The 144179-nt window shown below is 50.0% G+C and overlaps 1 protein-coding gene and 1 long non-coding RNA gene across 3 annotated transcripts; one reads left to right on the top strand and one right to left on the bottom strand.

The window, feature by feature from the left end:
* Positions 1 to 49313: 49313 nt before the first annotated feature.
* GPBP1 (GC-rich promoter binding protein 1) lies at positions 49314 to 114159 on the bottom strand. Of its 2 annotated transcripts, XM_024571919.4 has the most exons (13): positions 113975 to 114159; positions 112182 to 113089; positions 82381 to 82500; positions 72597 to 72720; positions 72246 to 72472; positions 69635 to 69701; positions 68564 to 68623; positions 63284 to 63468; positions 62589 to 62729; positions 60947 to 61114; positions 60386 to 60573; positions 57027 to 57129; positions 49314 to 49788 (listed from the first exon to the last, which is right to left on the bottom strand). In XM_024571919.4, the coding sequence occupies exons 3-13, from the start codon at positions 82441 to 82443 to the stop codon at positions 49630 to 49632; spliced, it is 1485 nt and encodes a 494-aa protein (XP_024427687.1). In that variant the 5' UTR covers positions 82444 to 82500; positions 112182 to 113089; positions 113975 to 114159; the 3' UTR covers positions 49314 to 49629. The 2 variants fall into 2 exon arrangements, with proteins under 2 accessions (XP_024427687.1, XP_024427690.1); XM_024571922.4 differs by lacking the exon at positions 68564 to 68623 and having other exon boundaries at positions 113975 to 114157.
* Positions 113288 to 117583, top strand: LOC139440409 (uncharacterized). Its single transcript, XR_011650648.1, has 3 exons — positions 113288 to 113611; positions 116846 to 116934; positions 117052 to 117583. It is a non-coding gene; the product is annotated as an uncharacterized lncRNA (long non-coding RNA).
* Positions 117584 to 144179: the final 26596 nt, after the last annotated feature.

The raw sequence follows: 144179 nt of genomic DNA, 5'->3' as shown, positions 1-144179 counted from the left end.
ACAGATTCCTTCTTGGAAAATGGACAGAAACCAAGAGTCTAAAAAGCTTAGCTAAAGTCACGCCAAAGCCGTCGTCTAGTTAGGGTCCTACCACAGACCATGTCACAGGCGTCGATGGCTCTCCCATGTCACTGAGGCTGCGAAAAATCTCTCAACAGTTCTTGCCAATTTGGGTCACTTCCCCAGGTTCCCAGGGTCAACTCCCAGAAGGGTGCGTCTGCTGGGCTGAGCCTGACCTCCCACTGCTGAGTGAGGGGAGCCGGGTCTGGCCTCCACGCTTACACAGACGGGCTTCTTGTGGACCTGAAGGAGCCCTCAGCTGCTGGTCAGTTAAAAATCAAGACCAAAACCAAGTGAAGCAGCCTGCATCCCTGTCCTCACCCGCTTCTGTGTGTGGTAGGAAGGAGAGAGGAAAAGCCCGCCAGTGCGGGTCCTGCAACCCCTCCCCAGCACCACTGGACTAGCTGTGAAATCTGCTTCCTGAGCATAATTTTGTAAATCCATCCACCCTTGTGAACCACTTCATGTCTTCCAACCAGTGGACCGCGGCCTGCTTTTCCTCGCTGCGTGCCCAGTGGACGGGCCCCCTCTGCCTACTCTTTCTGGTCAGACACCCCTGCCCCTCAGCATCACTGACCCCTGTCACCACCCCTCCACAGCTGCCCCCAGCTCAGAGGCGAGCCCACTCCCTTCACTTCCCATGCTGTCCCCCTCCTCCCCTTCCTGCCCACAGGTCCCGCTCGCATGGAAGCAGGACGGTGCTGTGTGAGAGTCGACACGCCACGCTGGAACCCAGGGGCGCCCGTCCCCACTAGGGGACATTTCACACACTGCGGCCTCTCAGAGCCGCTGCTGCCTCACTCGCCTCACTCCCGGGCGGGTTTCATGATGCTACCTCGCGGGGCCGCTATGTGAGTGCCTGGAATGTGCCTGAACCGTGGGGGACAGCGTCTTTCCAGACCTGTCCTTCTTCACATCTGCTCCTCACCCCCCAGTAACCTGTATTCGAACTCGCCCGTGACCTTCATGAAAACGCACCACCTACCGGAGGGAGTAAGCAGGGTCCCCGCGGGACGCACTATAACCACACCGTCCCCGCCCAGGGCCTGTGACAGTTTGACCCTCTTCCTCTGACTGCGAGAACACTCTGCTCATGCCCCACATCCGTCCACACCTGTGCAAAGCTGCTGCTCCTCTCTCCCACTTACTCATTCTCGAGGATGCGTCCAGCTGGAGGGGCCGTCACACGGGCCCAGCGGGCGGGCACAGGCCTGTTTTGCCTGGTCGGCTCAGCGCCTGGGACAGGGCCACCAGGAGAGGAGACTGTCAAATGCAGGTGGACATCAAGGAGACGTTGCTTTAATGCTTTCTAAAGCTCCCTCTTCACAACAAACCCCCTGGCAGGTCTCCAGAGGCAGGTCGCAAGTATCCCCACCCCGACCCCCCCGCCTGGTATCTAAAGCAGGAAACCAGGCGCAGAGGTGGGCGACCTGTCCTGGTAGCTGGAGGGTCTGCCTATGGGCCCAGAAAGCAAGGTGACGGGGAACCCAGCGAGGCAGAAAAACGCCAAGCCTGGATTCTAACCGGGGCCTGGCGTCTTACACCCTTGACTAGCACGGATAAGTGGCTCCCCCTCTCCGAGCCTCAGGTTTACCATCTTTGAAATTATGTGACCCTACCTACTCTTGGGAGGGACGTGCTTAGGGCTGAAGGGGGTAACAGAAGCATCTAGAAGAGTTGTTGCTAAGTAGTAGGCTCTCAACAAATATGAGTTCTCCTTGTCCTTCCTTCTTGACCTTGGGAGAAATGTTACTCGGGAGAAAGGCACTCCATACTGGAAGACAGTCCCACTTGGGAGCCCTCGCTGCCCGTGGCCACACAGAGGCTGTGACACGAGGACCCTGGAGCTGGTAGCTGGAACCAGAACCGCTGCTCCTGGTCTTGGGCTTTGGCCACTGCTCATGATTTTCCTCCCGGTCCCTTTCTTTCCTCTTATCTGGACCCTTGACCAGAGATAGCTGTGGACAGAGAGCGAGCACCAGCAGCAAACCGCAGGAACTGTGCTGCCCAAACAGGAGAAACCTGCACAAGCGTGGCCCTCTCCAGGACACCCCATCCCGTCAGCTGCTCCCGTGACCTTTGCACTGTGAGACCTGTGAGCCTCGGGCCAGCTCTGCCCAGGCTGGGTGGAGGCTTCTCCAGCCAGCTCCTGTCCCTCAGTCTAACAAGCAATGGTCCGTCTCTGCAGGGAGGGACACTCGAGACCATGAGTGCAGCCTCCAAAGGGTTGACGCCCCAAAGCACAGCGCGCCGGTCACAACAGCGGGCACACCCCAGGGGTCTGCCCAGGGCAATGTTGCGTGGCTGGCCTGCGCCTGAGACACATGGCACCCTGGCTGCTTCCGTGGAAGCTGACCATCTTCTGCCTTTCTCCAGGAGGCGCTAAAAACAAAAGACAAGGGGGCGTCAGAAGCGTAACCCCCTCAGGACAAGCACCTGAGCCCCACCTGAGTCAGGTGCTTCCAGGCCCTGTGCCCTCAGCCCACACTTCTGCTGGTTTTCCCAGGCAGGGCCAGGGAAGCCAGGAAACAGAGGGGCCTCCCGGCTCTGAAAACAGGTCTCGGCCGCGTGGACGCTGCCTCCCTCGGAAAACAGCGGAAAGAGTGCCCAGCTCGTCAGGAAGAGACCGAGGAATTCAAGCCACAAGTGGGAAGGGCTACGGTCAGGCGCCTTGGAGACCCCCGGCCCTGGCCGGAGCTGTGTTTATTTTGACCAGGGATGAGTGTTCGCCCCCCGCTTCACCCATGGCACCCTGCACGGATTCCAAAGAAAATAAGGTAAAAATGCAGTACAATGCAGACTGTTTTTCATGTGCTGTTCTGTGAAAAATAAATAACATGGTATCGCAAGAGGAATGAGTGGTTCTAGAGGTTGTGGTTACTTTGGACCCGTGGGCCGGAGTCTTTCCATTCCACAGGAAGGCCCGTTAGAGCGTGAAATCTCCCAAGGTGCTGTGACCAGACCACAGGCCAGGACACCTACCCAAGGACGTTAGCTGGCTTCTTGACTTCCTCCAAATGCTTAGACCACCCCTCCCCTCTCCCCGGTTCCCCTCGGTCCCTGAGTTGATCGTCCCCGAACGCCTCAAACGCATCCGCCACTCCCAGACTCCCCCGGTGACCCGTTCAGATGCTACTGACCACTTCCTTCGGCCACACTCCCAAACCAGATGAACCCAGACCCCTTCTCCGCGTCCAAGCCCGAGGGGAGAGTGATGCCCCCCAACAGTCCCCGCCCGGGGCAGCCCACTGCCTTCGCCACGTTCAGGGCCACCCCACCTTTCTCCTACCGCACTTCTCCCCACTCCAACCTGACCTCCACCCGGTGGTTGTTGGTCTTCCAAGCTCAGCCCTGACTACATGGCTGACCTGGGCAGCGCCCTTCCTGGCCCGCTCCCCACTGAGCTGACGTCCGGACCCCTCGACAGCCATCGAGGCCCCACACGACCTGACCCTGTCCCCTGTGTCTGTCTGCCTCCCCAGAGCGACCGCCAGCCCACACGGGCCACCCACGTGTTCCCGGCACACACAGCAGGGGCCAGGCCGCCTCCCGTGACAGACGCTGATGTATGTGGTGCCTGAGTCCCGGACCAGAGCACACAGGAGTCGGCCCACATGTTTCCCCAGCGTGCCAGTCACACGCCTTCCCCACCACGGTCACACTCGCTCTTCACAGTGACTCTGAGGAAGCAACGGTCTTCCTTCGTCACAGAAGAAAACGTGACACCCGACGCGCTCGCCGCTTGTCCATGACGCCAACAGATGGAAGGGCCAGGACGGACCAGGCCTTTCCTCCTGAGTCGGGCGAGTGCCGGCAGCCAGGGGCGCAGCTGCCCGCGGGCCGGGGAGTCAGGGCCCTCAGGGCCAGCAGGACTCCTGGGAGAGAAGAGCCAGGCCGGAGGCCGCGCCTCCCTCCAGAACTAGGTGGGGGGCGGGCGGGAGCACTGAACATTTTAAAAACAAAAACACAGGGTTAATTTGCAGGGGCCCAGCACACTGACTTCGTCCGTGCCCGCTAAGGGGCCAAGCCGGGCCCCCTGGAAACAGAGGTGCCCCTCCCCTCAAACATGAACTTGAACCAAACCTAAAACCGAGGAAGGAGAGAGGAGACAGATGGTCCTGGGGCCCGGCAGCCAGGGGCAGCAGGGAGACACCTGCACCAGCCAGCCTGCTAACAACCCCAGGGTTACTTCTCCCAGGCCCTGCTCCCCTCGGCCGCCTGACCCCAACAGACGTCCCGACTGAGCAGGGGGACAAGTTCAGAGCCCCGTCTAGGAGGAAACTCGGAAAGGGCTCGAAGATGAGCAATGCAGAGATGGCCCCCTGTCCAAGTTCTCCCCGAGTTCTGACCCATGGGCTGGGCCACAGGCGGGGGTACGTGGGGGGCTGCCCAAGTCCACACAGGGGCTCCCGACCCACAGGGCAGAGGACCCTCCTCCAACGCCTCTCTGCTCTGCTGGCCGCAGCTGGGCTTCCGGACGCCTGGCTCCGAAGCACGGTCTTCATCATCAGGTCACCTCTGTGCAGAAAGTTATGAGTCAAAGAATGTTCCCACCGGAAACCAGGGCTCCTCATGCTGCCCCCCCGAACCTGTGAGGCTAGCCTGAGCTGAACCCCCAGGACTTCGAGTCAGGACGACCCGTCACTCAAGTGCTGTGCAGTGACTCCTTGGCTCCATTCCCTTCTCCCCTGTCCCTACAGACATGCCCGCAGCTGCCCCCAGTCTGCAGCGCTATCGTTTTCCTCCCCAAGGTGTCAGCATAGCTTTTCAGCCTCTGCTGTATGCCTGGCTCCCCACAACCAACCCCCCCCACACACACACACCCTGGTGCTGTCCACCCAGAGCCTCACCAGGACCTCTTCCCTCGTCCCTCCCGCCCGGGGTTTCCGGCCGCCTCCAGTGGTGCTGGTGCACAAGCCCCTGGCCCACTCTGGTCCTCTGAGAGGGTCACAGGGTTAGCTAGGAACACCCAGAGCCTGGGGCACTGACAGGAATGTGGTAAACCCTTCACACGCCAGCTAGAATCCTGATGGAGGCCTGGTGTCTCCTGCGTGAATCTGTCACCTGCTCAGGAGAGAAAGAGTAACTAGCTAACTACGAGCAGTACTTTCCAGGTGCCAGGACTAGTCTGAGCACTTCACACTCTTTACTCCTTCCAACCCTGACATGTGCCCCATCAGGGCGTCTCGGACCCACAGCAGCGTACGCCCCCTCTCCCCGGGTCCCGCAAGTCCAGGGGGAGCCCCGGCTTCACGGAAGTCCCTCATGTGAGGAGAAGGAGAGCGGCAGACCCGCGGGCAGGATGTGGTGGGCGACACGAGGGTCTGTCCAGGTTCTGTCACCAGCAGCCTGCGTGCCCCGGGGCCAGAAGTGTGCGCTCCTTGGCACTCAGCCATCTTAGGGCTGTCACACAAGAAGTTCCATTAGGTTCCGAAGCTGAGAAACTGGGGGCTGAGGGCCTTACCCCCCCACCCCCGCCAGGGAGAGGAGCAGCAGGCTTTGTCTCGGGCTCAAATGCCGCCGGACCCAGTGCCGGAAGGCTGCCAGGACCCTGCCCCTGCTGCGGAAGGTCTCGCAGCCGGGACCACGGGGCCACATTCCTCTGTGCTGAGTGAGATCTGCGAGATGGGTACTTGTTTGTGTCGTAGAAACAGTTCCAGCGTCAACAAGCAGGGTTACACCTTATCAGCCCCCAGAGGGGAGAATAATGAAGGATTTCGAAGGCCCGTCTGGGGGGCAGCCACTGCCCGGAGACGGGGCTTCTCAGCTCGCCGCGGAGCCCAGCCCCCAGCCCAAGCCACAGCCCCGGAGCCGCAGCGCGGGGGGAGAAGACCGACAGAGGCCTTGGAGCTGCTTGTCGTCCACTGCCAGCCCAGGCGGGCCAGGGCCTCCGGAGTGAAAGCCCGTTCTCCGTGGCAGGAGCCCGTGGAGTCTGGGTTCTGTCTGAGTCGCACAAGTCGCTCAGCGCTCACACCGGGCGAGCAGGGCGTGGGGCCCTGGAGGCAGCGCAGTGTCAGCTTAGAGCCCACAGACAGGCCCAGCGAGGGGCAAGGACAGGGAACCTCGGTCAGGGCGGCAGCGCGCACAGGCTGGCGTCTCGGTGCACAGCCGAAGAGGGTGACTCGGGGAACCCGGCCGGCCTCCAGCGTGGCTGCAGCATTGGGGACGGGAGGGGTGCAGGCGTGAGCAAGGCCAGGAGAGTCGGGGTGGGGGGAGGCTGCGTTTGAGGGGAGAAGACGGAGGAGCCCAGAGTAGCACAAACACTGACCTTGGATACAAGGACAAGTGAAGCCCCGCTCTGGGGGAGGGGACAGGGAGAGTCTAAGTTCAGACCCAAGTTGGAGTGCAGCCTGGCCTGGACACCCAGCAGAACTGCGGGGTCAGTGTGTGGAGACCCGGGGGGCCCGGAGGGAGAGAACACGGGGCCTGAGCTGTGGATGCGGGGTCATCAGAGGTGAGACAACTGAAGCAGCCGTGGGACAGAGGGGAAAAGGGACTCGAGCTTAGAGCACTGTGGGGTGAACCCGCTGCTGGGAAATGAGGAGGCAAATGGGGTTTCCAGGGTCAGGAGGCCAGAGCCAAGGGAGACGGTTCCGAAACAAGAGTGCAGCTGAGCGTGAGTCCCGGAGAAAGGAACCCGAGAGGACATCCAAGGGTCTTCACTCAGAGGCCCCCTTCGGAGGGGACGGTTTCGAGGGCAGCCCGGAGCCGGTCCACAGGCTACAGGTCGGAGCTGAGGCATCAGACATCGCGAGTGTGTGCCACTCCCTGGGCTGTTAGACACAACAGGTGTGAGAGCCAGCAGGCCAGCAGCAAGGGCACACGGGCGTGACTTCAAGGGGGGAACACCAGTCAGGTGCCCAGAACCCGGCGGGACAGGTTGCTGGGCCCACTCTTGCCCCAGGAGATCCCGAACGGGCAGGTTCCCCCACTCTGGGCCAGTGCCAGGCGACACCCACACGACTCCCGCCACGCCTCGCTGCTATCAGAGCTGATTAGAGAGGAGCGTCCGGAATGTGCCTGGCTTCTCTCAGAGACGGGCGACGAGGACACGAGACGTTGTGATAAGCACCACCGCTCGGGAAACAGCAGTCAGCGGGGCCACTCCGAGGGCAAACGCCGGTCTTAGGGGAAATGACTCAAATGTCTCCATCGATCGGTTCCCACAGGGACGCAGGGCTTCCACAGGCTCGAGGACAACAGGCTATCAGCACAAACTTGAGACACAGGTAATCCAAAGAAGACCACAGAGCTGCTGCCCCTCAGGGTGGCCGAGGACAAGCTCCTCAACCTCCGAGTGTCCGTGTGCTTGCCCGAGAAAAAGACGATGACTTCCCTTCCCGCGTCATTTCACAGGGTGACGGGAGGTGGGGATGCTCCATAGACGAGAGGTCTCTAGAAATGTGTGTTTCGTAATTCCTCCGTTGTTGTGTGGAGACAAGCAAAATTGTTTTCTTAATGGTCTCGGAAACTGGAAACACGAGTTCTCAGCCGTGTGCGTCGTGATGAAGCTGCACGGCCGTCCCCCTTCTGGAATACTCGGGGGAAAATGATTCACGGGGAGAAGGAAGTTTTCTCCTCTCTCTGCCCTCAAGACTGACGGTGCAAATAGCTTCACAGGAAACGTTCGAAGAACTTCTCTCTTCCTTTCAGCAACACCAAAAATCAGGATGCTTCCCGCTGATCGGAACTTCACATTGTTTGAAGTTTTGTCTCAAATTGTTTGACAACAGGATTTTTTTTCATATTTTATGTGGGCAGGGAATTGACTAGCAAGGCACAGACTGAGACAGGCCGTTGTATTTCATGGTTCATTTGAATTTCCTGAGTGGATTATAGCTTCTTAATTCAGTTTTTTCCATTTGAATTCCGGTGTTATAAAATACATTTCCATAGGGGGAAAAAATCTGCAGTTTTAGTGGGAGCATTTGGTGGCCAAAAATAGGAAAATCAATCTCTCTTTTTAAGTTCAAAGACTCAGCAGTCTTTGTTCCTACCAAAGAGAGAGAGAGAGAGAGAGCAAGTGAAATTAGACAGGGTTCAGGTATGAAGACTGAAATACTTGATTCAATACATTTAAATTGGAGAATAGTTAAGAGTTTAAAATATACATATATTGTCTTCAACCACAAGGAGGGCCTGTTGAAGTGGGACGTGGTGGCCCGGCCCCAGGAGGCCCACAAATGTGGGGCGGGCCAAAGCAGATTTACCGTTGAGAGGGTACAAAACGGCTTCTTCTCACGTGTTTATCATTCATGATTTGTTTGTGCTTCAGCTGTAAACCTGATTTTTCCCACCCCTCGTACCCCACAGCTCTCTGCCAGTCTCCAGATCGTGGTAGGTCCTCGGTGAACATATGACAAGTGGGAACATTTTTATTTATTTTTGGTTTTGTATTGTTGTTCAATTACAGTCGTCCCTATTTCCCCCCACTACTCTCCCCTGTCTCACCCACCTCCCACAAAAAATGGACCCAAATTGCTCCAGAAGGAGCTGAAGTTGTACTTGAAGAGCCACCCCAGCGAGCGGGACGGCACAGCCACCGCACGTTGGAGCAAACCGGACGTGCTGCCTGCCTGTGCGAGCGCCGCCGCGCCAGGGCGTGGAGGGGAAGCCGGGTCCGTAGCTCTGTCCATGCTTTGCTGGCAGTTTTCTCTGAAGACCAAAACCTTTCTAGACAACCTGCCAAGTTCATTCCTTACTGGGGTCTCATAAAATACCCCAAATTGAAGGGTAAGTAGATTCAGAAAGTGAAGAAATTAGGCCAGAAGGGTATGTTTCTTCCCATAAATACAATGTCCCGGTTTATAAACCTACCCCTTTTGCTGAGTTGGAAGCTTCGGGCAAGTTCTGAATACAGTGCTTTCAAAACTCTACATTTAAGGCCGTGGCCCCGCTTAGTAGGAGACCCGGGTGCTTGCCGGCGGAGGAGGACTGGACTCGCCTGAACTGACCTCCTTTACGATGCCGCTCCGCAAGCTCTCCCTGGCCCGTATTGTCTGCTGTGCGTCAGCTGCTGTTAGGTTACCCTCAGAATAACCCTGCGGAACTCAGAAATACCGTTAAGTTACCCAGAACACCTAGGTGTTAATTGACAGAACCGGTTTACGACCCCATAGGCCTGATTCAAGGCCTAGTTTAACCAGCGCTGTTAGCGACTTCTCTCCAACAAGAGAGTCCGGGCCGGTGACTCCCCCCACTCCTTCCTGGTCCGCATGGAAGGAGAAAACCGCCCGGTGTCCCCCTGGGCTCCTGGGCCGGGGAGTCTCCCGCCACCTGCACCGTGAGCTGGACCAAGTTGGCAAAGGCCCTGCAGGAGTGGTCTCGGAGGCCTCTTCCCCGCAGGAAGTGCGGCCCCAACAGCAGCAGAGACAAAAACGAGGCGTCGCCTCCTAACCGGTCCGACTTCTCCCCAGAGAGCTGCCAACACTGCCCCAGAGAGCGAGAGTCGGTGTATCCCAGAGCCCCACTCAGCCTGAGCTCACCTCCCTGACCTCCCGGCCTGGCGCGCAGGCAGGAGGGCGCAGGGGCTAATCACCACTAGGGGCAGCCTTCGCTGCGGTGCGGTGCCTTCCGGGCACACGTGGTCCAGTTAAACTGGAGATCAAGCACCAGGAAGAGTCACACCCGATTTCGCAAAGTGACGCTGCTGCACGCCTGCGCCCACTCGGCCTCCGTCTCCGAGTTCCTTCCAAGCCAGTGGGACGAGCCGCCATGCCCCGCTCCTGTCAGTTTCTGTCATCAGAGAAAGTAACAAAACGTGACAAATTATCCTCCACAGCGTCTCCTGGGGTGTTCCCAGTTTAAAGAGCACGTTCTCTTTATTCTGTATTCTCCTTGGGAAACTCAGGGAGTTTTTATAATTCTTTTCCAGATAAAGGAGCTGAGACTCAGAGAATTCCTGCTCTGACCCAAGTTCACACACTGCTGGACAGACTCCAGTCCAGCTATCAAAAACACGCCCACTATCCCCTAGTATGTTCTCTTTCTTCACTGAGTAACAGGGCTCTCAGCTTTTGGCTGGGCGTATTGTTTCCCAGACTGCCTTGCAGCTAGGTGGGCCCATACCACCAAGTGTTGCCCAATAGTATTTAAGAACAAAGTATACACTGCTTCTGGGAGCGCCTGTGATAGGCCTGTGTGGATTTCACAATCTTCTTCTTCCTACTCCGTAGAATGTGGATGCAATGGCAGGAATGGGCGCAGCAGTGTTGGACCATGAGGTCACCTGGGCATGGCAGTCCCGCATGGCAGTCCCACACAGCAGAGCCGCAAGCCACAAGGAGCCTGGGTACCTGCAGACTCTGAGGGACAAAGCAGCCATACCACCTGGACAGCCTACGCCCCGACATTAATGTGAGAAAGAAACACACAAGGTGGAAGCGCACGGCCCTGCGTTGTTCACGCTCCTGTTATTTGATTTCCTGCCACTCGAAACGGAACCTAGCAGTGCCTGAGAGCTAAACCTTAGGGAGACCTTGGGTTCCTTCTCTACAACGTGGCGCAGATAAATGACGAGAGAGAAACAGCCTGACGAGACGGGTGAGATGGGAAGACCAGCCAACCTCTGTGGCTGGTTCAAACGTCGTCATCGGACGAGCTGATTGGCACTGCAACTGATTTTTCTGTCTTTGTCCTCTCGGGCGGAGAAGCCACTGGTTAATCATCCTTCTAAACCAGACTATCCAACCTCTTAAGTGCCAGCGCAGCCAGGAGCGACCCAGTCGACAGGAAATGGTGGAGCTGACGTCACAGGCATCTCTGTCGTCTGCAGCGCTTGGCTTTGCTGTGCTTCGCAGACACCGCGTTTCGCACAGATGAAGGGCGGTGGCCGCCGTGCGCCGAGAAAGTCTACCTGCGCCATTTTCCGGCAGGCACGGGGGACGGCAGCATTTTTTAGCAGTGAAGTAACTTGCATTAGGGTACGTGCATTGTTTTTGTAGACGTAAGGCCATTGGCACTTTAAACAGACTACAGTGCAGCATGAGCACAAGTTTTCTGTGTACTGGGAAACCCCCCAAACTCACAGGAGTCGCGTTATTGCTGTATGGCCGTGGCACCAAGCTCACGGCCCCTCCTGGGGCGGCCTGGGCTTCGCGGCGTGGGCAGCTGCACAGCCTTCCAGACACTCAGAGCCCAGGCCTGGCACTGAGTCACGCACCCGGGACCGTGCCTGAGGCCACGCTCCTTCCACACACGGGTGCAGCCAGTGCGGGTGACAGTGGTCTAGCGTCTCGAGGTTGTGCCGCAGGTCTGCCGGCCTCCGGCCAGCCAGCTCTGCTGCAAAGACGGTGTCTCACCATTCATGTGACAGGAAATCACGGCGCTGGCAGAGCGCAGGGCACGCCTCGGCACAGGGGCGAGAGCTGGCGTGAAGAGCCCAGCCCTGCCCTGCAAAGGAAGGAGCCCATGTCCGGCGCAGCAATGCCACCGCGGTCTGAAGCCTCTCTGGGACCCTCTGCTGAAAGGGCCTCGGAGCCAGTTTGACAGCCCACGGAGAAATCTGCTTCCTGACATTCCGTCGGTGCCGAAGCCACGGCAGTTCTGGAGCGAGAGGGAATGAGCCATTCTTGTTTGAACCAAAACCAGAAGCGACACCCCTCCTTAAAAATTACGTCTTTATGCACCCACTGGGGTGGCCATTACAAAACATTGTAAAAAGGGAGGTGAGGGGTGTTGTCAGGATGCAGAAAACAGGAACCCCCGTGCCTGGCTGGTGGGAAGGGGAGGCGGTGTGGCTGCTGTGGAAGGCAACATGATGGCCCCTCAAACTGGTCGCAGAACTGCCACAGCATCCAGCAACCCACGTCCACGCCCGAAACACTGACAGCAGAGGCTTGAAGAGATGTTTGTGCGCCCCCACTCATGGCACAGTCACCCGCCAGCTCCGACGTGGGAGCAACTCGAGTGTCCATGGTCGGAGGAAGGGACGAATGTGGTGTGTTCGTGTGTGAAATGGTCAGTTTTCTGTTACACCTATTTCCTGTCAATAAAAAGCTACATCTATGGAAGCGAAGCCAGGGGAACCCCAGATACCCCCAAACCTGCCAACTGCGAGCTGATTTCTCCCCACAGGTACTTCTGTGACGCACAGAGGTTCTCAAGGACCAGCCCGAACATTTGGTGTTAAGTCCAGTCGCCTGAGCAGATCCTGGTCTGAGCGACTTCTCGGCGACGAGACTCACTCCTGAGCGGGCGGTCCGGTCGGGCCGACAAAGACCGCACCCCTCATCCCGTTTCATTTCAGATGCACATTGAAGTGTTTTCAGCATGCGTGTGTCCTGCATGTTGCATGGGACACACTCACACTAGAGACACCTGTTGGCCACCTGAGCTTCAGATTTAACCAGGCGTCTTGTATTTTACCGGGTAACCTGAGTCTGGAATGATTCGCTTCTGGTCAACAACATCGCCTTTCGCCTTTAAATGGTGACTAGGGGACCGACCGCCCGCCCTGCTTGAGTCGCCTGCACCCTGCCCAGCAACCCCCACCCCCACCCCCGAACTCAAGGGATCATCCACAGCCACGCACTTCCTGCTGCCCCCCAGCACACACACACACAGACACAGACACACACTCACAGACACACACACACAGACACAGACACACACTCACAGACACACACAGACACAGACACAGACACACACACAGACACAGACACACACTCACACACATACACACACACACAGAGGTCTTGTCTCCACTCTCCTGCGCATTTGCTATGGACCAGAGTCTGCCATTCCGTAAACACAGGAGACCACCCGGAGCTCTGAAAGAACCACAAGATCGTCTCAAGAGCCTGGTTGAGAGAGCCGGCTGGGGGAGGTGTCCCTGGCTCTCCACCATGGTGGGCAGAGTTCTAAAGATGACCTCCCCCCGCCCCCCACCATGTCTCTAACCCCTGGTTCTTCACTCAAACGCCCACCCAGCCCCCACGGCGAAGGGGCTTTGCAGACGGGGTTGAGGTTACCGAGGAGCACACTTTAAAGTAGGGAGATTATTCTGGATTACCCGGGTGGGCCCCTGGCCCACCTCCACCCATGAAGGCAGGGGAGGGGAGGGAAGGGTATGGGGGTGACAAGGTGGAAGACGGCAGAGGCATTGGAGGCGGGTGAAGACCTCCACAGTGGGGGGGGGGGGGCATGATCCCAGGATGCAGGGACCTGAGGGAAGGAGATCGAAGCGGGAGCGGGCCAAGGATGGAAGGCAGGCGTTGGGGGGGGGGGCCCGCCCATGCACAGCATCACCGTCACCGTCACCGAGTGCTCAGACCAGCTGCGTGTTTTCCAGCCATGTGACCCGCACACCCCTGTGTGTTTAGCGCCAGGCGAGCGGGTCTCTGGTTTGCAACCAAATGTCCCAAACAACACGTCCCCTGCTCAGGAAATAGCTCCTGCCTTTTCTTTTCTCTCCTCTCATTTGATATTCACGCAACTGTGGTTGATGAAACTGAGCAGGCACATTGGGTTTATTGCTAATGCGAATCTATCCAAAGTGAATAAATCCACGGTGGGTGTTTCTGTGAGCTCCTAGGTTTCTTCAGTTGGGTATTTGTTGTTCCCTCTTCGTGTTGTCTGCTGAGCCGCCCGAACTTTCACGGACCACTAAACAATATTAACTTACCCAATAGAAAAACTATATAGTTCATCACAAAAAATAGCTGAAAACTCTTCCGTTAGAATTTACTCCAATCTGTGATATGTTCTAAATGTTTCTATGTTAATATTTCCCTCAACAATTTTCATTCTGTAATGTAATCACACGTAAGTTCTAAGATTGGATCTACACAGAGTGTAACAAATCAAATGACACTCTAAATTGTTTACTATTTCTCTAGTTATTTTACGAACGGGGTGAGTGTTTTCTTGGAAGGAAGGAAGGAAGGGCGGGAAGAGGGAGGGAGGAAGGGAAGAGGACACTCCCACACCGGCATGGACGGTCGCAAAGATGCGAACTTGACCTGTGGGGGCAGAGGGGCGCCCCTCTGAGGTGCTGTCCTGCGGTCAGGACTCGCTTTTAGAAAAAATGACGTTTTGATCAGTGAGGTACCATGTTCCCATTTGTGAAAAGTAAACTCTCATTCGGGCAGAACTGCCCCCCCTGAGGGACAGTCAGGTTTCTCGAGGTCGCCTTGGCGGAACCCTCGCAGGCCCCACGTGCAGCCGCCCCGCCCCGGTCTGTGCTCCCCGGGGGGCAGTGCTCAGAGGAGGACTGGGGCCAGCCCCAGGGTCCCCAGGGGTCTCAAGGGGACGTCTCGCGTCTGACAGAAGACTATGCGGCTGTTAAAGGAAGCTACTGACCCAGAAGGGACCTGGCTGCATGGTGACTTAATGGAAGCGGTTCACGGGGCCACCATCGACCGCACACGGGACCTGAATCTCCAGCCACCCGGAGCAGCCTTTGACCCTGGACCCCTCCTGCCCCCATGAGATGCTCCCGCCCCCAGGAACAGCTTCTGTCCACCCCCTCATGTGGCTGCTCCGAGGTCTCTCAGAGACCAGACCTGGCCCTGGGTCCCCGCCCTGCTCCACTGACCCCCCGGGCCCTGGACGGCACCTCCTGGCGTCTACCTGCCCCTCTCTGCCAGCCTGCACCTCACACCCCAGCCCCAGTTCACCTCTCCCCTGCAAAATCTGTTAGATCCACTCGCACCCGAAAAGCCCCCACAGGAGGTGGGAGGGAGGGAGGTGAGGGAGTCTGAGCCTCCGATTCCCCAGCTCCTTCCTGCAGGTCACAGCTGGGCTTCTGGCCCCCCAGCCAAAGGCCCCTCCCCGCCTCCCACTGACACGCCGGCCTGGGTCAACAGCGCTTGCGTTCATCTGCACACGCCAGGACCGCACTGATGTGCCGCCTCCATGCTGGCGCCACGTCACTCGTCACTGCCTCGGAGGACAGGCCCACAGACGGCCACGCCTGTCACTCGGGGCCCCGACGGACTTCTACAGCACACGCCACGGTTTGCAGTGGTGTTGAGCTCTGCATTCAGCTCCTCTCCCTGCCCCCGCCTCCCCTCTTCACACCCACCGCCCGGCCAGGGCCACGTCTGCTCCGCCTCCCTGACAGCCACGGGGACGAGCTCAGGGTTTTCACACCACGATGGACAGAGCTTGTCGGCAGACCAGCAATGCCTCTGTTCTCCTGTTTCCTCTCATATTCTTTCTTTCTTAATCCTCAACCAACAGCAGGTTTACCGATATTTAGAGAGAGGAAGGGAGAGAGAGAAACATCGATCGGTTGCCTCCCGCACACAGCCTGACCAGGGACCGAACCCACAACTTTCTGGTGTGTGGGACGACGCTCCAACCCACTGAGCCACTGGCCAGGGCCAGCTTTTCTCACGTTACCACTGACTGCGTCTTCCCTGGGAACCAAAGCCCTGACTGCTCCTCTCGCTGGTGCTGCCACCACCCCACGTGCTGGGCAGCTGACAGACACACGCCGTGGGGAGCCGTGGCCGCGGTGTCACCAGCTCTGCGACAGGACAGCTCCGACAACACCCCCTCTGGCTCAGACTTTGGGAAAACACCGTGGATGAAGCAGGTGAAATACGCACTGAGAGCAGCGAACAAGTTCTCTGGCGGGGGAGACACGCTTCTTAGGGCTCCACTTGCTTTCCTTCCTGACGTGAGATTCTTTTATCTCAAGTCCAAACACACGGACTCCGTTAAGGTGAAAAGACCGCCTTCCCTTACTGTGACTTTCACAGCGTCTCCCCCCAGAATCGACACCCTCGGCGGTTTCCGAAGCCGTTTTGTTAAAAATGCCTTGTCCCAAAACGAGTGAGGGAAGTGGAAGTGAAGTAACAGTTCACCCCCAAACACACCACGGCGACCAACGCGGCAGACGAAGGCTGCAGACGCACCGTGGACGACAGGTCGTCCAACCCGTGGGCTTCGCTGTCCCTCTGCTCGTTCGGGGCAGCCCAGCGGCCACGACGAAAGCCGTCCCTCAAGGCAGGTCGTCTCAAAGACCCCTGGGTACAGTGGCTGCGAGATCCCAGCAGAGCGACGCTGTCACTTCGGGGCGCGTCCTCCGTTGCACAGGACGTGGCAGACACACCTCCAAGGAACGCACTCGTGGTCCCAGGTGCTGATGGAAACGCAGATCACGGGGCATTAGCTGGGCCCAAACTCACCCTTTAGCCGAGAACTTACAAACAGTAACGAACCACGTGCCGATGTCATTTCTCTGAACTTTTCCTTCAGGATGTAAAAGAACTCTCCACGTGTGATTCATGGAGACCCTGTATCTTTAAAAAGAACTTTTGAGAGATGTTTACACAGATGCTCGCTTGTTATTTGTGTGTGGGGGCAGAGAGGGAAGATTGTATCCATCGGCATGGCAACTGTGTTACATGCAAGTGGGATTGTCCCTTTCAAAATAGCCACTGCAAATCTAAATATTTGTGTTCCCGTTCGGAACTCGGCCGCAAGAGTCGACCCGTAGGCCTGGACTTCATCTGTGCGATTTCCTCCTCTCCTATCGTGCGGGGGAATCTCCAGGCTCAAAGGGAGCGAACTGCACAGCAAGTGGGCTCAGTGCCCCTGGATCAGACGTGAGACCAGGGCAAAGGGTCGGGGCCCAATTCCCAGGCTTCCTGCTCCGGCAGACGTGGGTCCTGGGCCCAGTGAAGGGCAGAACTGAGGTGGCCTCCATGGTCCTACTAGGAGACCTTTGTCACTTATGCACAGCTGTTGGGGAGCTTCTCCCCACTCCCCCAAATATTAAAGTCAGAGGCAACGGAAGGTAGAACATGCACATTTTTAAAGAAAACGCCGCCCTGGTGGGAGCTGTTTCCTGGTTTTCCTGCAGCTGCAAGTCCGCGGAAGACTGACATGTCTAGAAAGTGATACCTGAGAACCATGTCTTCTGCCTCGGTTTCCCGGAAGACACCCCTGATTAGGGCTCAGAGGTGGGGCTTCAGATAGGGAGCCGGAAGGTCACGTCCTCCCACCTGCTTGCCAGGTGCAGTGTCCCCACCCCCACGAGTCGGCACCCCGATGCCGCCTCCACACGAGCCCCGGCCTCCAGCCTCCTGTCTCCATGCGCTTTTCGACTTCCTCCAAACCCTGGACTAAATGCCGGGTCACAAGGGGCAGTTTCCAAACTGGAAAAGGGAGACTTGGCCCCCAGAAAGGGACAGAGGACGTCACCTGTCCTTTAAGAGGAGCCACTAATTGGAGAGGCTTCCTCCACGGCCAGTGAGCTGCTGACGGTCCCGAGTGAGAAGAGACTGTGAAGGGGCCTCTGCTGGCCTTGGCGACAGGAGCCTTGGGGACAGCCGGAGCCCGAGGCGGCCCTGAGGGGCGGGAGCCGGTTCCAAACAGTCACCTGTCTGCCTCGTTCCCACAGATTTTGGTTCTGTGCCTCTTGGTCGAAACTGTATTTTCTAGACAGGTCCCAAATTTCACATTGTGCACATAATAGACTGGTTTTAACCTTAAAAATTCTCCCTCTCCAATGCTTCTTTAATTTTTAAATACTATGGAATGTGGGCTGTGTATTTTCTGTTGACCAAGTGTGAATTAAATGGGGATTTGGGTGACGTACATGAATTAAAAAATGAATATTCGTTAACACAATCATTTTAATTCAGAGACTCTAGTCCAAGAAGATCACCACCCCAAGAGCAGATGGACTTTGGCACAAAAATGCCGATTACAAATTATTTTAGTGGAGAAAATAAAACTCAAAATGACAAAACAGACCAACAGAGTGTCCATAACAGAGAATATCACAAAGCAGCTGGAGCCGTTAGCCGGGCCGAATCGCGGGGACGGGCTCTTCACCACAGACACCAAAGCTTGGACGTCACGCGGAGCAACAGCTCGGCCACAGGCAGACATGCGCCGGGAGTCTCATGGGCAGAAAACGCGAGCACCCCAGGAGAGGCCAGGGACGGTCCCCCGCACTGAGAGAGGCTGCAGAATGAAGACCAGTACCTGACACCCTTTCACACCGTGGGGGGGCAGGGCCGGTCCTTCAAACCCCGCCTCCATTTCCTCATCCACTTCCCTCGCACTCGGGATCGGCCCTCCTCAAGATCCCGGAGACCCTTCTCCAAACCTCTGGCTGGTCCCATCTCCCCCTCTTCCTTCTTCCCCCAGGAGGCCTGATGGGCAGGTGAGGGAGGGGCTGACCCCGCCCCCTGGGGAAGCTCCGGACACCTGAGCGGACTCTTGACCACACCCACGTCTCACCTGGGTCAGCACATCTGTCACAGCACCAGGGTCACCCCGGGGAGCCTGGGGGTTAGGCTCACAGGAGTTCCCTTATGTTCTTTTGCAGCTTCTTGTGACCATATAATTATTTCAAAATAAAAATGTAACCACAACATCACTCTCACAATAATAAATAAAATTTAAAAGAGGAAATGTTTTATTTAAAAAATGTTAACCTATCCCAGGCCATTTTGATTCCAATGAAGCAACGTAAAGAAGAGAATTTCTGGTAATGGGAAAAAATACAATTAAACTTTTTAAAAAGAGAGATTTCCCCGACAGACGGTGCACTGGGCGGTCCGGGGCCTCCCTGAGGCTGGGGGCAGCGCTGTCCTGGGTGGCTGGGACGGCGCGGGGGGAGAACAGGGCCCCTGCAGCCCGCAGGTCCTTTCTGCGAACAGCACTCCTGCCCATCGGGAGGAAACTCTGCTTCGCCGAGACAGAAGACCCCGGTTAGCGTCGGGTTGGGAGGGGCTCTCCCTGCACAGACCTGCGTCCACCTGCTGGGTGAGGAGCAAACCGGGAAACACGTTGCGTGGGGGGGGATGAAGTGCCGACAAGGTTGGGCAAGGCCGATGTGGGGAGACATGGCCCACGCCGCCACTGGCCACCCGGCCCCCCGACACAGAGCCTGGGGTCTCCTGCTCAGGTCATCCTCCAGCCCAGCAGCCAGACCCCTCCCGCCCTGAGCGAGTGAGCAAGCGAGCGAGAAGCGAGTGTGCGAGGACTAGTCCAGGAGGGGACTCAGCCCACGTGACGGGGCTGGAGTGAAGAACGCGTCTGCCGCCACTGTGCCCGTGCCCAGGGCGCCAGGCAACGCGGCACAGCTGGTCACGCACTGCCTCCAAGCCTGGGGGCAGCAGGGTCCCGCCCCCTCTGAAGGGGCTGGGGACAGTCCCCCCGGGGTCCTCCTAGCTTCCCCAGCACCAGTGTCTCTGCCTCCATCACCACGCAGTGTCGCCACTTGGTGCCTCCCCTGGGCGTGTCTGCGGGCCTGCGAGGAGCCAGCCCCTGGAGTCGGGGACCCCCCCAATCCAGCCTGACCTCACGTTGACTGACTACGCCGGCCAGACCCCATTTCCAAACAAGGTTGCATCATGTGGTCCTGGGTGGACACAGGGTCTGGGGGACACTGCAACCCAGGGCCACCACCGCCACCACCTGGCACGAGTGGGCCTACGGCCTTTCAGAAACACGGTCGCGTTTAGAGGCTGTAGCATGCTGAAGGCCGTCATGCAATTGTTTGCTCCCCGGAAGCCTCTCCAGAGGGGAGACCTGGTCAGAAACAGTGCAGCTGAGGTGGCAGACACGAGAACTGCAGCTGTGTGGCCTCGCTGTGGGAGGGGCTCCGTGGGTTTGGGTGTGACAAAGGAAGAAAGCACGCAGAGGCCCGACGCAGGGCCACGTGCTGTCTGCTCTGAATGCTGCTTCCCAGGAAGAGCCCAGACCAGAACTGGGTCATCAGCCCACTGTGTGTGGCAGGCACGGAGCCGGACAGAGGTCTTCCCCGAGCAGCTGACCGGGGGAGCCCACGTCACATCCACGAGGAGCGAAGGCCACGGTCCAGTCCTGAGCAGTCACCCCACTCCCGGCCCCTCTGCCCAGGGTGCAGCCCACCACGCCTCGTTCACAGGCGCCCAGAAACCCCAAGGCCTCGGCCAGGCTCCCACTGGCCCCTCGCGGGGAGACAACGGGCCCCAGCACCACGCTGCGTGCTGGGTCTGCGTGCAGGTGGCGAGTGAGTCATCATTCGGAAATTATTTTGTACAAAATTAAACACCAAGACTCCACCAAATAAACAGTTTACATTAAAAAAGGGTTTATACGACAGCAGCCCCTTCTCTGGCATCCCCTCCCAAAAATGACGAGACGTGACTCATCAGCCCAGAGCAAGGCCAAGGCCGAGGCCCACGCAGTGTGGCTGCTCTCGGGCATTCTCGCCGCTCGGCCCAGGGGCCAGGCCGGGCCACCGAGGCCTCCTTGTCTAATCAGCTTCTCTTCAGAACAGGGGCCGACCCCTCCCAGCCTGCAGAGGCGGCAGCCAGCTGGGTCCCTGTGCCTCTGAGACAGGGCCACAGACCCCCGCCCCGAGCAGTGACCCCTGAGGTCAAAGTGCGAGCCCTGCCTGCCCAGTGCTCACCAGGACCCATGGTCTTAATAGCTCAAAGCCTAAAAGTCTCTCCTAAAATTGAGGCCCGTTTATTCCAAATTCCAAGTTCATAACCGAATTTATCACCAGGGAATCTCTTGTCCGGTGTATGAGAATTACGAATCATGTAAAACGGAAAGCACTCGTGTTGATGAAAATTCGCGAAAGAGGGGAAAGCAAAGAGATGGCAAGGAGAGGGGAGCAGGCGGGAGCTCCCCCAGGGCAGCAGCAGTTAACGCTCGCTGGCGTCGGCCTAGCGCCCTGGGCGGTGCTCGGCTGCCCACAAGCACCACCCTCTCAGGGGCCTGCCGGACCCCATGCGCCCACTCATCCAGGTGAGGGCGGGGCCGGCTGGGAAGAATGACAGCTTCGCCAGCCAATCTCCTCCCCGGGGCCTCAGCACAGTGGCATCTGCAGTGGGTGGAATCAATGACCCGTTTCTGTGCCCCCTCCCCGAGTCCGTACCCTTTGCCAAGGGACACGGAAATTCCTCCTGCTGCAGGTGGGGCTGCCTCCCTGCCCCCTGGACCTTGGGCTTGGCCATGTGACTCGCCTTTGCCATCAGGGGCAGAGGCGACGAGCTTCACCCGCCGGGTGTTGTCCTCCTGCAGTGGGTGGATCAGCGTCCTGCAAAGGTTCACGTCTACCTGGCCCAGCAGAAGGGGCCTTATTTGGAAATGGGGTCTCTGCTGATGTGGTTAGGGTGAGATCATAGTGGAGTGGGGCGGCCCCTACATCCCACGAGTATCCGCCCCCCATAAGAGGGGACAGACAGATGCAGGGGGAAGGCCATGGAAGGGGGAGGCGGAGACAGGGTGATGTGTCACAGCCAGGGATGCCTGCAATGGCCAGGAGCTGGAAGAGGCAGGAAGGCTCTCCCCTGGGGCCTCAGAGGGAGCCGGCCCCGCGGTCACCGTCGCCTGGGACCTCCAGCCACAGGACTGAGAGTAAATGAACTTCTGTGGTTTGAACCCCATGCCCCTCCCCGGTCTGTGGTGCTTTGCTGCTGCAGCCCGAGGACTCCGATGCACCCCTCACGGCCCTGCCGCCGCCTTGGACAGAGCCTGGGTTCCCGTGAGGGCCCAGGACACTCACAGGAAACGCTGCTGTTCTGGGCACAGAGCGCTGCACAGCTCGGAGGGCTCCTTACACGGTTTTCCGGCCCCTGGAATCTCAAGAGACAGAAGTCTGGCTGCGAGACTCGGGGGTCCTCCATCAGTGGAGCGGATGCTGGGCTTTCAAGCTGATGCTTCTCAACTCTGTCTCAGTCTTCACCGCCCACCCCCAGCCCCGTTCGTCACCATGGAAAACGACATCCCGGAGATGCACCCCAAATTGCCCAGCGCGGAGAGCCTGCCAGCGAGAGTCCACCGCAGCCCCCCACCCCTGATGGCCCCACTGTGTCAACAGATGCAAGGACTCAGGTGTCAGAGAGAAAAGCACGAGCCAGGAGCAGCTTCCTGAGGACCTCAGCTGCTGCCCCCGGCACCGAAAGCCTCGTGGGACCAGACTCGGCTCCCCCTGATCAGCCCTCCCGAGCCTCCGCAGCAGCCCGGGCTGCGTGAAGACTTTCTGAACTGGTGTCAAAGGGGCATGCCCTCCGAAATTCCCTGCAGCCTCACTAAAGACGCAGATTACTCTGTGGGCCCTGCCTCATCAGAATCGCCCTCGCCGTGCGGCAGCTCCTTCAAACACGCAGCCCGGCTATCACTGACAGCTATGGAAAAGCCCCATGTGCATGCCCACCCATGCGTGCGGCGAGCGTGTGCGTGCCCGTGTGCCCATCCTGAGGACAGGAGGCCTCTGTCTGCAGGAACACTGTCTGACCTGGGTCCCCTCAGCAGCGCCCCCACCAGCTCCGTCTCAGCCCCGGTGTTCCGAACCTTCGTTCTAATTTGCTATTTTTCCGTCTTCTCCTCACTGTCCTTAGTGTGTCTTCCTCTCTGGGCTCCAAGCCGATAGGCATGTGTCCATCTGCAGGGTCTCTCCCAGGTCCCCCCCACGGCCCCCGAGCTGGCTGCCCAGGCGCCTGCACTGAGCCGGGCACAGCAGCTCTGCCCCTCGTCCCCGGCCCCAGCCGTGCCAGGTGGCATGGGCACCACGAGAGAGGCCGCCCCGGGGGCAGCAGGACCTGGGCCACGTGGTCGAGCCAGGCTTCCAGCTCTGGGCGCAGGTCACTTCCCCACTTATTCCTTTCTTCCCGTAGAACCACAGGAAGACACGGTACAAAGCCACCAACATCGTAATACGCAGGAAATTTTGTACACAGACCACACGCCAGGTTCCAGGATGGCAGCGCCCGGCACCATCACGCCACACACACGGGCAGGGGCAGAGGGCAGGGTGTCCGGGTGACTCTTGTCAAGGAAGGGGCCTCACGAGGGGAAGACAGACACCTGCGAGCTCAGGGCCAGGCGCAGCCCGATCGCCAGCCCAGCGCACGTAGCCAGCGCCCTGCCGCGGAGTGTCCGGGGCCATGGGACGTCTCCCTCTTCAGGGGCCCAAGGGCCTCACCTCCCCGGGGAAAGCACAGCAGTCAGAGGGTTAGCGGTTTGTGCCACATGCGATTTGACACGAGTGTTTTTAAAATGTAGGTTTTATCATGTTCACAGGTACCCTTAAAGGTCCCAGTTGCCCACTTTACCCCCAAGGTGGAGACTGCAAGCGTCTCCTACTAACCATGCTTCTCCACTTTCTGTTAAGCAAACCCCTGGGTCTAGCTGGTACATGAGGTCCCCAGATCGGGACCACATCGCTCAGCCACGCTGAAGCTACCGTGTGTGCACCTAAGTCCTGGCTGGAAAGACATAAGCGAAAGTATCTTCTGCAACTTCGGGGAAGTTTTCTTATAAGAAGGCAACATGCACTCGTTCATCCTTTCCTTGCTCCTGTCCAGAATGTAGAAGGTGATAGCTGGCGCTCCAGTAGCCATCTTGGACCATGAGGTATAAGCTATGTGACAAGAATGGTGAGTTCTGACGAAATCATGAGCTGGATGCCCTACCTCTGGGCTTCTTAAGTTCCTTTTGTTTGCGCCATGTTATGTGGGGTTTTCTTTCTCTGTCAACTGAACCAGTTCCTCTACCATGTGTTCCCTCCGTAATACAACATGCTTCAGGCACATGGACTGAGGGCTCCAGTCCTCAGGAAGGCAGGGTGTCTTGACTCCAAGAGGAAATGCCATCGCCCAGGGGACTCAGTCCCGTTCTGGGCAGGACTGTGTGTCTGACGGGCAGGCAGGGGGACGGGGCAGGGAACAGGCCTTCCTGGTTCCGCCTTTTCTTCGACAGGGGCTGCACCCACCTTCCTGCTGCGTGTGCCTCCACAGTGAACCCCCGACGCTCCGGCCAGGACTTCTTCCTGCCTGTGGCTGGGAACCCGAACCTCCTCTTCTCTTACCGCAGCTCAGACACCTTCCTGTTCACGGGCAGCGGAGACAGACGTGCAGTCCTGCCCGCCGCCGCCGGCCTTTCCCTACAGAAGTCTCCATTCATCCGCTAGACAAGCGGAGGGGAGGGGGCGCTTGGGGCAGAATGAAATCTTCCTGAGAGCTGGTTTTGATTAGTGCATTTGTCTCTAAAAGCCAAACCCCTGACTCCAGGCAATAAGCCAATTATTTTCAAAGCCAAGTTTGGGCCTTGACCTTGAAAACATTATTCAAGGATTAGACTCTCTGAAAATCAAAAAAAAAAAATGCCTCTTTTTTTTGATACATAATTACCTCCTTCTGCTTCCCGTCAAACTCTTAAATGGCTTCTCGTGACACTCACATAAATTCTGCTCCTTCAGTGACAGGGGATGGGTTCTCCAAATGGGCCTAAAGCTCTCTCAGACACACACACACTCACACTCTGACACAGACACATAGACACACACTCACACACAGACACACTCACACTCTGACACACTCACACAGACATAGAGACATGCTTGACACACTCACACTGACACACAGAGACACACTCGCACTCTGACACATGCTCACACAGAGTGACACACACAGAGACACACTAACTGACACACTCATGCTCACAAAGAGAGACACACTCACACTCTGACACACGCACACACAGACACACGCAGGCACACACTGTATGCACGAACCAGCGGGTTGCCTGGCACATTAACCGTTCCCCACATCTGACCGTCTCGGTTCTACATTTCACACCCTGCATTCTCTCTCACTCCACTCTCTCTCACTCTCTCTCTCTCTCTCTCTCTCGCTCCACTTCATAACTATCTGCATCGGTGAAAACCGTGACTTTGTTTCCCTCCCGTGTCCTGATGCCCCTGCACGTCATCGGTCACACACGTGAGTCTTCAGGAGACGCATCCAGAAGGCCCCGTGGGTCAGACACGAAGCTACCACATAATGCCCGTGTCCCCGGGAGCTGTGTCTGTGGCTGCCTCCAGATGTGGCGGCCCCTCCTCTGAAACTGCTGTGAGATATCACTCCGGTCAGCCCACCGGGGAGCCCGGGACCCTCGCAGAAGCCTGGCGGGCTGGCGGGCTGCCCCGGCCTACGGTTTGGGCTGGAAGGGAGCCACCGGGCTGACACCCTGTTAATGGGGTGTGAATCTGGGACACCTGGGCTAATGGGGACGCCAGCACATGGAGCTGCTTCTTCGTCAGCTTGCCTCCCTAATTCCCCGGCAACTAAAAACAGATTTTAATTTAGAAGGGCCTGTCCAGAGCCGATAGATGAAGCTGCTACAGAGAATTCACCTGATGAGAGGAAACGGCATTAACTGAGAAGCACCCTGGCTCAGGCGCAGGGAGTCCCAGGTTGCCGTCCCGTCCCAGGCCCAAGCCCACTGCCTCCTCTTTTGCTGGGGTTGGGCAGGGGCAGACCCGCTCTTGTACCTTAAACTTGACCCACTGACCCCTACTTGACAGCCTGGGGCAGACAGGGCCTAAGCCTCGGTGCAAGTCCCCTTTGGCCTGCCGGTCCCTGAGCCAGAAGGAAGCCGCCAGGGCTGAGTGTGAAGGCCGGTCTCAGTGCGGACACTTCAGACACGCTTTAGTGGATGTTCACCTGGGAGACATGTTCTCGCTCATTTCTGTTTACAGTTCTCAAGTTGTGTGCGTAAAAAGGAACAGCTTTTCCCTTCCTAGGGTTTGATGTATTACCTTTTCTTGCCTGTTTCTCTCCACGTCCTGTGGGCCCTGTGCAGGAAGCCTTCCGCCTGTTCAGGGCTCATGAGGCTGCAGGACCCGGGTGTCGGGGGGGGACGGGGGGGAGGCGTGGAGCATCTCCGGATGCATCCAGCAGGACACACCGTCCTCCCTTGCCGCACCCTGAAGCACCTCTGGCTGGACACCCCCCACACCCTCGCTGTTGACGTGCACCACGCATATCTCAACGAAGAGCCACGTTCTTGGCTGCCCTACACGCCCCTGCGGGGAGGTTTTCCACAGGAGGGGTGTGGGGACTGCAGCAGGGCCAGACCGAGGGTCACTAAACAGAATGCTATTGGCAAAAGCCAGACCTGGGCTTGGATGAAAGAAGGAGGTGCAGGATGGCCAGGGACGGGGAGGGACGGGGAGCCACCTCCTCCTTCTGTGGCCTCACCCAGGCCCTGGGCCAGTGGGGCCCTGACCCGCCTCCGCGTGTAAGGAGAGCAAAGCGCCACGTGCCAACGTGGCTTGTCTCCAGGTGGGCTGACTGCAGGTGCCCGGGCGGGACTTCCTGATCCCTGAGAGACCCCACAAGCCAGTCTCCCCAGAAAGGAGGCCTCGCCTCCTCCCAGGGGGTGTGGCCCTGAGTTGGAGGGTTGAGGGGACAGCAGGACAAGACGGGAGAGTGGGGCATAAAAACACATCCACAGGCAGCAAAGGCCCCTCCCCAAGCCCCCCTGTGTGTACTCCGTGTGCAGGAAGCCCACGACCTAATGGGACCCTCCACTGAGGCCGTGTATGAGGCGAAATGGAGGGGAAGGAGGAAGCCTTCACCGGGGCGGAGGGGGAGATTCAGGAGATGGACAGGTGGGTCTGGGTCGAAGTGGACGCCCAGGAGGGAGATGACCTGGCTCGGCAGAAATGGGATGAAGCCCGGATCTCAGATCTGACAGAGTCCTAGAGCCGCCGTGGTGGGAACTGCAGGAGTCGCTCTGGTCCTCGGTGCTCACATGGCTCCTCCCTGTGTCCTCCTAGGGCTGTGTCCTTAGGAGAACATCGGTTGGCTGGGCTGGGGGCCCCGCCTACTGCAGAGTAACCGCCACTGAACTAGTCACCGAGCCAGTGACCCTGTGTTCTGACAAGGTCCCACTCTGAGGTTCAGGGGTCAGGATTTCAACATATCTTTTTTGGAAGGCGCAAGCCAACCCGCAGACACCACCTACGTAACCAGACACTGTGATTTCAATGCAGAACCCCGCCTTTCCTATTGCGGATGCACCCAGAACATCTCTTGCTGCAAGGTCAAGTGCAGCGGCCTGAGGTGTAATCCCAGGAGGGGATCAAAGAGACGGCGCTCAGTCCTCACGAGAGTGAAAAGTGTGGAAAGCACATCGTGTGAAAGTTTCTGTGAGCACGAGCTCCAGGTTGGGCCTCCCAGCCTGCGCAGGTGAGATCCGCAGGTGTGGCTGCTCTGCAAACTCCACCTCCCACAGGGAAACGTGGAATCGGTGACTCAGGGCTTAACGAGTGGCAGCTGCTATTTTGGGATTGTTCCGACATCTCCCAGGGATGCTAAATGTCCTTGCTCGCAGCAAACCCAAAGCAGCAGCACAACAGAAGCCACAGCTACACGACTAAGCTCCCCTGAGCGTGTCCTCAGCAGGTGCGAAGGTGCTCCAGGCCAGGGGTGCAGGCAGCGGCCTGCGGTGAGGGCAGGAGCCGGGCAGGCCGGGGAGGGGCAGACTCCCACGGGACCCCCAGCTGGGATGCAGCGAAGACCTGAGCTTCGTCTCCTATTACGAGCTGTACGATGACCTCATCGTCCCGAGCCTGGGACTGACCTTGCTACAGCCTCATCTCAAATATCAGCTCTACTTAACTTTACTAAAGCGAGAACCAGGAAAGCACGGGGAGGGGCCGGGAAGGGTGACGGGCCAGTCTCTTCAGTTCGTGTCTAAGCGCCGACGTTTTTGTTTCTCTGAAGTGAGGAGCAGTGAACCAGCAGGAGCTGCCCGGCCGAACCCTCAGCGCTTATTAAGCAGAGAAGGTCGACAGGGGGCTACCGCGCCCCCTACCGAGTCACCTCTTTTGGAACCTCGGTCCCTCTGTGCCCTCAGTGCCGCTGGGACAATCACCGAGGGTCCCGCCGCAGAGAGCGAAGTCCTGGCCTCCATGAGGCTCCTCTGGCACCACCTCCCATCAGGCGCCTGTTGGACTCTCGCCCCGGCCCCGCCCCCCACGACCTGGTGAAGTTGGGCTGAACGGCCCCTTCTTGCTCCCGCAGCCCCAGTGAGATGGGACCCACACTGTCCTCTGCACGGCTCCACCGCGGCTTTCCAGTGTCCCTGGGTCCCTCTCTCACCCCGGGCCCTGCCACAGGGCCTGAGTCTCCCGTTGGATTTGAGGGACAGACGCTGGGTGGCATCTCCCCTCCACCTGCAGCAGCTAGAGACACCCAGCAGGTGGCGAATCGTCATCCCCTCGTGGAGTTAAATGAGTCGATCGAAGTGCCCTTCCGTCATTCGGCTATGACGCAGCGTGATCACTTACCAGTTCACCCGACAGCGGGGACCCCCAGAGCCAGGAGAACAGGCCGCAGCGGGGAGGAGCCCAGAGGAAGACCAGCGAGAGGCTTTGCCCGCTGCACCCCCTGCCCACCAGCCGGGACAGCAGACACGAGGCCCCTGCCGCACTCTCAGCTCAGACACATGGCAGCCACAGCTCGGAAGGCTCTTGCTCCCCGTCTGCTCAGCTTCCAGCCTCTTTTGCGTCTCTCCCTGGCTTCCTGCTCCCAGTCTCAGTGATCAGATTAAGTTTAACCACCTGACCTCTAGCAATTACGGCTGCCTGGGCCAGCATTCACTCATCAGAGACAGGATGTTCCCTTCTCCCAGGAAAGGTGAAGGGCCGCCCTCAGGGGGAGGGGGCCGCGGCCCCAGGTCTGGTCGTCAGGCTGCCTCTGTCCCAGCTGGAGGGGGCCCAGCACGCAGGTCAGTGTCCCTGTGACCTGGCCGTGCATGAAACCGTCGGCGCAGGTCCAGAAACTCCACACGCAAAAGAGCGACGACACCTGCACTCAGTCTGCGGGGAGCAGCCCGCAAGCCCGGGTGGGCTGGGGAGGGGCCGAGGCAGGTGGGTCAGCGTCCGTCTTCAGGGACTTACAGTCTCGATGAAGGGTGGGGTGACGGGATTCTCAGAGTGGTCCCCAAACCAGCAGCATCACAGGGAGACTTCTCGGGCTCCGGCCCAGACCCACCGAACTCGGGGGGCAGGCGGCGGCAGACTGCGTGGTACCGAGGTCTCCTAAGTTCCCACAGTCCTGACGTTCAAAAGCCAGGTGTGAACACGTGCCAGGTTTCAAATGCTCCCACAGAGCACAGCCCGTGTCACCAGGCGGCGGGGACGCAGGGCCGGCCTTGCCCGTGCGCCAGCTGGGGGTGGGGGGAGGTGGTACTGCCTCCTCTTGGCCCTGGGTCCTCCGCCTGCAGCTCACAGGCTGGGGGTGCGCTTGTTTCCGCCACCGGCTACCGCCCACACGGCCCTGGGAACACGAAGCAGGTGCCTGCCCCAGGTCCTCGGGCCCGGGCACCGCCTCGGCTGCTGTAGGGTCTGTGGGCTGGGGGCCCGGGGGCTCTGAGCCAAGGGCACAGGAGCAGCGACCAGCAGCCACAGGTCTCTCAGGGGGCAGGCACCAGGCAGACCGACGTGTCTGCTCCCATGTCCTGCTGCCTTTAAAGACAGCCCAGGCCCTGCAAACCAACTCCTCTGCTGAAGGCAGCCTCGAGAAGCTGGGGGAGCAAGACACTGTCATCAAGGGCGGAGGAGAGAGTACGACAGTAAAGAACTGCCTGGTAAAAAGTGAAAATCCTGCCCCGGCTGGTGTGGCTCAGTGGTTGAGCACCAGCCCATGAACCAAAGGGTTGCCAGTTCCATTCCCACTCAGGGCACAAGCCTGGGTTGCAGGCCAGGTCCCCGGCAGGGGGCACACAAGAGGCAACCACATATTGATGTTTCTCTCTCTCTTTTTCCCTCCCTTCCTCTTTCTAAAAATAAGTAAAATCTTTTTTTTAAAAAAAGTGAAGATTCAGAGACCCCAGCCCCACCTCTGGGGCTGTCTTGGCCCTGAGAGGCAAGCGGTGCCTCTGACCCCTCAGGAGACAGCAGGGCAGAAGTTTGCGTCTAGGCTCTGCCAGAAGGGGGCACCAGCGAGCTCCCCAGGGCTTGGGGTTGCTGTCTCCAGAGCCTCACACTAGAACTAAGTGCCAAGTGCAGGGAAACTGGCCTCATTCGCAGCCAGACTGCAGGACCTCGGGCAGCCCCCAGTCTCAAGCCCTGCAGTGAGGTGACAGTGACCCTGGGCTGCAGCTCCAGGCCCCCAGCAGAAACAAGAAAATCCTCGCTGGGGAGAGACATGACTCTGGGCCTCAAGTTACTTCTACAAATGGTGCTTTCAATCATGCCCCACGCAGTCCAGCGCAGACAGGCCTCAGGACACAGGCACCAAGGACAGAAAGGCACGCACAGGTGGCCCAGGTGAGACTGAAGACCGACTATGAGGCTGTGCCCCCGGGGAGAAAGGCAGATACACAATTTAAGCAAGGAATTGGGAAAGCTAGAAAGTGACGAGGCAGGTTTGAAAAGGAAACACGTTGAAATCCAGGAATTTAGAAGCACAGCAACCAAAATTACCAGCAAAGGCAGACAGACCTGAGAGATGCTACAGGTTCTGTTCCCGCCAGCGTGGAAGCGAGGCGTCAGTTCCCTGCTGGCCGGGAGGAAATGCAAAACCTCTGTGAACCATGGCAAAGTGACCCGCGAAAGGGGGCGTCCCTGCGCGGGCTCACGGGCTGCAACAAGATGGGAGGGAGCTGAAGAGAGAACCCCTGAACAGGGAAGCAGGTCGGGAAGGAGAGGGTGCGGCACAGAGAGAAGAGGGAGGGGTGGGAAGGAGCAGGGAAGAGACAGGAAGTGGGGGGCGGGAGAGGAGAGAAGGGCCTGAGCAGACCCCAGCACCTGGGTCCTGACCTGTCCTGACCCCCGCCTTCGTGCCTGGGCCAGTGCTGCACCCACGCTCAGTGATGGACACCGGGGCAGGGGCGGCGACCGGACCTACTGACTGCACAGACTCATTTCAAACACGCACTTGTCGACTCCAGTGCTTCACACGTGTGAGTCCCTCCTTCACGCTCACCACACTAGCTGTTAGTTACCACCATCGCCCCACAGGAAGCCTCTAACTGGGGGGATGGTTCAGGAGGAGCTGAAGTGAGTCCACCCGAGACATTCCAGAGGCTGTGCCTGAGGGGAGACAGAAGAGAGCCAGCGGCCCTGTGCCCTGTCCCCAAGTCGGATGGCCGCTGGGCAGAGGCCGAGGGGCCCAGAAGACCACTCTGCTCCCTGCACAAGGTGGCAGGGCTGGCGGCGTGGCTGTCCCCGGTTCATTGGGGAACACAGCCTGGCACCTGCTTCGTCAGGACTCGGAGGAACGGAGCCATTGGTGGGCCACTCAGGAGCGGCACCAAGAACCCTGGGCCCAGCCTCATGGGGACAGGGGCGGCGATGCCCGGACACGTGGACACACAGCCCCGGGGTGGAGTTCCTGACACTCACCTGGCTCCTCTACACCTGGCGGGCAGATGAGGCCTGACCACGCACAGGGGGGAGGGACTCCGCTCCCGGCAGGCTGGTGACTGTGGCTTCTCTCTCTGACGCACACACATCACAGCTGGAGATCGAGCGCCCACCTGACAGGCGTCCCTGCGAGGACGGGGACGCAAATCCTGCTCGGCCCTACTTCGCGCACGAGGCAAACCCCGTCCCGTGAAAGGCGAGGCCCAGACGGAAGAGAAGCCAGTGGAGAAGCAGGAATCGCACGCAGGACGGACAGAAACTTCCCACCCAGCTTTTCGGTGTGTCCCAGGCCCAGGCCACGCCGAGTGCAGGGAGACGGTCGTCTTACTCGGGGCATTTGCGTCGTGCCCTTCAGCGCCAGGCTGATGGAGCGATAAGAACCATCCCCTCGGTTAAAACATTTCACTAACATGCTCCCCCCGGGTCATGGCCAAACCGAAAACGTCCCCTGCACTAACTGGGAAGAAAGTGCTCTCACTCTCCAGAAACCTTGGGGTCCCAGAGGGACAGGTACGTGGGGTAAAAGGGAAGGGTCCTCGCCGGGTTTTAGTTTTGACAAAACAGTTTATTTTCCATCTAAACATCCCCTGCTGTGTTGCGAGCCCAAAACGTCTGTGTATTTTAACTAGAAAGAGCAACTAAGCAGCAATGAGGAAATAAACACACTGGCTTCGTGGAGTCTGACTGTGTAAGCAAAACGACAGGCAAACCGTAGAAAAGCAGGGGAAGCGAAGGCCTGCGATGCGGGCTGGCCCCACAGCCCTCCCCCTGCACCCCGTCAGCATGGGAAAGGCCTCTTCCCGGGCCTAGCACCAGGTGGGGGCCCCATGTGCCGCCCTGCCCCACCCCGGGCTACTGTGCAGGGGCCCCAACAGCCTCCATCGCTGAGAGCTGACTGTGGCTGGGACTGATGACATTTGTCCCCCCTTGAACAACAGCAGCAGAGTCCACTCAGAGGGGCCCCCACACACAACCGTTTCACCCCCAGGACAATGCTGGAGTTGGGTGGGCCCTGCCATCCCCTGCCCTGTCCAGGTGAGGTGACTGGGCACAGATACCGCCCCCCGACCTGCCACAGTGCTTCCTGCTGGCCTGCCACGGGGCTGCTCACTCTGAGTCCTCCGGCAGAGCAGCACACAGCTTCCCAAATCGAGGTCACCCCCTGCCCCCGGGGAAAGCTGATCCTGACGAACCCAGTTCAGGTGGCAACTCAAAGTAAGTTTCTGAAACTTGACAGAAATTTGGCAAAGTGACGTGATGTCTGCTAAAAATGAGTCAGTTTTTAAATGGGACTTGAGTTGGACTTTTGTAATTTTACTTGTTACAAAGGTAAAAACTCCTTGTCCCCAAGTACCAGCTGGACGGACTGGGACTACGTCCACAGCTGCCTGCACTGCCCCCACCCCCGACCACGAGGAGCCAGTGCTAGTGCCTAGACCTCCCGGCTCAGCGCTGGGGAAGGTCCCAACCCCCGTCTGTCAGGGGCAGAGCACCTGCTCCCGGAGACTGTCCCCCGAGGAGACATAGCACCAGGGGAGTCAGGGGTGCGGAGCTCAGGGCCAGCTCCTCCTCAGGTCTCTGGCCATTCCAGAACTTCCCCCTGCAGTAGGTCCCTAAAACTAGGAAGGAACTGTGCTTCTGCATCTGGCAGGGCCTGCAGGGATCCTGAAGAAAGTCAGCTGAGGCCTCCCCGTCCCTGGGGGAGGGGACTGTGGGAGTCGCTGGAGATCTGTCCCATGGGTCCATCTGGTCCCCAAATCCCTGTCCCATAAATACAGTGCTGGGTCCCCACCCCCAACTCAGGATACCACGCACTCTAGAAAGGAGGGAGGGGGCCTGGAAAAGGCGGTTTCAGCAGACTCGGTGTGAACTGAGCAGCCTGAGCAAGGTCGCAGGCGGGGAGGACCGCCAGCCCTGAAGACGCAGGAGGTGAGCCCCTCCAGTAGCTCCCTCCTGGGTGTGCCCTTGTTTGGGGAGAAAGACCCGGAGGCCCTGGCAGGCCCCGGGGTGGGGTCAGCGAAAGGCTTCCTGGGAGGCCTAAGGACAGCGAGGTCAGCGCAGGGAAGGGCGGAGAGACGACGCTGCCCTTGGTGGGAAACGCTCTGACCTCCACAAATGTCACCTATTCAAGACAACAGCCCCTCCACCCGGCAGGCCTGCAGGCCCCTGGGGCCGCCGCTCTGCTGCCCCCTAGTGTGCCTGGGCAGGTCTGCAGGTCTCTGGGGCTGACGCTCTGCTGCCCCCTAGTGTTCCCAGGCAGGTCTGCAGGCCCCTGGGGCCAGCGCTGTGCTGCCCCCTGGTGTTCATTTTCTTTCATTGAAAAAAGTTCGACACCGCTCCACCACCACTTACTGCTGTCCTGGCCCTTTCCCTCCCCTGGGTCCTCCCCTGGGTCTGTCCCTGGACTGTCACTGCCACCATGGCGACATCAAACGAAAGGTGGGGCCTCCGCATCACCCAGCGACCAGAGCCTGGAAGAAAGCTTGTCCATCCTGGTCCTTGTGCTTTTAAGGGCACGTATGAGACTGTGGCCACTTAATTTGGAGGCTCGGATTCGCAGACAATGAAGATCCCAAGTCAAAGGCGAATAGTGAAGCACTTCATTAAGCGAGAGCAAAGACAAAGCAAGAATCAAGAGCATGCACCACCAGACGGGAAATCACCAGCACCCGAACTCAGACTCTGGGGAATCCCGGGGGCAGCTGTATTTGGGGTCCGCCTGGGAAAGTTCCGAGCAAGCGTCCTTCCCTCGGGTGGGGTTCCGAAGTCTCACTGTGGGGGCTCTGCTTAAATATGTGTTAGACAAACGTGGCTACGCGCCAAGGGCCTCGTGTGACTTGACTAACCAACCGGTCCCTCTGGGGGAGAGGCCAGGTCTGCCTGGGACACAGCACGCCCGTAGGTCACTCTTCCAGTGAAAGTCACAGCATCGACCGGGAGGATTCTCTCAGTCCCTTTAACCCATCTGTCTGACTAAGACTCGCAGGGCCCCTGCGGGAGCAGAAGCCACCAGGGGCGGGGCGGCAGCGGGGAGGGTGGGGGGTGTTGCTCTGCGCAGACTCCGAGCACAAGCAGACTTGCCCACACAAGGGGACACGTGAAGTGGCCTGGAAAGCGCCGTGGGCGTCTGACAGACCTGAAGATGCGCGTGGGAAATCAGAGACAAATGCATGAAAACAGAGCACTTGGGAGAGGGAGGCAGTGACCGCAGGAAAACCGAACACCACCTAGGAAGGGGAAAATCTCTGCAGCACGTAGCTCAGCCCTGAAGAATGTCGTCTGCAGAGCGGTGTAATGAGGACGGTCACTTCGGCAAGCTGGAGCGCAAGAGGCAGACCCTCTCGGCCGAGCGTGGCTGGAGCCTCGGGCGGACCCACGGAGACGTGGGGTTGACGGGGCTGCCCTGCAGGCGCGGGGTGGTGGGGGGGAGGGGCAGAGTGCCGTTCTCTGGGTCGGTGTCGCGAGGCCCGAGGTCGGGACCACGTGCGTGTGTCGCTTCTCCGGAATTGGAGTGTGTGTCAGAGGCTCGGCAGGCGCCGTCTCTGCGGCAGGTTTCCTGTGTGGCCGCCACGGAGCGGCCGGGAGAGAAGATCGTCCCACTGAGCGCCTCTGTCACTTCGACGCGTGAGCCGTGTGGTCACATGAGCAGAAAGGCGCCCGGCAGGAGTTGGAAACCGTTGCTCCTGGGAGGAAGAAAGGGAGCACTGGGCAGGGGGCACATACCGTGTTGTGTTTTTATGCATAAGAGGCTTTGTTGTGTCCGGTTCTTGGTGTTATATTTTAACAGCATGCATGTGTTTTTCTACATGTATATCAATAAAAATTGGTTTGGTGGAAGCTATGGGCTCAGAGCTGCGACACTGTGCACGCCTCGCCCGTGGGGCAGGCAGGTATCGCTTCACGGGAGCTCTCTGGCCCCCTCTGCTGGTGCGCGGTGGACGCGCACATGAAGGAAGGCTCACGTCTTAGCTGGACCCTCGGGTGAGCCAACTTCACCAGTTTCGTTTATGTTAAAAATCCCGTTAAGCTCCCTGAGTATATTCTCCACTCACCAGCGACGTCGGACAAGGAAGCCTTTCCGATTTAACGTTTCTGCAAAAGACAGGTGGGAATCGCCTGGTCTGACACCTCTGGAGGATGGAGAGTCCTCACTTTTGCAGACTGTTTCCTATTACCTGAGTGGCGCTGCTTGCTTTCAAAGCTAGACAATTATCATATTTTAAATGGACACTGTAGCTTTCCAAGTAAATCCCACAGAATCCATTGTAAACCCTTTTTTTCAGTTGTACCCACAGTGGCCCAGCACTGTGACTGTGCGGTGGCTCTCCTGGAGAAACAGGGCCACAGTGTTCTCATTCGGTTGTGGGGGAGCTTTGCCACAGAGCCCCCCATCCACCACAGATGAGGATAAGTCTACCAAGACAGGATCTGCTTGGGGAGGAAAGGTGGCTGGTCTCTCAAAGGAGAAGGGCCAGGAGCCTGTTCTTCAGTGGGCTTTTATTGGGTTCAATTTGCACAGGAATATGGATAAAGCTCATCAATCATTGTCAGGCAGTAAGGATCAAACAATAGATAACATTCAAAGAACTCTGAGGGCTTATTCTGAGTCAGGGTGGATTAGCTGAAGGGCTATAAAACTTTGGGAAACAGACTCATTTTATGCTTGGACCCTCATCAGAAAATTGAGGGCCTTATTAGCAAAGCAGGTTTCACAGGGTTTTATGCATCCTTTCTTAGGCCTGATTGTCCAGGGAACCCACCCCTTCCAGAACAGGGCTGCACCACCCTCTGTCATTGTTTCAGGCTTAAGTCAGGCAGGGGAAGTTAAGGCAGCCAAGAGATTAGGAGACTTCTCCCAGACAGAATGAGGACTCAGGCTATGTCAAGGCTGAGGGGTGAGGCTCCATCACCCCCTTTTTCTATAGCCCCCCAAGTCCTTCCCTGAGAACCCCCCTAGTGACCATGCCTGTCTTAGGTCATCTCTCCCTTGAGGAATCTTACCTGTCATTGGCTAACCAGTCATTCGCCCAGGGCCAGGCAGGGGGAAGTAAAAGGCAGAGGTGGCGCCCCTGCCAGGGAGATAAGCTTTGTCTCCTTAGTGGCTTATGGTCCCAAGGTCTCTCACTCAGCCTTAGCCATGGGGGTTACAGCTTCTGAAACCAGGCAGGGTGGTTCCCAACACATGGTGGTAATGTCTGCAAGAGCTAAAAGTGGAGACACTCCAGACAGACAGACAGCTATTTACTCCTGCAAGTTCTGTGCACAGCAAGAACTAAAACAGGCAACGCCTGACTACTGAGTCAGAGCTCCGGCCTCTTTCCCTTTAGGTTGTCACATTAAAAAACGACACCAGCCGACGCAATAGCCATCTGGTGTGAATGAATCAAAATTACACCTGTGTTTCTAACAGATGAGATAAAATGTACTTTTTGGCGTGCCACGGAATTTTAGTCATTAGTTCATGTGCCGTGAGGTGAGCAGCTGGAAATCACTGGTTTATGCTCCGGCAGCCTCCTCAGCAATTTAAAAGACGGAGGTAGTGTGTTTGCATGTGCCAACACGGATGCACATCCAACAGGACCATGGAGTGAACAGGCATATTGCAGAAGGAGCCGTGTAGCACGACAGCCCGTGTTTCTCTGAACACTGGACACCTCTCCACACACGACCATGTACGTACACAGGCCGCATCGGGAAGGCCACACACTGGACGGGTAACCAGCGCCAGGGGTGGAATCCCAATGAGCCCGTTTACAAACACAGGGACTCGCTAATTACCCGAGTAATTAAAAATCAACGTGAAGACCCTCACCTCACCGTGGTCACGCAGTCCCACCTCCTGGAGGTCCCCAGCCCCGGGGTCCTCCTGTAACTTTCTCTCTGGTTGTGCAAAGCTGTACAAATACCCATGCAGACTTTTCCTTTTTACATTTTCTAAAGTAGGATCCAACTGTGCATAATATTCTACAATTTTCTTTCTTCGCTTCATATTTCAAAGATACTTTTTCAGGTAACGCATAGATAGATACATTTCATTCCTTCTAACAGTCTCACTATACTCCATAGCATTGATGTGTCATATTTTATTCAAAATCCTCAACATTTCAGTTCTAACAATTTTTTGTATCAGGTTTCTCCCAAAGAAAGATGCCACCAGCGGAAGGCAGGACAGGGTGAACTGGGGAGATGAGGTGGGCATGTGTGGGGCAAGGGGGGTGTCGCTCACAGCCAAGTGACACTGTCTCTGACCACACCCCGTCCTTCCTGCTGGCTCAGTGCCCGTTCCCACCACTCACAACCCTGGTGATGCAGCCGGCACTGACTGAGCGCCTCCTGTATGACAAGCACTATGAATCCCTTCTGCACACTGGGCTCTTTGAACCCCCATACCCCCCCTGCAGAAGACCGGATTTGCCCTTTAAACGGTGAAGGGCCCAGGGCTCTGTGGGGTGGAGGACGCAGCCCCGGGTTGCCCACCAAGACTCATACCTGAGTTTGTTCAATAGATGTGAGCAAAGTTTGCAGATGGAATCCAGAGCTCCCCTTCTGCGCCTCTGTTCCTTCTGGAACCCCCACCCCCCACTTCCTGCCCTGTACTTTCCCAGCCAGAAAGACTGCAGGGGTCTCACTGTACCTAACTCGGCCAGACTCGGGCTGCCGGTTGTGGAGGCAGGAACCCGGGTGCCCGCTGGCACACGCCGGCGCTCCAGGCCAGCCCCGCTCCAGGGCTCTCTGGCTGCCCCCCCCCCAGCGCCCTGTCCAACCCCCACCTCTGTACACCTTCTAGAACATCTCAAATTCAACACCCCAGGCTCCACTCTCCATTCCCCCAAGGTACAGTCTCCCTTCCAACTGTGTCACCTTGACGGATGGCACAACCGTCTGAGCCGGGACCGCCCACCCCTGACCAACCAGAGCTGTGAACTGTCTCCTTCACACCCCCACCTCGTTCCTCAGTGGTCCCACTGGTGACTGCCCCCCAGTCCTCAGTTTACCCACTTGCAGGCTCCTCTGCATGCAGCGGCCACTGTGACCTTGCTGAGACATCCGCATCTGCTCAGTCCTCCAGCCTTGGGTCCAGCTCTCCGGCCCCATGCTCAGTCCTGGGCTGAAACACCCCTCCCTCCACCATCCCAACCCCCAGTCACCTCTCAGAACAGGACCAGAACTCAGCTTGGGCAGAAGTTTTCTGGCACGCCTTCCCACCCCACTCCCTGCCGAACTTCCTGGGTACCAGCCTCCGCTCCCAGTATGTGTGTCCCAACCAACGTGGATTAGATTCGTCACAAATACTTGAGCCAATGAATGAAACAAAATGTTTAGCTACATGTTCTTTGTGGATGCCTCTACCCTAGACTTTTTCCTGGGTAAAGAATTTTAGTTCTTCCTACCTCTCCTGGTGATCACTTTTGGGAATCACCACAAAAAACAAACAAACAAACAAAAAACACAGCATCTCCAAGACCGGGACCTGACCAGACCGGTTGTCCTGAGAGCCAGCATCTCAGCCCCAGCTCCTCCCACAGGCCCTCGGGCAACGGAGTGATCCAAAAGCTTTTGTGACCCTGTGGGCGGTAAGAGGAACTCAATTCACCGAAGGCATGTCTCTAAGGTTTCCTGTGATCTGGGCCACCCCCACCCACCCCCACCCACCCCCTCCAGGAGAAGTGCGTGAGCCTACAACTCCACCACGCTAAAAAACTCATCAACTTTGGAAGAGGCATATGAAGGAAAAAATTAAACTAAATCCAAATATAGGAAAATGCAAAAACACACTGTACATCCCTAATCTGAAATACATGTCTGCTCTCGAGAGAAAAGCAGAGCGAGGGAAGGCGATATGGAGACCTGAGTCGAAAGCCTGAGGATGCTTAAGAACGGATCGAGGACACAGCTCCCCTCTCCAGAGAAGCTGATGCGGCCACAGGCCCCGCCCAGCTCTTCTTGGCAGCGGAAGAGTCAGAACCGCGCGGTGTGGGCAGCCGATCAGTAAAGTCCCCCGTGTCCACACGGTGTGGACGGGGGAGGGAACACCCCCAAACTGCTGGTTTGACGTCTGCAAGGTAATTTGGAGTGGAAGAAAAGTCCTAATTATTCATGGAAGTAGCAACCCAAGCCCACATGGGGCTCAAGATTTTAAAACAGTAACACAGGCAGTGTTTTTCTAAGCGGCTTTGCAACGTTATGCCACCTGAGGGCACCAAAAACTTAAAAATGTTTCCACAATGTTTTCTGCGGGAATAAAAAGTTCCTCAAATTTTTTCACATTCACTGAGTGTTGCTCCCGTGTCACGAGCTGTGGGCAGGGCACACAGGCAAACGCACGTGGTCTCTGCTTGGGGTGTAAGCTCAGGGTCCGGTGGCCGTGGAGGGCCATACCGGGGCCAGTGCCTGTTGTGAGTTCCTGGCGGTCAGTGTCCGTCAGCCCACCTACCCCGGCCTGGACGGCGGCTCTGTGAGGAGGCCCAGGCTCCTGAGCGTCTGAGTGTTTTCTTTATAAAAGGACGTTTAGTCACTGGCGTGTCCCGCAGGACGCTGTTGCCGCTCTGCTGGCCGCCGCGGCGCGCCTGTGTGCTGTGCTCTGCAAGGAGTTTCGGGGGTGGCAGGTTGGCTGCGAGCCTGTGTTTCGGCAGGTGAAGTGAGGCTACACCACGCACCTCCCAGGCCCGTGGGCTCCCCGTGACTCGGTTGAAGCAACGCCAGAAACACACTTGGGCGGTGGGTCTCACAGTATTTTTAAATTCTTGACAACCTCTCTAGATGTTTCATTTTTATCTAAAATATGATGTTATAATTCAGTATTTTGCACTGAAGTTAACTGTGGACTTTTCCTATGTTGAAGAGTAGGTGGGTAGGGTTAGACAGGCTTTCTGACCCCCCAGCTCACAGCTGGCCCCCCCAGCGTGCTCAGGTGCTGGGAGAAACGGCACCCCAGGGCTTCCTGCCTCAGGGACGGCGGCTCCACCCCAGGAACCGGGCCAGCTGCAGGTGAGCCGCCTCCCCTGTGCCGTCACAGCTGTACGTGACTTAGCTCTCTGCGCCTCGGGCGGCAGGACATTTTCAAACAGTCCACAGAGCTGCGCAGGTTGCAGCATCATCTTGAAACCAGAGTTTAATAAAGAGTATAGAGTTCCAAGGAAAAGGAACCGAATCCCATATGGGGTTGAATAGTGTGCCCCCAAATTCCTGTCCATCCCAAACCTGCAGAGGTCCCGTTATGGACAGAGCACCCTTATAGCTGTAACTAGCTAAGGTTGGGTTCCGACCCAGTGACCTGCCTCACAGGAAGAGAGAACAGGTGGACAGGGAGAGCGGTGCGTGGAGGGGCGGCAGGGGAGCTGCACTGCCACGAGCTCAGGAAGGACAGCGACTGCTGGGACCACCCATGTGAGGGTGGCCAGGAAGGTCCCCCTGAGACCCTGCGGGAGGACTGCGGCACCCCGGCTCCTGGCTGTGCAGCTGCAGCACCTGCTGACACCACGACCGAGACCACGGCCTTAGTGTGGCGGCCAGAGGGAACGGCACGGACATTTAAACTTCGGTGTGGCGGGCCCTGGAAGAGCCAAAACTTGCTCCTTTCAGCCTCCCCGAACTCGGAGTGAGAACATCTCCGGGCTCCGTCCCGCGCTGGCTGGAGAAGCCCAGGATTTGCTGCGCTGGTACTGTGGACGCTGCGGGAAGCCCGAAGGTTCCATGAGGGAATCACTGGGGTGGCGTCTCCGATGACACCGGTCATCCATCCAACTGAAAGTGTAGTTGCAAACCTGCAGCCCGAGTTCACGGCTCATCTTCGGAATCGCACTGGCCTCACCAAGGGAGGACTCTTAGACGTGGCTGCGCTTGCCGGTCCGCGTGTCTCCACCTGCTCTCAGCCCCCGCCGACTCCTGAAGGACGCCTTCTTGTCATGGATGCTCGCCAACAATCGCCAGTGCAACACTCACAGGAAGAGGCAGCCTCCTGAGTCCCAGCCCGCACGGAACGATAGCGTGGCCGGAGCACACGGGTGGAACCGCGGCGCGTTAGCGTGAGCCCAGGAGGCAGCCTGGGACAGGGTTGGTCGTCACCAGAGATCTCACCCCCAGGTACAGACAGCAAAGGGCAAACACCTGCTTCGCTGAAGAACGGTCAGCACAGAGAGGAGTAAGCGTCACCGGCTTCCCTGGGTTTCAGCTCTGGAGGACGCACCACCTCTCTCTCATACTCCGCGCCATGCGATAGGACACAGGAGGCCAAGCACCCCAGCTCACGTTACTCACAGACAGCAGCAAGTTACGCCCAGCACGCGAGGGAGATCCAGCTGAAGCTGCTTACGAAAAATGACAATTCTTGCATGAGTTCACACACTTCATCTTCTTAAAACTGTAAAACCTCAGTCAAAAGGGCCAGTACAGTCACCCAGCCTGGGATTTTCCCCAAGGCCAGAAGCCCTTCACAGTATCTCTGGAAACCACCCCCAGCCCCTGCCAGACACCGCTTCCCTTCCGGTGACCCGGTACTGTCACCCTCCAACACACCTGTGTGGCCTGGCAGCTGCGCCGACACAGCCCGGGCAGTGGGAAGTGCCCGGACCGGCGATCGGAAGGAAGCGCTCATTCAAATTCAAGTTCAGCACCCTCTCGGACTAGCACGGTGGCTTCCAGTGAGTTACTGACCCCGAGCGTCGGTAACCTAGAGCTGTGAAGAGAGAGCGCTAGTCTTCAAGCGCGATGGCATCGGTGAAGAGCACCCTGAAAACTGGCCAGCGCAGTGATCCTGTCGGCCCAGGCAGCGTGCGCGGACTTGGAAAGACGCCTGCCGGTCCCTCCACGGAGCCACGCGGGAAAACAGCAGCAGGAGCTGCGGGAGCGGAGCACGGACCCTGCCCACTCCATAAGGCTTTACATGTTTGCTTGGGGCCTCGGGTTTCGTTGCTTTTTAGTTTTCCTAAAACCTTGGAGATAGCTCCAAAAAGTGTCTGATTTTGCAGCGAAGGAAACTGGGCACACACAAGCTAGCTGCCAACACCGACAGCACACCAGCACCACCGAGCCACCCCAGCTTCCTAAGGGCTGCTCCAACGCGCACCAGCCCCTCCCCGGCCACCCCTGCACACACCTCTCTTGCTCAGGGTAGCCTGGCCAGAAGGCTGGCCCGGACACCAGGACTGGAAGCCACTGACCCACGGGCCTTTGCTGTTGAGTCAAGTCCAGCAAGGCCAGGAGCCAGGAAGGGCCAGCCTCCAGGCTGCGCCGAGAACGCGGGGGAATCAGCCTTTCTCCTGCTTTCCCCCCACTGCCAAAGAACAGCTGGAGCGTCTGTCTGTCGTGGATGCCGACATCGGCACAACGCTCGTCCACCGAGTCAACCGTTACAACTCCAAAGCCCCAGTGTTACTCTGGAAGTTTTTCACTGAAGTCACATGAGACAGAGAAATGTGACTCTCACTTTTTAAACAAGCACACGGGAGCTGAACCGCACGCGGGACCCTGTTCCCTGCAGAGCCGCCCACAGGCAGGACGGCACCAGGCAGGGGAGGTGCCTCGTGGGAGCCTTCGGTGTTGCCGCCATGTCTCGGAGCACTTTCTGGAACTCTCCTTTTGGTGAAGTCCTCCAAGCCAGGGTATTTATTTTAAATAACGTTGGTAGTAGCCCTGCTCGGCCGCAGAGAATGCTCCTTACAAGCTGTCCGATTCTGTCTTCCCCTCAGCCGTGCAAGAAACCGGACAGGTGCGTAAGCCTGAAGAGTCTGAACGTGCTTTGAACATAAATTCAGTATTGTTTTTAAAGATTTTATTTACTTATTTTAGACAAAGGGAAAGGGAGGGAGAAAGCGGAGAGAAACATCAGTATGTGGTTTCCTCTCGCAGGCCCCCTACTGGGGAAACTGACCTGGCCTGCAACCCAGGCCTGTGCCCTGTCTGGGAATCGAACCAGCGACCCTGCGGTTCGCAGGCTGGCATTCAATCCACTGAGCCACACAAGCCAGGGCTCGATACATTCTTAGAAATGCCAAAAGCACCTATCCAAGGAGCATTTTCTAAACGAATTTTCAGGTAATGACAATGTGCAGAGCTGTCTAAGCAAAACCCCTGACTTACAGACTCAGATACTTGGTAAATAGACCCTATTTCTTGAGGCAGGGCCATGCCTCCACCTCCGTGGGTCTGCTCGTCCCTAGCACTACAAGGCAGCTGCCCGAAAACTACCCGACTACTTTCAGCGGGCGTTACTGTGAACAGGGAGGAGAGGAGAGGTCTACTTGTTATGAGAAGGTCTTCGGCGAGGCCATCCTGTCGGCCTCCCACCCCCAGCGGGCCAGGGACAGTTGGCCCTTTTGCTGCACCACGCCCTCTGCTGAAGTCACACCTGACCAGGCCTTCCCAAGCCCCCTGCTCTGCAGTTCTGAGCAATCGCGGTAGGAACCACGATCTCCGATGAAGGGATTTCAGAGGCCCACAGAAGAAACGCCGAGCCTGGTGCTCCAGTTTTACCGTCTTGGTGGCTCCCCAAGGCTCACAGGGCAGAATCACAGTGTGGTCAGCAGGGCACCCATGACCTGGCTCCTCCTCCCGCGCTGCACTCCCCCTGGACCCAGAAGCCTGTGGCGCGTCCCCTCTGCCCAGTGCCTTAGTAAATGGCCCTTCTTCATCCGGGGAACCCTAGGGCCAGCCCGCGCTCACCCCACGCTCGGCTGCAGCCTGCCGACCCCACAAAGTGTCCGTGTTCCCGCACAGGGTGCTATTCCGTTCTCGGTCCCTCCAGCACAGGTTGCGGCCTCACGGGCCCTCATTTCACGGACTTCGCCGTGTGACTTGGGAAGGTGCCCATACAAGAGTTACCGGTAAGTCACTGGTCAGGTTTAAGCATAAATTCCCGGGCGCGTTCATCTCCACTCGTCCTCCGTCCTGGCCCAGACGCCTTACCCTGGTTGGGGACCCGCCTGGCCACGAGCACTTCCTTTGGACTGCTCGCCCTGCCCCCAGCCAGGACAGCGGGGTCTTCTGTGTGCCCGAGCGCCTGCGCCACCTGTGGAGGGGCTTCCCACATCCGTTTCCCGGGTTCAGGGTCAATGCCCAGAGCTGTCTCTTCCCACCACCCATGACCAGCCCAGGAGGGGCGTCTGCACGGCCATCTCTCATCAGCTGTCGCCTGCAGCACCACTGCTGAGTGCCCGTCATGGCCTGCTCCCTGAGCCTCCCAGCTGCACAGGCAGCCCCCACATTCCCACGGAGCCCAATGCCTGGCACACAACCGCCGACACCACACCTCGCCCCGCATTCCCACCTCATCTCTGCGGGTGAAGAGGCGCTCCAGCTCTGTCCCTGTTCAGAACAAGGACGATGGGACTCGCTGCCAGAAGCGTCTCCATGCCTTCAGAGAAAAACTCCAGTTTCCACCAAAGACAAAGGCCCTTCCTTTGAAATAAAAGGTCCCTGGGATTGCTGGCAGAGCCTGACCAAGGATGGAGAAGACACATTCTTCCTCACAGAGCAGAAAAGGCTGGCAGAGGACAGGAATCGGGAAAACGTCCTCCACTTGGGGAGAGAAAAGGGCGCAGGTCTGTCCTTTAAAAACCGACTCCACGCACGAGGTTCCGTCTCCCCAGGACAGTCTCTGCTTGTGTCACACCGATAGGTGGGCGTTTCTTTCAGCGTGACTCAGGCTGCCATCTCTCTCGCCTTACCTTATCTTAGGAATCCTGTTGGTTTCAGTCACGTTTACAAAAACGGAAAGTATTTCTTAAAAGTTACACATTTAGCAAGACAGAAAACTTAGCCGGGTAATGGCATAAAGATCAAATACCAACCCCATCTTTCACTGAAGCCCCCAGAGGCCGTGGTCCGCACCCGGCACCAGCGGCCGGTCTCCCTGGACACAGCCATAGCCATTCACGTCTGTGCGGTCTGCAGCCGCTTTCACACGGACGGTGGAGCTGAGCAGCTGCCGCCGAGCTGGCACAGCCTGGGGCGTGGACTCCCCACCCACTTCGGAAAGTGAGCCAACACCCAATGGAGAGAGATCTGAAGGGAGCTGCGGTGGGTTAACAGGGGGCCCTCCCATTTCTCAGAGCCCAGGTTTATCTTCCCTGCCGGGTAGTAATTCACTCTGCAACGATTCCCCCAAAATAGAACCTACTAAACTGCCTGGACATATGTCCCGACTTCGAGGAAAACGCTATTCCCCCATCAACAAAGTACTTTTCCACCTCACCAAATCAACTTCTCATAAAGCACCTGCTCCTAATACTCGTTACTCAGAAACCTGACCGGGCTCATCACTTGCTGGGCTGCCCAGTCCTGTGTAAGAGATACAGTGAAGTGGTCTGAAGGCAGTGGCGACGGCAGGAGCCCCCACCCCAGAAGGGCACGCTCTAACCAGCAAGATGCCACAGGCCCAGCGAAACAGTGGTGTCTGTCGTCGTGGCCTGGCACCCGTTTCAGGGGGAGCAGCTGGAGAAGTCATCTCCCCCTCACCCAACTCTCAGTCCATCACCTCAGCCCATCGCCAGCCATCCAGGAAAGGAGGAAGCCTCGAGAAAGAGGAGTGAAGAGAGCAAGTCCCGCTCCAGCTTGGAGGTGCTGGTCCACACCGCAGCAGGCAAAGCTGTCACTGCTGGGGACAAGTCTCTCTGAAAGGTTACAAATCGCTGAACCGGTCTTTGTGATTAGCTCACAAGAACACAACTTCCCGTTAATCTGCATTTCAGGAACCTGGTAAACCTCTGTTCATGATTAAACACAGGCAGAGGTGAGCACAGCTCCATCCGAGTTCACGCTGAGCGCTCGGCCAGATGCTTTGTGCCACAGACAGCGTTCAGAGCAGCACCTAACGTGGAAGACACATGTGGCATGCAGCCAGAGCACAGCACTGTCAGCAGCAGTTGGCACATGAGCTGCCATCTACGGCATGCCTGCTATGCACCCAGCACGCGCACGCGGGGCCTCCCCCCGCAAACCCTTCTATGCTCCCGGGGACCACAGCAGGCCGAAAACCTGGGAGCACCGCATAGAACCCGACTGTGAGCTTATGCTTAACTACGTGGGGGGAGGGCCCCAAAACAAGCAGTGTATGACATATTCCTAAAGCTGAACTGTTTAGGTACCGTATTCCAGGTCTAACAACGGTGCATATAAGCCCTATCAGAAGGGACAAAAGTATCTGTTTTGATACCAAGCCCTTCAACATACTGAATTTTAATTAATAGAACTCTGATATTATCCAATCAATTGATTCTTAACATTTGTATGCTTATTTCAACTTTAATAGGAATATATTTATGAAAGTATTCTAATCCTTATCTTAATATTAAATGAATAAAACACAATTTTTGCAACACTATTTCCAGCCTGTTACTGTGGGTTTCGTGCACACACTCCATCATCGGAAAGCAACAGCACAGCAGCAAGGCTGCAGGCGGGGAGGCGGTGCGAAGAGGGAAGGGTCGTGAAGTAGACCCAGCCGAGGTGACAGGCAGTCACAAGTGCCACGTCCAGTTCCAGTGCGGTCAACCATGCTGTCTGACAAGGTCCAGACATGGGGGACATGTCTTCAAGGAAGCGTATCCTGGCCTGGAGGACGTGGCATCACTTGGGATCTGTGTGTGGTTTTGTTCTTTCTCTTTCTTGGAATCTGTATTTTTACTGCCTTAATCATCTGGAACCTCCTGGAAATGATCACCACTCTTAGAATTGACCAGCGGCTGACACAAACAGGATATAATCAGACCAATGCGTCTCTAGTCAACAAGTCCCTGAATGTCTAAAAGCCGTTAGAGTAACAGCCCCTCCTTTACCTTAAATAAGAATATATATCAATTAGACAGCCATAGAAATAAGAAGAGCTGGTTAGCTACTGAGCATATAGAAACAGTTACTGTGAAGTTAAAGTTTATAGTACACAGAGAAACATTCTAGACAGAAAAGGTAGATAGCTAAGTTAGATATCACAAAGGCCTTATTGCCTCTGCTCAATCTACCGTATACTTTTGCCCTATGAACAATTTCTGAAAATGTCTAATCGTCTGATTTATAACTCTCCTGGTTAAAATAATCTTTGTTCACTATAACTGAATCTATGGAAACTTTGGCCAAAACAATCCTTGTTTAATATATTTAAATCCATAGAAACTTTTGTACTTTTCCTGGTTACCTTTGTATTGATGTTTCTGCTTAACTGATCATGCTATACACTTGCAAATGTTAATCTATGCCAAAAAAGAAAATATAAACATCCATTTGTGCTTGCAATAAACGGAACAGAGCTTCACTGTCCTCTGAGGCGTGATGTCGTCTGTCTCCCATCACCGACGCCTCATAGCACCTTCGGGACCCCCTGGACTCTGCTGCGGCTGGACCGCGGCAACAAGCCTGACTACAGCCACGTGTCACAGGTTCGAGTTTACCAAACTATATGCTTTCAACATGTAGTTCGTGTCCCCTCAAGCGTCAACAAAGTGTTCTGTGAAAAGGAAATTGCTGCCAAGAAACGGGACTGAACGCAGCCCGAAGTACTGCATCCCAGACGCTGTGGCCTACTGCGGAGTGCGGCATTTCCACACTCAGTGCGCATTTAACTGGCTTCAGGACTGGTGGGCTTCCTTCCAAGCACTATGGCCCAAATTACAACTGCGCTGAGCTTGAATGGCTCCACCCAATCACCCCCCCCGCCCCGCCCCTCAGTAGCCAAACCTAGTGCTCTCCTTTCACATGGACAAAGTAGCCAACACCGCGCTCACCGGGCCTGTGGACATTCACATCACAGGCCATGAGAGCACAGTGGGAATTAGGGAGAAAAAGAAACATCGCAATACAAGGTAGAAGACACTAGGAATAAAATAAAAAATTAACCATCTTTTCTGAAAGCTGTTCAGATAGGTCGGTTTTAAATGTGTTACCTGAGGGGTGTGCACTTGAGTTTGCACTCAAGGTTGTGAGGGGCTCCCATTCATCTAGTGGCCGAATGGCGCCACCCCCCCCCCCTCCCCGGCAGGACAGCGCTGCGGAAGCGCACTGGAGCCCCTGCGGTGGCGGACACTCCATTTGGTTCAGAGGCGGGACTGGCTCACGCCATGTTAGGCAGTAGCTGCAAGCGTAGTCAGTTGGCACTGTTACCCCCACAGCTCACCCCCGTAAGTCCTGGGGGATGAACCTTGTGTCCATCTCCCCGTCACCAGCACTGAGGGCAAACTAACAATTACGGCTCCTAGTAAAAACAGGGTAGCCTACCAAGGATGTGAAACTCAGAGGCCTTCTGAGAACAGTTTTTTGTTTTTTTAGAAACTGGCGACTAGCTCGATGGGACATAAAACCTAGAACCTTTCTGCTCTGAGATATGCCCTCCACAGTTAGAATGCACTTAAAATACAGGAGTGGGGCGCTGAAGCAAATGTGGGTGAACAAAACCTGAAAAACCAAAATACAAATGTACAGAAACAAACTACTCTTCCGGTCAGCAGTGAAACAGAAATGATTCTAAAATTAATGTGCAGATGAAAATAGTTCTTTGACCTTCGTTCAATGAATAGGCGTGTTAAAGCTGCTGCTAATAAAAAGGCTCCTTTCCAACCCTTTCTCTTTCTAAACTCAGAAAGTGACCACCATCTCTAATAAACCGTAACCGTGTTTCGTCCCGTGAACGAGGCGCACTGTGCTTACAGACCGACGGCTCGAACACCACGGAGAACGACAGCACTCTGAAAGTCCGGTTTATTTTCCATGTGGTGGACAGATCCAGTCAGTGTGGTCAGTGTGTCTGCACGTGTAATAATTCATCAAAATAAGTCTTCCCACAACACTCTTTCCACCAACTCTGAAAATCCTGGTCCGGTAACATATCCAAACACAGCTCTTGAAAGTCACCTTGTAACACCTGGAAGGAGCGTGGCCGGCCTTCCCCGTGACATTTACCGAACCACGGCGGGCTAGAGCGCAACGTATGCTGAGAGAGGTGACTCGTGCGACAGCAGCTCAGGGAACCCCTGTGCCGGTGCGCTCTGCTCCAGTTTTAGCCAACATGCTACAGTGTCCTTGTGGGGGCGGGGAGCGCACGGAGTGGACTCGAGGGTTTTCCACTGCACAGGAAAGACACGGCTCTGCAAGCAAAGCAGTGTAAGCTGCCCTTTTTTCTTAGGACCTGGACATTTTAAGACAGAAGCTTTGCAAAACATTACACAATTTTTTATTATTAAATGAGAAAATCTCATCTGTTACATCGTCACATTGCTAGTCAGAGAAATGCTGCAGTGACGGAGGGGCCAGTGCTGGGTCAGCCGGAGTCCTCGTTCCTACAACACCCATTTACAGAGAGTAATGTTCGACACGGCCCAACACAACATTCCTGGTTTTCTTCCAATTGAAGTCCCCCCCAAACTGTCTTCTACTGGGGTGTCTCACTACATAAGGTACAGCTCTCCATCCTACGACCCGCCCACGCCACGTGAGAGGCGCGCGCTGGCCTGCGGGGCCGCGGCTCACACATCGTCGTCGTCCGACGTGTCGCTGCTGCTTGTCTCCGAGTCCTCGTTCTCGATCGTGGGCCTGAAAGTGCAGTTTTTCCAGGGTCCAAACTTGAAGTCACAGATCAGGCCGTTTTTCAAAATACCATTTTTCCTCAGACCATTTTTCCGTAACTGAAAAAAGGTCAGAAGTACAAAATTAAATAAACTAATCTCCACAAGTTACTATCAAATTAAGAATACTGTGATTAAATGTAGCCATGAAGGTAATAAAACTGTGTCCGACCCTAAAAGTCCACAGATTATACCATCACTCCTGAAACCCTTGTTTGACGCAGGTGGTCCAGGTGGCTGAACAAAGCCTTTCAAGGGGCAGAAGTTGCTGCCCTGGTGGGGGGGGGGGGGGGGGCGCATTCCCACCCACCTAGCTTTGGGGATAATGGTCACAACCACCCCCAGATGCTGCCCAAACCACTTGGCTCCAGCTGTTACTTTCACCCACCTGACCTGCCTGGGCTAACCCCTACCATCTGCCTAGTTGATACTTTGCAGAGTACAAACTTCCTGGGAGATAGTGCTGGCATGCAAAAACACCATCAAACAGAGCCTGTTGCTTAACCACAGAGATTAAGACACTGGGGGAAATTGCTACTTCTGAAAATGAAAAATTAAAACTAAGATTAATATGGTAATAAAAATTGGGTCCAAAGATCACCTATGGGGGGCAGGGGCTGAGCCAAAATAGAAGCCATTAAAAAAAAATACAAAGTTAAATTAATAATAATAATGTACAATCTACTAACTCCAGCCTTTTACATTTTTTTCAGAAAAATGTTTGATATTCTAGTAATTTTCATCAAATACAAGCTTTGTAAGACCAAATCCGACTACCCAGTAAGCTGGTATTTGGAACTGCTCTAGAGTGTTCTCTTCCCCAGGAGGGCGAGGACGCCGGACGCCGGAGGAGCCACTGCCATCACAGCTGATTTCTGACTGCTGCAGCCCTTGAGAACTAGAAATAACAAGTCTAGGATACTGCCTCTCATTTTCCTCTTCCCCACCCTATTTAATCCCGTTTTCCACGGCAGATTTCCTTTTCTACCTAAATTCCAAAAGTTAAGCTACCTCCTGTCACTCGGACCTCGCAGTCTTTACTGAGACACGAAAGCCATGTGCGCACCTCTGCTGTTCTCAGGGTGGTGCTGGGGAAACACACCTTTGCCCCTCTTTCAAAGGTACATCTTCCCCGTCCCCGAAGTCCCAGTCTTGCTTCACGTGGTGTATAGCCCATCACCACCTAATCCTTCCCAAGGCCTGAAAAAAGCTGAGGAGAATTTTGATAAAAACCGAATCTGAATCTTCGCCTCCGATTTTTCTAAATGCCTGTGTCATCCCCAGAACATCAATCGAACTTAATGGCATTCTCTTCTGCATCCCTGTTCATAACAGCGATTATCAGTTCTCAGACCAGAACTTCAGAACCCTGCCGAGTCCAGCCAGGACCGTGGTCCCATCAGGGTCACTTTCTACTGCCGCTTCTCTACGTGGGGCCCTCACTCGTCCTTCCCCTAACCACTGCAGTGCGCCCCCAGCTCATCACCCTGATTCTAGTCTTCCCCACGGCCCTTCCCACGGGCACCTCACACCCAGCCATCCAGCCGTACTTCCTCCTCACCATGCACACGAGGTGACCAGTTCCCGTCCCTAACGAGCCCTCAGGGGCCTCCTGCGACTGAGCTGTGAGCCCAGGAAAGCCTGTCCCTGTGCTCTCTGCAGCACATGGGGAGGAGTGAGCGCTCAGTGAGCAAGCACTGAACTGAACTCAGGCTCTCCTGTTACCAGACAGTACACACGGAGGGACAGGAGTAGTTAACACACGTGAGTGTGAGCAGGTGTTTATTCTTGTGTTACGCATTAACTTTACTCTTGCCCACTCCTGCAAATCCTTTTACAAACAGCATCAGGCCCCAATGATTTTTCAGAAATCTAAATGTCAAATGACGTCATCAATATTAACGTTCTATGTCTTTGTCACTGGATCAGAAAAAGAGAGACGTGCACAGCATTGCTTCCCAGGCACAACATGCACCTGTCGGTTAGTTATTTCATCATCAGTAGGGTTTCAGCTGCCATCCTGGTCACCCCAGGACAGTAAAGCCCATCACCCTGTCCAGACAACAGGATGCTCTCCTTGAAACCACCCCTCGTGGGGAATGGTGCCTGGGAACTTCCTCTCGATGCCTTTTCTTCACATTCAAAGCAAATCCTTCAAACAGATAAACCGGTAAACACTCTCACCGGCCCACTACTCAGCAAACAAGAGTGACTTTCAAAAGCATGAAAAGAGCCAGATCTGACAGCCCCGAGTGCAGGATTTGATTACTGCAACAGTGCGGAAAGGCGACACTGCAGGCACCGAGAACGAACCTGGCTGTGCCTGGGGCTGGAGCTGGGCAGGGAAGAACCGAATGCAAGGGGACACTGAGAAACTGTCTGGGACGATGGCCACACAACCATACGCAGCCACGCATCACTGGTGAGGCGATTTTGTCACTGTGTGAATGTGGCAGAGCGCATCACACCCCCGGAGGTGGCATGGCCGCGGCTCACCCAGGCTCTGTGGTCTGGTCTGTCACTCCAGGGCACAACTCTGCACAGCGCATTCCTCCGCTGAGTGCTGCAGTCAACTGTCCCATGATTACTACCCATCTCGGTCACTCCTGAGGCCCCATGTCCTTGCACAGGGCACAGGGCCCCAACAGAGGCCATGGAGCGACGTGCTCGGGAGAATCTCAGCCAGGTCTGGGAGGCCTCTGAGCCCCCGGACCTGCAGCACCAGAAGGGGGCCGACGGGGGCTGTCAGCTGTGCACTCAGCCCGGAGGTGCTGCGGGGGACAGGGACTTCCTGCCACGCCCCACAGGCCCTGCTCCCCTCAGAGAAAACCACCCTCCTGAGCCACATCCCTCCGTTCCGTCAGGAAATTCAGCTCCATCAGAGTCTGGCGGGACCCCTCGTGCACACGACCCACCACTGGCCGGTTGCTATGAGGCTCGTGACTGTACATTTACATTTGTTAACATTCATCCAACTGTATGCTGAAAGTGATTCTTTGTATGGAAATTATACAATAAATGTGACCAAAAAATCTTCAAAACACCATATCCCCCATCAGCCGGCCACACAACCGTTCTGTCCTATAAAAAACAACATGGTTCACTAAGAACGTCTGAATGAAAAGTTAATTAGGAAGGAGGAACTACAAAACTGAAATATAAGTAATATTATGTTTAAAAACATGACCTTATATGTAGAAAACCCTAAAGAATCCACAAAATAACTGACCACTAATACAGCAAAGATACAGATACAAAAGTCAACGCACAAAAACCAGTCGCATTTTTATAACAGTCTGAAAAGAAATTAAGAAAACAATTCTATTTACAATAGCATTTAAAAGAATGAAACTAGTAGTAAGAGTAAGGAATAAACTCAGCCAAGGAGGTAAAAGTCTCCTCCTTCCTAATTAACTTTACAAAGAAAACACCAATAAATAGAAAAGTACCCCACACTCATGGATTAGGAGACTTAATATTGTTAAAATGGGGGTACCACCCAAAGCAATCAAGATTCAATGCAATCCTTAACCAAATCCCAAAGGTCTTTTTGGAAAAAATCAAACCCACCATCCTAAAATGCGTATGTAATCAGTATGTTTTCCCTATGGCCAAAACAGTCTCTGGGAAACAAAGCGGGCGTTTCATAATTCCTGATTCGAAAACCTTCTGCAGAACTGCAGCATCAAAACGATGAGACAACAACATAAAATAGACATTCCTCAAGACCGAATGGGCAGAGCACCTGGAAATGAACCCTGGCACGCACAGGTGGTGTCTGACAGGGGAGCCAAGACCACTGACTGCAGAAAAGCACAGGTTCTGACCAGCGGTTGGGGGAGACAGCACCCAATGCAAGAGGAGGAGGGTGGACCCTCATCTCGCACCTCGTACAAAAATCAGTTCAAAATGGACCACAGACCTGAACTGAACTAAAGCTGCAAAAAACTTAGAAGAAATCACAGGGGAAAGCTGCATGCCACTAGATTGGGAGAGGATTTCTTCAGCATGACGTCAAGAGCACAGACGCGCAAAGAAAACTAGGGACCCTGGACAGCATCAATTGAAAACCTCTCTGCAGCAAAGGACGGACCAACAGTGGAAAGGAGACCTGCAGGACGGGAGAAAATACAGACCATTTAGCAGATAACCGATCACTACGCAGGACACACAAGGAAGTGACACAACTCAACAACAACAAAACCCAATTTAAAACCAGGCAAAGGACTTGAGTAGACATCTCTGCGAGGACAACATACAGACGGCCAAGCAGCGCAGGAAAAGGTGCTCAATGTCACCCACCAGTAGGGAAATGCACAATCGACACAGACACAACATACCGACTTCTGGCCAAGATGGAGGCGCAGGAGACACACTGTGCCTCCTCGCACCACCAAAGGAGGACGACACCACGTTTAAAAACAAAAAACCACCAGAACCGCCAGAAAATCGAACTGCATGGAAGTCCGACAACCAAGGAGTTAAAGAAACACTCATGCAGACCAGTAGGAGGGGCGGAGACCGGCAGCCGGGTGAGTCAGGGCAGTGACTGGAGGAGCGGGCGGCAGAGGCAGTGGCTGGCAGAACACAATCACTTGCAGATAAACCGGGAGGAACAACCGTGGGTGAGACAGACCCAGACCGCGCAACCCAGGGCTCCAGGCAAGAAAATAAAGCCTCCAAACCTCTCATTGAAAACACCTGTGGGGGTTGTGGGGTGGGGTCAACTCCCAGACTCACAGGAGAATCCGCCGGAGATACCCACAGGGTCCTAGAACGTACACTCACCCACCCAGGACTCAGCACCAGAAGGGCCCACTTTGCTTATGGGAAGCGGAGGAAGTGACTGAAAGCCGGCAGAGCCGAGCAAGCAGTACTGCTCCCTCTCGGACCCTCCCCCACAGACAGCCTCACAGCGCAGCAACATGGGTGGCCCCGCCCTAGCAAATACCTAAGGCTCTGCCCCTTACTATGTAACAGGCGCACGAGACAAAAAAAATACGGCCCAAATGAAAGAACAGACCAAAGCTCCAGAAAAAAATACAACTAGGTGACAAAGATAGCCAACCTATCAGATGCACAGTTCAAAACACTGGTGATCAGGATGCTCACAGAATTGGTTGAGTAGGGTCACAAAATAGAGGGAAAAGCGAAGGCTACGAAAAGTGAAATAAAGGAAAATGCACAGGGAACCAACAGTGACAGGAAGGAAACCGGGACTCAAATCAGAAGAAAGAAATAAACATTTAATCAGAACAGAATGAAGAAACAAGAATTCAAAAACAATGAGGAGAGGCTTAGGAACCTCCCGGACAACTTTAAACATTCCAACATCCGAATCATAGGGCTGCCAGAAGGAGAAGAGGAAGAGCAAGAGACCGAAAACTGATTTGAACAAATAACGAAGGAGAACTTCCCCAATCTGGTAAAGGAAATCGACTTCCAGGAAGTCCAGGAAGCTCAGAGAGTCCCAAAGAAGTTGGACCCAAGGAAGCACACACCGTAATTCCATTACCCAAAATTAAAGGTAAGAAGAGAATCTTAAAAGCAGCAAGAGAAAAGGACACAGTTACCTACAAAGGAGTTCTCATTACACTGTCAGCTGATTTCTCAAAAGAAACCATGCAGGCAAGAAGGGGCTGGAAAAAAGTATTTAAAATCATGAAAGACAAGGACCTACATCCAAGATTACTTTATCCAGCAAAGCTATTATTCAGAATGGAAGGGCAGATAAAGTGCTTCTCAGATAAATTCAAGTTAAAGGAGTTCATCATCACCAAATCTGTATTATACGAAATGTTAAAAGGGACTTATCTAAGAAAAAGATGATCAAAACTATGAACAATAAAATGACAACAAACTCACAACTATCCACAAATGAACCTAAAAAAAAAACCCCAAAACATAAACTAAGCAAACAACTAGAACAGGAACAGAATCACAGAAATTGAGATCACATAGAGGGTTATCAGTGGGGAAGGCGAGGGGGAAAATGGAGGAAAAGGTACAGGGAACAAGTAGCATAAATGGTAGGTAGAAAACGGACAGGGGGAGGTTAAGAATAGTAAGAATAGTATGGGAAATGGAGAAGCCAAAGAGCATATATATATATGGAGAGGAATAAAGCAGAGAAAAAAATGCAAGCTGTAGTAACATAATCAATAAAATATATTTTAAAAAAAGAAAAAGAAAAACGAGGTACCACCTCTCATCCATCGGTTGTATCCGTCTGAAAGCAGAGGCCCTGAGCACAGGGTGGGGACGGAGAAGGTGCTGCCACTGGAGAAACACAGTGTGGCAGCTCCCTGCAGGCGCGTGCGTGCGTGCACACACACACACACACACACACGAGTGTGCAGGACCTGGCAATCCCATTTCTGGGTGCACCTCCCAAAGAACTGAGAACAGGGACTCAAGGTCTGTGTACACCCACGTGCACAGCACCGTTACTCTAACAGCCACGGGGTGGAAGCAACCCAAGTATGTGCACCACGGATGGACACACAGAAAGTGGGACACGCTCACAAGACTACTATTCAGCCTTAAGAAGGCATCCTGACACCTGCTCCGTGGGTGACGACCTTAAGTGACACAAGCCAGTCACACAAGGACAAACACTGCATGATTCCACCAAAGTGAGGTCCCTGGGCAGCTGAGAGACAGACTGAGAGACAGAGAGCAGACCAGGGGCTCCCGGGGGGCTGGCGGGGCTGGGGTGAAGCGCCGTGGGTTAATGGGGAGGGTTCCTGCTGTACAAAGAGCGGAGATCTTGGGGGGCGGGACGGGGACAAAGGCTGCACAACTGTGTGACCGTGCTCAATGCCACGGACCTGCACATTTAAAAGCAGCTGAGTGGAAAATTTCATGTTATGTGTGTTGCACCCAAGTTTTAAATGCTGTGAAAAAATTCAACATTAAATTCCTCCTCACATTTTCTTAGTTGGCGTGATCACCTGCATTTTATTATCAAGTAACTACAACTAATTTCCTCAATACTTCATTAAAAACATTTCAAAGTATAAAAGTTTAACATGTCCATTTAGGAAAATCACTTCTGTAAGACCACATTTAAAAAACCATTATGAATTTAGAAAATCATGTCAACTTTCTGACACCAGCAAACATTCTCTCGTACTCTAAGAGGAAACTATGGCAACATACAGGCAATTCTGACCCACCATGTGATGTCCGACAAGTTCCTGAATGAAACCATGTGCCTTAACCCCCACTCCCCTCGGAGACGCTTTGTAAGGACCCGCTGCTCCCACACAGAACGGGCCCGACTCGGGCCCTCTCACCTGCTCACTGATGACCCGGAACTCCCGCATCTCATCCTCAGTTAAGGGGGCGCAGGTCTCATCGTTCTCGCTGTCTTCTTGCCAGCCCATCTCCTTCAACAGCCTGGGGGACACGGAGGGAGTCAACACGTTTAGAGCTGCACCCCAGGAAGGTGACTCCAGTTATGTCACGTACAGGAAACTACGCCCCGTTGTGCACAGAGTCCCCACAATGCATGGAGAAGGGTCCGAGTCTACACTCTGGATGTCTTTCTGGAAACGAATGAACAGGTGGGGTTAAGCCCCATGAAATGTCTGAGAGAGGACCGGAATGAGCTACTCAAGGGCTTTATGTTTTGGTGTCAGAGCTTCTCCTGGCTGGAAACTCAAATTTGCTAAATCCGCGTGAGGAAAGTAAACGCAGTTCTCTTCCGCATCTCCTCTACCACCACCACAATCCATCCCACTGCAGTCAACTGTTACGTTTCCTCCTTCGAGAAGAAAAGGTTGGGCTATGTTACCCCATTTTGCGTTTCACAGTTTACTGACCTATCGGCATGACTTCTTGCGCATGCCAGTCCTCATCCTCAACACACAACTTAATGTGAAGTCGGCAGCTATGTGCTACAGCCACAGAAAGACGGCTGTTGTGATCACCATGCTTACTTAGACCGGCCAGCACCTAAGTAAAATGACGAGCACCGTTACTCTCTTTTCTGTCCAGTTTTTAGGACGCCTCCCCCGCAGGCACAGAAGGCCAGCAGTGACCCAACCATTTGTCCCAAGCTGGGCAAACCTGAGTGCCTGGCTACAGCAGCCACAGATTTCACACTGATCTGACTATACTTTAATGACATGTCTTATTTCTTACTATTTACACCTATTCATCTCCCAACTTGAGCCCGCCACACATTAGCTACGCTTCGCAGACTTCTCTACCTTCTTAACGCAACCCCATAGGATATTGGTGCTCAGAGACTCTCAAGTAAAATTTCACACTATTCCTACACTTCACAGATAAGGCATCAACATCACCTAAGTAAAATTATCTGCATACCTGATGCCAGAGAAGGAAGCAGCATTCTAGTTTTCTGCTCACCAAACCCTGCTGCCTCTGCACCAGAGTGTCAGTCACGGCCGATTACTACTCCTCTCCTCCCTCCTCCAGCGCACTGCCTTCCCTCCCTCTTTAGCTTCGCTCCCCGGGGGGCGAGGGCAACTCCAGCCCTGCAGTCCAGGGTGGCAGGACAATCTCACTTCTTTTGCTACTACTTGTACCTGTTTCACTGTGAGAAACTGAATCTTAACAATAATGCAGATGGAATGAAACAAATTATTTCAAGTGTTACAAAAGTCAGGTATCCCCACCTGTCCATTTTTTCCCTCAGTTCCCTTATTCCCAGATACTGCTGCTGTTAACCATTTCTGGAACAGCTTTTAAAACAAATACTCTTGTGTCTCCTCTTCCCAACAAGCAGGACTGTGTGTTAACAAGGTCATCTCTCATTCTGCAAAGGACCCCCCACTCTTGTCAAGATGCCCACCCACTGCCCCTGCACACAACCCTCAACACCCTTCTTCAGCACAACTGCCCGGCGTCCTGGGCTGGGCTGGGCCTCACCCTTTGAGGGCACTTCCGCGGAGCAGGAGGGAAGCACTGCTGCTGTTCCATCCCTCCCTCATTTACCGCATTTACACACACAGTAAACGCTTGGTACCAGACACAGTATTGAACACAAGGGGCAAAATTTCTGTCCTCGTGGAGCTGGGATTCTTAATGAAAAGTTAAAAATAAAATTTTAAAACGTTTTTCTATAGTAGGTAATAGCCCAGTTCCCTACTATTCTAGAATTCAACAAAGAGAACGGACATTAAATACAACAAAGAGTCAAATCAATTAATCAACTGGGCTGTTAATGAGTACCACCCCATGCTGAAGCTGGTCCCAGAGGGTGTTAAGCATTTCTGGGAAAAAACAATCTGGTTTTAGGCAAAGCAATATAGAGTTACGGAAGTAGACGACAAAAGCCCTCGAGTCCTTCACGCCATGGCACTGAAACATGCGGCTTACTTCAAGAGCACAAGGAGGGCAAACCGCTTCAGCAGAATACCTGCTCGTAACTATGAACTCATGGAAAATACCACAAAGTCTACTCTAGACTCGAATACATGTCAACTCAGAGACTGAATCACTTCCCAGTTCGCTATATAAAAGATGTTTAAAATGACAGCGACAGAAGCAGAGAAAGTGCCCTTCAAAGTTCACAATAAAAAATAAATCACATCTTGGGACACTGGATGGAGAGCCACGTGGGAAAGGATGAATCTGGACCCGTGTCTGACAACAGACAACTCATGCACAAGCGATGAAGAAAATGTGATTGTATGACTTCATGAAACTTAGGTTTTTGTATTTCAAAAGGCACCGTTTAAAAACTCAATAGACAACTCACAGAATAGACAAAAATCTGCAAAATACATATGTAAGAAACCTATACCCAAAATATATAAAGAACACTTACAACCCACTAAGACAAACTAATGTAATTTAAAAATGGACAAAGAATTTCAACAGATATTTATCCAAAGATGCACAAAACGCTGCTAAGTACACGTGAAAAGATGCTTAACACACTCAGTCATTATGCAAATACATATCAAAACCCACAAAAGATACCATCTCACCTCCACTAGAACAGCTGTGATAAAACAGACAGATGGTAACAAGTACTGGCAAAAACCTAGAGCAACTGGCACTTTCACATATTGGTGCTGAGAATGCCAAGTGTGCACTCACACGAGTGGAAAGTTTGGCAATTTCTCAAGATGTGAGCATGTGTCCCAGCAACTCCACTCATAGGTGTGCACCCAGAACAAAAATGTGCCTCTGCAAAAACGTGCACACGCATGTTCACAGCATCTTCCAGAGTGCTCAGAGTGTGCAAACCACCCACCATCCAGTGATGAACAGTGGAGCCGCACAGTGCACGCCCGGCCACGAGAAGGAACAAAGCAAGCAGTGCCACGTGCTGTACGATCAGTGCCGTGGAAAACGTCACGCTGAGTGAAAGCAGCCAGACTTAAAGGCCAAAGCGCTGTACCAGTCCACTTCTACGGACATCCAGACGAGGCAGGTCTACAGCTACGGGAGTAGCCTGGGCCTGCCTCTGACAGAGGGAAAGAACAGGGAGCAACTGCAATGGGCACGGGGCTTCTCCCGGGAGCGAGGGACGCGTCAACGTGTCACACACAAGATGCGTGGGATTCATGGTATGTGAGCTGTGGCTCCATAAAGCTTTTAAAAAATGCACCACCACATTCCTACAGGATCCCGATCCCGGACATCAAAAACGCAGGAGGAAGTGAAAGTGAGCACTAACCTGTGTTCTGCCTCAAGGGAGCTTGAAAGCACGTCGGCCTGAGGAAAGGTTGAAGAGCGAACGACCTGCTGGGAAACAACCGCGGCGTTGCCGTTCTCTTGTGGGATTTCATTTTCATCAAAGTTCCGGTTTATGTCCCTTTCTTGGTGAGTACTATTGCTGTTATGCAAGTTAAATGAGTCGTCGTCCTGATTTTTAGGGAGTTAAAACAGAACGCGTTAGAGAACACCACTGTTAAACATTTGAACAGAACCTGGTTAACTTCTGTTGATGATACAGAAATGCAATACTTATAATCACTACATCCGACATTCTCACGGGATGCTGAACAAAGCTGTGGTGGGTGCCCACAACTCTGACTCCAGGATGCACATCTACTCAACAAAGGCAAAACACCAACGATGAAGGCAAGCAACTTGGGAAAACGGAAAAGATGTATGAACAGGAACTTTTTTAGTTTTTCTCTCGCACAGGAAATACAGATGAGAAAAACCGTCTTTAGAAAGTCATAGAAGTTTATGCCCATGTACAGCCCAGAGCCCCTGCGAGCGAGTCGGTCACCTTCTCGGAGCCAGCACGGCTCTCGTCCTCATGCTCCTCTTCCACACGGTCCCTTTTCAGGGCCTTCAGGAACTCACTCTTCTTGTCAGTGCGTGTCCGCGTCAGCTTGGTGAGACGAGGCTGCTGATTAAGTTTGTCGACGGGTGAAGAGGAGTTGGAGCGGTGACACTAGGGAGAAATCAGAAACATCAATAAACATGCAGACAGAGACCCAGTGCCGATGGGAAGTTCACAGCCGCCGCCGCCGCCGCCGCCGCCCCTCTCCCACCTGCGCTCACAGCACAGACCCATTCCTGCCATCCCTGTGCGTTCTATCCACACCACCACATGAGTCAACAAAAGGGTTTTCTCATCCCAGAACAGCTGCGGTCCGACAAGACCACTCCAAACTAGGAGTTTAGGTACTATTTTTTAGATTTTATTTAATTTTTAGAGATAGGGGAATGGGAGGAGAAAGAGAAGGAGAGAAGCATCAATGTGGGGTTGCCTCTTACACACCCCCTACTGGGGACCCAGCCCCCAACCCAGGCCTGTGCCATGACTGGGAATCACACCAGCAACCCTTTGGTTTGCAGGCTGGCACTCAGTCCATTGAGCCACACCAGCCAGGGCTAAATACTATTTTTATGAAATAAACCCTGAAATTGTGTAAGCACTTTGATAACACACAGAAAAGCAGTGTTTTGAACTGCTCCACAGGGTCTGAGGTTGCCTGGAGCTCCAATGGCAGCGCCAGCAAGACCTGGTTGCGCTTCTTTACACGCACACACGCAGGTCAGGTCACACGTGGGGAGGCTTTCACCAGAAAGACTTCTGTGGAAGGGCGGGAAGGAAGAGAACAAGGACCACGTCCTGACGTCATGCTGTGCTCAGTGTTTCGTCTGGACAATGGGACGCAACACAAAACAGAAGGTGAGAGCTCCGCACCAGAGGCTCTCCCCAGGGCACCGAGCCGCGACGGTGGGCCGCTGGCACCACGCCACAGCCAGCCAGCTGAGAGTGCTGGTCCTTCCTGACACCCTATGACCGAAAACCCTGTGAGTGCATGAGGGACTGATGCTCCCACATGGCGTCCAGGGCAATTCCAGTGTAATTCCAGAGTCGCAAGTGTCTTCTGACCATGAACTGGGCAAGGGGACTCCCTGGTATGGACGTTTCAGAAACCTGGTCAAACGCCCCAGAAACACCTGGCTCACCAGGCATCTCAGTTCAGCTCAGTAATGTGCCTCTTTCCTCTCCCTCCTCCCCTCTGTTCCCTGAATCGTTAACATTAATAAAATTTCCAGCAGCCCAAAAGAAGATGAAATCATACAAATCCTCAGCTGGAGTCAAGGTTCAATTGTATGCCTAGCATTATTCTACCCCAACTATCAAAATTTTAATTTTCCTAATATGGTATTATTTTCTGTACGTTTTGAGATATTTGGAAAGTTTCATTAAAACTTTAAAAAACTTATGCCTACTTAACTAATGTTCAAGTGTTAGCCAATATAGGGGAAGTATCTGAATAAAGTTTTGAGCAAGAACTACATCATCTCATTTTAATGCATTCATTTAACGAAACTATGCCTTTGGCTGTTAATGAGTCAATCATGATTACGAAATGTTGTGCATTCCTCAGAAATAATGTTAAAGGCCATACCTCCTTCACTGAAGTTGCTGATGGGCTAAAGTTCTTGGCAGTTGACTTAAAAGCATTGAAGTTGCCAACAGCGTATGTAGACTCATGAGAGAAAGAAGTCCCAACTTTACTCTCTTTAGTCTGGCTTTTCCACTGTGCAGGCTGAAGAAGACAAACACACTGATGCCCATCGAAACACAGCAAACAGTGCAACGGTGACCACATGGGGCCCACAAAAACCATCACCTTTGTATTAATCTTAATCATTCCCACAGGATTCTCTGGCATCTTTTTCTACAAATTAAATTGGAAGTGTAGTTTTCAGATAAAAACATCTAACTACATTGCTATTTTTTCAGTTTTAGAAACCCACAGTTAGATTTCTTTTGCCTGATGTCAAGAAAACACTAGCGGGAGTCTCAAAAGGCTAAACCAGAGCACTAAGGAAACAGCGAATTAAAAACTAAGCGCACATATCACAGACCCACCTAACAAAACCAGCACGTTACAGATCTCATTCACCACTCAAACAGGAACTCACACGTGTGCGCGCACACGCCATTTAAATGACAACGGAGCACCGACTCTCTCCACTCGAAAGTCAGCACCGCACCAGATACCCCCACAATTTGGTGTACATTCTCTAACCCCATTTTCCTGCAGTAACTCAACGGGCACCTGTGTGAAACGTGCGTTGCTAACCACGTAGGACTTACTTTGGGAGGCGGAGCAGCAGGCTTCGGGACTAGCCCTTTATAGACACTTGGACCAGCCCCGTTCTTAACCGGCTGTGACGGAAGATTTCCGACTCCTGGGAACCCAGAGAGCTGGAAGTCTTTTGAGTTCCCTTTCTTAATGACCAGCATCCTTGGAGCTCTAGATTTAGGGTTCGGAGGGTACTCTGTATAAATAAAGCATGAGCAGGAGTTACACACAGTGTATCTTTTAACACAGAGTTAAAATACCAGATGCACAGCACACTCTTAAGCCCCGATCACATTAAAAAACCACTACCGCCTCCTGGGCGACAGGTGCTGCACCCCCACCTACGCATCCCAGCTGACACAATGGACAGGCCACGGAGGAACTAGCAACGGCAGCAACCACCAGCGACTGCAGCTGCACGGGGGCCTTGAAAGGCCCACAATGTCCAAACGAGGGTGAGTTAGTCTAACATATTTTAATTACTTTTTGTAATTGCAATTTTCATCCTAATGGCTCTTAACACTGGGAATGTAAAGTATATAGTCCTTTTTTCCCTTTTGAAAGGAGAATTCTCCTAATTCCTTTTCATTCTTTTTAATCTCACTTATAAAGCTGTTACCAATAAGCAGGGAACCACAGTTCCTCTATTGCTACTTTGGTTACAACTAATGAAAGAGTTCTATTTTCACACCACCAAACAATCCCTTCCAGTATTTACTGACCATCTAACTACACTGCAGGCATCTGTAAGCTGCAGGGCAACTGCCCCAACCCCAGCTTCAGAAGTCAGCACGAGGACTGACAGTTGCTAACTGAAAGCTTTCCTCAAGACCGTGGCAGTTGTTAAAGTATAAAAACTCGTAGAGTTTAATCGGTGTATTTGTAATCAAAGAGATGGTACACGTGAGCTGAGCATGCTCTTGATTATTCCAACAGGAAGTCTGAAAGCATCAGTCCCATGGAGTTCAGAGCAGACACAAAGGAGCCCAACAGCTAAGGAGGGACTGTAGACCAAGACTGGGAAACAACACATAAGGCAGATACAAAACTTTTTCAGACAAAAATTTAAAATCAATCACCAAGCAAAGGTCCTTATGAAAGTACATTCTAAATGATGTACTTCAGACAGAAGGAAGACAATCCCACATATAAGGCTGCAGGTACAGGAAGCAAAGAAATATTATTTTTTATACACAAACTATCATTGATCAAAACGAGAAGTCAGAAGAGAAGGGGAGTAAATAAGCAAGCAGGGATGTTTCCTTTAAGCCTCGATGTAGTTAGTGACTACTAAGTTTACCTTTCCTACAACTGGACTCCTAGACACCTAGGAATAAGAAACACACTGGCTGTTTCCTCCAAGAAGCCTTTGATGCAAAGAAAGAGGAACAGTGAAGCCTCTGCGATCAGTCACAGAACAACAGGTAGCAAAGTAAAAGATGGTCAAGGCACCTGGAGGAGGGTGCAAGGGGTAGGGAGGGAAGGGCAGCAGACCAACATTACAGTGCAGAGTTGAGAGCGTGTGGGCCTGGTTCCAGGGTTACAGAATTTATACTTGCTCCAGCCTTACTAGGCAATCTCTCATCTATAAAACGGAAAATAGTTCTTCTCTCAAAGTTACTGTAGTATTTCCTTTAGTAAATCAGGAAAAAATGTCCTGAGAAGTCATGCATTATGTCCACTATGACAGGCTTCCAATTATATTTTAAAAGTGTCCTCTTTTGGGAATTTTAAGTTGATCCAGGAGACTATAAAAGATGAGAAAAACTGTAACAAAAATGAACACAATGAAGACTAACTCAGCCCTGTATAACTACGCTGAATATCCTATGTAAACCCGCCCACTGAAGAACAAGAAGTGTAGCGGCAACAATTACAAGAAAGCGATAGAGTTACAGCAGCACTCAGCGCCAAAGCTCAATCTGCATCGTGTGTGTCCACCTATGTCACTTAAAAACTGGTTTATCCGACCACAGACTGTCCCTACAAATTCTCCTGACACAAACCTTCCAAGGTAAGGGTTGGGGCTGTCAGGTTTCAACAGTATCCAATGTCTCCTACACTTTTTCCATTTACTTTGTCAACTGGAAACTATATAGTGTTGACAAATTATATGCAAAAGATCAAATTATTTGTTCTTTTGAAGAAAAAAATTATGTACTGATGACAGGCTTTAGCTTAGAATTTGGAAGTGAGTGACTGAAGTTGGTAAACTGCATGTGCTGATGACCTCAAGCTCCTAAGCAGGTATTCTCATTCAAATCTGAATTCAACACACCTGAGGGCGAACATGACTGGATTCTCACATCGCTGCTTCCCTGGGTCCTCACAGGCTAACATAATCTGCTAATAACTGATTTTAAATATCCCTCTATCATCCTGTTATTCGTGCTCTCCCAATACCCGTGACTGTAACAACCAGTTTTACTCCTCCCATACGAAGTCAAAGGGGGAAGGGCAGTAGCTCAATTCTTTGGAAGGAGAATTAAAATACTGCCATGTGTAATTCCAAGTAAACTGGCCACATGCTGAATTCCTAGCGGACGTCTCAATCTCTCTGCTTTTCTTTAACTAAGCTCTCGACACAGCTGCCACGTAAAATTCTTTCTGATTTCAATTACTTACTACTTTATTCTTTGATATATCACTAGAAATTCTTTTTTTGGGGGGGGTCCATAAATATACTAGAATCTCCCTGGCTCACTAGATTTGAACAACGGGACTGAACACCTCTAACATGATCAAGGGTTTTACGTGGTGGACAAGCACGGATGATGCTCTCCCCACGCAGGCTGCTGGTCCTCCTCATGGCCGAGCACAATCTTCCCAAAGGCTGAATAACCGGGTAAGTAAAAGACCTCATGCGGGAGCCCAGGCCTGACTCTAAAGCCATTGTGCTCAACCACAGCACTGTAGTGCTGGAGAACAGAGACTTCAACTAGTGCTAGCCAGGCACTGCAAAATGTTTGCCACTCCCGACTGAAAACACGGACACTTGGACGGTCAGGGCGAGGGCCTGTAAGTGTGGGTGGCCCCACGATGCCGGGCCCCCCTTCCTCCACTGTCACACCAATGCTGGTTTGAACGGAGTTTCCTCATCACCTTAACACAAGAAAAGGGACAACTTTACTGTGTGAACAAACGCACACAGCCACGTGAAGGGTAAACGGTAATGGAGGAAAGTTCCACACTGCCTAGGGGAGGAAACTCAGGCACGTTAAGGCACAACACACAAACACCACATTCAAAGGCTCTGCACCACAGCAATTAAAACAAACTCCTGCTGGGAACACTGTTCTTGACAAATAATCTAAGACTGATGCTGTTTGAATTTGGTTGGTTTTGAGTTTTTAATGCAACATACAAATCTGTTCTCTTTTACAGTAGTAGGAGAGTCACCAAATGAGTCCCACTAACTTAAGACTTTGTATCTGTGGCAGGGGCTGGCATTTTTCACTCTCGTGTAGGACAGGCTAGAAGAGACACACTCTAGAACAGAACCAACGCGCAGGATGAACGTGACACACCCCACTCAGACCACACAGAGTTCACTGTGTCGCGTCGTCCCACCAAACCCCACACTCTCCCTCCTCAACCATGAACACCGGCTGCGGTACCTTTCTCTTCTTTACGCAAAGATTTTAACAACGTTTCCATAAGAAAGGTGTTAAAGGAAAATGGAATCATTCCAATACATAAACAATTTACCAACAGAATGTGTTTACAAAGAAATCTGACAGATTATTCTCTTAATTCTACTTACATAGTTCCTTTAAAAAAAAAAGTGGGTTTCGACATGATCTAACTCATTTAATTAAATCAGGTCTGCATGCCTGTGGCTAGTGTCATTGGAATTCTCTAGAGAACAGCCCATCTGTAAGAAGTAGTCACCAATTTGCTCTGATTTCAAAGACAATACTCTTAACAATGAGCCTTGGTGCTTTCAAGTGGTAATGTGAAGTATGAGCAAAAATCATAAAAGTTCTTCAAGTCACAAAAGAATACACACAAATGTAAATGCTGAACTGAAACAAAATTAAGCTTTAAGGTAATTACTAGTGATGGAAGTTTTCATTACTTAGTATTACTTAGTGTCCTAAGCACTGCGCGTTAGCCTCTGCTAAGGAGTTGCAGACAGGTCATGTCGACACAAAAACAGCCGGCAGGACTCCTGAAAGCACCAAAATCAGTGACTAATTCTGTCTCCAGCTGCAGACGAATACATTAACACACACACATCACTTCCTCTCTTCTTTCTCACCCACCAAACAAATCACACAACTGAAGTATGATAAAATTCTCACAGACACACTGAAGTGCCCTGAATTTTTGTTTCAAATTGTCACGGTCATGGAAGCAAGGTCAGCCGAGTCAGCAACAACCCTGTGCCCTGAACGGCAATGACCCTGGTGAGGGTCAGAGCTGCCTCAGTCTCAGACAGGAGCCGCATGAAGTACTCCTAGCAAATCTGACCCAGTTCTGAGTCGAATAAAATTTATGTAACTGCATTTTAAATAGTGCATTACTTTCCCACAAGGTTATTTTTTAAATTGGGATATTATGTTTAGACTTTTTGATCTATAAAGGGATAGCTTCAGGGACAAACTATATATATTTTTATTTTTAATACTTATTACATTTCCATTATTAAATTTTTACTTACCTGGAAGGAGGCAGCACTAGAAAAGTTCTAATGAAGTCTTTCCTAATTTTCTCTCATGTCTTCCTCAGGAACATAATAGCTATTTTAAATGTCGCAATAGGTACAACAATATTTGGGAACCCAGCGGGGGAAGTGAGAAAGGAATAATGAAATGCAATACAATGACAGTTTCATTGTATTCCTATGGGAAGTACGGGAATTTAACAATTAACCATCTTTTTTTCTAAAGCAGACACACTTCTCGGTTTACCTAAGACACAGTAACGAGTACATCTTCCTGTTAAACATCTCTTCCACTAGTACTCAAAATCCTTACACCAGCCCTGAAACAGCACAACCAAAATCTTCATATTAATACACCGAACCGTCAATATTGTCAAAGATGCATTTGTCTTTAAATCATTTCTAAAATTATTACATTAACCAAGGATCAATACCAATATCTCTACAGGAAGTTTTATATGACAAATGTTCACTGACATTCTTGACTTTTTATTTACTTTCATTCTAATCAAATAATCCAAATTATTCCTAATCTCTTAGAGATTCTATTTAACACCTTCCAGGTGACTCTAGATTCTTACGCAATCAGCTGTTCCCAGAAAAACTGAATAATAAGGAGACATACCTAAGAGAGGAGCTGGGGAGGATTTTTTGGTTGGGAATGTGTGTGTCTGGGCGTGTAGGCCTGGGGAGAGTGGCAGAAATACTAATTTGCAATACAGAAAACACAATGCCATTCACATGGTTCTAACAAGTGTCTGACCGCCCCCACCCCCACCCTCAAAAAACCCTTAAGTAAATCTGGAGATCAAAAAGAAACAAAATAATTGCCAGACTACCACCCCATAAATACAGTAGAGAACAGCACAGGAAGCGGCAAAGTTTAAAATAATGCCTTCACTGCTGGGCCATTATGCTGTCATAGCCACAATCCTTTCGTCTTGGTAAGTAGTTGGTTTTCAATGGAAAAATACAAATGAGCAGGTGTACAAGTTCCAAAGTGAATACAACACCTTTGAATTTGGTATCAAATAATTAAATTTATTTTTCAGATATCAGATATTATGAATTTTTCCATTATTTTAAACTTCACTTAACTCTTAAAACAGCTATCTAATTTATACTGAGTGCAATTTAATAGAAACGGGAGTTATTACCAGAAAAACTGTCATTAAACTTTGACAATCAAAAAGGCAAATAATTTCAAGCACAGACTACTTCCATAGGCAAATTCATACAATTATATCTAAATACTCTCTATGTATAACCATTTTCATAAGTAAAAAGATTAAATTTGTCACACTATAATTAGGAATACTTATCTTTCCAGTTAACTAAATTTTCAACTTTGTAAAACTAAAAATTAATTTAAACGAAGTCTTTTCTTTGGATTATTGGGGCTGCTCTCAAAAAGTAACCTCCATTCATTAACATTAACTCACAACTACTTTTTCAGAGCTCACATGTGAGTACACTTAATGGTACAAACAAGGGCAAATCAATCATTTGGGGTTTCTACTCAAACCCTTCTTCTATCCCCAGTATCTTGTTTTAAAGGGTAAGTGCCACCTTTTCTGTAACTTAGCACATCAAACCATACCAAAATTTAATTCTAGCCTATGTATTTTAAAAGCACAGAAGTGAAACCTACAAATAACATTTTATACCCCTCAAAGATAGACAAAAGATTACTTACCCCATACACCTGCAGCTAAAGACTTATTCTGATTTGGTTCTCTCTCATACTCAGGATTTAAAGATGGCTGAAAGAAAATTGGAATCAAAATAATACAAAAAATGTACAAACTTTAAAGTAATCTCAAAATCATAGTGAAAAACCTAATGACATAACCAACTCAGCAATTACAGACGAAGTATAATCACAAACCAAAGTTTCAGCTTAGTCTGCCAGTCATGAAAATGGTTACTATCTGTACTCACTCCTAGTCAGGAAAACAAGGGAAGAGTCAGAAAAAAGAGCGAACAAAAGATAACGCAGTTGTATTACTCTGAGAAATGTCCTTTCTCAGCAGGTGGTCAAGGGCAGGGCAGAGGAAAATCAAACTGTCCCCCAAACCTTGTTTTCATTACTGGATGTTTTAGTTAAAAACACACTTATCCTCAAAGCAAAGTGCAATTCTTACTTAAACAAGTGATGCTCAGAATGCTGAGAAGAAACGGAGCAGAGCTCTGAACGCGTACTCGAAAGCTGACCTTTAGATGTGTTCGCCCTCTAAGATCCTAAATTTCCAGTCATTACATCGTATCTTCTTGATATTACAGAGCAATACAGCCTGCCATGCCATGAAGGTGCCTAATGCACTGAATAAAATGAATCGTAACGTAAGTATTTTCATCACCACAAAAGCGAATGAAAAGCACTCTGTGGCATCATCACCGGAAGCCCCAGAGAGCATGTGTGCACTGGAACGGGTTCCTTGACACAAACTGAAGAGGACCGAGGAGACCCCGGGGCAGGGCACACGTTGTTTTTCACAAACGTTCTCGTGTCAAGTGTGAGACTACAGGCCTGGACTCCAGTGCCAGGGCTGTGATAGCTGATGCCCACCGAAGTGGAAGTGGGGGTGCAGTGTGATGACGATGATCATGATGATGATAGCAGCAACTAGGTTTTAGTGAGTGCTTGCTGCTTGCCTGGCACTGTTTGTAAGTGACTTTTACTTGTTTTACTCATTTAACCCTCTCACACTACGAGAACACACTATTATCATTCCTGGTTTGTTCATGCTATAAAAATTCCATTTTGTGCCAACTATCAAGTGGAAAAAACGGACTAGAAAAATGGAAAGCACAGTGATTCCAAGGTTACTGGATGACAGGACCTACCATAATCTTTGTTCTTCTCTTTCCCTTGCCACTCCCCTGCCCTAAAACCAATCTGTCCAATTCTTTCTCTTACTTCAACCCTCCAACCAATCCCCCATCAGACTACACAGGACACGTACCCTCGCCTGTCCCAGCTACCTACCCAGCCAAGCTATCGCGTTCCTCCTGAACTATGGCCACCACTTCTTAATTTGTCTCCCTGTTCTCACGATAAGTCACTCAAGTTCTGACTTCTACTGGAATGGTCTTCAAAGAAATGAAAATCAAGTCCCAGACTTCACTTCCCTCTGGTGAGGCTTCCAGCTGCATTTTAAGTGAAACTAAAGTTCTTTCTATTACCGGCAACAATCCGACTCAGTTAAAACCCTTTCCTGCTTCTCTACACTGACCTAACACTACTCTTTACCCCACACTGGCCTAACTTCTATCCCTTAAACAGGAGAAGCTTGCTCCCACCTTCGGGGCCTGCCCACCAGGTCTTCCCCTTTCTCCCAGTCTTAACACAGCACACGCCTTCATGTCCCAGATTAAAGGACATTCCCTAGAAAAACCTCCCCTGATCTCCCAAAGTGGCCACTCAGTCACTTCCTATCTAAATTCTCTGCAAAACACCAATTATTTTTTCTTTCTATAGTATAAAGGTCCTCAACAGAACAGAAACTCAGTCAACAGCAGGGACCTTCCCTATCTTTCTCACCTGTGTATTCAGAAGGTCAAGAACAGCTAGACTCAGAGCCACACACACGCATGTGCAATGGAGAATAAACATGTACACAAACACAGATTATCAGGAATGAATCGCAAGAACTAGATGTACACTAGATCAGTTTTTATGTAACTTGAGAAACACAGTGTTTAGAAAGCCATCCACGTGGTAAGATTTATCAAAAGGAACAATATTAACAAAATTGTTTTTAATTAGTTCGTGCTTGTTTTTAGTAGTTGATATTCCTAATTATATCTGACCTAGGCTAACGATCAGTTTGCCTTCCCTGACCACAAAAAAACTCAGAGAGACAGTAGCTCAAACAAAGGAGAGCTATCCTGGGATTAATTTAGGAGTATACATGAATAGTCAAGTGTTGAGAGACAATCTAAGTAAAATGTACTGATAAAATATTCCTTTCAAAAACTTAACAGATTTTTAAAGATATTATGATGCATTTGCAAATAACCCAATTAACTCAGGCATTATTTCTAAGATAAATTGTTTACATTTCTGTAAGAAATGCAACAACACAAATTTATCAAGACCACATGGTGAGGGAGACTCGGGAGTAAGTAGAAGGAGGGGAGAGGGATGAGGGGAAGGGAGAATTCTGAACAAAAGCCTTAAAAAAAGTGGGCCTGTCAAGTGTGATCTTCCCAGGGAATGAGCTGAGCTGATAAAATCCCCCACTGCCCCAGCTACCCCTCCACCTGCGGAAACCGCACTTGTACTCAAATTATAAGGAACTTACAAAATCCTCAGCCTCAAACTGCCTGCGCTCTCTCTTGTCCTCTCTCCTCCCCAGGTCGCTGTCAGGGATGCTGTTTTCGTGCAGTCCTTGACTTTTTCCAGGATGGAAACCACCGCTGCGAGAACGGGAGCTGCCCCCGCCGTGGTATCCCCCCCGGTGATTTATGTTTTCAGCTCCATTTCTTCCATGCGTCCGCCATCCGTTTTTCTCTTTCCTTCCAAAGTTACCTTTTTGATCACGGAAAGTATTATAAATTCAAAGAAGATAGTTATGCCTAAAGAATGAATCACAAAACATTCTTAAAGAACATAAAAAAACCCTTAAGTGCTATCATTCCTTAGCAAATTTTACCTCCGTTAGGACGTCCAATACCAGAATCGAAGCCATCTGAAGAGTTGTGTCGTCGACGATTCACATCATAACGACTCTCAGTCCACGAAAAGTTCTCAGAATGCTTCTCAAAATTCAATGACGACTGAAACAAATTATAAGCATACAGGTAAACCTTCACATAAAACCTAAATATAACCAACTTTAAAAACTAACACACTCTGGCTTAATTTATTTCCAAGAATTTTAAATGGTTAAGAAGACTCTGCATTTGTTTTTGGTGTGTCTGGTAACTGGTATCTTGCAAGGTGGACTCCGCTACTGGTGTGCTTTTACTACCTCCTGAAAACAAGAGCACCGCGCTTACAGAGTTCAGCAGCCTCTACCCACCCTGAAACTTCAAAGGTAAAATATGTTGTAAGGGAAACAAGACAAAATACAGTGCATTTCTCTTGTAACAAAATGTAATAGTCTGTACCATACACTGTTTGAATTAAATAGCTCAAGGTTTTCTCCAATATTAGAATATTATAGCAAATAAAGCTACAATTCCATCTTAAGTTCTCTAAATTTATTTCAAAACTCCTCTTTCCCCAAAACAAATGTTTTAAAAAAATTACCAAAAGAATATGTAAAAACTATTTTTAAATATTAGAACTGTATAATAAAATGACTACTTATGTAAATTGCTGGTTTTCCCCAATATTAACCCATTAATCTGTTAAAATCACAATCAAAACTTCAAACTTTTTAAAAGCCCTGATCATTTCTCTGGGCTGTATTAGGCAACACTTTCCTCCAGGACAAAGAGCGGAGCTCCTCACTGTGGGGGGCCCCACCACATACACCCAACTACCCAACTGGGCCTCCCCCCACCACACTGCCCCACAGGACTTCTCGGTGCCAGCCCCCTGCTTCTCCGGGCCTCACGCTACGTGCTAGGCCATGAAGGATAAAGTCCTCGACTGCCACATGTGGTCTCCCAACACCCACGACACAGTACCAGACAAGTTTGCAAAGCATGGACACAGGATAAAACCCCAAACCCTGCACCACAGGCCCTGCATTGTGGCGATGCACACGTGACCCTCACAGAGCTGACAGTGGGGGGGGGAAGCTGAGGGTCCCCTGGCCCAGATCAGGGCACAAGACTCTCCAGGATCTGCAGTTGTTCTCATCCAAGTGGCAGGTGGGACTAAGGGTCCCTCACTGTTTAGCAGCCAATGGCAAGGGGCAGATTTGAAACAAGTGCCGAAAGGATGCTCTGGTTGTACTCTCCTGCAGAGTGGGAGAAGGGAGGGATGCTTCCTTGTGACAAGGGGACCCAGACAAAAGGCACTGTGGCTGTGACTGCACAGCAAGGAGTCTCCAAAGCTGGAACGAACAGCGTCAGCAACGACAGCATGCAGTCTCGAAAGACTGCACACGTTCCGAGTCTGTTGGTTAAGGCTCAGCTGCTGCTGCCTATGGGAAGCAAAGCAGATGCAGAGCCCCGCTTCCTGGAGTGACTTCCCCGCCACACTAACCTCAGCTGCTGTAACGAAAAAGTCAAGTGTGCACCATGGAAGGAAAGGAGACACACACTGTCACAGCTCTCGTGGAAACAGGCATCCAAGTCCCTGTCCCGGCCACTCCCACAACAGGAAGAGTACTAAGCCCAGGAGTGAGTCGGTCTCCCAGCACTGCAGTGCCCCCTGCCTGACATGGGTCCCAGGTACACTCCTTCTGTCAAGGGGATCTGGCTCTTGCCAGACTGTGAGTTCTGATCAAAAGCAAACACCTGAAACTAATTACTAACCAAAAAAGGGCCCCACCAGACTCCTCATCAACTGAAAGTAGTGTGCTCAGGGGTGCAGCTGACCTGGCCCTAGGGACACCTCAGGCCTGCATGAACAAGTGGCAACCACCGTATTTTTTGGACTGTAAGACACACCGGACCTTACGACTTCCTGCAGCAGTGACCCCACTCCACCGCCATCCCCCCAAGCCCTGTGCGCCAGGTAAGCTACATTCAGACTGTAAGATGCACCCGCATTTTCCTCCCAAACCGGGGGGAGTACATCTTATAGTCCGAAAAATACGGTACCCTCTGGGGTAAGAAACCTTAATGCCTTCCCTGCCACCTGTCACAGCCACTAGTTTAGTAAGGCCCACCAGTCATCACAGTTCCCCTAAATGTCTGGGCCTTGTCCACTGATGGCTCAACCAAGGGAAAAGGTGACGGTGTCCTCTGGGCTGCAGTAGCCACCACCCCCCACAACTCTGAAGACCAAGTAAGTGCCAGTAGGCACAATGGGGTAACATGGGAGCTGGGACCCTCACCTTACACGACATCCTCAAGGCCTAGGCATTTCACATCTTTCTGGCTCTCGGGCTGGTGGCCAGTGGCCTCACCAACCTGTCCATATCCAAAATACCACCAACAGCAGGACTTGGTCTCGCTCACACGGCACTACCACTGCCTGCCGGCGTGTGGCTTCTGCCAGAGGCTGGTCCACATGACACCAGGGATCTGCATCAAGTCTCTGACCACGTCTTGGAGCAATCAATGGCGCCTCATCCTGTTGGGACTTTTTCAAGTTACAGTGTCACTGGTGCAGTCTGACTGGCTAACTCTGGTCATCCTCTTGTGACCCTCAAAGTGAATCATGTCATGTTTTTGGCGTTCCAGACCACTAGCAGTCCAATAACCAGCATTTCATCTTCAGTCAAAAAGCACCCCCCCCCCCCCCCCCGCTCACAGCAGGCCAGCATTCCATGCCCCCTACTACACACTGTCACCAGGTGATAGCGAGGATTCTAATCATCTCCTCAAAACCCAGCGCAGAGCGCCCTGGAAGTCAGCAGCCCTCATCCCTCGCACACCTCAGTAAGGGAGCCAGCGGGTCAGTGAGCACGACCCAGCCTGGCCGCAGAGACCATCTCCTCCGCCACGCCCTGGACAGCGGTGGGGAAGAGAAGTGACCAGTTACGAGATCACCTAGACCTACTTTAGAAACTCCGGATCCTGGTCTGCTTCACAACCTGGACACGACGCTTCTGCGTTTCCCCTAAGCGCATATGCAGGCCAGGCCAGCCCTCAGGGCAATAGCCTGGCACAAAGGAACCTAAGGAATTCAGATACCCTGGCCTGGCCACCAGGTTTGTCCTGCGGGACTGCTGTGGTCCTGGATCTGCAGGCACAAAGATCTGCGTGAGTACTGTCCCCTTCTCACCAAGCCCTCCCCAGCAGTTTCACATGTGAACCAAGGGGAGGGCTGGAATGGTACCCTGAACACTGTAAAAATGCCCTGTCCCTCTCACGTCCAGCTCCTCAGGATCAAAAATCTGGGAGCACGGGGATTGTTTATTCTCTGTGAATCCTGAGCTATTGGAATGGGACACAGAGATCTCATGGCGGCAGAGGGAGTGCCTGTGACCCCGGCAAGTACAGGGAGCGAGGAGAACAGGGAACGCTCTGTTCTCCCTGCCCCTAGAGCCAGCACCACTGCCTGCCTCCCACAGCAGCTGGACACCACTGACCCACCGCAACGCTCGCCATCCCGCCCACAGGCTGAGACCAGAGCCACTCCTAGGGCTCCGACAGCCCTTAGCTGCTGTGCAGCACCTGCCCAAGATGAGAGCAGCTCCAGACCGTGGATGGACAAACACACTCCACCCTGCACACCGTGTTTCATCCTTTGGATAAAAATGCACATGGTCCTCCTAACACCCGAATGGTCTTACAGCAGCGATTTCAACTGGTGTGCTACAGGAAGTTTCAAACACGCAGTACCTGACTAGTCAGGGGCACTGACCTCTCTTCCCTTAGACTGTCAAATAAAAAACGACAACAGCAACACAACTGTCCTGCTTGAATGAATCAAAACTACACCTATTTTTTGTCAGAGGCAAAAGATGTATTTTTTGGTGTGCAGCAGAATTTTAGTAAGTAGTCTGTGTGTGCCCTGAGACAAAGAGGTTGAGTTGCTGTCTCAGCTATGATGTCATATATGGTGACACTATAAATGTTGCTTAAGCAAACTGACGTAATAGTGACCCAAATCAAGTTTAACAGCATATCCCAAACTGAAGTGATCTGTGTCCCTTACAGGTGACATGTTTGTGTAGAGGGAAAAATCAGCCACAGAATGTCTTTCACCGAGGACAAGAGCTGCTTTGTGGCCCATCTATTGCCTCTACAATTACAGGTAATGACACCAAACCCAGGTCAGTTTACACTCCCGAGAGAGGTTAACAAATAATAGAGTGGCCTTGAATCGTAAGCCGGAAGCTAAGAAAACCATCTACTGGTCCCCCTGAAACTTATTTACAGTTGGGAACAGCCTCAACCTACTGCTTGGTTTTTGATTAAGTAAATGCTCTTTATCAAGACAAATTAAATAGTTCGGTTCTAACCTCCGTTAGCTTAATCAGAGTGGCTGGCGGAGTGGTACGGCCCAATGAAACTACAAGTCTGGCCAAGAACACGCAGGGCCAACGAGCAGATGGTTGGGATGCGCAATCAGGACATTCTTAACTGTGTGCCAAGAATGCAAGACCTTAACTGCTCTTTGTAGGGCCCATTTCTAAGGGTTAAGTTTGCAGCAAGCGGCATTAAGAAATAGGTCATGTCCTTCTCTGGGACAAGAGCAGGCTGATGACAAAAGCGGTGGATTCACCACTCAGTGCAAGGGTAGCGTCCATCTGGACACTCCACACGACTCCCGCAGGTCTGGGGATGTAAAGGCCAATGCCAGCACCACGCCCGTGCTGCCTACTACGCTGTGAGTGACGGAGCTCTCTGTCTCTCACCCGGGAGTCTCCGGTCTTCCACCAACCCCCAGGGCCAGCTTACCAGTTTGCAAGATGATAAAATCCCAGACCCTCACACACTGAACACAGCCAGCACAGTAAAATAGGAATAAGAAATACAAGTAACAGGACTGAAAAGGTAGATAAAAAAACTGGTAGTGTCTGTGAATAAATGTCTGTCCATATTAAAAAATCCCAAAGACATTACAGATTAAGAATTAAGGTTGCTACATACAATACTAACAAGATACCTACAGCAAGGACTTAAGAAATGTTTTCTAAAATGGCAGCAAGTAGGTACTTGAATACACCTAGCCAAATATATGAAGACTAAAGAAAAAAATATGTAACTTTATTTAAAGACGTTAAAATGACACATATACACATATATGTGTACATATGCACTTACTTCCTAAACCAGTGTGAAAAAAGTGACCCAAAAGGAAGAACAGAGAATGTGAATAGGCAATTCACAGAAATATGACCCAACGTCTAAGAACAATGAGGATGTGTTTCATAACAAAGAATGGCAAAAATATTAACTTTGATAATATGAAAAAATTTTAGCAGCAGTATAAAGTAAATACTCCTACCTAAAATGCAGGAGTATAGTGCAGCACACTGCGTGGAAGAGAACTTGGCGATGTCTAATCAAGTCCCAGTGATTTCCCTCCTAAACTACCACCGTGCGTCCAAAGTCTGGCCCACAGACAGCCCGCCCCACCGAGTACAGGAGCTAGGGCCCTCCCGAGAACCGCTGTCATCAGAACACACAGGTGAACAAAACCCCCAGGTTATCTTCTATGAGTTTAAGGAGTGCTGGCCCATGAAGCTCTCATCCGCGTGCACAAGGAAACATTACAAAGAGAGCGCGGTGCAGTCCTCCCTACAGTAGCCAACAGTCATAAACAGTCAGACGTTCGGTGGACAAATGGAAACTGGCACAGAAGCACAAAGTAGAATACTATACAGAGTTTCGTACAAACACACTAAATCTGCAGACATCAACTTGGAAAGAAACTCCAAGACAGAATGAATGTAAAAGCAAGATGCAGACATACAGATGGCAATCATGTATGTAAATTTTTTAACATGCAGAACAACAGTATTTATTGGCATTCACATACGTAATAACGATGTAAGAACGAGCACTGAGACTACCTCTAGGGGAAAAATGAAGACCAAAAAAGGACTATGGAGAAGTAAACAGTGCACTTCAAGTCTACACACAATGCTTCACTTCCAAGAGGTAACACTAATACACCACAATGGCAAGATGTGGCTATGGTGGGTGGTGAGTGTTCGTTCAATTTTCTCTACACTTCTCCCTAGGAAAACATGTGCAATGTTAATGGCAAATAAATCCCTCAATATAAAAAGATCTATTACAAATCACTAAGAAATGGACTATATGAACAAGCAACTCTAGAAACTGTTCAAACACAAAATAATGCTCAATAGACCACTTTTCATTCAATTTCACAAAGACTGAAAATGTGAAAACATCCAGTATTGTCAACACCAGCGGGGACGGGGGGGGGTGTCGCCGATATTTTAAAAGGATTATAAACTGGTGCAACATTGTCAAAAAGCAACTGGGCACCATCTACCAAATATTCCTGCAGCTGAGCCATTACCAGGGAACTAACTGAACTGCCTGTGGAGACCCACTCTACACAAAAGGCCATCCGGCCCCTGGAAGGAGCTAGATCCCCAGGTACTGACTGCACAGAAATGCTGGAGACGCCACCCTTCAAGGGAAAAAGGCAATTTCATGTGTTTACTCAAACCAGAATAAAAAATATATTCTGGCATATGTGTGAAAGCATCCTGGTATTTCACTTCTGAAAATTAGTCTACCACCTAATAATCAAGAAAAGAAAGTTACTAAACTGATACATTTTACAGTCAGGAACACATGGACGCCTAGCTAGCTCAAGCCCTTTGGAACAGATTACACATCTCTCTCAGCCTCATTCCCTCATCTGTAAACGAGGGGAAAGCCAGAGTATCTGCCTCTTAGGATCCTTGTTAGTCTTCAGAGCACGTGCTTCACAGAGTGACTGGCACGTAGCGATGCCTCGGGACAGATTAGATGCTACAGTGAGCGAGGAAGAGACTCTCTCTATCCCTTTCACTCTTACAGTCGTAATTCCTTTTCTGGATTCCTTAGAACAGCGGAATCCGGAACAAAAAACTCTGCACAGTAAACAGAAGTCTGAACACAGAAACCAGTCTGACTAACTGTCCGACCCTCTACGGGCTGCAAGTTTAAAGAGCACACATTTTCCGCTCAGGCTGCCCTCACTGTCACCATTGAAAAATACAGTATTAGTCACTGTCTTCAAAATGCCACCGTGAAAGAGCCAACAAAGCACTGCTGCTACACGGCAGCCACAACGTACGTAACTACAGGGCACTGAGTACGAGTGTGAAAATGTACTGACTGATGTAGCAGAATCACACGCTTTTATTATTTTGGGTTAAAAAAAAAACTCTCCCTACTTTTTTCCTCTTTCCCATCACCCATCTACTCCTAATGACCCCCCCCCCCCCCCCCGCAGACCCCTCCTCGAACCACCGCACAGTGCGAGGGTGCCTCTGCCCAATGACCACCACTGCACCGGGCTTCCGAAGGCAGGCGACAGGGAGGAGAAACATCTGCACAAGGCTCATCTAAAAAGGGGTCTAAATTTTGCAGTATGTACAGCCATTTCTGTTCAATAATAAAAGTGCTACTTTTCAAACTGCAGGTCAGATTCTGTTAAAGAAAGATGAAATTAGTAACAATTTGCATTTTTAACAGAATAACAAAGAACAAAAGACCACAAGAGAAAATATTACTAGTGTACCACAGGTATGTGTCTTTTTATCGACGTGCACATGAAATCGGTACATGAACTTTCCTTCTTACTGGGTCCCCCAAGTGAGCAACTATTTCAACAGTCAATGGAGACCCTCTGCCAAACATTATCGATGCAGTTTAACATTTCACCACACGATGGGGCTAAAACGCTACACAACTCAGGAAGCTACTGAAGGGCAGCTGGTTCTGAAAATGCTTTACACTTAATTCAAGTCCTCATATCATCCCTTCAACCAAGAGACTTTCATTAAGTTAAAATAAAGAACCCAACAGTAATTACTGTTTGTTCCACATAGCATAAAAGTTAAAAGGGCTCCGAGAGAAAAGAGGTTAATTATAAAGGAGAATCCATGAATAGTGATTTTGAAATAAAAGGGTACAGACAAGGTTTAAGTCATATAGGTTTTTAAAAAGGCATTACTAAAAGGTTGTCTGTGTTTATCAGAGTGACTTTGGCCCTGACTGGTGTGGCTCGGTTGGGCACTGTCCAACAAAGCACAAGGTTGCTGGTTCAATTCCCAGCTGAAGCATTTTTCTCCACGTTTCTCTCTCACATCAATGTTTTTCCTGCTCTCTTTCTCCCTCCCTCAACCTCATTTTCTGAAGACAATGTAAATAAGCAATGGGTGCGAATTTAGAATACGCAGTCCCAATTCTCAGCACCGTCGTCCCTGTGCAGGAGGGCCTGTGTGCAGATCCAGGCTGGGGTTCTTGCCAGCAGGAAGGGTTCACCACATATAACAGAAGTCAATCTTTGTCAACATCAGGCTAACATTTGAAAAAATTATTCTCAAACTTTGTAACATTTTGCAACTAATATTCCAGGTGATGGTAATGGTTACTTATCTGCTTAAAAATGAAAACCACTCTTATACTTATTTCAGAGAAAAAGGTATAAGGGGAAGCAGGAAATTCATGTGTATCCAAGCTCTGAAGTAAGCCTGGGGAAAAAAGAAATGAACCCACTAAAAAGATAGATGAGTGCAGCTGAGGGAAGAAAATTAAAACGAAAATTCCAGAAACCACCACAGAAGGGGAAGAGGGGTAAACAGAGCATCTGTAACTAGGAAGTGATCTCAGTGACTTCATCAGCAGAAGTCTCCATTGCCTAACAATTTCAAACCCTATTTCACAGTAAACAAAATGTTTCATCATTTTACAGAATGCCGAAAATGAATCCATTGGAAGAGTACAGAATAGGAAATAAATCCTGGATTCTAATCTAGGCTCACACTAGTTACATGACAACAGGCAAGTCAATTAACCTTCCAGAGACTCCATCTGTATCTAAAAAGGCCAGTTTACAGGACCAGTAAGATCAATCTTCAAACATTAAATTCTGTTGTCTAGGAATTCTGTCGCTCCAGTGCAGCTTTTCAACATATTTGGGGCCAAATTTCTTATGATCCAACAAGTCTTCATAAGGTAGCAACTGTCCAAATTATAGAACAACCCCGTAACAGCTGTGCCCCACACTGTGTTGCAATACTTCCCGCACCGGGCAGAGCTGCGTCAACAGGCAAGCCAAGGTGCAGGACCCGCTCTCGATTCCGCCGTGTTAGGGAAAAAGCAGTGGCAGACAGCTCTTCGGCCCAGCAGACCGACCCTAGCCAATTCCAAGCGCCCTCATACGAGCTATTCTGTTTTGGTATTTTAGTAAAATTAACAATTCTTAGATTAGTGAGTCCCAATATATAACAACTATTGCAATGTCCTCATCACTCCTGAAACTTTATTAATGTGCCATTCAAAGTCTCATTGATCATACAAAAAAGAAGTCTTCCAGTTATAAGGAAAGACTTCAAAAACCTCCATTTAAGAAAAATGTTAGGAAAGTTATCAGAAAAATAATACAGAAAAAGGCAGGGTGCAACACTTATTCAATAGGGCTTGAAACAGTGTGTGGAACTTTGATCTGTATAAAAGACAACTTTGAAGTGAATGGTTTCACGTGTTGATCCAATATTAAAAACTGACTTTTTAAATAATAAAAACCAATAGATTAAATATAAACTAATTTACACAGCAATACAGAAAGTACTTCTCCACAAAAATGTTAAGCCTTTACATTGACTACACTTGTGTAGAATGTGAACAGCAGAAGCAGACAAAGACGAAAAGAGGAGAGGATGCGAGAACGGGTACCTTCGTTGAAGATGGTGGAGTGGGGAAATTCAGCCAGGCTGGAGCAAAGTCATGCTGCGCCATTTAGGTCCAGTCTCTCCGCCTCACTGAAACAGGGCTTCAACACCGCATGGCAGGTCCCTGTCATAGAAATGGAAGGCATTAGACCTGTAGCTCCTGACCAAAATCACCTTCTTATTCTCGAGCTCCTACAAATTACAACAACCTCGCTACTTTAAAATTCCATTTATAATGAAATTCTAGAAAAGGCAAGAATAAAGTGATAGAAACTAGACCAGCAGACTGCGTGTAGGGCCTGTGGGGGAGGGGAATTATTGCAAAGGGCAGGAGGAAATTTCCGAGCTATGGGGGGTTCTCTAGGATTGTGGTGATGGTTATATAAATGTGCACATTTGTCAGAACTCAAACTGTATGCTAAAAACTGGTTAATTTTATTGTAAAAAGGTTATCTCAATAAAGCTTATTTTTTAAATTGATTGTGCGACAGTCTTAGCACAAACGGACGACCCACCAAGTGTCCCGAGGAGGCACAGGCAGCCGTTTAGGCCGCCTACTGGCCCCCACCCTACATGGAGTATGAAATCTGGTCGAACTACCACTCTGCAGGAAGTTCAAGCTGGAGACACCGAGTGAAAGGACATGTGAGGGAAGAAACCCAACAAACCCAACTCGCAGGCTGTCCTACAGGTAAAATGATTTCGTTTCTCCAACGAATAAGTGGTGTGAATGAATAGGCAGAGCAGTCAAATACAGGGTGCGGGCTCTATGTGGGCACAGGTCCTTACTCAAGCCACCCTACCTTTAAGAATGAACATTACGACATAATAAAAAGTTTGAACATGACTGCGTATGAAATGGCATTAAGAAATAGCCGTCATTTTAGCTGTCACAACGGTCAGTGCGACGATAGCATAGAAAAAAGATACACACTGACGTCCGTACAGTGAACACCGGCACAACTGGGACGTGCTTCACCGTAAACCAAGGAATGCGGGCCGCTGACCAGGTTTACACTGAAACACGGCTGTCCGTACGCTTATAAACGTTGCTTCAAGAAGCTGCAGAAACAGTCTTCTCTCTGCTTACATGAACGGTTGAAGTTTTCCGTAATTAAAAGGTGTTTTTTATTACAGTCATCACAACAGCTATCTTAAACACGGGGCGGGACAAAGTAGGTTTATAGTTCTGATTACGTGAAACACAAGTTTATTCTTCTGTTACTTCTTATTGTATTATTTTCCATACAAACAACTGTAAACCTACTTTTGCCCCACCCTGTATTTGAGCAACTACTTACCTTCTGCATTCTAAATTTAAGTTTCTGGGAGCCTCTCTCAATTGCATCAATAAAACCTGCAAGTTGCCAGCCCAATCTAAACACCGTAAATTCAGTTTTTTAAATAAGGCCAAAGCCAAGTGGGCAACTATACTCATTTCAATATATAGCTTACACTGTTAGTCAATGAAGACATCAAATTTTCTAAACATCAAAATATCCAAGTTTAAAAACAAATGTTTTATACTTAAAATAATCTCAAGTGAAAAATTTTAAAAACAAAATGATCTATACCACTATCAATCTTCCTTCTGCAAGTCTTCTTTAAAAAAATATTTGAAAGTCCTATCAATAGCCTAAAATACTTTTTAAAAGATTCTCAAGATATTACAGAAATATTCTACTTCAACTATCCCAAACTGTGCTGGTCTATTAAAAAGCAGGTTAAGAGCGGCCAGATACAAAAAAAACTCATATAACTAGTTAATTCATTATGGTAAACATTTAAAAAATGCTCAGGAGAGCTAGGGATAGAAATATATTGATACAATTCAAAAAACCTGACGGAATGCCAACAAACACTTGTGAAGCAAACAAATTTAGGACTTTAAGGGCGTGCCTAATCAAAATGAACTATATAAAAAAATCAGGAATTCTAATTCCACTACCGTCTTATGTTACTTTTTTAAGTCTTCTAAAATAAAAATGAAACCTAAATTGCTTTAGGGTATATGAAAGATTTTTGTTATCTATTCTGACATGAAGCTACACACTAAATGTGTGTGATGTCTGTGCATTTGTGACAGACTGTTACTTTCCCAACAACTCTGTGTTCAAACTCTGAAGATTACAGTTCTAACAATGCAATGTGAATGGGAAATTATAATCGCCACCAAATGAAAGTTCACAGGAAATTCCACAGAACCTAAACTAACCACTAATTTTTAAAGCTAATGATTTTTTTACACAGGGTCTCATCCAAAATGATGGGTAAGTGAGAAGTTAAAAACCAAAATCACTGCGACAACCATTCACATCACCTATCCATTTCTGCAATGTCTTTATGAATTGTAATTTAAATCTAGTTCTTAAAGAATGAAGTATCAACAGCTAATGGCATAAGTGTTCATGTTCTGAAAAAGATAAAAGAGCAAATACCAGGTGACATTATGGCATTTACACAAGAGTGTGTCGAGATCAGGATGTGCCACCCCAAGATATGCCACTCTGGCGGAAGAATGGTTCTGAAGGCATTCAAGTTCCCAAAACCCCATTCCTAATAGCAGAGCCTCTCAGAAACAACTATCAATCCCCTCATCTGAAGCAACTCCAACCTTCCCTCCTGGGAGCCCCCCGCAAACCAAAACAAACAAAAAACCCACAGCATATCACCAAGATGCTGCCACAAACTATCATTTCTCCCATCAATTCTCCTAAGGGTCCATTTATCTACCTTTTCAAAAGTAATTTGCTTTTCTATTAAGTTATCTTTTCCCATCCTCCCTTTATCCTATGAAGGGATTCGAAATTCTAACCATCTCTTTGATTTACTCACCTCTGGTACTCCCAAATGTGAGCACATGCGAATGATAAATAAACCTCTCTGTTTTCTCTTGTAACCTATCTCTGTCAGGCTAACATACAAGGCCCAGGCATGGGACCTTGGAGGGTGCAAGGAAAGAAACTATACTCCCCTGCATAAGTAAAGGCAAATGAGTTTCAAAAGCTCCACCCAATTCATCTTAATTGTGCTTTGTGCCATCTGATTTCATTCTATCTTCCTTCCCTGTGTAAATGTTATGGGTTGAATTGTGCCCCCAACCCTTCCAAATTCATTTGGTGAAGTTGTAACTCCTGTTGTCAGAATGTAACCATTATTGGAGATAAGATCTTTGAAGAGATGATTAACTGAAAGGATGCTGTCAGGGTCAGTCCTACTCCCGTCTGTGTCCATCTAAGAGGAGGATGTAGGCACACTGAGACAGTGGAGTTGCAGGCAGAGCAGAAACAGTATGAAGAGGCAGCAAGAAGGTGGCCAGCCATCTGCAAGCCAAGCAGAGCGGCCACTGCATCTTGGATCTAGAACAACTTTCTAGCCTCCAGAACTGAGAAAGTAAATTGTTTTAAGCCACTTGGTTTGTGCTATTTTGTTGTAGCAGCCCTCACAAACTAATACAAATAGCTGTATTAGAAATACACTAATTAAGATATTTATATATTTCCTTTATACATATATCAGTGATTAATAACAAAAGAAGAGGCTGCAAATCAGCAGTCCTATTGGCACCCCAGGGATTCTAGTTTATTAGTAATCTTCTACCACATTCGGCTAGGTCTGAAGGCCCCACGTGGACATACAGAGTTAAGATTTTTCCCAACTTCTCATCTCTCACCCAATTTACAACTTGTTCATGAGTCCATGTCTGATGTTTAAATCATCTGCAATAAAAATTACCCAGAGAAAGCTAGTTCTTAAAAAACTCTAATCTACATTTCATGCATTTCTAAGTGTACATGACTGACTTAAAAAAAAGGAAACAAAAACCCCCACAGATCAGTGATTAATTCCAAAATAGTTTTTCAAACAATACACACTGGCCAAAAGTACACAAATAGCCGAGATTTTTCATATTTCTTGTAATATTTTACTTCTAAAGCCACCAAATTTGTGCCAAATGTTTTCAATAAAAAACTTACTCAACTCGAATTCATTAGAATGAGCACTAAAACTTACTATTACTATAATGGTTTGTATTTCAGATAATTTAAGCTTTAAAAACCACAAAGCTCTTCAAAAACACCCAAAATCAACCAACAGCCACAGCATCTAACTAGAGGCAGAGTACACACTTTTTGTGAAAGACAATGGCCTCAAAGTCGAACAGCCCTAAATTCAAATCAGCTCAACCTTCCCATGTTTACATCACAGTCTCAGCTCCCTCTTTTGTTAAAATCGACACAACTACTTCCCTTGCAAAACTCAACCTGAACACTGTTAAAGCTACAAAAACACAACTACCCTTGCCCTGGCCAAGTGGTTCAGTTAGCTGGAGCACCAGTCTGTGCACCAAAAGGTTGCTGGTTCGATCCCCAGTCAGGGGGCACACAGAAGGCAACGACTCAATGTTTCTCCCCCTTTCCCCCAAATCAGTAAACATATCCTCGGGTGAGAATTTAAAAGAAAAAAGACAACTACCCTTTACTACCAGATTATCTACATGCAAATCCTTGAGTAAGGTTAAGTTTTTCAAACATTTAAACAAACTACTAACATTCCTTCGTTAAGAAGGCCAGAACCAAAATGACCGTTCAAATTCATCCTTAGTGTTCTTTATTGTAAACCTGAGGAATATCTTAGTATAAGCTTAGTTTGACGTATTAATAGATTTCATTTAGAAAGTGGGTCTTCCTTACCCCAATTCATATGTAAGCCACCACAGAGGGCAGAACAAAAAAGCCGAAGGGTCCAGATCAGGTGTTAAGAGCCAGAGCGGGGACTAGAGGGCATCCGCACATGGGAGTGGCCCAGCCCAGGATGTCAGTTTCCAAACAGGTGAGATAGGGCATCCACGCAGAGGGACAGCCGGGGGACCTGGCATGGGGCCCAAAGGAATGAAGGCGGCATCCACATCAGAAAGCAGCAGCCACAACAGGAAGTCAAGAAACTAAGCAGGGAGAGGAAGGTGTGCTCGTAGGGGAGGTGGCAGCAGGCTATCACGGAAAGTTGGTGATGTACAGGGAAAATGATCAAATTAATACATTTAGAATAATGAAAATAAGTTTCATACTCTCAAGCTAATAACTAATAATGGGAAGAGTGAAAACTTGAGTGAATGCTATGGCTTTATATTGTGTCAGTATGATGAGTGGCTAATTCAGTCATTAATATTAAGATACTACTGTTCATATACAACATAAAGTAAACACGAATGTTCATGTACATGTGCCACCTCCCACCCCCGTTCTGTGCACTGGAGGGCTGGAGCAGTGATATTCCAATTGCAATGAGAATATTTAACATCTAAGTCTCGGCTTCTAAAAACCAATTTTTCACTAAAACCGGGTCTTTTTAGAGAATAGCTAATTCGAAGGCTAGAAAAAAGATGACAAAATAAGCCTGGAATATTTTGTTGTAGCAAAAAACAAGGAAACGTTCAAGTACTGACTGGGAAATACCTAATGGCCACAGAAACCAGTTTCAATGGGTTCCCACTGGCCAAATCGGGGACAATTTGAACACTAATAATGAGAAAAGACATGTGAAGGGCATCAACAAAAATGGTGAAATAGGAATTCCAAGGGTCTAGCCCTCCACAATGCAGAAATACCAAATGTCAAGCAGGATCTGTCAGAATCAAAAACAGCAGAATTCTCAGAAAGTCAAAGGTTTATAGCAACCAAGCACACAGAAACTCGAGAACCCAGGGAAGCTCTGCAGCATCTTCACGGGCCGTGACCCCCCACTCTCTCCCTGGCACAGTGGAAGGCTCTGACACCCAGTGCGGGACCGGGGATTTCCGGGGTCGGCAGAGGAGACCTTATTCTCAGAGCTGTGCTGGTCTGTGTCATCCTGTCTGGAGGCCACGGAAGGAAGGACAAGGGGCCCTTGCCTTTGTTTGGGAAGGAAACATGGAAGGAGGAGCTACTGTATGGAGGGCACCCACCTCCACCTGTATGGCATAAGCTGTCCCCTGCCTAGGACAGAGGTTTACAAATGATTAAACAGCACACCCAAAGCCTGAGGGGAAGACCAGAAGAGGATTTCTTTGGGAAATTATTCATTGCAAAAAACTCCCTTACACCAAGTAACTTAGAAACCCACACAAATGCCCAGGACAAGATGGCCACACAGAGAAAAACCCTGAAAACCCTAAGTTTTCACCTCTGGATGGTCTTTCAGGTTCAGCAAAGCAAGAAGTGAAGGCTAAGGCAGAGTTACAAAGGTGTGGCTAAGCATTACAGAAATGCGCCAGTAGGCCAAGACGAGAGTTATTTTTCTTTCACTTTTTAAATTCCTTTTAGGCTCCAATCATGCATCTTCAACTAAACACTAACTGCACACAGTAAAGATGGCTCTTGTTCAAAGAACTCCGAGAACACCAGTTCCACGCACGGCTGAAATTAAACCACTACTGTGCTGCACTGGAATTGCTTTCTGTGGCCAGTGAGTCTACCGCAGTCTCATCAAAGGGTGCGACCTGAGAGTGGAGAGGGGATGAGTGGTGACGCAAGGAGAAAATGCCTTGGGGTGGTGAACACACAGTACAACATACAGATGATGTGCTACAGAACTGGACAATTGAAACATTATTACATTAACCAGCGTAACCCCCATAAAAAAGTAAAAAGAAAAACAAGCCACAACCTGTCTCAGCTGTGAGGATTTGCGAACTTTACACAAGCAACATACTGACCCTGATGTAAATTTTTACCTGTGGTTCATCACGGTATTTTTCCATTAATTTCTTTAAACTTTTTCATTAAAATATTATTTTCCTTAAAAACGACAACAACAAAAAGAACACTAGGTGACCACAAGCTATGGGTCAGAGACTACCCCAGCCAAATACAGACTTCACAAAAACCATTTAGGAAAGTCACTGAATGAACACACAACTACAACCCACAGCAAGCAGCCCTGAGGACAGGGAAGGGGGTCAGGGAGAGTATTCAATTCCATAGTCTACAAATGACAATACTCAAAATGTTCAACTTTCTACATAAATAAATAAACAAAAAAAGCATGCCAACTCACAGGAAAAAAAAATTAGAAACTGTCTCTGATGATACACAGACCTCAACTGTCTCATATACAAAGAGCTAAAGGAAGCCAGTAGAACAATGTCTCAACAAAGAGAACATCAATAGAGACGCAGGAATTACAGAAAGGACCCAAAGAGAAATTCTGGAATCAAAGAGTACAATAACTGAGATAAAACTTCACTAGACAGTTTAAACAGCAGATTTGAGCCTGTAGAAGAATCAGAGACTTGAAGATGGGCCTTAAAATTATAGGTCTAAGGAGCAAGAAGAAAGCAAAGAGCAGAGCTGAAAAGACCTGTGGGACACCATCATGCATACCAGCACATGCATAATGGACGTCCCCAAAAAAGGGAAAAGGTAGAAACAAGTATCTAAGGAAATAATGGCTAAATATTGGTTTGTCCAAAAGTTCAGTAAAAATAAGACACTTTTCATTTTCAGCAGTAACTTCACTGAACAATATATTCATCGTTTTGTTCCACTGCCCTCTGCCGTCTTTCAGGCAACTTCATACTTCCATCTTCCCAAACTTATCTTTTTGAGAAAAGAACTGTTCCAGGTGCCTTTCGCAGTCTTTCAGGTAACTAAAATTTTTCCCATTAAGAGAATTTTGTAAAGACCAAAATAAGTAGAAATCCAAAAGGGCTATGTCTGGCGAATGCAGCGGAGAAAGAACTTCCCAGCCAGGCTGTGACAGTTTTTGCCTGGTCATCGAAGAAACATGCAGTCTCGCCTTATCCTGATGAAAGATTATGTGTTTTCTGTGGACTGATTCTGGAGGCTTTTATGTGCTGCTTTAAACTGGTCTGATGGGGAGCAGTACTTGTTGGAATTAATCATTTAGTTTTCAGGAAGGAGCTCAATAGAGGACTCCCTCCCAATCCCACCAGGTATACATCACCTTTGGATGAAGACCGGCCTTAGGTGTGGTTGGTGGTGGTTCATTTCGCTTGCCCCACCGTCTTTTCAGTTCCACGTTATTGTAAAGTATCCACTTTTTATTGCCCGTCACAATTTGTTTTAGAAACGAAACGTTTACTTACATTTAAGTAGAGAATCACATGCAGAAATACAAAGATTTTTCACTTAACTTACGTGGAACCCAGACGACAAAGCAATTAGAGTAAACTGGTGCAAATTATTTTCAACACTTGCTTTGCATATTTTGAATATGTTGGCTATCCTCCTGCATGTCAGAATGTTGATTATTCTCAATTAATGTCTCAATGTGATCGCTATCAACTTCACCTTGTCTACTGACCATGGAGCGTCATCCAGCAAGAAACCTCCAGCAGGGAACTTCACAAACCACTTTTGACACGTTCCCTCAGTCACAGCACCTTTCCATACACTGCACAAATCTTCTTTTCAGCTGCATTTTTACCTTCTTGAAATAGTAAAGCATAATATGCCAAAAATGTTGCTTATTTTCTTCCATCTTCAATACTAAAATGGCTACACAAAAATTCACCAATTTTGGTAAGTTTTTTAAAAATGCACGTTAATATGACAGCTCTCACAATATAATCTAACAAAAGTGTTTTGAATGAAGTTAAAGACAACTAAATGCTACTAGAGCCAATGTATGAAAAAAAATGAACAAACTTTGGCCAACCCAATACCTACCAGATTTGATAAACACACGAACTATGTATCCAAGAAGCTAACCAAACACCAAGGAAGTCAAGTGCAAAAAAGATTTGCCTCTAGCTGCCATTCTGCAGTCCCTGTGTGTTCACACTTACTGCTCAGCCATTTCCTCCCCAACAAGATAATCAATTGTGAACCTGGAGAGACTCGCCAAACTGCAGTCCCAAGGGCACACTGGTGGGAGAGGAACAACCTGTAGAGAGAAGGTGGTGGGTGGTTCACAGCACGGTGACAGGAGGTGATGAAAACCTTCAGCTCCCCTTACAGGAGGGGTAAACAGGATCTCTAGTATCAAAGAAGTGAATATGCTCACAACCAGGAACGGTGATCTACTCGGGCAGCCCTCAGGTTCGGGCGCCCCTGGCAGTGAACACTTCCACCCCCATAGGCGCTGAACGCTAACGGAGACAGAGCAGCTCGTGGGAACGCTACCTGGCCTCTTCAACCAGCGTCAGTAGTCAGACTGGAAGGTGGCATGATACACACACAGAGAACGCTGAAGAATCCATGGAAAAAACTGCTAGAGCTAATTATTCAGCTATGTTGCAGGATACAAGGTCAACAAAGAAAATCCAGCTGTTTATCTACATGTTAACAATGACAATCCCAAAGAAACTTTAGAAATTCTATTCACAATAACATCCAAAAGAATAAAAGATCTAGTAATAAAGTTAACCAAGAAGGTATAAAACTTTTTCACTAAAAACTACAAAACATTGCTGAAAGAAAATTTAAAAGACCAAATAAATACAAAGACATCCCACATTCCAGGATTGGGAAACAATATTAAGATAGCAATACTACCCAAAGTGATACATACAGATTCAACATAATCCCTATGAAAATTCCAACAACCTTTTCTGCAGAAACAGAAAAGTCGTTCTCAAATTAATTTGGAACTGAAAGGGGTCCCAAATAACCCAAAACAATACTTGTAAAGGAGAATACAGCTACAAGACTCAAGTTCCCTATTTTGAAACTTACTACAAAGTTACACTGATCAAAACAGCGTCCTGCTAACATGAGGAGAGACCTATAAACCAATGGAATAGAACTCAGTCCCAAAAGTCATACACATATGGCCAATTGAGTTTTGGCAAAAGTGCCAAGACCATTCTATGGAGAAAAGAGAAAAGTCTTTTTAACAAATAGTGTTGCGACAACTGGGATTCTGAGTCACACCATATACAGAAATAAACACAAAAATAAACCAAAGATTTAACTATAAAAGCTAAAGTTATGAGACCATCAAAAAAAAAAAAAAAAAGAGGTAAAACTTCATGACCTTGAATTTGGCAGTGGATTAGATATGACACAAAAATATAACAATAGAAAAAAGAAACTGAACTTCATGAAAATTTAAAACTACTGTACAAAGAATATCTACAAAGTAAAAAGACAACCGACAGAACAGGAAAAAATAATTTGCAAATCACATGGTAAGGTCTATTATCTAGAATATGTGAAGAATTCTTAAAACTCAACAACAAAAAGACAACCCAATTTAAAAATGGGAAAAGGACTCAAATACATAAACTCCACCCTTACAAGAAAAAAAAAACAAAGAAAAAGTGAAATTTTTTAAAAAAGGAAAAAAGAAAAGGCAAAACCAAAAAACAAGGAAGTGGTGAAGAATGCGGGTTGGCAGGCATGTGGGGAAACCGGTTCCAGCACACTGCTGGTAGAAGGCAGGCGCCATTGCACGAGCACGTGCGCGGAGTGGCCCTACCTTCACCAGGAGTGAGCCAGAAAAGCAACAAATCTGCACCAATTTTGCGCGAAGCTTCAACATTCCTGTGTGGAAACTATTCGGATGATTCAGAAGGCCACAGCTATGGGCAACTGGTGATTGGCAGCTTCATAAAGACAATGCATCCACTCAAGTATCCTGAGCCCCCCTACATCCCAGATTTGGCGTCCTGCCATTTCTGGCTTCTTCCCAAACTAAAATCACCTTCGAAAGGGAAGAGATCTCAAACCCATGATGAGAGATTCAGGAAAATACGATGATGGGGCAGCTGATGGCAACTGGGAGAACTGTGCGAGGTCCCAAGGTGCCTACTTTGAAGGGAACTGAGGCATCACTGTCCTATGTGCAATGTTTCTTGTATCTTCTTTAGTAAATGTCTCTATTTTTCATAGTACGTGGCTGGATACCTTCTGAACGGACCTTTCGAAACTTCAGTGGAAGAAGGAATGAAGTACTGACATGTTATGAGGAGTGAAAAGCATGCTTCAAACGCAGGCTAAGTGAAAGAAACCAAGCACAAAGGGTTACATATTGCCCAATTCCAGTTACATGAAAATCACAGAACAGGTAAATCCAGAGAGAAGCAGAGTGATAGTTGCCAGGAACTGTTGGGAGGGAATGAGGAGTAACTACAAAATAAGAAGATTTTTATTTTGAGGTGATAAAAATGTTCTGGAACTTGATAGAAATGTCGGTGTCACACCACTGTGAATGTACTAAATGCCACTGAATTGTACCACTTTAAAATAGTTAACTTCATTTGATATAGCTTTCACCAATAAAAATATACAGTAAGAGCACTGTATTATGCCCCCTTGAATAAAATGCCAAGAACCTAGAAACATATAAATGTACACACCAAAAAATTTGAGGAAAGGTTCCTCCCCCCAAAAATACTTATGATGTTTTTTTCACCCTGACCAGTATGGCTCGGTTGGTTGGGGTGTTCAGCGCACATCCCGAGACTGAGTCTGGTCTCTGGCCAGGGCGCACTGGGAGGCCATGAGTCATATTTCCATCTCACATCCATGTTTCTCTCTTCCCCCGCCTCCAAAATCCAAAAACTCTTTTTTTTAACTTTAAAAATACATACTGCATGTTTGCAGTAGCCTGAGACATCCCTAATCAACAGACCATAATAAACAAACCGAAAACAGTGCGCCGGATGAGTACGTTGCTCTCTCCGCTGCTGACTTCCAGGGGAGAGGCCCGGGGCGCTGCCCGAGACGACAGCGCCACAGCAGGATGTGGCCAAGATGTCTGCCGTGCAAGAACCTTCACAAACCGCTTCAGACACGTTCGCCCGGTCACGGCACCCTCTCCACACACTGCACAAGTCTTTTTTTGCGTTTCAGCTGCGTTTTTACCTTTCTTGAAATAATAAAGCATAATGCCGCGCATAATGCCGAAAATGCCGCGCATTTTCTTCCATCTTCAGTATTAAAATGGCTGCACAAAAACCCGCCAATTCTGATAAGTTTTTACAAAATGCACGCTGATAGGACGCTATCACAATACAATCTAACAAAATTGTTTTGAATAAAGTTGAACACAACTAAGTAACCACTGGAGCCATAGCCCGGAAAAAGCTAAACGAACTTTTTGGCCCAGCCAACAATCACCCCCAAACATCGTAAGGAAAGAGGCAACAACATGCGAGGGACCATTAAAAACACAAAAGAAACAACGCAAGAAATGACCCGAGGAAGTTCTCCAAACCCCAAGAACAAAAAGCCACTTCTCAGAGGGACGAGAGCGCTCCCCCACACGGAGGGGACAAAGTCAGGCTGCATCAAGCTTCTTACGCGTCTCAAGCCCTCAGGGGAATCCGTTTGGATCGTGGAAGCTACACATTTTCAGACAGGCAATTCTTAAAACTGGAAAGAGACTACTAAGCAACGTTTTTTAGGCAGATAAACACAGTTATTGACCGTATACTCGGAACCAGAGAAATACAAATTAAAACACCGCCAGAACGGGCCTCCCACACAGGCCTATACTACACCAGCCGAACCGTCCTGAGTACGGCGTGTCCGGAGATGCTGGCCGTCTGAGGTTGCTCCTGCCCTGCAGCCGGGAGAAACCCGTCCACGACTGGATCTCTCCGCCACCCACTAGGAGGTCGCTCCACACCGGCCGCTGTGAACACCAATCTCTTCTGGCCCCACGAACACGCGGCAATGGTCGCACCCACTCCTACCTCGCGACTCTACCCCAACCTCAACCTCAGAGACGCCTGCAAAAGCGCGCGCGCCCATTTATAGGCTTACGCAGTACGCACACACGCATGGACGCACGCATGCACACACGCACAGACGCTCACCTGCACGCGCGCACACACGCACAGACGCTCACCTGCACGCAGACGTGCAGTCAGTCCCGAGTCAGCGCACGGCCGCTGCCTACCCCTGGGCCACGCAAATCGCAGCTCTTTCCAGCCATTCCCGCAACTCTCCCTGTTTGGATGAGCAGGCTGCGTCCACAGTCACCCCTCTGGACTGAGGCCTATTCATTTTCTCCAAGCACGGGCGGGGCGTCCACAGATGCTCCGCCCATCTCCCCGTGTCTCAAAGCCTTTTGCACCTCGCTTGGGGGCTTTGCAGACTGCACAGGTGAGCGGCAAACCCCGCTATCGGAACCCTGTTACTCCATCACAGCCAGAATAAAAGGCAATTCAATTTTAACATGACAGGACTTGCCATCAATAGAATGTTTTACTTGCACGTATTTTTTTCTGATGCAATTTTCCTTGAAAGGATCCAATTAATTTCAAGTAATTTGTTTCCCAAAATAATGCCCGAGAGCAGCCCTGGCTGGTGTGAGTCGGTAGGGTGGAGCGTCGGTCCTTTGACCAGAAGGTCTCAGGTCCAATCCCCAGTCTGTGCACACACCCAGGTCTCCGGTGTGATCCCCGGTCCAGGCACAATCGAGAAGGCGACCAATGTTTCTCTCTCATATCGATGTTCTTTTCTCATACAAATGTTTCTGTCTCTCCTGCTCTAAAAAAGCAATGAAAAGCAATGTCCTCAGGTGAGGATTAAAATAAAATAGAAGTAAAAGCTCAACAAAGTCTAGCGCACAACAAAATGAAATTCTTAACTCTCGGCATCCAATTAAAAACTACTAGTCATGCGCCAGGAGCTGGTGTGGCTCAGCTGGGCTTCGCTCTGCCAACTGAAAGGTGACCGGCAGGATCCCAGTCGGGGCGCCTGCCTGGGGCTGCAGGCCAGGTCCCCGGATCGGGGCATGCAGGTTGTCTCACACATCCTTGTTCTCTCCCTTTCTCCCTTCCTTCCCTCTCTCTAAAAATAAATTTTTTAAGATCCTTAAAAAAAAAAAAAAAAAAAAAAAAAAGACAGGAAATACTTCCAACAAGAAGATATCCAGGTTTGACAGATACAATGTAATTAGTGGACAAGTACACTAAAGCAGTTATTGTAAACAAGTTTCAGCTAAGGGAAAACATGAACATAATGGAAGAGATGAAAGACCAAACAGAACTTCTAGAGAAAAATGTAGTATCTGAAATAAAAATTACACTGGGTAGGATTAACATTAAACAATGCAGAAGAAAATAATCAGCGAGTGAACTGACAGGACAGACCTCAAACATAAAAAGCATTAAAAGAGACAAAAGGCACACTTTACAACTAAAATGTACAATTAACAATTGAAATAATTTCTAATATTTACGTACCCAATACAATTATACACTTTTCATAAAGCAGAAAATACAGGTGAAAAAAAATTTTAAATAGAAGACACTAACAGGACACTTGAGCACACCTTTCTCCAAAACAAATCTAGTAAATAAAAAATTAGTAAGAATATGGCTTAAACCATACTCACATATTAACAACTTTATACATCAAATGCTAAACTCCCAAATAAAGAAACTGTATCTTCAAGCATCCATCTTAGGATACAAAGAAAACTTTGTAATAAATTCCAAACAAATATGCAAACAGCATTATTTGACCATAATTCAATTAAACTAAAAAACAAAATCAACAAAGTCTCTTCCACATATAATTTAAAAACAAGCTAAAAGAAATGAATTCACAAAACCAGTAACACCAAATTAGAAAAGCAGAACAACTTATAAATAAATCCCAAATCTGTTCTCTGGGGGAGGAAAAACCAATAGAAGCCAGTAACAGATATATAAAAATGACAAAGAATATTTCAAATCATTAGGTTCTTTGAACTACACTATGTAAGTAAAGTTGAAAATAAATGGATGTTTTAAAAGTATTTATTTATTAAAAATGTCCCAGGTATAGAGAAAATCTAAACAAATTACCATTTAAAAAAATTCCATTACAAAAAAAAAAAAAAAGCACAGACCAAAGTGTCCTCGAGAACTGAGGTTCTGGCAATGGAGAAAGAAAATGTACTCATATCTATGAATGACAAGAAAATACATAAAAACCCTGTCATCCTGAACTTGAATTGGAAGAACCAGTGTAAGCTTCGTACTGCAGGATAAATATAAATTAAGACTGATGTAGTACTTAAATTCTACTTTAAATGTCAGGCATTCAAAACATTAAGTTGCCATAAAGCAACTATTTTCCTTTTTAAAATCTTCCATTGATGATGAATGAATAAAGAAGCCATTGAAGCTATTATGCTAAGTGACATAAGTTGGAGAGAGACAAATATGTATAATCTCAATATATGTGAAATCTTAAAAAGTGAAAAGGTACAAACTTCCAATTACAAAATAAATAGATACATAAGCACTAAGGATGTAAGCAGAACATGACGACTGTATTTAACACTGCTGCATGATATGTGTTTGTGTGTGTATATAAATTTATAGATATGAGTTACTGAGAGTTAATCCTATGAGTTCTCATCACATGAAAAAATTTCACTTTACTTTCACTTTTTACTGTATTTATATAACATGACAGGTGTAACTAAACTTACTGTGGTAATCATTTCAAAATTTATTTAAGTCAAACCATTATGCAGTACACCTTAAAAAGATACATTGTTACATGTATCAACTATACTTCAATATAACTGGGGAAGAAAAAGATTGAAGTCATTCCCAAAAAATGTTTTAAAGATTAAAAGTGACAGGCCCTGGCCAGGTAGTTCTGTTAGTCCTAATGCACCAAGGTTGCTGGTTCCATCCCTGGTCGGGGCAAATACAAGAATCAACCAATGACTTACATCAGTAAGTGGAACAACAAATCAACATTTCTTTTTCACCCCCTTCCTCTCCAAAATCAATCAAAAGTTTTTTAAAGAAAAGACTAAAGGGGTACAGAAAGATCCAAAAAAGATTTAAAGGCATACAAAGAAAAAATCTTAACCAATTTCACCAAGTTACTTATCAAAAGACTCAGCATTTTATTTATGTACACACACACACACACACAATTCCATTAAATGGAACTAAAACTTCCCACGAAGAAACATTCCTGATACATGTAAGTGTTCTGAATGACGTAATGGTCAGTGAACTTGTACGAGTAGCTACTCCAAACACTCTCCACAAGGAGAGTGGAGAAACTGAGGGAGAAAGAAGGGAAAGGAAGGAGTTTGGGAGGGAGATTAACTGATTCTTCCTGGTACCAGAAGTGGCAATTGAAGATAAAAAAGGTGCAATAATGTTAATGATCAGTAGATATATTAGCAAAAACAGTAGAAATCGTGACTTTGAGGACTGAAAAGATAAGAGATGGAAAACTGACAAACATTATACAGAAGGGAACAAGAATCCTTACTGAGTACCTTATGTTCAAATATCATGTTAATGCTTTACACATCTCAATTAATCCTCCTAATAAGAAAAGGTACTTAAATCCCCATTTTGCCCTGACTGGTGTGGCTCAGTGGGTCAGGCATCATCCAGCAAAGCCGAAGGTCATGGGTTCGGATCCTGGTCAGGGCACATGCCTGCTTGTGGGTTCAGGGGCTGGGGCACAGGTAAGAGGCAACTGATAGGTGTTTCTCTGTCACATCCGTGTTTCTCTCCCTCTCCTTCTCCCCTCCCCCCTCTAAAAATAAACAAAATCTTAAAAATAAATAAAAAATAAATCCCTATTTTACAAATTTAAAAATCAACTTTAGCTTAAAGAGGTTGTGCCCAAGGTATCTAACAGCTAATTTCTAATGAGTTTCACATACAAATTATGTCTTAATCCAGTCTTTCCATCCACATTATAGCACTGAATTTTTTAAAAATATAGCTTTCCTAATTACTTATGACAATATAATGGTAATTTGCATGTCAAGGGAAAATCATCATTCTACAATCAGGAAACTGTAAAACTAAACATTAAGTACAGTGTCATAATTCCACAGATTAAATGGCTTTCTAACACCCTCCATTTTAAAAGCTACGATAATTAAGACACCATAGCATTCACACACGAATAAAAAGAAACAGTAGTAGAGAACAGGAAGTTCATACACCAAATACATGCAGAAGTTTAGTGTACGATAAAAGTTGGGACAACTCTCCCTACCTCAAAGCTTACTCAAAATAATCATCCAATCAATCATCACAGACTTACAGGGGGAAAAAAGTAATGGCACTAAAGGAAAAAATGGGAAAATTTTTATGATCTCCGAAGAGGGAAGGCAGGCCTAAGTATGACAGAAAAAAAAACTTATAAAAAATATATTTACATATACTTAAGTATACACATAAACATGAAAAGGGTTCTATGTGACAAAATACACAACCAAGATCAGAGGACGAGATATACTGGGGGGAGGGGAATGCTCATCACATACAGCACATAAAATGTCCCTACCAATCCACAAAACAAAAGAACTCCACAGAAAAATGGGGGGGAAATGTAAACAATTCACAGAAAACAATCCTACATATGCAGATTTTTCATTCTCCTTAAAAAAAAGACAAACTGCCCAAGAAAAATGTCCGCTATCCTATCCGTGCTGGCATCGTAAGTTGTACACCTCTTTGGAGAGTGGATTGGCAGAGCACTCAAAACCTCTCAGAAATTCCATCTGAAGGAATGCAGTCCACGTTTACAAGGACAGTCACTAGCACTGTTCATTCTAGTTTTTAAAAAACGTGATGTATAGAAAGATGTCCAGTTAAACAGACCACTTTGCGACCAATAAAACGAATGGAGGTTTGTTTTACATATATTATTAGTATGTAATAATCTTCCAAGATATTTCCTTAAGTATTAGGCTATAAAACCTAATGCTACTACGTCTATTTGGAATAACAACAACATAGTGTGTTACGTATACACAAGGGCTCTCAAGAAAAATACATTTAAAAAAAAACCTAACGGTGGTTTCTTGAGATAAGTACTACTAGGCACGTAGGTGACTTTCTCTAAAAACCCTTGTACCTTCTGTAATTTGCACTGGATGCACATACTAAAAATAATTTTAAATCTGCTTTAATCTGACTCAACTTTACCATTTCCTAAATCCTTAAACTCATAACAAAGCCCTTTTTTTGAAGACACGCTAGGTTGAAAAGCATCCCAAGAGTAGCAAACGAGTTTCAACAGGTGAATTATAAAATGAGCCTGACCCCGTAAACAAGTCAGCTCACAAGAGTGCTACCAGAGACAGGATCCTTGATATGAAATGAAAGACTTGGAAATTCAAGTACCTTACAGACATAAATGGTTACAAAGACAACAGCTAAAAATGTATACTGAATACAGACACACACACACACACCCTCCACCCCCACCCCCCACAATTTGCTTAGGGCTTTAAAAGTACCGCATTATCCATTTGGTCCTCCCAACATCCCCAGGAGGTTGATACCTTTTCTTCAAAGAACAACAGGTTTTTATATAGACGTGAAACACATTTCAAAGTTCCTAAAGTCACAGTAGACTAATCAGTGGCAGCTGAAATTCTTCCGCACCACACCCACGAACCCATACCTTCAAGAACCCAGGGTATGTCAGGTAGAGATCGTTCTTACCTCATAAAATAGGAGCTTTCAGCTTTGCCTGTCAAGTGCCTGTCAAGTGCAGCTGGGAACTACAGGATGGCAACCTACACAAAGTGCTGTGCTCACTCTCCTAGGCAGGATAAAACCAGCAGTTCTAGCCACCAGGGCCCTCACCACTGGCTTTCCACTCACCTAGCCACCTTTGTCCCCTCCTAGATTCTTGTCCTCTCATCACACTCAGTCCTGGGAAGCTTAATTTAAAGGACTAGGGTGAAAACATTTTCACTCATTTTTCTCCATTTCCAAGTTCTTATAAAAGGAACTCATATTAATGAAGGAGAGACCAAAGGGTAACTTGTGAAAAATCTGAAACTAACAGGTTATAAGAAAAAACTAAGGCAACTAACCTTGCACTGAGAAGCCCCTCATACACCTTTCCAGGCAAACCCACTTTTCAAGGAGTCTCCAACAAAGCCAGCGTGCCATGAACCGCTGATCTCACCCGTCACCTGAATGACTCGCCAGAGCAGCCTGAGCTGGAACTTCTTCCAGACTAGAGATTTAGTAAAGAAACCCTCTTGCAAAGGATCCGGAACACGTTCCACAATTCAAACCTCGAGGACTCTGTTTACTCTGTATTCACAGAACTTCCGAACAAACTCTTTTTAAAAACAAAAGATTCTATTTTTAGACAGAGGGGAAGGGAGGGAGAGAATGAGAGAAACACCAATGTGTGGTTTCCTCTTGCGTGCCCCTTACTGAGGACCTAGTCAGCAACCCAGGCACGTGCCCTGACTGGGAATCAAACCGGCGACCCTTTGGTTTGCAGGCCTGTGCCCAATCCACTGAGCCATAAACTCACTCTTGACACATGAATTTAGGAACCTCCCACAGCAGCAGTGACAGCTCAGACACATGGCAGACAGGCACACCTCTGCCGAGGCCTGGCCGCTGGCACACAGCCCTGCTGAGAACCCCACCCCTTCAACGCCGTGTCAGTGGTTTACAGTCTAGAGGTTGCCCTGTCTGCACTCCACTTTGTCACTTCCAATATGGAGGTGCCGTCTTGTGTCTTCCAGGGCACTCAGGTGTAAATTAGGAAATACTAACGCTCAAAGCCACTCAAAAGACTGTTCTATGAATTCAAAATGGCATTCTTTTGCAACAGGTTTCTTCACATGCCCATAAAAAGTTTTTCTTTTAATACAAATTTCCTGTAAGTTTTTAGAAAACAGAAAGATGCTGTCATGTTTTAAAATAAAGCAGAAAGAAAGAGTCAAAAGCTATAATCCGTATTTATCAACCACTGTTCTGTAGAAATGACACAGGATATATATATCAATAAGAGTCCACAAACAGTTCACACAGATATGGTCACATGATTTTCAACACAAGTATTTCAAAGCGATTCAATGGGAAACAACGTCTTTTCAACAAATGGAACCAAGACAAGTGGACAACTGTATCAAAAAAAAAAAAAAAAAAAAAAAACCCCAACACCTCAAGCCGTTCCTCATACACAGATCTGTGGTGTGAATGTGAGCTAAACTATAAAATTTCTAAAAAAAGGAGAAAATCCTGTGATCTTGGGTTAGGCAAAGGTTTCCTAAGACACAATAAAGCATGTAACATAAAAGAAATTAACTGATTTTACCTCAAAATTTAAAATGTCTCTTCTTCAAAACACACTGTTAAAGTTAAGACAAACCACAGACTGGGAGAAATTATTTGCAAAACATTTGTCTGACATACCTTTGTATCCAAAGTACAGGGTGGGGCAAAAGTAGGTTTACAGTTGTTCTGATGGGAAAATAACACAAGAATAACCTCTGTTACACGTCCTCCCAACTGTATACCTACTTTTGCCCCACCCTGCATATATTCCTTCGACTCAGTAAGACAGCTGAAATTTTTCAAATGGGCAAAAGATTTGAACAGGCACCTCACCAAAGCACATGAAAACACAGATGCTCAGCATCATCAGGGAAATACAAATTAAAACCACAATGCAAATTCAAACTACACACCTGCTAGAATGGTTAAAATTGAGACCAACGATATCCAATACTGGCAAGAACAGAGAACTAAAACTATATAATGTACACAGCTGGTGAGAGTGCAAAATGGTTTATTTTGGAAAAGAACTAAATGCACATAATTCATGTGACCCTGCAGTCCCACTGCTAGGTATGCCACCCGCCAACCCCCCAAAATGAAAACATTCGTGCACACCAAGTCCTGTATGCAATTGTCCAAAAAGGCTTTATTCATTAATAGACAAACACTGTGAAAAAACCAAAATGTCTAGTAACCAAAGAATGGATAAATAATTGTTGTATATCCATACAACAGAGCACTACTTAGCAATAAAACGAATGGGTGTAATACACCCAACAGCGTGCATAGAAGAAGTCAGTATCAAACAAAAAAGGCTGCGTACTGATTCCCTATGGTCGACTTTCTGGAAAGCGATACACACTACAAAGAACGAGAGGCAGACTAATGGTTTTGGGGGTGTGGGGAGTGGACTACCTGAACAGGACGACAGCAAGGTAACTCTGGGGTGCTGAAAATGTCCTATAGTCTCACTGTGGTGAGGTTACACAACTGACTCGTCAAAAATCTTCCAACTTTTACACTGAAACAGCGTATTTATTGTATGTATGCCTCAATAAACCTAATTTTAAAATGGGTTCATACCCCATTAAAAAATTAGCAGACAGACATTTACACAGACCAACTATGAAAAATTCACTGTGAAAACACAGGGTTACTAGTGCTCCCCATACACAGACCCACCGGAGATAATGAAGGTTCAGCTCCAGACCACAGGACAGTACACACCAAAGCAAGTCATGTGTTGCTGATGGAGGGTCCTGCCTTCTGTTTGTTACACACGCGTGCACGCACACACACATCTGTGAAGCACAATAAAGTGAAGGGCACTAAAGGTATGCTGGTATTACTTTGACCTTAAAATTTATTTTCTCAAGTCTGAGATTTAATAAATTAATCCTATAACTTTTTCTCTACATCAAGGGCCCACTCCACTAATCTAAATTGGATGTTGATTTTTACTTTCAATTTATAGTAGAGGAAAACTAATAATTACCATATTCTGCCATGTATATGCACACTTTGCCCAAATTTTTGAGGGAAAATAAGGATGTGCATTATACATGGGTAGTACTAATTCCACATGTATGTAAATGTTTTTAATTCTTTTATTTATGCTTACACATTATAAGTGTAACTCTAGAAAGCAGTAACAATATCCACATGCAATGTAATACCCTGGAATGTGATAATCGATTTTGTTTCTAAATATAAATAAATAAGTAATTGAATTAAAGAATTAAAACAGAAGATTTTACTGATAAAACACCCAGGTGCCAAAAACACGGGCGTGCACTATACATGGAGCGCATGCCACACACAGCAACACGGTGCTTCCCTTCCGATCGTTTCCAGGAATGCAGCATCACTGCATCACAGGACAGCCTCAGCGTCGGCTACCTACTCAACGGTACTGACAGTAAACGTTAGAAAAATAAAGGAAAAGGATTCTAGTTAATAACTGTATCACTACTCAGTGTAAAGTACTTCCATTAAGGAGAGAAGTACTTAAGAACACTAGATCACTGACTTCTTTTATGGGGGGCAAATGATGTGTGCAGGGTGTTTTGGAGATTTGTATGTGTGGGGGAGGCGTGTTTGTCTTCTAGAATTCTCATAGCTGTGCTGTTCCATATTGAAATCCCTCTTTCCTTTTATCTGTGCTATTACAGCTGGGCTTGACTGTGGCCTCACACGCATGGGATGGTAATTTACCCCAGGACGGTGAAAGGGGCTTTAAACAGTGCTTGCTGTGAAAGGGATGTGGCTCAGACTGGCCTCTGTGCCACCGACCTAGAGCTGTGCTGTCCGTGACGGCAGCCAGTCACCACGTTTGTCAGTTAAACTTAAACCAAAAGTAAATAAAACTTAAAGCTCAGTTCCTCACCTGCGCCAGCCGAGCATCACATGCTCCACGCCGGCTCGAGATCCCCAGTGACGAGCACAGACACAGAGCCCTGCCGTGGCCTCACCCAACTGCAGGGGCGGCAGACTCTAGGAAGGTAACTGTAACCAAAGAATAGAGGTAACACAACTCAAATTCTGGCTCTGTCACTTACTGAGGACCTTGGGTAAATTATTTAATCTCAGACCGAGTTTCTTAAAACCATGGAATGGAAATAGCACTTATTTCACATGTTAATTGGGAAAAGTACTTTCTAAATTGAAATACTATATAAACATTAGTTATGAAGTAATCCAAAGGGAAAATATTCCTGAATGAAATCAAACTCATGTGAAGGGTTTATTGGAAACAAGTCACAACTGTAACAGCATAAGGAAAATAAAATACAGGGTCCAGCACAAATAAACCCCTTTTTTATTATAATCTCTTATTACAAAATCATAAGCATGTAATTCTCCAACATAACAATATCACACTCAAGCACATCATGTGACATTTTAGGTGAAATGTTCAAATTAAAACTATAAATTACACCCATATTATTACCCAACCAACTACCCTCAAGCAGGCCTTACTTCTGCCAGACCCTGTATCTTCTAAGTTCCTGAAACAGAACAGTATTTTCTTTCCTCCCACCACCACCTTAAACACTGTAACTATAAGCCACAATGGTTGGGCATCTAGACTTTGGATACACAACGCATGCATTCAGAAATATCACTTACTGGTTGTGTGACCTTGCTGAGCAACTTAAAATCTGCCTTCTCTTTCTCATCTGTAACATGAGGACAACAGTAGGACCTTCTCACGTACAGTGTGTACGAGACTTAAATTAGTTAATACACTTACAAGGCTTAGAACACTGCCTGGAACATGATGAGCGATTGATAAACACTAGTTATTAAGATCTACTCGTTACTACAGGTGTTGATAGCCAGAATATAAAGAACTCCTACAACTCAACAACAACAATTGGATTTTAAAAATGGGCCGACTTGAATAAACATTTCTCCGAAGATCAGTAAGTCCATAAAAAGACAACACTGGTCATCACAAATCATTAGGGAAATGCAGTCGAAACCACAATGAGACACCACTTCAAACCCACTAGGGTGGCTGTTAGGAAAAAACACGGAAAATAATAAATGTTGGAAAAGATGTAGAGAAATTTAATATTTATGAACTGCTGACAGAAACAAAAAATGGTAGAACCACTATAAAAAATAATATGGTGGTTCCTTCCAGAATTAAACAGTGACCACGTGATCCAGCAGCAATTCCACTTCTGGGCAGATAACCCAAAGAATTAAAAGTAGGAATTAAAACAGTGAAACAGGTATTTGGACACCCATGTTCACAGCAGCATTGTTCACAACAGCCAACAGGTGGAAGCAACCCAAGTGCCCATCAACAGACGAATGAATCGACAAAGTGTGGCATATACATCCAAAGGATTATTGTCTTAAAAAGGGAAAATTCTGGCGGAAAAATTGTTGGAGCTGGCAGCCTAGGTGAGATCTTGCAGTTCTGCCTCTGAGAGTTCTGAGTGGAGTTGGGTGTCAAATGGAATTTCCCAAACTGCCTCCAGGGACGATGCCCTCCCTAGGTTTGGGGATCGTCCCCGAATCTGTGCACGTATAATGCCGGACAGGGCCAGAATCAGGTCCGAGATGTTACGCATGCACAATGGTGGGTTGCCAAAGGTGGGATAAGAAAGGGCCCACGGAATTGGTACCCTCTTCCCCTGCCACCAGCCCATGGGGCTTAAACCAAGGCTTCGAGACCATCGGGGTTCTCTCGATGCTTTGCTTTTGAGTTTCATCACCATTCCTATCCCGACCCACTAAAACAGACCTCAACTGCCCCCTACCTTGGTGTGCACTTCAGGGAAAATAAACCAAGGGCCAAGGAAGGAAGGGGAACACGGACCCTGCGCCTCAGTGAGCTCACAGAATCTGAGCCCTTCGCCCTCTCCCCAGGAGTCAAGATTCCCAGCCATATCCTATTGGGCAGTGCAACGAGCACACCTGGGGACAAGGCCAAAACGCTGGAAGAGCAAGCAGCCCTGAGCAAAAGGAGCAGGATCCGCAAGCCGGTGGCTCAGTGCCGGTGGCTCAGTGACGTAGTCCTGCAGAGTTTAGGAGTTCCTCACTCCAGGGAGCGTTTGGGGGGGGGGGGGGGGGGGGCAGGGGGCGGGGTTGATATTCCAGCAGTTTCCAAACCATGTTTTTTAGTTTTACCGCGTTACCATCCACTAAATCTTCCGCTAAACATGCAAATGGGGGTGGGGGGGGGGGGAAGACTGGCTGGAACTCTTACTTGTCCCGTCTTTGGCCTGGGAGGGAAAGGGGTGCTCCAGGCGACCAGCTGATGGAAAGAAAAAGTGAGCAAAGAGCCCCTGGTTTCCTGCTAGTTTGTATCAAGGTCATTAACCTATGGGCTACGAGTACAATTACTGGAGTCCATGAACTCCCTAAATGGTATGTGTCTGTACATTTTTCTGGAGTCCATAGGTTTCATCATATTCTCAAAGATGTCAGTGGCCTTCAAAATGCTACTGATTTATCCGGGTCATATTGGCTAAATAGAGGCTTGTGTCCTTCTTAAGTCTTCCCTAGCTTACGGGACCTGGGGGGACCTGTCGCAGTATAAGGAGGTGAGGCTGGCCAGTTGGAACCCTGAGCCTCAAGGAGCATTATTTCTCCTTTGCAGAATCTCCTCTTAGCCTCTAAGCTCACCTGGTCAGAATCCTTGGATGAGCCTGTGGGCAGAAAGAAAAAGGGGGCAGGGGGGATTCTGACACCTCCCACAACATGCATGAACCTGGAGGACATCATGCTGAGTGAAATAAAACAGTCACAAAAGAACCAAGAGTGCACAACTCCACCCCCATGAGGCACCTAGAGGAGTGCAGTTCCAGAGGGGACTGCCAGGGGCCAGGGAGTTCACACTCACTGGGTACAGTTTCAGTCTGGAAAAGTGAAGAAGTTCTGGAGGTGGACTTGAGGCGGGGGGATGACTCCACAGCAGTGTGAATGGACTCAATGCCACTAGACTGCACACTGAGAAGTGGCTAGGCGCTCGCTCCCTCCCCGGGGCAGGCTCACACCCACCTACCTACCTACCTACCTACCTACCTTCCCTCCTTCCTTCCCTCCCTCCCTCTCAGGCTGCATCTCCTCAATTCTAAGGGCCCGGTGAGACTGGCAGCCAGGGGAGCAGTGGGCAGCAGCAGCTCGTCCTGGGCTCACCCCTGAACCTGTCTCCAAGGCCCCTCTTCTCTCACTGACCAGTGAGCCAAAGCAGCCCCACCTGGGCTCTCTCCTGCTGCTACTTCTGTCCTAAGCCTTCCTTGTTTCACTGTACCCAGCCTTAATAAAAGATAAAATTTAAGTGGCTAAAGTAGTAAATGTTATGTTCATTTCTTCTCGTACACTGATTGGGAAATTTAGTACAAAAGGGGGAGGGACCTTACCTCTACATCTCATACATTAGCTAGAAAGGTACAAAGATCTAAAGAAGGTTTAGACCTTCTAAATTCATTTAAATTTAGAACACACTTTCTTCTCTAAACTTGTAATGGCACAACTTCGTATTAGCAGGGTGAGAACTTTGGCTAATTATGCTGACAAGTACTGGTTGTGGAGGATGGTCTCCTACTATGGTTTTTAATACGTCCACAAATTCTCTTGACACAAGGGAGTCTAACGCCACTGCCCTCAACTGCCATCTAGAGTTAACGACTTGCTTCCAGTGAGGAGACAGTGACTTCTAGAACAGGCAGATCAGGAAGGCACTGACTCCACCTCTTTTCTCGACCACTTGCTCTGGGAGATGCAGCTGCTGTGCAGCAAAGAAAGTCAGGGAACTCGATAGAGGCCTATGAGGGTCAGGAGCTGAGCAGGCAGCATCCATAGGCCAGCCAATGAGGACACCTGGAGGGAGATCCTCCAGCCCGCCAGCCTTTCCACTGACTGCAGCCCTGGCCAATGTCTTGAGATTTGATCAAAGACCTGGGAGAACCAGAACCACTCAGCTAAAATGCTCCCAAACTTCTTACCCACAAAAACATGAAGTAAATATTAATTTTAAAACTCACTCAATAAAGGATATATATTTATGTTCACTGAAAAGCAAACTAATTTTCTTTTACTAGTATGTACGTGTAAAAGTAACTATTCCTAACATTTTTTAAAGAACTTTTAAAAATCTATTAGCTAATTCTGAGTTTCAAAGGAAACAACCTGTTTGACTAGGATGTTAACTCTTTGTTCTTGCTAAAAATAAAAAAGGTATGAGAAAACTCTTCAATATGGCTTTAAAAAATATAGTCTCAAAACTGAATTAAAGGGCAGAAAATGAAAGAGCAGGAACGCTGCACTCCCCAGGCTGTCAACAGAAGGATGACTGACGAACAAGAAACTGAGTGGGACATCTTGTAGGAAAAGATGCAGGTACCAGCAACTACTTGAAGGGACAGAGCAAAAGCCCATAAATACTGGGTGCAGCAGCTGACAAAAAGGAAAAAAGCAAGCAGTAAAAGTGGAAGAAAAAAAGAGAAAACGCAACCACTAAAGGTTATCAGTAATTCCAACATTTTGTTTCTCGTGAGAGTCCTACTGAAAGTAATGGAGCTGATCGCCAGAAAAATACATAAGCACCCCTAAAATTGTCCACTTCGGAGAATTCTCAAACTGTACTGTCTCCCACACTCACTCATGAAGCCAAAAAGAATGCACGTTAGGAACCCGACATACAAAACAAGGGGGTGGGGGCTGGGGAGAGACGTGTCTCCTCCCAGCTCACTTCCACTAAGTACGCCAAACACACAACCAGGGCTGCTAGAGCAACAGAACCAAGCACTATACTTGAGATAGATTCTCTGGCCACAGGAGAGACTATGAGGAGAAGGCAATGGAGCTAAAGGCAAAAAGGTGAGCTAACAGGTGACTTTCTTAGCCAAGAACCAAGCTAGAACAGTAAATGCAACTGGAAATGGGGAGGAGGAGCATGAATGGTATTGCTGGTGATGCCATTAACAGAAACGAGAGAGAAAAAATGTCAGAGGCTATGATAAATACTGATTTGACATTAAATAGAATCTTGAAATATCAGAATAAAACTTTTTATCTGTTATACTCTTTAGTAACGAAAAAAATTCAAATGCATTATTTCCATCAGTTTTATGAAGAACTAAGGCCAAAAGAGGTTAGATGAATATACAAGGTCACATGGGCCCTTTTCTAGACATTCCAAATCCTAAACCAAAAATATTTCTAACCCCCAGACATTCCCTACTTTCTACATCACAACAAGTACCTACATTTAAACAGTCACCTAAACACGGTCACAAACTGAACAGAAAAGGCGGCTGCATCGAAGGCCACCAGATAATCTGGCCTGAGTTGGCCTTCCATCCTCACTTGCTAATTTTACTTGTAGACTAGAAATTCCCATCCTTGCTCCCTTCTCCTGTAGCTCTCTGATCTTGTCTTCTTTTGGCCCACTCCTGTTCTTTCCCTATTATTTTCTATTACTCTTATTTTCCTACTATTCCCCTCTCCCTTGATTCTATCAGCAGCTTCAAGCACAAAACTCCACGCAGTAATCTCAACTGCAAAGCAGAGAAAACAAAGCCAACATCACAGAGCTCCATGCCTGTGCAGAGACCAGAGGTGAAGGAGCTCACAGTAACCTGACACTGCGGTTTCTCTCGGGTCTCCCACCTGTGCCACTGTTAACAGTGCCCCCTCCTGGGACCACAGTAAGAATGAAGATGTACCATGTAAAGAACACAGCAAAACACACAGCAAACCATCATCTATAAACTTTAGTCATTGTTTGTTATTTTTACACCTATAGTTTAGGCACAGAAGAGAGAAAGGAAGACAAACAAGAGGTACTTCTACAGAGATAAGCAGCAGCCGGTCACTGTCCCAATTATGAATGGTACTATGTATTTCAATGCCAAGAAAATAAAATACAATAAAATAACTATCAAAACATCCTTGAACAACTGCTGTAAGCAAAGATCGCAAATGTTCAATTCAAGGATTACAGTTGTTAAAAATACTACTGTTTGGGGTAACAACATCAACAGGAATAATTTAAAGGAAAATAACACAATTGATATATGTTATTTGGCTCTTTTCTATGAATAAAGATCATTCATTTCCAATTCTTCTTCACCACGTTAAAATGCATATTCTCAGACAAGTAACTTGAAAAGCCATTAAATTGAGGAAGGCATAAAACACAAGCTCTCTGAAGCAAGGGCCAAGGGAGAATGTTCTCATCACATTCTATATAAATCGAGGTGGAAACTCAATTAAAAACACTACACTGAGTTCCGACGGAGAAAACAGAAACAGCCCGGTCTAGTTAACAGGGAATCACTGACCCCGAGTCTCAATCCCCGATCAGAAAACCCAGGCTGCCCGTGCACACCTGCGCACCTGCACTCTAGTGGACCCTACCGCCTCCTCTGCTCTAAGCTGGCTGAGGAGATTCACAGTGTGGCAAAAAAAGATGTTGTTGCAGAAACAAATGACTGACTGACAAGTTACAGGCCGTCTTAGCCAAATGATCAAAAATTAGTCTTTTATCTCAGAAAGATAGTTAAATGAAATAAACTCGAACTTTAGCTACATTGATGTGTTCACTAATAGAAATTGCCTAAAAAATTTTAATGATTTAAAAACATTTCAACTGAGTATCTATGATTCACTGAAAAAAAGTAGCAACTCAAGGTAACTAAAAATGCCATTCAATCCTGTGAAATAATATAAACAGATAATTCATTCACCAAAAGACTTTCTATTACGGCAATTAATATTCACTTTTTGTTAAAAAGCTTTATCGACTTAAACCAGCATAGCGTTTCTAGGAGGAAAAAAATGATACACTCATTCTTAGCTATTTTAAAGTTCTTAATGTATCCAGCTCAGTTCCTCTCAGTTTCTGTTCCTGGTTATGACTTAACTTTTTGAAACAGATCTTAAAGAATATTTTGAAATACAACCACTGCAACTAATAGTTTCAAAACTTAATTTCCAACAAGCTAGTCTGTGAAGTACCAGATTAAACACCAAGCCCCACGTTATGGTGCGTTAGACGTGAAATGATCTGTTGTTGGGTTTTCCCACCACTCCGAACCCTGTGCAGCCTAAGGTGGAAAACGACCAGGTGGACTTTGCCCTCCGCTTTAGGAACACAGATACTTAAACTTTGGACTGTTTGATCTGAAATGTTCTTTATCGTAACTCTTTCTACATTTAAATTTACTTAACAGTTGTTTTCAAACTGTCCGGGAATCTGAAGTCAAAGCAACTTCGCCAGAAACTGAAAGGCTCCCAAGAGCAGCGGGCTAACCGGGCCCCTCCGAACATCGCGGGAAGGGCTGTCAGACTTGCTCCCCGGTGGTACTCACAAATTCCAGCGGGACCGCACAGCACGGTATTGGGGTTTTCTCCGCTATCTTTGTGTTTTCCAGTTTGTTTTTTTATTTTGTATCCTCTGAAATAAAATCCGAGTTCTCTGAAGACACCTGACCTACGACTATGTGACATAGAGTTACTCCTTCAAGTCAGCTACCCATGCTTCCGCGTGGAGGGCTGCCGTGGCCACCTCCGCAACGCGCCACGTCCTCGGATGCAGGAGTGTGAGGGCTTCCTGATTATTCCATGTACTCGTCCCTGTTGTACTTGTCCACTCGAGATGAGATATCCAGTTTATTAGCCAAAAAGCACAAACGAAAGGGAAGCGTCACGTCTGAAGAGCATTCCTGAACATCAGCACTCGAGACGCAGCTATCTCGACACTGCCATGCTGCTGGGAAACGACGTCCTCTCAAGTTTCCACGTAAATAAAAGATAAAAGGAAAAAAACCCTGTGCTCTTTCGAAGTCTTCATTTAGAAAAGCTGTCCCATTATGCCGCGAAAGGGGCGGAGGTCAAAAATTCCTGCAAGTTTAATTCGGGTGAAAGTAAACCGCCGTGGCACCGCAGCAGTATCTAGACATTAGCTGGAAACTTCCGAAACCACTCCGCCCCCAAATCAAACATCTCTCAGTTTGGGCTGAAGACCCAAGGGGGTGGGGGGCGGGGATCGCCAGCCGCGGAAACACTCCGGCCGGTTATGTAACGCGTTTCTGCTCAGGTAGCGTGTGGAGCTGCTCACTGCTACCAGTGCGCTTCGGAGACGACTCTCGCCAATTCTAATAAACTTCTGGGGCAAAACTGTCCAAAAACATTGTAATTCCAAAATGGCCACTTGAAATATCCGGGACCTTTTTCACAAAACCTACAAGATGATCTTCATATCTGAGTAATTCATCACCTGTAAAAGTTATCAAAAAAAAAAAAAAAAAACAAGCTTGAATTACAGACTTCTGACGTGGAACTAAAGATTAATTTAACCCCGAGTTCAGGCGCGGACCTGCGAAGACGCCGCCGGGGTCTGGAAGCGGCGCCCAGGGTCCGAGCGGCCGCGGCTGGAGAATGGAGGCGGGGAGGCGGGGAGGGGTGGGGGGGACGGACAGGGGGCAGCGGGCAGCGCCGATTCCGGTGGGAAGGGGCGCGGGCAGCACGCGGGCTTACATAAGGAGCCTCACACTTTCCGGGCAAACGCGACGTCGCCACTGCCGAGAGCGGCACCCAGCTTGACAGAGCATCTCGCCTGTGTTCTCCATCGCGGGCACCGAGACAAGGCACCGACAGGTGTGAGGCCGAGCTCTCGCCCATGCAAGTTGGGAAAAGCCGCTCCCGCGGGGCTGCAAGGACCGAGGGCCGACGAGGTGGACCCCGGGGGCGACACCGTCCGCGCACCGGCCTCCGCGGGCGGCCGCTGGGCGGAATTCGGGTACGGGCTCTCTCCACGCAGGAAGCGGCTTCCCCCGACGCGTCCACCATGAAGACCCGCTCAGACCCAGGGCGTGCGGCACCCCGGTGGAGGCCCCGACCTCACGCCCTGACCGCTCGGCCCCGGAGCCCGAGGGGGCGGCAGCGCGCGGAGGGGAACGGCCCCAGCCCCGCCGCCGCCCAGGCCGGCCGCAACCCCAGCCCGGTCGCCCGGCCCACGCAACCCCCTGATGCCCCCGCACCGGCCTGCTCTAGGCTCCCGCACCCCTCCGCGGGCACCGCGCGCCGCCAACGCCGCCCGACCCCGGCCCCGTCGCCCATACGGCACCCCCGACTCCAGCGCGGGCACCGAGCACCGCGTTACCTTCTGCCACCCCGCAGGTGTCCCCGGCCTGGGGTGCCCGCTCTCGGTCCCGGGACGAAGATCTTGGTACTTTGAATAATCCCCTTTTGCCGCTTTTCCCTCCCCCACAACCAGTCTCCGTCCCAAAATGGCGCCGACCCGATCCGCAATGTTCTGGGCCAAGTCTCGCGAGATGGGGGAAGGTGGCGAGGCGGGGAAGAAACTGGAGGGCAGAGGAGAAGGGAGGGAAAGGCGGGGCGCGGACAAGGAGGGAGACAGGGCGTGGAGGAAGCGCAGCGAACGAACCTACTGGGCGGGGCAGCGAGAGGAGCGCCTCCACCACAGAACCTTCTGGCCTAAGCAACAGCTCACGCCCCGGCCGAGGACGCTCCGCCCTCTACGTTGGGCGGCTGGGGGTGGGGCCGGGGCGTGGCTATGCCTGGGGCGGGGCTTCGAGGAGGCCTCGGGGCTAGTGCGGGGGGCGGTAGCTCCGCGCGGTGACGTCAGCAGCAGCTGGAGTCGGGGATTACCCCCTGCTGCTGACGTGCGCCCCTTGAACAATCGGGAACGTTCTGAAGAAAGGGAATTCCCCGCCACTCCCTCCCGAGCCCCCTCCTCCCGCCCTAGCACCGCCCGGCGCGGTCGGAGGCCTAAATGGTGGGGCTGCTCGGAGGACGAGACCGAAACGCTGCGCCGGGAGGCGGCCAGGCGGCAGGATGCGGGGACCGCCACGGCACGCCACTCGCGGGTCCCTCTCTCGGCCGGGCGGCGCGGGTCACGTGCTCGCGGCGCGTGGCTGTGCCCCGGTGGAGTGCAGGCGGCGCTGAGCCGGCGTCCAGGCGCCCTGGAGCCTTGGTGCACACGCACTTGGCCCGCGGGAGCGGGTACTGAGGCCGAGAGACTCGGTCCCGGGGAGCTAGGCTCCGACTACCCAAGGATCAGTACGGCTAGCGGACACCGTCGGCGGGCTGATTGTCATGTTTACCTGTGCTGAAGCTACACCGCCCACGCGATTTCTTAAATATCGTGTAGTCACTTCGCGTAACAAGGGAAGGCCCCCCCCACTCCACATTTGTTAAGTTAGCCTTCCAAGACGAAGCAGCTCTGTGTGCCTGGGGGAATGTGGGGAAGGGAAAACTCAGAAAATAACGAGCTCACCCTCCCCAAGCCACAAAGCTTTCCTGCACAGAAAGCTGATCATCCCTTTACGCACATTCAGTAGTTTAGTGGACTACTGAAAGCCTCCTGGAAGAATGGTTGAATGTAAATTAACTAAGTATTACAGCTCCCACTCTTTTAGCCTTCATAGGGAAGCTGGACACGTTGGCAACTAATGATTCCTCCGGCTGAGTGCAAGGAAAAAGAATTAACACTTGCTGGATTCCTCTTCCTCATTTTGTAGCTGAGGAAACTGGTTTATGTTAGCGACCGTGCTTAAGGTTACAGCGCTTGGAACTGGGTGCCGCATCTTAGCTGTGCCAGGCAAACTCAAGTCTGTTTGGCTCTTAATTCTCAATTCTTTCACCCACACCTTGTTGCTTCCATAGAAGTGACTTAAGTATTAGGACGGGCCCTATTTCGAGAAAGAGGTAAATATTCATCATTTGAACACACACAAATTGTGCTTTTCATAGGGCAAGAGACGTTACATAGTTTTTAAAAAGTACACTAGTGAAATGTAGAAATGATTCTAATGTTGTAATGTATGACAGTTAAATATTTAACTATATACTCGGTTATTATCCGTTGTATCTAGTGTTTGATTTACAAATATATCAAGAACTCTTACAAATCATTAATGAAAATATAACCAACTCTTAAAACGTAAAGGATATGAACAAGCTAGTCATCCATGTGTCAATACCTTTAAGAAAAAAAATTCTTTCTCAGTAGAAATAAAACTAAGTTTGTGAATCCTGAGAAAGAAGAGACCAGACCTACTAAGAAAGGCTGCTGGTGGCTACCTGGGCTCAAATGTTAAAAAAACAGGACCTAGCGCCCATTTCTGTACAGGAGCCTCTCAACAGCTTACACTTCAGGGAGAAGCCTGCACTTCTCTACACTTAAGTGTTTCCGCCACTTAAGCCAGCCCTTACAAAGGAGTTCCCAAAATCCTATTTCAACCAATAGGACCAAGGCTTTCCTCATCCAATCAGAGAGCGGCTATATTCTTCTGCTTCTTCACTGACCAATAGGAGAAACCCATTCTGCCCAATCAGGACAATGCCTTTTGGTCCAATCAAACTGCAAGGATTTGGAGTTATTTGCATGATGACAGGCCAATCAGGGATGGGTGTTGGAGGGGAGTGGCCCTCTGTCTATATAAGTCAGCCTCTCCACTGGCAGAAAAAAGCACACTTTCCATTTTCTCTACTTTGATGTTGGAAAGGTATCCAAGACTTCGTTTATTATTGTGCCTATTCCTATTGCGTGAGGTTCAAATGGCCAATTTCTCATCTGTCTCTACCACTGGACTCAAAGATCCCTGAGCACAGCAACTAGGTCTTCATATTTATTCATAGCCCCTAGTACAGTTTCAGTCACATGTAAATTCTCCAATATTTGTTAAATATATGGCTTCCCCACCTTTTACCTTGTTTTACTCATGCGTTACCTGCAGTTCTCAGAATTTCCCTTGTATTGCACGTTCTGTACAATTGTTATTCCCTTTAATTATAGATTGCTTTTGTCCTCCCTACTCTCTACTTTGCAAATTTTTATTCTTATTCCTAGAGATGCTGTTCAAATAACACTCAGGTAAGCAACTATCAGGTAAAGCTCTCAGGTAAAGCTTAGAACTTCCCTCTTTGTGCTCTCATACGGGTATACACTCACTTTTAGCACTATTTGCCATTTTTTAATTTTTTGAAAATATGTCTATTGATTTTACAGAGAGGAAGAGGGAAAGAGAGAGAAACATTGACGTGAGAGAGAAACATGGATTGGTTGCCTCCCATAAGCATCCCAAAATCACAACTTAGGTATGTTCCCTGACCAGGAATCAAACCCCCAACCTTTTAGTGTATGGGACAGCACTCCATCCAACTGAGCCACACTGGCCAGGGCACTAGTTGTCCTTCTTCTGTTCCCCTTTCTAGATGGTGAGACCCTGGTCAGCAACACTTTTCATTCCCTGCCCCTAAACCAAAGCTCAGCCCGAAGAAGGCTGGATGGACGCCTGAAGCACCCAGAACTAACTGGGCTCTTGTTCCCAGGCACCAGGGCAGGCTGATCGGCATCTCGGGTACCTGTCCAAGTGCAGGTTTCTCTCCTATTTTCTGTTCACGGCCAATCATGGTCCTGCTTTTGCACTCATGGTCCACAGACAAGCCGACTTGAGGCTCAGATATCCTACTTGGAGAAAATCAGAAACACACAGCCTTTCTTCTTGGTGTAATCAAAAATGCTTGCATGCTTCTCTTTCTGGCAAGTTTCACAATTGGGCCAGTCCTTTTAATGGGTCCCTCTCCTCAATTGGTTCCAAATGGTGCGGCTCCACGCCCTGTTTGTCCTCTGCTGTGTCCCCAGCACCTGGCACAATGCTGGACACGAGTAGGTATTACATAAATACTACCTGGATGAATAAAGGACTGGATGATGAAAATAAAAGCATTTTGAAGACAAATATTTAAAAAGAACTCTGCAAGAAATAAAGTTTTATTTAAAATTTTAAAAAATGTGTCATGTAAAACATGAAAAATGACGGAGTGTAATTTTAACTATGTAAAAATCTGTGTCACCATGGCTGATGTGGCTCACAGTGGCTTGAGCACCTATGAACCAAAAGGTCGCCAGTTGGATTCCCAGTCAGGGCACATGCCTGGATTGCTGGCCGGGTCCCCAGCAGGGGGCGTGCGAGAGGCAACTAATAGATGTTTCTCGCACATCAATGTTTCTCTCCCTCTCTTTTCTTCCCCTCTCTCTAAAAAAATAAATAAAATCTTAAAAGATCTGTGTCATCTTTAATCATGACGTCTGATGATAAATTTGATCAATAAATTTGATACTCATTTATTTCCATTTTTTAAGCGTAAACGTAGCATGTACTTGTTGGAGAAAGCTTAACAGACACGGAAGAGCGTGCACAAACTACAGTGACGGATGAGTAGGTGCCACTCAGAGATGACGGCTGTCGTGTATGAGCGAGCGTGTCCCGTCCACACCGTCTTTGCATGTTGCAGCCGTGACAGTGTGCGTGCACACAGCTTTACAGTCCTTTGTCAGTTCAGGTTCTCAAATTCCCCATTTTTCCATTTTTCTTGTGTCCCACTTTTTTTAATTAACATAACATTTTAGTTCTTCATTTAAAACATCTCATACTAATCTGTGCAATCTCTCTATTGTAACTCAATAAGGCTGGTTACTAGTTTGAGCCCCTTTTCTAAACTGCCTTCTACAAGGAAAGGCTCCTGACCCTATGAAAGCATACTGAATTTAATCCATGGTTATAAATTTAACTGTACTAAGCATTCTCTGCCTTTTGATGGGTTTTTTAATTGTACATAGAACTAATTGCCACAGAATTGACCACTTCTTCATAGAAGCGGATTGGTTGGCAAAGATTCCTCCTGGCTCCAGCTCTGGGGGACCCAGTTCCCCCACCTGGACCGGCTCTGTGCCCGCCTCTGCTGGGGGCTGTGAGGGAAAACCACTAGTGTGGGCCCCACTGCCAGTAAACGTTTTTACATGTCCTTCCCACGTGTGGCTTCCAAAACGCAGCCTCTTCTGGCGCGGCATTTATGATCTAACCCTACGGCAGAGATACCAGCGTGAGCATTGTTGCCAGTAAGGTGGAGTCCCTTTTGCAGGGTTTCCAGGGATGTGTGGTCTGTTTCAGCACATGGTTGGCACTCTCGTCTCTGGAAATGGCACTGGAGGAGCCCAGGAGGTGTGATCACCCCATCCCCTGCGCCTTGGTACGGACAGGCTAACGTGAGGGGAAACTGAGTCCCGAGCTGGGCTTCTGGGCACCATAAACATGAAGGACCCTGCTTCGAAACCTCTCTGCTGTGGGATTTCCTGTCCTCTTAGGTTTCCAAGTGCATTTTGGGATAGCAGCCGCCACTCTTGACTCTGAATGCCCATTTTGTGAAAGTCTGTCCTGGATGAGAGCAACCTTCCTGGAGACTCTCCCAGATCCCTCCACTGGCTCCCAGGAGGGAACACCTGTCCCGACACTCAGCCGTGGCCTGGTCACCGATAGGGGGACACGTGCAGAAGCCAAATGACACAATCAGAGCCAATCAGAGGACACCAGACATGGAAGTAAAACTGAAGATTTCTCATTTTGATACCTAGACTGAGTCTGGAAGTCTCAGAATGACAGGAATAATAGATCACTTCTGTTACCAGGGAGCCCAGAGGCAGGGGGCTCCCCCTCCCCGGTTCCTGCTTCACTCGCAAGAGGAGAATTCAGGCGGCAGACGACGCGCGTGGTGGAAATGAGACAGCAAGTTTATTGATGAAACACGCCTGAGCCTGGACCTGCAGGGCAGCACCTGGCTGCTCCCAGCGCCCTGGCTATTGGGGTTTGAAGGGTTTATGCTGGCAGCCGGCTTCTAGCTCCCCCCTCTCCCACCCCTCGCCCACCCCTCCCCCAGACCTTTGGATGAACACGCAGTTTAAAATCAAAGGCTTTCTTTCCCAGACCCTGGAAAAGATACACACAGGTTTTCATGGGCTCGCCTCCTCCTGCGCGGCCACGGTTTTTCTTCTGACGTTGGGAACACCTGGCAATCTTACCTGACCGGGCTCGGGAGGGCTGAGTCAGCGGGGAGACGTGTCTCCCTCCCGCTCCCGGCCTCTGTTTGCTATCTGCCCTAACACTCACTTCTCCTTCACTGAGACTAGAAGCTGTGTTCACACCAACTGGCACGTGTTACAATTCATAGAAATTAATATGGTAATAGTATAGTTCGTTATGAGAGCTTCTCTGATTACATTTTCATCTTTTTAATTATGAAAACACAAACTTTTTATTAAAAACGCAAACCAGATGAACATACATAAATGAGAAGAAAGTCCTGCTATACCTCCAGAGTTAAACTTTTTGTTGTGATCCTTGTAGATTTTTCCTACACATACATGTGTCACACACACATACATTTTAATAAAATTGGTCTATACATTCTAGCCTGCAATTTAATAGTGTAGAGACGACTTCCCGTGTCAGTACACTTAGGGCTAACTTACTATGTTTAAGAACTGTGTATTAATCCTTGGGAAGCATCAACGTTGTTCACTTAAACAGTACCTTCTGGAAGAACTTTCAGGTTGCATCTAATTTTTCTTCTATAAACCATGAATGTTTGTGAATTCAGAGTGTGTTTGGAAAGGGGTGGGGGTGCTGGGAAAATTATGGTGATATGTCCATGGGTGAGTCATGAAGGCAAGGACGCTTGTTTAAAAGAAAGATTTGGCAGAATCGAATTATTTATTGAGCTCTTGTGATGAACCAGGCCCTAGTTAGATGTGAGTCATGCACCATTTCTCTTAATAGCATTACCATTTTTACATTAATAGACTCAGATTAGCCTGGCTTCCACGTAGCACTGGAAAGAGCACAGGCTTTGGAGTCAGACCTGGGCGGGCGTGCCGGCTGGGATGAACTCAGACTTGCTGCGCGCAGGGTGCTGTTGCTGTGCTGTCTGCGGAGGCTGCAGAAACGATTGAGGCAGAGTCTGTCCTCTGGATTCTTACATTGTGTCTATTTTGTGCATCCTCCAGCGCCCAGAACAGCAGTAGCCCAGGGAGTGTCTGCCAAGGGAGTGAATGTCAAGGCTTTGTGCTGAGCGCTCCCTCGGAGGTGAGCACAGCCCCTCTGCACTCTCCTTCTGAGAAGCAGCCTTTTGAAGCCCACGCTGATGAACCGGACAGGGCGCCAGGATGGAAGGGCCTTCAGGATAGAAGAGGTGGCACCCCTGAAGGGGCAAGGCATTTCCAAAGATACCAGAAGTGACGACTCCCCCCCCCCCAGGCTGCTGGGAGCTGGGACATGGCTGCAGAAGGGCACAGATACCTGTCCCAGGGGCCTTGACCCTGTGCGGGGGAGGCAGGTATTTGTCCTCACCGCCTCAGAGAGAGAGACACAATTCGATTCATGCTGGACAAAGTGCCTCCCATGGTCCTCTGTAGAAGAGGTTAGGAAGATGGAACCCCAGGTAGTGAAGAGGCTGAGAGGCGGGTGCCCATTCCAGGTGCAGAACCACAGTGGCCGAGGCCACACTGGCCGCCTTTCAGTGCTGCCTCCGCAGCACGATCGTCCTCCATGATTCTGGCCACAGGCTGTGCCTTCGGGCTGGATGGCTCATGCCTTTGCGCGTGCTGCCGCCAGTCCGCCAGGCGACTGGGTCTCGCAGCCTAATGTTCCTCCCCTGTCGGGCTGTGGCTGTATATCAACCAGGTGTCTGCAGGGGCTGGACGTCTCGGGGGACCAGATGAATGGGTGAGCGGCAGACACGGGCTCGACCAGATTCAGGGGTGGACACAGAGCACATTACGTCTAAATGTTTGTGAGGGCCAGGCAAGAAAACGTCAGCAGTAACAGCTGGTGTCTCAGTCGGTCCCATGCAGGGCGGCTGTGGCCCCCAAGTCAGGACTCCAGGACAAGAAGTTCAGGAAGATGGTGGAGGCACAAGTCCAGGGCAGGACCGAGAGCAGGCACTGACCTCAGACCACAAATTCAAGCGGGAAGAAATGCAACTCAGCCAGGTCTCCAGCACAGCCGTCTGCCCCGCGTGAACCTGCATCCTCAGCACTCACCCCGGACTCAGTCGGAAGCTACTGAGAACACTGGGCAAGGAAGGCCTGCTGCTGTCTCCTGTCTGGTGCGGAGGCCACTCCGCCCCCACCTGCTCTCAGAGAAGGCCAGGCCGGTTGTGTGACGTGGCTGTCTTATAAACTGGGAACTCTAAACCAAAAAAAAATTAAAATAAAAAAGAATAAAACAAAAAGACAGAAAAAGAAACACGTTCTTCACTCTTGGAGTCACTTCCATCTATTTTGTTTGTTGGCTGTGTCTTTCCCCCCTTGGTATTCTTTCCTTTTCCTTCTAACTTTCTCTCTTTCCAAGCAGTCATGTCACTAAAGCAAAGCTGTCACAGGTTTGACACGCCTGTCGAGGGTCCAGCAGAAGTGGATGTGCCCCTAAATCAGAGCGTGAATGCTGCTCACTAGAAACAAAGAGCAAGCCCTGGTCAGTGGGGCTCCCTGGGCTGAGTGACCTCCGGCAAAGTGAAGCGCCTTGGGTACGTGAGCTCTGGCCCCGGTCAGGCCTCCAAGGAGAAGCAACGGATCGATGTTTCTCTCCCACATCCGTGTTTCTCTCCCTCTCTGTCTCCCTCCCTTCCCCTTTTCTAAAAATAAATAAATAAAATATTTTTTAAGAAAGAAATGAAGAGATGACTTCTGGTAGAAAAAAATGTATTAAATATTGGAATAGATAATTTGAGAAATTGCCACCTTTAAACCCTTAAACTTGAGGAGTTTAAAGTGGAGCCCTTGTTTTTAAATCGGGCATTTTGTTCTTCTCCCCTCTTTTTCCGATAACAGAAAGCTGGTTTCCTGAGGGAGCCTGTTCTGTACGGTCTGAATGGGACCAACCCCGACCCATGACCCCGTTCCAGCTGTGGCCACGGGTCCCAGGCCTGCCAGGCCTGCGTGCTGTCGCCGTGGCCACGGGGTGGAAGTGAGGTGCCTGGCCGCCAGAATCTTCTCCAAGACTGCACGTGCGCCAGCTCTTTCTGCCGCGGGTGCCGCCATCCAAAGGGCGCACATCTGAAACGCCCCGAGGGAAACTCTGAAATTCCCACCTTGCCTCCTGGGCACCTCTGAGAGGGAGACGCATCAGAGCTCTCCCAGCCTTCCAGTCCATGGATCTTCCTGAGCAAGGGCCACCGCTGGACTTCACCACGATGAAAGAAAGCGCTTGCCTTCATGGCCTTGTGCTGGGGTTCCGTCCCTTTCGGTCTAAGGAACACCCGTGACGTCAGTGTGTTCGTCCTGCCAGGTGACAGGTACCAGACTGTGTTTTTGTTCAGCCATGATATCCAAAGTCGCCTGTGAGAGACCTTCAGTCTCTGGTAAAGGAGCTGACCAGCACAAACCACCGGTGGGGGAGGTGTGACATTCTGTTTTTTCCTCTTTCTGTGTCAACACTATGGCTTGCCCAGCGAAGAATCAAATTCACCTATTCTGTCTAGAAATAAGTTTCCCTGTAAAGCAGGATCCCTTTTGTGGAAACTAAATAGAAAAGGAAGCAATTTATTCTGTCCAATTTTCCTCTGTCAGGTGGGGCACAAGCTCTTTTCATTTCAGCAGAATGGAAAGGGAACCTGAGAGTCTGGGAAGCCTCCTTACCGTTAGCATCCCTGTCAGTGCGAGGACGAATTCAGCTGTACTTCTAGAGGCATAAACGTGTACAGACAAAGGAAGACGATCACTGTGGTGGAAAAGCTGGTGACTCAGAGTGAAAGTAGAATTGGAATGAGAAAATAGACGTGGATAAGACAGAAAGAAAACTAAAACATACTTAGAATTTTCTTTGTTGTTCTTTGCTTTCATTTACATGCAAAAAAGTTATTTACCTGTAGCATAATCATTCATTCATTAAAAATTTGTCATACAAAGTCTACTCTGACCGAGGCACCGGGCTAAATGCTGAGGACGCAGCAAGGAGTAAGGGGCCTGTGACTCCGTCTGTATCTGTAAAAGGAAAAATGTGGCCGTAAGATTGAAAGGGTCGTGGGTATCAAACACCCGCTATACTGTGGCAAGGGACAGGGACACAGTGGACAGACACCACAGACAAACAGGGGAGGTTGCTCAGGCCATGGTTAACACAGGATACCTGATCCAGGCCCTGATGGCTCCGTGATGACCTTTCCTGACACCACAGCTGGCCACGCAGACCGTGCTGGGAACGGCCGGCACCCACAGTCGGGGGGGGGGGGGGGGGGGCGGAGACCCCACGAGCCAGATGTGGCCTTAATGAAGGCAGCTGGACTTGGCTTGGCAAGGACACCGGAAGGGTGTGGTGAGTCGAGCAGAGATAAGTCTCCAGAAACTGCCCAAGACGAACGAGGCTGGATGGAAGCGGGAAGGACAGACTACGGTCCCTGGTGCCCTGCTCCAGTGGGGGAGACTCTGGGGTGAACCAACTGAACGTCCATTTATACAGAGGGGACTGGGCGTCTTGGAGGGAGACTGAGGGCCTAGGGAGGGGAGGGGGTTCAGTCAAGTCAGAGAAATGAAAAATGACAAACGTCGGCTCTTCCTCGGTGCTGCCTATGCAGGTGGCTGCCACCGCCTACTGGCACCATGGCTGCCCTCAGACCCCTCGAGAAACCCGAGACTGTCAGGAAGGGGACTGAGACGTTCATCCAGCACCAGTCAGAGCCATAGGTCAGAATGAAGCAGATCTGGCGAAACCCAGAGGCACGGACATTAGGGTGCGCAGAAGGTTCAAGGGCCAGATCTTGGGGCCCAGCATGGGTCAAGGGAGGAAAAGAAAGCAAAGCCCATGTTGCCTGGGGGCTTCTGGAAGTTCCTGGCCCACAGCCTCACGGGGCTTGAACTGCTGCTGATGCGCAGCCAGCCTTCCTGGGCTGAGACTGCTCACAGCGTCTCCTTGCAGGACCGCAAAGCCACTGTGGACAGAGCAGCCCAGCGGGCCATCAGGGTCACGAGTCCCAGTGCCAGGAGGCACAGCAAGGAAAAGGAATAGATAGATTGTGTGCACATTGTATCTGTATTAATAAAACCATGATATTCTGCCAGCTGGCAAAAAAAAATTGCAAAAATCAGGTCAGGGGCTGGTCCATGGGAAACCGATCTGTGTGCGTTAACTGTCTTTGTCAAGGTTAGACTCCTGCCTCCCACAGAGCCTGGGGAACGGGGCACAATGTCAAGCCTGGCCAGAACCAAGGGTCAGTTCTTGTGGTGCCTGAGCTCTCCCAGGCAGGCAGAAGGTCACCCCGGGGTGCAGCCTTGACCGGCCGGAGACTCTGTGTTTGTTCAGGTCTTTATCAGCCAAGGTGGAGGCCGGGTCAGGGAAGAGCTCAGAGGTGCCTGGCTAGAGGTTGGTCCAGGAAAGAGTCTTTGTCACACACGGCCAGCTCGAGGGGCCAGCAGGCGCCCACAAACGTGATATTCAAGGTTAGGCATTTTCCGAGTGGGAAGGGTTTATGAAGCATCTGGGAAGGTGCTCTGGGATGGACTCAGCATCTGGAATCTGGCTAATCCAGGGAGCACAATAGCAGACCTCCTGGGTCCTTATCCATGTTTCCCCTCCCCACACCCCTCCCAGTACACCAGGAGCAGGCAGTGCAGCCTCACCTGCGGGCAGCGGAGTAGAAGACAGAGAACAAACGGATCTTGCCCCTCCCCCACGAAAGGAAAGAATTTGAACTGGTGAGAGCTTAGAATATAGACCATTGGACTGGCGGGGCCTCGTCACTGTCTCAGTGACAGTGAAAACTCCGTAGGACATGCCCAAGGTCTCGTCCTGAGACAGACAGAAGTGATTCTAGAGATGGGGCGTGCCCAAGACTGGGAAGAAAGAAGGCGGTTTTCTGTGTGCGCCCCACAGTGGCTAGTCTGCCTGTGAAACTACTCAGGCATCCCCTCTGAGGCAGGAGACAGTCAGGAAAGAGGAAACTCTTGGGGCCCCCCGGAGCTAAGACAAAGGACATTGTTACAGGACAGAGACCCTGTTCTAAGACCGGTTGTTCCCACTTTCTGGAAAAGCCTGAATCCTGGTGAATCATAACTGCACCCACACAGAAGATGCTACATGACCCCTGCTTCATTATAATAGCGTCATAATAAATTGGCATCGTGGGACCCCCTTCCCTGGTGGCCAATCAAGGAAAATCATGGGAGACCACGTGCAGTAGCTTTAAAGTAATACAGCGGTCACAGGTGGGCACAGGTAACCATGTGCTTGGTGATGGGGATAAAGAATTGAACCGAACACACAGAGCTTATAACAGAGAACGTGGGAGCAGGCCGGCTCCACGCAGAGACTGACCTCAGGGGCTGGAGGGATTCTATTCCTCTAGGGCAGATCCCCCCTGGCTAGTTTTGATGGCTTGTATTGCACATGTACAAGTAATTGTGTTACTTTAAAGCTGCTGCGCATGCGGTTTCCCATGATTTTCCCTGATTGGCCAGTAGGGAAGGGGTCGCACAATGTTACCGAATGGGCCCTCTCTTCTCCTGGGGTCCCCTATACTAGGTTTACCTTGGTCACCACCAGGGAATTGTAGCTCTAAATGTCAGAGATTGGTGAAAAGGAAAGGAATTACTTATTCAAAAGTTATACAGACTTAAGAGTAATGACTTAATGTCTTCATTAAAATCCCAAAGTCCCTTAAAATACCCACAAACACACACAGTCCTTCCTTTCCCCCTGTACCTGGTCCTGGGTACCATATCTCAGGAAAAGAAATAGAGGTCCGTGGCTCAGGTAGCCTCCAGTCCTTCCCAGTAATCCGTGCTCGGCTGGCAGGCCTCCCACGGTTCCCAGCACCATCAACTGTGCTGCCACCGGTACCTCCAGTTCTTAATCCAAACCCACGTGGCACCTTCTCAGGGCCCAACAGCAAGAGTGCTTTCACCCCCTTCCTTCCCTCAGCGTCTCTCCTGAATTCTTCCAAATTGCTAGGAGAGAGCTCAGCATGGCTGCTACATCTTGCTTTCCAGCTTCCTAAGCTGCATGGCAAAGGATTTCCCCTGCAAAGCTGCGTGGTTTTTCCCTTGCTAAAGCCACACAGTTCCCCTTGTTATGGCTGCCATGCCTGGGTTTAAATCCCAGAGCCAATCTTCCTCTGCAGCCCCATTTCCAACTCCTGCCATAATCAGCTACACCTGCCAGCAGTCCTGTATTTTTCCAGCCTTTCTTTGCTGCCTTACTAAGTCCAGGCAGGCGAGGTCTCGTGGTGTGGAGCCAACCATCTCCAAGCTCTCACACACACTCTGTAATGCAGTGGGGGGTGTGCCTCCCAGTTACATTCTGGGTGGAAGTCACTCCCATCTCCTTGGCTCAAAGCATGGCCACAGCTATTGAATATATCCACGAAACCAGTTAAAGATTATAGATATGTTATTTTGGATTGGTGTTTCAGGGCTCTTAGGGTATAATCCCAGCAGTGGAATTGCCGGGTCAAAAGGCAGTTCCATTTTTAGTTTTCTGAGGAAATTCCATACTGTTTTCCACAGTGGCTGCACCAGTCTGCATTCCCACCAACAGTGCACTAGGGTTCCCTTTTCTCCACATCCTCTCCAACATTTGTTTGTTTGTTGATTTGTTTATCATAGCCATTCCAACCGGTGTGAGATGGTACCTCATTGTGGTTTTAATCTGCATCTCTCTGATGGCTAGTGATGGGGAGCATCTTTTCATATGTCTCTGGGCCCTCTGTATGTCCTCCTTGGAGAAGTGTCTGTTCAAGTCTTTTGCCCATTTTTTAACTGGGTTTTTTGTCTTCCTGGAGTGGAGTCGTGTGAGTTGTTTACATATTTTGAAGATCAAACTCTTGTCTGAGGTAACATTGGCAAATATGTTTTCCCATATAGTTGGTTCTCTTTTTATTTTAATGCTGTTTTCTTTAGCCATGCAGAAGCTTTTTAATTTGATAAGGCCCCATTTGTTTATTCTTTCCTTTATGTCCCCAATGTTCATAGCAGCACAATTTACAATAGCCAAGTGCTGGAAGCAACCTAAGTGCCCATCAGGAAATGAGTGGATCAAAAAATTATGATACATATACACAATGGAATACTACACAGCAGAGAGAAAGAAGGAGCTTATACCCTTTGGGACAGTATGGATGGAACTGGAGAGCATTATGCTAAGTGAAATAAGCCAGGCGGTAAGGGACAAATACCATATAATCTCACCTTTAACTGGAACATAACCAAAAAAAGAAAAATGCAAACAAAATATAAGCAGAGACATTGAAATTAAGAACAATCTAACAATAGCCAGAGGGGAGGCGGGAGGGGATAATGGGGAGAAGGGTTTTCAGGAACTGCTATAAAGGACACGTGGATAAAACCAAAGGGGAGGGTGGAAGCAAGGGAGGGAGGTGGTTTGGGCTGGGGTGGGGGTGGGGAGGGGGTGGGGAGGGGAGAAAATGCAGACAACTGTAATTGAACAACAATAAAGTATTTTTTTTAAAAGTTATAGATGTGTTAAATGACTGTTCTAGAGGATATTTGCAAAACTGTTGCTATGCAAAACAACTCTCAATGGCCCTGCTCCATGTGTCCCATCCCCCAGTTCAGACTTGTGGGGGTGAGGACATCTCGTATTTTTAATATTTCCTGGACACCCTGAGTTCTGGATCCCATTACAAATCCTTTGGGGGGCCTGCTGGCTGCACCCTCTTACACAACTACTTGTATATACGCAATAAAAGCCCGCCAAAACCATAACTACTTATTCATGGGCAATGAAACCCCACCAAAACTAGCCAGGAAATATCTGCCCTGTAAGAACAGAATCCCTCCACCCCTGAGGTCAATCTCTGCTCGGAGTCAGCCTGCTCCCTTGTTCTGTGGAGTGTGCTATCGCTCAATGAACCTGCTCTCTCTCTGTCTGCTGTAAACTCTGTGTGATCGGTTCAATTCTTTGTCCGCGATCACCAAGAACCTGGTCACCTGTGCCCACCTGTGACGTCTCCATTACCTCGTCTTCAGGATGCCCCCTAAGAAGCAGTCCATTTGCGTGCACTACACGCAGGTGCTCCGGCAGTTCATGCTGTGTGCGGACCGGGGCTCTCCTGGCTCTCACTGTGTCCTGAAAAGGGTCTATTGATCCCACAGTGGAAGGCTCTTACACCAGGACCAGTGGGTCTTAGCTCTGCAAATGCACACTCTCCTCCCTTTTTTAATAATAAACTTTTTGCGTTGTCCCTTTGCTGTAATAAATAGGAAGTAATTTATAATAAAACACAGTTCAATGTGTAAATACTTAGTCACTGGAATGCATAATGGAACAGTCATATGTCTGTACTGTTGAAAACAAGTCAACAGGCCCAAGATGGACTTGTGTACGCTAAGTCCCCACGTCACCAAACAATGACTAACTTTCTTATAGTCTCAGCTCCCCCAGGAACAGAACCTCAAACCAATCCATCAGGAACCCCCTGGTCAGCGCTAGTGAGGCTCTTGTGGGCGGCCGGTCCTTTTGTGGAAGCAGGAAAGAATTACAGACCAGCAGTTGTTAGCATGTAAGCAGGGTTTTATTAGTTTATGTTCCAGGAGAAGACACCTGGGCCGGCCGAGGTGCGTGGGACAGGACAGGCGCTCAGTCTCTTGGTCCTGAGGAATTACAGAACTTGTGGGGTGGGGGAGGGAGAGACACATCCTTTTGATGGGAGAAGGTGGGGCACACTCCTCCAAGGGAGGGTGAGCCCTCCTCAGCACAGGTGTGGGTGGAGGCCGGTTAACTCAGATTTTTGTCCTGCTCCAGACCACCTGTGGTTATCCTGTTAAAAACTGGCTGGAGGCAGTTAATCAACAGTATTAATGAGCTGTTTCTGCAAGTACTACAACCCCTCCCACCCCTCTTCCTTCTCCCGAACTTCCACTTACAAGTCACCTGCCCAGCAGGCCCTCCCTTCCCCTGAGGAACACGGCCTCAGCAGTCACCAACCATTTTTTTTGTTTTGTTTTGCTTTGTTTTGTTTTGTTTTGAATCCTCATTCCCACTGCCTACGGAAGTCTCATTTTCTACAGCTCCCCAGAGCTCCTCTCTAGGATGGACAGAGGCAGCAGACTCTAGTCGGTTTTTGCTCAAATGAACTGTTAAAGATTTCAAACACACCTCAGCCTCTCTTTTTAGAGCGCCCACGCTGGAGTCTGGCTGCAAAAACCACCGAGGCAGATAACGCGTCACACTGATTTAAATGGATGCCCTTCGCAGGCCAGTGACACACCATTTTCCGAAGTTCTGGGTGTTTCTTGGTCAAGCTTTCCATAAAAGTTTAAGTACAATTTTCCTTCCCTTTATTTAGTACTTGCTTTCCCAGCAAATTCGACGTACATGAAAGCCAAGCAAGAAATACTTAGCAGTTATCTTTTAAAAGAAGGTAGGTCGACTAAATGGGAATTGATGAAACGCTGTCTTTGTAACAATCAAAACACCCCGTTCCCAGACCAGGCCAGTGAAGGTCAAGCCTCCCACTTGGCCTTCAGGGCTCTGGTCCCCGCCTCCCCCCCGCCCCGACCCCTCCCGAAGGGGAATTCCTGGACAGAGTGCTCTCTTCTCGGTACTTTTCCTTCAGAAATGCTAATGAATGGGGGAGAGGCTTGATCTGATCGTTTATAAAGCCCAATCTTGCCGGAAGCTTGGGTGGCCTGAAACTCCCCAAGTTGCTCATCTTCTCCACCTTCTCTCTGCCGGGACTTTGTTTTCAGAAGAGTGTCTCTCCACGTTTGGGGACTCTCCAGCTGAAAGTCCCCATCGGGCACCACGCCGACTGGCCCGGTTACAAACCACAGCTCTCCCCTCAGGGGTCTCTGACTTCTCTGCTCAGCTTCTCCCACTTCCCTCAGCACCCATCCCCCACCCTTACCCCTTCCCTCTCCCCTCCTAACCAATCCATCAGTGCAGCTCAAAACCCCGGTGCCTACCTCACTGAAATCATTAAAGTTGCACAATCCTTCCATCATCTTGCCCTGGCTCACTCGCCCAAATAGCTACTTTCTAGAGCAGCACGCCTCCTGCTAGAGAAAGGGGGAAATACAGACACCAAGACAGAGTGCTGCCTGACTGGGACCCCGACTCACTGGGTCTGGCCTCCAGGGGAGGAGCTCGGGGAGAGAGGATGGAGGAGCATGTCAAAGCTCGAAGCCCACAAGCCACCTGTCTCCTGTGCTGGGGCAGTGCTGCCGTGAGCAAGCCCTGGGGCAGCCTGCAGGGGCCTCTGCACTCGTGTGGTCCCTGCCTCCGGACCCCCATGTGCAGCCGCCTTCAAAATGGAAGGGCCAAACCTGGAGAGTGTTTAAGCCAGCTCTCAAATGCTCCAGACAAGGACAACCTGGCCTTGGTTTTGCACATTTGGCGTTCACGAGGGAACAGAAGACACGTACAGGGTGGTAGGAGAGAGCACAGGGTAGCTCACAAGGTGCTGTGAGCAGGGTGGGCACGCCTCCAGGGGCTGAGAAAGAGGTGTTTGCTGCAGGGGGGGGGGGTGTTAGCCTAGCCTCCCCAGGGTGTGGCAGGGTGTGCTTATAGCAAAGGTGGACCTTCCACTGGGGAAGTTATTGGCCTAGGGGCCTGACTACCCACCGTGACCTGTCCAGTTAGGAATTTGTGATCGAATCACCCAGTGAGGTCACTGTGGGTTTGATCCATTACAGAGCCCCCGTCTCCCATGAGCCTCGGCTGCACACCTGGTGGCCAAACCTGACCTGAAACCCCTTCCTCTGCTGGAGTATCTGCACCCTTGCTCCATGTAGAAAGAACCAGGAGCGCAACTGTGGTCACCCAAGAGGCCTGCCTGGGTCAGAGGAGAACTGGCAAAAATTTCCGTACAGACAACTTCATCGCTCGTAAACTGGGTCAAGAAATAAGTTTGCAGAAAGCATTCTGCTACCTACAGACCCAAAGTGAAACCGGGAAAGCCGGCGCTCCGGCTGCCAGTCACTGCCAGACCCAAGAAGCAGAGACAGGGACTGAGTCTTCATGGGCGCTTTAGTCAGATGCCAGCCCTCTGCGAAGACGGCAGGTTTGCACCCTAGCAGACCGTCTTACATTCCATTGCAAACCGACCTTTTTTTGCAAGGAGAAGGAAAGTGTAGGCAAGGGGGTTGGAATTCAGGGAAAAGTTAATCAGATGAAAAGCTGCAGCATTCTTCCATCTGTTGACCTTGACTCTTTATCTGTGTCCTGGGAGCACAGTGGCTCAGATTCCACCTCCGGGGCTTGCATCCCCTCCCAGGCACACAGGTGGAACTGCTTGTGGTCTCCTGGAGTCCGGGTGGGTCATGCCTTCGGTTCCTGAAACAGTAGCTTTTATATCATTGATTACTCAGCTTCTTAGCTGTTACCTGAAACTAAAGTTTCTCAACATTTGAGTCTCCCATCACAAGGAAAAGTAAAATTTTTTATGAGTGAATATTTTTTGAAGTGAATCGTTCTGTCCATTAGAATGGCAAAGTTCGGAAACATGTTCCTATGAATTAAAAGTGTTTTGTGAATTATTACCGTGTGTGTCGTGATAATCTGATGATCCTAAAAGTTTCCCTTTCTGCCTTTGCGTCCTATAGCCTTTCGAGGCCTCCATTGATTTGGAGGATCTGACGTCACTCGTTCTCCAGGGTGAAACTTCCCTGTGCTTTCAGGTGCCACCTCCTTAACCCTCACAAACCGCTGGAAGGTCAGTCAAGTTCCCCTGCACTAGGAAATGGGTACAGACATTCTCAGAGTAATTTCTACCAGGTGGTTAAGTTAGGGATGATTGCTTCACTATTTTGTATATTCCAGATTTCGAGCGATAAACGTATCACATTTTTCTTTTTTTAACTTTGAGAGATGTCGAAAGTACAGAAAAGTGCCGAGGAAACATAGCTGATACCTGCGTTCCCAGAACCCAGAGTCCGTCGGTGACGTGTGCACCCAGCAGAGCGTTGCCAGCTCGGTGCAGGCCGCAGCTCCACGCCGAGATGGCTCCCCACCCCCAGCCTCAGATCCCCGCGGTGGGCGGCCTGCCTGGGTTCTATGTGTTCCCGGAGGGAGCCAAAGTTGTACTCAGAGACTGATTCTATCTTTGTCAGCAATTTATGCAGCACGGATTCACTCTGGGAATTATAATAATTTCAAAAGCCAATAGCATACAGGATCATCTCTTAAAAAGCCAAATAAAGGACTAGCATTCTGCAAACAAGTGACAGATTGTCACACTACTGCTCCAGGCCGGGGAGGCGGAGGAATGGAGTCCAGGTTTTACACAGGGCGACCTTTTTCTGGGGAGAGAGTAGGGACAACCTAGAGCGGATTTCCTGCAAAAATGAAGGCTCCTGCTGCTGGGCAACGGGGGGGGGCCAGGGTGTGTCTGCCTGTGTCATCAGGGGGGGCCCCAAGGGTCTGCACGGAGTTCCCAGGTTAGCAGAGTCGCCTTGCTCAAACTGAAACTCCCAAGCTGCTCTCACAAGCTCTGGAGCTGACCATTTAAATGGCTGTTGCCATAGTTACTTCTCCTCATGCTCTTATCCATAGGCTCCCAGTGGTCCCGGCTGCTTATCACAACTTCATACTCAGATCCAAGCAACTTCTTTTCTGTCTTTGTCAGAAACTGGTGGATTCAAACTACTTAAGTTGTAGGCAAGTGGCCCTGAAGTCGAGTTAAACCGAGGCACACGGGGCTTTCAGCAAGGTCTCTGTGCCTGTAACCTTCGTGCTGCCGATACATTTTCACTCTTCTTCTGATTACAAATAACGTTGACGACGAAGAGGCAGGCCGGTAGTGGAACCTGAAGAGACAGGCCACTCCGAAATGTGGAAAAAATATAAAATAGTATTTCTCACGCCCAGATACGCTAGAGCGAGTAAAACCACAGGTAAGGCATCATTTTAAACGACGATGAAGCTGCCTCCACTCTGAAAACAACGGGGTCAAATTCACTACATGCCAGGCGCTATTCTAAGTGCTCCTGAACCCTGACAACAGTGGGGGGTCATCCTTGTCATCACTGCTCCTGCCACGAGTGAGGAACGAGGAACTAGACGGAAGTGGCTTACCTAGAGTCCCACAGGTGGCAGGTGGCAGAACTGGGAATGCCGCCCAAGACGGTCTAGCAACATGGCCTGTGAGCTCAGCGTCAGAAATGCCACGAGCCCTGCCCGAGTCGAGTCCCCCTTTCTCCCTGTGGAACCCCAGAGGGTCTCGGCGCTCTCTTGCCTCACCAGAAACCACACCCAACACCATGCTTTCAGGCAACAACCATCACTTATTGGGCCACCTGTCTGCAGCTTGGGTCAGGTTCTGCAGGGAAGGCTCAGCACCACTCTAGGGCTCCCCTCAGGCTGCTGGGTGGTGCTGAGTGGTGCTGAGGACTCGGCAGGGGGACAGCTGGGGACACAGTGCCGCTTACCCGCCATTTCCTGTGGCTACTACAAGGGATCAACGTACATAAGGGGATATGATAAGTTCCTTTGTGATTTGTGTTGCTTAGAACACATTTGCCTTTTTTCCTCTTTCACACACGTTCTGGTTCAAGCAGGTGATGTGGCTTCCGGGAGCTGCCAGCCACAGGTGTGTGGTGCCACCTGGCACTTGCTTTGCGTCTGTGGAACAGCGGTGCATGTGAGTCCATGGGAGCCCAGTGCCCGGGCACCACACATGGCCCCTGCAGTGGGACAGCGGTGGACAGCAGACAGGCCGGATGCGCACGTCTCCCATGGCCTTGCACAGCCTCCCCTCCCACCAGGCTGCACCTGCAAAGCACAAGCTCAAAGGCCAGTCTGTGAAGACGTTTAAGGCAGCCACAGCAGAGCATCGAACCAAGTGCGGGGCCCGTCAGAGCGCGGAGCCCTGCTGCTGGCGGCTGTGGGTCCGTGGAGGCCCTGGTCAGGGCCCGGATGCAGCCCCTCGGTGTGTGGCCCAGGCCTGAGCAAAGGGCAGCTCCTGGGGAGCCACTGCGATATTGGGGGACACCGTGCAGAGTTAAAATAAACTTCTAAAAATTATTTTATTTCTAAATGGGATGGAGTACCTCATAGCATCATGGGATGGGAAAGTAGACATTGCCGGCTGGCAGCTCTTTTCCCAGCCCCGTCACTGCTCCCTCTAGAACTTCCTTTTCTTCATCCATTCTACCTCTTCTGTTCAGACCGAGCTCTACTTAGTAACACGCACAGCTCTTAGGAGTGCAGCTCAATGGCGTTTTACCTGCGTGCCCACCCACGTAACCAGGCCCAGGCGCGACGGGGGACGTTTCTGTCTCCCTGGACTGTTCTCTCGTGCCGGTTCCCCATCATGGACCGCCGACGCCCCGCCTTGGAGGCCGTCTGACGGCCAGGACCCCGGAGCAGCGCTGCCTGGCCGTCTTTTCTAGCGCTTCGTAGCGACGGAGTGGAACAGCGGGTGCTCTGTCGCGGCCTCTCTGCACAATGGTTTTGCGATTCGTCCACGCTGTTGCGCGTTTTTTCCCGCTGCCGCTGGCATTCCATTGTGTGAACGTTCATCCCGTGTTAACGGACACTGGAGCCGTTTCCAGTTCGGGGCCATCGCGGACTCACCTGTGAGTACACCGCGGGGGGGAGTGCTGGTGTCTCGGGTGGCGTGTTTCATTTAGTAGAACCCGCCGAGGTGGTTTGGGAGGCAGCTCTACACCCCGCCAGCAGAGTGAGCGAATGCTTCTCTTCCCTCTCCCTTGCCCCTTGCTCTTTGCATTTTGCCCCGAACCTCACAGTTGTTTCCATGTGTTGGGAAGGGGGCTCTTCTCTGGGAATGACTATGTTCATGGCCAGAGACGAGAAGGAATCGAAAGTTAGGAATCTTCAGTGGTTTAATTCTTCGTAATCTCTTCGAGGACAGTGTGTGTGTGTGTGTGTGTGTGTGTGTGTGTGTGTGTGTGTGTGTGTGTGGAGGGAATGCGCGTTCTTCCCGTGTCCTCAGATAATTCACGGGCGGCTGGGAGCTGTGAACTTTCGGAGCAGCGAGCTCAGTCCCCTGATCTCCATACTTCAGTGTAATCTTTAAACATCACCCACCCCAGAACACTGTGACTGTTAATAATGCGATTGGTGTATGACGCGATTACAAACTTTGAGATATTTAGTAATGGTTATGAGGCGAACCCACACGTGGCATTTCGAGAAGAGAGTGCTTAGCCAACAGCGCCAGGTACCGAACGTCTCTGTTTTCATTGGATTCACTCAATGTTTTACTCCTGAGAGGCCTCAGCCTTTCTTTCTTTCTTTCTTTTCTCTTCCGCAAAATCCTCCTTGGCGAGCCGGCTGCGACGTTTAGGAGATGGGGAGACACCGTCGGTCTGCACCTACTCACAGGCACACAGCGGCCCAGAAGGAGGCTGGGGCTTCACGGGCGGCCGTCCGCAGCCGGGAGTGGCCGGGGCCTGACCCCAGAAGAGGGCAGCCAAGAGCCGCCCGAGCGGCCGACAGAAAGCCTGCGGAGCCTCCGGGGAGGCGCCGGGAGGTCTCGGGCCGCCGTGGGTCTTACCCGGGCGCAGGAGCGCGGCTGGGCCGGTGGAGCTCACCCCGGACGAGAGGGAATATGCGTCGGGGCGGAGGCCAGGGAGGTGGTTTAGGGGGGAACGGAGAGCGAAAAAGTGCCCAAGTCGGGGCCGATAGAGAGGGGGTGACGGGCGCAGATCGGCCAGTTTTGCTGTTTTTCTAAAAAATGCTTTTCCTTTTGAAATATCCGTGCGCAGTCCGACGCCCTGGAAACTGCGCCAGAGCTTTGTGCAGGGACGGGCCGGGGCGCCCGTGGGCGCGCGGTGGGGCCGGGGGGGGGGGGGGGGGGCGGACGCGCCCTCGCTGCGGGAGCCCCGAGCTGTCCCGCGGTCCCTGTGACTGTCCCGGAGGGCGAGGCCGGCGTGGGCGTCGTTCTCGCGCCCCCCGGCCCGCGCGTGTAAAGCGGAAGCTTTCAGAACGCACCCCGGTCGCTCTACAAGCGGCGGCTCACCGGCGGGACCCCGGCCCGAGGCCCCCAGCGCCCTGGACGCGGCGGGTCGGCGGACCGTGTCCGACCCGCAGCCCGTGAGCCGGTCGCTCCGGCCGGTTCTCCTCAACCGCCGCCTGCTCCGAACACGCGCGCCCCCCCCCGCGCCGACCGCGCGCGGGCAGATCTGTCCGCAGGAGACGTCCGGTTCCCAGCGGAATCTACTGAACATCTGGGGAGACAAATGGGGTGAGGGTATTTGCGGCTCAACGCAGGGAGCCCCTCCCCTGGAAAACCGGCCGTTCTCCCAGGTGCCTCCCCAGGATCCCCAGGAACTGCTCGGTGCACCCCCAGCCCCCCAGCCCCGCAGCCCCGGGCTGGGCAGCCACCCTGCCCGCTCCTCTGGCGCGTCCTTGGTCGCCCAGCCCCCCGCAGCCCCGGGTGCCAGTTCCAGGCCTCGCTGGTGCCCGCGTCCCGGCCCAGGGCCGCGCCACGTTTGCGCACCCAGCCGGCGCCAGTGTTCCGCCGAACCGAACGGCTTTCTCCACCTGCTCCAGCCCCCGTCCGCGGACGTCGTGGGCGCAGACTTGCTTTCCTACCTCTCCCTGCGGCGAGTGGTGCGCGAGGGACAGACAGCGGGAAGTTACTGGAAGAAGACCAGCGGGAGAAGGGACTGAGGGAAGGGCACCATTGGAGGACAAGAGGCGGCAGTGACAGGGCAGTGTCTGTCGGGGAACCCAAACCCGGAGGGATTCAGTTCATGGGGAAGGAGGCGACCACGAATCCCACCCAAAACCGGTCCAGGGAAGGAAGGGCGGGCACAAGCCCCGCCCCCAACGGGGGGCCGGGCGGTGAGCTGATCCCCGAGGTCGGTGCAGCTCCGGGGGCCTGAGAAAGCCGCCCCCCATTCCTGGCGCCTGTGTCCTGGGGCCTGAAGGAAGGGTACGGAGGAAACCCCCGAAGTGGAACCACTCTTGTGACAAGGGTGGAACTAAGCATCTTAGCTGCTTGATACGGAGCGAAGACCCTCTGACACCAGCGATGCAATCGGTAATTTCCCTCTCGGGGGAACCGAGTGTGATGAAACACAACACTGCCGCCTGTCACCCTGGGAGAGTCATGTGATCACTGCGTCCCCGTCTCAAGGGATAAACTGCAAGGACAGGAAAACGCGTGGTAGTATAACTTCCCGGAAAATCTGTTAAGAACTGACCGAGGGCAACACAAATATACAGTTAGTCACAGGAATCCGAAGTCTTAGTAGTAACGATACCGCAGAGCGCAGGGGGGAAGGCAGGCAGACCCGGGGAACCCAGCGGAACAGGGAGCTCAGAAATGTGTGAAACTTGGTATTTGAAAGAGGCAGCATCGGAAAACTGCGTGGAAAGGAAAGTTTGCTCTCAGGCAGCACGAGGAAACCGGCTCCCATGCGGAGGAAAGTCACGCTGGACCCTGCACTTCCACCGTTTGGGAGGGGACGCAAGATGGATTTTACAGCCTGTGCAGGTCACAGGAGCTGCTGTCCAGCTGACCAGGCAGAGAGATAAACGTGGGTGTCCAGCTGAGCTTAAAAAACAAACAGCCCGCGGAATGAGATAAAATATTTGCAAATCTCTATCTGATAAGGGGCCCTTATCTGGAATACAGGGTCCGGCAGAAGTAAGGCCTGGGGAGTGTGCTTGGCAGGGTAATACTGTGGGAGTAATAATTTATAGTTTTAACTGGAGCAGTTCACCTAAAATGTCATAGGGTCTGCTTGAGTTGACATTGTATGTTGCAGAATGACATGCTTATGATTTTGTACTAAAAGGTTCTGTAATAAAAAGGGGCGTTGTTTGGTGCCAGGCCTGTATATAAAGAACTTCTACAACTTAACAACAACAAAATAAATTCCCGGGTCTAATTCCACATTCAACCAGTTAACTTCTAATTGTACCCACGTACCTATCCTTCCAGACCAGGAACACTCCGACCAGGCCGGACTAACGGTGGCTCCGTGTGGCAGGTCCGGTTCTCACTGCGCGAGCACCTTTGCCACGGGGGTTTCAGCCTTCGTACATCTCCTGCGCGACGAGAGTCTATTTCAGAGAAACCCAACCCGGAAAAGGTTTCCTCTCAATCAACTACTATTTTCTTATAAATTTCTGGCTGTCCGTACAGACGACAGAAGTGTCGAATCCACATTATGTTTCTTTTATAACATAAATTCAGTGAAAGAGCAGCAGGGAAAAAAGGTGGGTGTGTAGGGTGGAAAAGTAGGTAGTGACTGCTGGGTTGTGAAATCACTTACGTTAGCGAAGCAAATTTACAACTGAGTTCATTACCGTTTCAATCGCATTAAGTAACTCGGTGCATCAGCGGTGGCGTCAAAATGAACGTGGCGCCGGCCGAGACTTGCAGGCCCTTCTGGCTTCGGTGCCGCTTGATTCCCACCTCTCCCGTTTCCTTCCATCCACGGCTCTTTGCTGCAGATGTTGGGGCTTTGGTTTGGTGCCAGGAGCATCCAGTCCAAAAGGCTGGGCTGACCCCCTTTCAGCAGCTTCACCCCTACAGGTGCTTGAGGAAGATAAGGAGGTGAGACTCTTCTGTGTCCAGCAAACAGCAATGCAGCAAAGACGCTGGCAAGATCACTCATATGGTAATACCGTCATTCAAACGTGTGGCTGTCGTGGGGAACCTCACGTGGTTTGATCAAGGACCATCACAATGAGTAAGGCTAGGGTCAGAGCAAGGTGGGTTTCCAACACACGCGACACCAATGAAATGGGGTGATTCGATACGCCTACTATCGCATCCGAATATGCATGGGGTGCTTCTCTCAGTTCCCCAACGGAGTAATTCTTCTCGCTAAAGGTGAGTCTGACTCAAGAGGCCTCCACAGATGCTCCTGCCTGTCAGTGTTAACACCTGGAAATTTCTGTCACATGTGAACTACTTGTCAAAGAATTCGTCCGTTCATTCACTCACTCACTCCATAACGATCTGCAGGGTGCGTCAGGCACTGTGTTGGGCGTGGAGAATACAACAGCAAACCAATACCAAGCCAGAAGTGACTGGTCCCCTTGTGATGGCTTGGAGGGCAAGGAGCTGGGGGACGAGGCCTAGATGAGAAGGGTGGCAGCGACTGAAACGACAGCCACGCGCCACTTACCGCCAGGGGCGCCTTCTGGGAGACACGCTGTTAGATTTCACCGTCCAGCCTGCGCGCACCCGGCCGCTGCGGTGCAGCCAGGCGCTCCGGAGCTACCACCCTACGCAGCTCCACCCGCGGCGCAGCCACCCAAGACTGAATCCTGTGTGGGAGAAAGTGAAGCGGCTGAGAGAGCGAGCAGGCCATGCCTGGGGCTGCTGGCGGGTCACGCGAGGCTGTTTCACAGCGAGTGTTCTTGCGAGCCGGCCGAGTGCACTCTAAGACAACAATAACAAGTGTAGTGTAGTAGATACTGTGCCGGCACCATAGTCCTTCACCATCCTTGTCAAGCACCGTGGATGGTCTGGAACTGAGCGGGCTGCGCCTTTCCACAGTCGGCAGGGTGGGAGGTCAGTGGGCACCGCGTGGCACGGACCCAAGAGTGACCCATCGCGTGAGGATGTCATGGCAGCGATGACACCAGGAGGCAGCAGGAGCCTTCAGCCCCTCTGTGATCTCGGGGGACCTCTGGGGGGGTGTGCGTGTGCATGCGTGTGCGTGTGTGTGTGTGCGTGTGCACGCACTCATACAGAGAACTTGAGCGTGCACTCCACCACTGAGGCAGAGCTGGGGCAGGGCCTGCGGGGAGAGCATCGCAGGAAACTGGGGGAAGGGCACTGGGAATCTCCTAGAGCCGCTGAACCTGAGACGCCCCAGGAGCCAGGCAAAGGGGGGTGCAAGGGCATCCCACACGGGTTGCAGAAAACGCAAAGCCCAGATGTGCGGAGCAGCGCTTGTGGTCCTACAGTTGCGCGGGGCTCAGAGGTGCAGTTGGTGGGGAATGGAAGGAGGCCAAAGGGGTGAGCGGACACGCGTCACAAAAGGCCCTTGTAGTGGGCTGAGTAGTGCCCTCCCCAAATCCACACGTTCCCAGAACCTCGGGGTGAGACCTTACTTGGAAATAGAGTCTTTGAGATGAGATTACTCAAGGATCTTAAGATGAAGTCATCCTGGATTTAGAGCGGATCCTAAATCCAGTGACTGGTGTTCTTATAAGAAGAGAGGACCACGAAAGGCCCCGCAGAGCAACAGCGATCCCGAGAAAAGAACAGAGTTGGAGGAATCGCTACCTCCTATCAAACCAAACTACAAGGCCACAGTGATCAAAACAGCCTGGCCCTGGCACAAAAACAGACACATGGATACATGGAGCAGAGCAGAGAGCCCAGAGATGAACCCAGAGCTTTACAGTCAATTAATATTCTACAGAGGAAGCAACCACATACAACGGGCTAAACATAGTTCATTCAGTAAATGGTGTTGGGAAAATTGGACAGGTATGTGCAGAAAAATGAAAGTAGACACCTTCTTACACCAGACGCAAGAATAAATTCAAAATGGATTAAAGACTTAAGTGTTAGACCCGATACCATACAAATTGTAGAAGAAAACATAGGTAGCAAAATCTTGGACATTCCTTGTAGCAATGCTTTATTGGATATATCTCCTCAGGCAAGGGAAACAAAAGAAAAAAATAAATAAATGGGACTACATCAAACTAAAAAGTTTTTGCACAGCAAAGAAAATCATCAACAAAATAAAAGACAACCCACAGAGTGGGAGAGTGTATTTGCTGATACATCTGATAAGGGGTTAATATCCAAAATTTATAAAGTATTTACAAAACTCAAACCAAAAAAACAAACAACCCAATTAAAAAATGGGCAAAGGACCTGAATAGACATTTCCCCAAAGAGGACATACAGATGGCCAATAGACATACGAAAAGGTGCTAATGTCACTAATCATCAGAGAGATGCAAATTAAAACCACAATGAGATACCATCTCACACCTGTCAGAATGGCCATTATCAGTAAATCAACAAACAACAAGTGCTGGGGAGGATGGGGAGAAAGGGGAACACTTTTGCACTGTTGGTGGGATTGCAGGCTGGTGCAGCCACCATGGAAAGCAGTATGGAGGGTCCTCAAAAATTAAAAATGGATCTGCCTTTTGACCCAGTAATACCACTTCTGGGACTATATCCAAAGGAACCCAAAACACCAATTAGAAAGAACTTAAGCACCCCTGTGTTCGTTGCAGCATTATTTACAATCGCCAAGACGTGGAAGTAATCCCAATGTCCATCAGTAGATGAGCGGATAAAACCACTATGGGACATTTACACAATAGAACACTTCTCAGTCATAAAAAAGAAGAAAATTTTACCCTTTGTGACAGTATGGATGGACCTGGAGAACATTATGCTCAGTGAAATAAGCCCGTCAGAGACAGACAAATGCTGTATGATCTCACTGATATGTGGAATCTAATGAACAAACCGAATTAACAAGGAAAATGGGGACAGACTCATAAATGGAGAGCAGATGACAGCTAGTAGGTGAGAAGGTGGAGGGACTGAGCAAAAAGGAGAGAGGATTCATGGCCATGGACAACAGGGGCGTGATTGCAGGGGGAGGGGGCACAAGGGGACTAAATGTTAGTGAAAATACACAATTAAAAATGTTTAAAGGAAGAGGAAGAAGAAGAAGGGAGGACTCTGGGAGACACACCAAGAAGGCTGTGATGAAGGAGGCGGAGTCTGGAGCGGTGCTGCCAAACCCAAGGACGCCAGGAACCACTGGGACGCTAGAAGGGGGTACAGGAGGATGCTTCCCTGGCACCTTCAGTGGGAGCGTGGCCCTGCTGACGCCTTGACTTCAGACTTCTCGTTTCCTGTTTGGTGACCGAAGACATTCCTGTTGTTTGGAGCTGCCCAGCTTGTGGCATTTGGCACGGTCCCTGAGAACCTCCGCAGTCGCATTAAGGACTTTGAGCCCACACGCCAGTCTTGTCAGCGAAGATGTCTGCAGAGGAGGGGGCGGGTGGAACCAAGGTGCCGGCATTTTGGGCGGACGCAGCAGAGGGCGGCCTCCGCAGAGCAGGGTGGGCAGGGAACGAAGAGAAGTGGTTACGTCTGAGAGGCATCATAGGCAGAATGGATGGAACTCGATCCTCGTTTTTCGCTGTGAGGGTTTTGGAGAATAGAGCATGAGGCCCGACACGTGGCATGCGGTCTGGCTCTCTTACAAGGTCTTCACCAGGAATCCGTTCCCGTCTGCAGAGACAGGGGATGTGGGCAGGTGTGTTGGCACCAGTCGCCCAGCCAGGCTGGGCTTCCTGGTAGGAACTGGGACCTTCAGGACCTCAGAGAAATGCTGGTGCGGGATCAGCCTCAAAGGTCGCCCTGGGTCAGAGTCGTGGTGGCCAATGAGCCACGTACCAGCAGAATAGTCAGGTTCACAGCGGAGGGGAAGAGAGTTCCTCTTTGAATAACGCAGAGATTAGGGAGCTGAGTGCTCGCGGTCAAAACTTGTGTATAACTCTTGACAAAAGGGTATTTATCACATACTTATAACAAACACAACAGTTAATAAAACACTTCAAGACACATGCCCTTAGCCCTGGCTGGTGTGGCTCAAGGGACTGAGCGCCAGCCTGTGAAGCAAAAGGTAGCTGATTCAATTCCCAGGCAGGACACATGCCTGGGTTTCAGGCCAGGTCCCCAACTGGGGGTACGTGGGAGGTAACCACACACTGATGTTTCTCTCCTTTTCTTTCTCCCTCCCTTCCCCTCTCTCTAAAAGATAAATCAATAAAATCTTTATGAAGAAAAGACGCATTCCCTTAGAAGTCGAGAAGCAAATGCGTCTTCTATGTTACCACTGCTGTTAACCGCAGCACCTGACCGATAAATAAGGTTGAAAGAGGAGCGTGTGTGGGAGGTGGGGCGCGATAAAATCGTCATGACTTGTCAATGACATTGTCACTCGCAGAGAAATCCCGAGAGCATCGTCACGACTGCCAGATCCAAGATCAACAGGAAGCGGTAGGAAAATAAGATGCTATTTATCGTAGCAATAACATGGTAAAGTGCTTAGGAATTAAGCTACCAAAAATGCATAAAAAATATGGGGGAAAGTGAAGGAAATTACTGTTTAGGGTATGCAAGAAATTTGCAAATCGGCGGGAAAAATTACAAATCGACAACTAGGCAGCCCAGTAGAAAACAGGCAAATGAGGGGAAATCCGAATTGTTCACAGGACTGCGAAAAGACGCTGGATCTCACTAGCAAGCCTGTCACCTTGGCAAGTCAAGAATGGGACATGGTGGCACATGGAGAAGAGGCTGTGGGGACAGGGGGAAGTTCGTGACGGGGGCAGCCCTTCCCAGAGAATGGGGCCTGAGGGGCTTTGTGGACAGACAGCAAGGCCACTGCTGGGACAGAGCTCTGAAAACAGGTCGCACTTCCTCAAGGAAGCGACAGAAGAATGTTCATGTGGGAAATCGATCGGAAGGACATGCGTGCACCAGAGGGGGGGCTTGGAGAGCCACGAGGGGGGAAGGCGGCAGAAACACAGAAGGGGCCTCGCTAGACCAAGAATGACACTGGGCCGGGAAGC

This window comes from Desmodus rotundus, chromosome 1 (assembly GCF_022682495.2).
Source record: "Desmodus rotundus isolate HL8 chromosome 1, HLdesRot8A.1, whole genome shotgun sequence".
NCBI classification, from domain to species: Eukaryota; Metazoa; Chordata; class Mammalia; order Chiroptera; family Phyllostomidae; genus Desmodus; species Desmodus rotundus.
This window is presented reverse-complemented; position numbering and strand designations above follow the sequence as displayed.

Coding starts and splice junctions, on each gene's coding strand:
- GPBP1 (XM_024571919.4), bottom strand. CDS start 82,443: ATGGCGCAGCATGACTTTGCTCCAGCCTGGCTGAATTTCCCCACTCCA. Junction 72,721..82,380: donor CTCCACCATCTTCAACGAAG/GTACCCGTTCTC, acceptor AATTTGTTTCAG/TCGTCATTGAATTTTGAGAA. Junction 69,702..72,245: donor AGTTTGAGGCTGAGGATTTT/GTAAGTTCCTTA, acceptor ATTTTCTTTCAG/CCATCTTTAAATCCTGAGTA.